Source organism: Diadema antillarum, unplaced genomic scaffold (assembly GCF_040938485.1).
Source record: "Diadema antillarum isolate AM-2024a unplaced genomic scaffold, OU_Dant_1.0 scf00000029, whole genome shotgun sequence".
In the NCBI taxonomy this organism is placed as follows: domain Eukaryota; kingdom Metazoa; phylum Echinodermata; class Echinoidea; order Diadematoida; family Diadematidae; genus Diadema; species Diadema antillarum.
Window position 1 is genome coordinate 6963350 of NW_027270918.1, and position 144179 is coordinate 7107528.

The 144179-nt window shown below is 37.4% G+C and overlaps 2 protein-coding genes and 1 pseudogene across 2 annotated transcripts; 1 reads left to right on the plus strand and 2 right to left on the minus strand.

The window, feature by feature from the left end:
- Positions 1–3281: 3281 nt before the first annotated feature.
- Positions 3282–67474, plus strand: LOC139737413 (uncharacterized; annotated as a pseudogene).
- Positions 67475–81054: 13580 nt separating this feature from the next.
- LOC139737424 (receptor-type tyrosine-protein phosphatase kappa-like) lies at positions 81055–104426 on the minus strand. The gene is made up of 18 exons (XM_071648101.1): positions 104172–104426; positions 101647–101710; positions 98634–98736; positions 96539–96601; positions 94957–95224; positions 94300–94387; positions 92909–92985; positions 90667–90789; positions 90018–90187; positions 89305–89440; positions 88986–89135; positions 88516–88615; positions 87791–87867; positions 87254–87388; positions 86448–86573; positions 84473–84621; positions 83460–83595; positions 81055–81532 (listed from the first exon to the last, which is right to left on the minus strand). The coding sequence occupies exons 1-18, from the start codon at positions 104268–104270 to the stop codon at positions 81428–81430; spliced, it is 2169 nt and encodes a 722-aa protein (XP_071504202.1). The 5' UTR covers positions 104271–104426; the 3' UTR covers positions 81055–81427.
- Positions 104427–109790: 5364 nt separating this feature from the next.
- Positions 109791–127482, minus strand: LOC139737431 (uncharacterized). The gene is made up of 10 exons (XM_071648110.1): positions 127278–127482; positions 124858–124992; positions 120014–120175; positions 118459–118593; positions 118115–118270; positions 116027–116311; positions 113149–113460; positions 112398–112520; positions 110723–111034; positions 109791–109882 (listed from the first exon to the last, which is right to left on the minus strand). The coding sequence occupies exons 1-10, from the start codon at positions 127480–127482 to the stop codon at positions 109791–109793; spliced, it is 1917 nt and encodes a 638-aa protein (XP_071504211.1).
- Between the last annotated feature and the right edge of the window lie 16697 nt (positions 127483–144179).

A 144179-nucleotide genomic window follows, 5' to 3' on the forward strand; every position in this document is an offset into this window, starting at 1 on the left:
TTGAGATATGTTTCAGGCAATGAAACAACTGCTGCACATGGACGTTCATGATAGGTCAAATTTTATTCATGAGCAATCTGAGTAGTACCATGACAAGGTGTATGTTCCGTATGAACACATGAACACATGATCACAAGGAGGAAAGAACAGTATAGTTTTGACAACTTCTGTGAGTTACACACGTATCGTGTCCCCCATCTTCCTTATAACTTGTGAAGATGAGCTGAGAATGGTTGAAGCGAATTTTACTTCTTGAACAGGCTTAAAATAAAAATCTCGAAAGGTTTTGGCATGGCAACTCCTCAATGGTAACGCCTTGATTAAAAGCTGCAGTACTTGAGGCACTGCGGTAAATGTGAGCAGAAAAACCGATGTATCTATGCCTGCTTATTCAATGTGCCCTTTTACCACCTAGACAGGGTAGAAGTGATTACTTCTTTGTGAGGTTTTCTAGTAGAAATAAAAAGTTTAGTCACACCGTGAACCTGACGCAAGGGTTCTTTTCGACTTAAGTACTCCATGAGCACTGATAAAACACACAACTTCTCGTTTGTGAGGAAAGAAGACAATTTGATAGATTGGTTGGCAATACCCTTCTTCTGTAGTTGTTTTCAATAACTCAACCACTTGAAAGACTAGTTCTGTCATAAGGAATTGACATTATGTAATGTCTGCAATGTGAGTCTGCAATCTCTGTGTTGAAACAAGAGTCGCCAGGGCATTCAAATTCTCGCTTAGAAGTAACAGTCTTGCATTATTACCTAATGAACATGCTTGAGAAACTTAAGAAATGTGGTGTTGTACCGTGGTTTAGGAGGTTCTACCTTTCAACACAGGTACTGCAAACGGGTGCTTTCCCACGGAAAACCCGTCAGAAGAGGGCAGCAGAGATGACAAGGCTGATCGATACGAATCTACTTTACTGTATTTTTCCCTAACACATGCTGGTCAGACAAACATTACGATATTGGTGATAGATAACTAAATGGATCAAGCGATTGTTTGCGGCATCAACTAATCCACTGCTTTCAAGCTGAGTTATAATGTTTTTTGGTGTTGTTGTGCCATGAATTTGCGATGAGCTCGGAAGTGTGCTCTGAAATTCCTTAATGCTCGCCAACGTTCACTGAGATAGGTCAGGCAGGGAGGTGGGAAGAGATATCTCCCTGGGTCAGGCGAGTAACCTCAGCTCGGGCATTGGAATGGGAAGGGGAACCAGGCAGTCCCCTGGTAGGAGGGTTGGGGCTGACAGGATCGCGGGTGAGCGGGAGCCACTATTGTGTCCTCGACAAAACGAATGATCGAGACTGCTCTCTGGCAGTTAATATTGTCCCTGCGGACTTGGGAAGGACCCTGGAAAGTAGGCAAAAACAAAGTGGAGGAGAAACATAGTAGGCATGTAAAAATTCCCATGATATTGAAAAGGCATCGATAGCCTTAGGGGTCTTGTTCCCAAGACAAGTACGTAACCAATTTCCTATTGGCACGGGATGCAAAAAGATCAATTTCGGGTCTGAAGGAAGGTATAGATAAGAGCAACGAAAATATATATCAGGACGAACACTAATTTGATTCTTCCTATCTCTCTGAGATAGATTAATTTTCTGCTTCTATTATGAGCAACACCAGCCAAGTGGGAAACAGAGAGCCAAGAGTAGCGACCCAGCGACCACGCCCAAATGTCATATGACAACTTATTAAGTAATGGAATGCTAACACCCATTTTCCTGACGTAACTGACAGCAGCACTGTTATCTGACTTAATATGAATGTGTTGCTTATGGGAGGTGTCGCAAAGGGAGGCAAGGCCTCGATAAATAGCCAGTAATTCTAGTGCATTGATATGCAGATTAGCTTCCTCTCGAGACCAGACACCTTGAGCAAAGGAATTATCATTCCCACAGAGTGCACCCCATCTTGAGGTGCTGGCATCTGTACGAATATTGTCAATGGATGACAGGAATGTCGATGCAGGACCCAAATTCCTTGCATGGCAAGGAAAGCCACCAACGAATTTCTTCAATGGCATTATTGTTTATTGAATTAAAGACATGCATCAAAATTACCACCTGACTCTTGCACTGCTTTGGTTCTGCACGACTCTAGAACACGATAATGCCAACAACCCGCCGGTACGGGGTGAAATGGAGAAGAAAGAAACAACAAACTTTGCTAAATCTCGAATTTTTTGTCGAGGGAGACGACAAAATAGGATGCCCAAGATTCCTTATCTTGTCAATTTTTTTTTTTGTCTAGATGGCTCGCCACCAAATTAAAGCCTGAATAGGTCAGAGATGTTGTGACTTCCCAAAATTGATGACAATCACAATGATGCCAGCAAATCCAAAACACAGTTCGTGTTAGCAATACTCTCCTCTTTAGAGCGGGCAAACAATTAAAATATCGTCAAAATAAATCATTATTCTCATGCCTCTGCTTCTAAGAGAAGCAATAACGGGTTTCATTCCTTTAGTAAATACCCTTGGCGCTGAACTTAACCCAGAGGGTAAGCAAGTAAAACAATAAAAACGACCATTCCACGAAGAACAAATACTTTGATAATCTTCATGAATAGGAATGGAAAAATATGCATCCTTGAGATCCAGTGACGTTAAGTAGTCGGATTGCATTGATTAGGATTTCTTTAACATTTCGAAAAAATTCCATCTTAAAATGCTCATACTGAACGAACGAGTTCAGATTTTTCAAATCAATGAAGGATCTGAGATCCTCGGTTTTCTTTGGAACTGTGAATATAGTGGACAGAAATGAAACTTCCCCTGGGGAAATTTCTGATGTCGCCCCTTTCTGGTTAACAACGGAAGAAATTCCAAATTAATTGCCTCATTTTCTTCCTCCGACAGTAGTAATTGAGGAGGAATAATTTTTGTTGGGATAACCGTCAAATAAGATCTTGTTTACAACAAATAGTGTCTGAAATCAAGGGATCAGAAATAATGAGAGACCACGTCTCTTTTGAAAAATCTGAGTCGTCCCGCATGTAAACGGGGACTTACTAGTTTTTCTACATTAGATGGTGCGTTGCTGGAAAATATGACGGTATGTTCCATCCGCGTGCTACCGAATGACCGAGGACGCGGTCGGTCGGAGAAGGTGACTTTTTGGCCCACGAGGGGCGACTCGCAAGCATTTTTTCATGTTGTTTGCAAGTCTTTCTCAAATGGCGTTTTCCCTATGGAGATCGATCTACTGCATAAATTATTATGCCCCTGTACTTGTGATTGAAAGCAAGTTTGAGCTCCTCTCGGGTCCATACGAGGATGTTACCGCACAGAGTAACTCCGTCGACCGCCAGTCAAGCGACGGGCGCTGAATGGACTGACCGTTGCTCCCTAGCTGCTGTCTGCAGCTCCCGGGTAATTTTAGCATTTACTAAAGGGAACATTCACTGAATCACCGTCTTTTGCACTACTGTCAGCTGGACGGTTTTCCCGGGGATCGAGGTGCACCTTTGCTCCTCGACTCTCGGTGCACACACCGAAAGTGGGCGTCGAGGACGTCATGTACTGTAGTGTATGGATTCTTTTTTCCACGCTATCCTTTCACGGGGGCAATGTGACCGCCTTGTCAGCTGAGCAGTCAATCCATCAGAAACTGCGAGGCCGAATTCCTCAGGGCCTTCATACAAATTGTCTGCTTCCAGCTCTATGAGCTGGTCGCCGGAGCGGCGTTTGCACTGCCTACCACGGGCTGTGCTGCCTGCACTAAGCTCTCGAACTCCGCCTTCGGGTCGGAGCTGAGCACGTGAGTGGTTGCAGAATTCTGGCTGATTGACTCCACAAAGTGCTCAGTAAATCAACTTCGCGGTCACACCGCGAAGGAGCCAGTCTGAAGTGCTCCCGCATGCAGCGCATGGTGGGCTGGCTCAGAGGTTTTAGTTACGTTCAGACGGGAAACCTCGAGGTTTGCTCGAAGTTTCGAGCCACGAGAAATCTTATGGTTAGCGCTCTAACCACGAGCCGCGGGGGGTCCCCACTCGTAGTTAAGCACCGTGTGGACACAAAACACAACGAACTCGAAGTTAAGAGTGACCTCGCCGTAAACTCCGGCCCCCACAATTTCCCTCTGCTTCCGGGTCAACCTCCCAAACGTACACCACAAATATAACAAACACTACACGTGAAAAACGTATGACGCACGACACAACAACATCATCTTTTCTTCCCACGCGCTTGATCTCTGAAACTGAACACGTCGAACTCGCTACTGTATTCTATATTCTTCTCCGACGCTAAAAAAAAAAAATAAATAAAATGTTTTCGGCGAATATCTTCATAAAGGCATAAAGTCATAAGTGCAGTGCTATCTCTGCATACCATGACAGAGAAAAAGAGTACCTGTAAGCGAGTCCGACAGGGTTCGACTAAAGAATAAATAGACGCCTTGTTAGCAGTGTGGGCTGAAACTTCCGGTTTTGTGGTTTTAACATCGAGTGGGACCCACTCGTAGTTACGGGGGGCAGAAGCTTAACCTCGAGGTTTTGTAACCTCGAGGTTAAGATTCGTCGTGTGGACACACGTCGTAGTTAGGGGGCAAGAGCTTACACCTCGAGGTTTCCTAACCTCGAGGTTAGGGCCTGCCGTCTGAACGTAACTAGAGACAGACATCTGTCCATCCATAAAGCGAGATAATTGGGCCGATAAACGTTGAATCTCACTCTTCTGCGCCGAAAGATTAGACCGCAGCTCTACCTGATATACAGCCCCGTTACCGGCGGCTGTGAACCGTTTGTCTTCTGTATCACTCAGGTTTGTCCCACGTCGAAAAAGATTAGTAAGCGAAGCTTATAACTCTCTGCCGAACATACGAAGAAAAGATGTCGAATAGTGGGAATACTCGCTATTTATAGGGACTGGTTTGCCAAACTCATTATCATAACAAAAGACATTGAATTTCCTTGGTGTGATCTCTCTGCCAAAGCACGCAGGAATATGCTAACCCTCTGAAAGCTTGTACGAAGTGTTATGTAATAGAATTATGATATCACCCTAGAACTACAAATGTATAATGTCATAGATATTATCATGACATAATGGTGATGCCTTCTTAACAATATCTGTGCATTCTATAGCCTACTTTGAGCCTGTGGATGGGAAATTTACCCGTACAGTGAATGTAGGTGACACAGGAGTGATGATTGAAATGAGAGCTACACTACTAGTACTCTTGTAAACCTGTGTGGGAGAAAGGATGGAGGAGACCCCGTGACAGGACAGACAACCAACACGTTCATGTTTTCTGATCCAATCGTGGCTGAGGATGAAGCATCTATGAGATTTACTACAGTGGTATGCGAAAGTCAAGGGAAGAGGAGCCTTGTACAGATTAATAGTTCGAAGTAAGTCATTGAAGCAAGGATAAGTTTTTGTGTATAAAAGGAAATATCACACTAGAAAATAATAGATATGAAGTGTTTAATGATTTTCAATGATTCTTGATCTGTCTGCTTCGGTATCTGAACTTTAATACCCTGTTACTGTTTGGTTAAGAACGTATATATGGAATATGTTCAAAATGCAGATTAACGTACATCGATTATTACACAGTACCTGCGACTCCAGTTTCATGCATATCTGAAGAACAGAAAAGCTCCCTTTCTACTATGTACATTGTATATCAATTTCTTTAGATATACTGACAAGCGCGTTTGAATGAACACTGACTTATAAATGTAATCTGTGTAAAGTGGGAAATCGAAAAAGTCTGAAGTTTTACATGTTTGAGCCTTGTTCTGTGCGATTGCCGTGATAAGTACTTAAATAATAAGATATAATCTTAACTTTGGACTAAATCACAAATCATCAATACCTCCTATCAAAAATGTATATAGGTACTTGTTTGTCGTCCATGTATTGCTTGCATTTTGTTCCGCCATTAGAGACCGAAACCAATAAGATTTCAAACATATGGTATGATTGCATGTGCTTCTTTGCGTTGAAGGCCACTTGAGTATAATTTAACCATGTTGAGGTACGTTACAACAATAATCATCTTCGATTCCAAGATCAGTTTCATCTCAGTTAACATTGACGATCCCTACATGCATCAAATTCCAGTACAATGAAATATATGTTCATCTCGTTAGCCACAAGGGAAGCCGAGTTTCACATTGTGGTGTAACACAATGGACGGACCGAATTCATCTGACTGCTTTTCCGACATCGACTACAACAACAACAGAAAAACACCAGCGAACAAAGATACACCATGATAGGGAAATCCGTCCGTTTAATTTGAGAAAGTTTTAATGATGAGTAGTCGAAAAATAATAATGAATTTATAGCATTTGGTCACATTTCTCGAACTTATGACATCGTATACTGTAGCAAGGATATTCTTAGGTAATTCAGTACCGGTATAGGACAAAGCTATACGTTGATGCGACATGCATGATTATTATTTTTTTTTCTCTCTCTCTCTCTTCTGTGTAGATTGTCCAGAAGGTAAATGGGGCCCCCCTAACTGCGTCAGAATCTGCGACAAATGCTACAATGGTGGACTTTGTGATGACGATACTGGCAGATGTGTATGTCCAAACAACTTCAAAGGACCAAATTGCTTACAGAGTACGTGTACGGTATACACCTTATTAAGATGAGATAGAATACATACACCGTCGATATGACTTTAGGTTGGACTTAGACGTAAACGGACAATATTAATGATATTCTAAGCAAATTCTATGACCAAATGACTTTTTAATGATAGAATTAGATAAAGAAACAAGCAATTACAAGCATTCTAATTGGACAGAGGAGATTTAATAATGGAATCATAAGGAATCAAGCTTACACTTAGCACTGACAACAAGTGATGAGTAATGACATTGGTAATTTGGTTGCACAAAGCTGAATTTTTTATTGATTTTTCTTTTTGAAGTGATAATTATGATTCTTCTTCTTCTTCTTCTTCTGATTAAGTCTGCCTCCTTCAATAGATTGAAGATTCTTGCAGACTGGAGCTATTTACATTATAATACAATTTATTTACAGATATTTACAAGCACATAGAAAATTTGACGAAAATACTAGCCACTGTGATCAACCGCTAGACGGTTTCGAAATGATCCCACAGATGGCGCTGAAACAATTTCTGACGACAGGGAATTCCAGTTCCTTACAGTTCTTGGGAAGAATGAATGGCGATGCGATTCAGTTCTCGAATATGGTACCTGATAGGAGTGTTGTTGCGAGGCTCTCGTTAACTGAGTAGCCTGTTTGATGATATAGTCCTGTGCTGAAAGAGGAGTGAGATTATTGTGTATTTTGTACATCATAATTAGCCTGTCATTTTCTCTGCGCTGTTCTAGAGTGGTCCAATTAAGTTCTTGTAGCATTTTGGTGACACTCGAGGTGTTATGGTAGCGATTTAAAGTGAATCGCGCAGCTCTTCTCTGGACCATTTCCACTTGGTGGATTAGGTTCTTGGTAGATGGGTCCCAAACTGTGGAAGCATACTCAACAATTGGTCGAACCAACGTTTTGTAAGCTGTGGCTTTAACATCAGAAGATTTTATGCGAAGATTGCGTTTTAGAAATGCAAGCACGTTATTGGCTTTATTGACAGTATTGTTGATGTGTTGGGTCCACTTTAAATCAGAAGTGATGGTTACACCCAAGTACTTCACGAATTCAACAGATTCAAGAGGGGCGTTATTTAGATGATACACGTGTTGCACCTTACTTCTTTTCCTGGATATTGTCAAAACCTTACACTTATCTGTGTTCAAATCCATCATCCATTTTTTCGCCCAGTCACCAATTTTGTTTAGGTCCTCTTGAAGATTTTGCGTATGATGTTGATTGTCGATGGTCATGTAAGAAATTGCATCATCGGCAAAAAGGCGAACCTTTGACGCGAGACCATCAGGCAAGTCATTGATGTAAAGTAGAAAGAGGCAAGGCCCAAGAACCGACCCCTGAGGCACTCCAGATCCTACCGCTACTGAAGAAGATTTAATACCATCCAAAACGACCCTCTGACTTCTTCCATTGAGAAAACTTTGAATCCATTTCAGATTTTTCCCCCTGATACCGTAGTAGTCCAGTTTACGTAAAAGCCGCTCATGCCCAACCTTGTCAAAAGCTTTTGAAAAATCCATGACTATAACATCCGTTTGACGTCCTGCATCCAAGTTCCTATGTAAATCGCTTGTGAAACCAAGTAATTGTTGTTCACATGACATGTTCTACCGGAAGCCATATTGCAGGGGAAAAATGATGTTATTTTCGTCCCCGTGCTTCATAATTTTGCTGGCTAAAACGTGCTCCATTAGTTTACAGCAAATACATGTCAGCGAAATGGGGCGGTAGTTTACAGGAGTAGATCGATTACCTTTCTTGTAGACTGGTACAACATTTGCTTCATTTGCAACATTTGATTGATACGATTTTATGCATCACATAACACATATTTAGAGTTATGATACACTAATGACGACAATTAGAAGAGCTGTGTTTAATGAATTCACATGAATAATGAGTTTAGTATGAACTGAATGACTGTTTTTCTTTTCTTTTCTTTTCGATAAGTATACCTGATGTATATTTTGCCTATTTACTTTTTTTTTCTTCTCTTTCAAGTCTATTGTATCTTCAAGCGATATGCTTATTTGATGCCAGTCTTCTGCATTTACACTCCCCATACATGCGCCACAATTCAGTCAGATCATTTAATTCACTTAGTCTCGAGTGGTTCCCAATTGTCATGTTCCCTTATTCTTTTTAATCTGTAAACGCATATTTTATAATAATGTTCGGATGTACACACTGTATGTTTTATTGTCTTGAAAACAAAGAGAAATGACTGTATTTCATTTGTAATACATATTCAATGCAGAAAAATCCCAATAGATTCATCTGAATTGAAAAAAAAAGAAAAAAAAGAAGTGTACATGTATAGGCCTAAATGATTGAGCTGCAAGCTTTCGTCCTACTCCTGAGGACTTTCTCAAGCATTATGCAGTGAAGTGTTGTCTTGCTGCTGTTGCCTGTCTTTGTTGATCACTGGGCCATAGATGGGTGAAAGGGTATAGCCCGAGTCTCTGTTGAGAGCTGGATTGATCCTTCTGATCCAAAGTGCTTCCTTTATTTTTCTTTTTAACCAGTTGCTTTCAAAGTCAATGATACGCGCCTCATCCCATTCAATGTTGTGTCCTGTATTGTAAGCGTGCTCAGCTATCGCCGAGTGTGATGGATTGTTTAATCTCAGTGCCCTTTTGTGTTCCTTAAGTCTCTCGTTCAAGGATCTGCTAGTTTCCCCAATGTAACAATCATGGCAATCAGCACAAGTGATCTTATATACAATGCCTGGGTGATCCCATAGGTGTTCCATGAGTTTGTTGGTATAACTTGCCATTGTAAGTGAAGTAGGTGGTTTACTGAGATAATTCAACCAATTGTTGGCCGCACGGATAGACATATTGTGAACACAACAGATTTTATTGAGAAGGTGAAATCTTGCAAAGTTACAGCCAATAAGAAACTGGTGAGCTATGATGTCAGTTCCCTTTTCACAAGTGTTCCGGTAAAACGGGCTGTGGAAATCGTGATAGAGCATCTACAAGAAGACCAAACACTTGATGATAGAACAGGTTTAAGCCCTAATGAAATTGGTCAGTTGTTGAGTATTTGTCTTGAAAACACCTACTTCACTTACAATGGCAAGTTATACCAACAAACTCATGGAACACCTATGGGATCACCTATCTCACCGGTCGTTTGTAACTTGTATCTAGAACATCTGGAAGAAGAGATCTTTTCGAATGCTCCCCACCCCCCCCCCCCCCTAGAATCTGGTGGAGATACGTGGATGACACTTTTGTTATCATTGACCAAGACCATATCGACGAATTCACCCTAAGTACATCAATAGTATAGACCAACACATTGAATTCACTGTAGAACAAGAAGTTCAAAGTTCACTGAATTTCCTAGACACAAAGGTCTCTGTCAACCACGACCTTTCAGTTTCTATCACTGTGTACAGGAAACCAACCCACACTGACTCCTATTTGAACTTCGATTCGGATCATCCACTCAACACAAAGGAGGGAGTTGCTAGATTTTTGTATTTGAGAGCTCGAAATGTAACCTCTGACAATGATGCACTACAGAGTGCATTCCACCATATTGACAAGACCCTTACAGCATGTGGATACCCAGCTTGGATGAGACATAAAGCCAAGGACAAAACAAGAACTAAGTCACCCACAAAGGAAAGGAAGGAGACTAGCAATAGGGTAGTCCTCCCCTTCATAAACACAATATCTTCCGTTTGAAAAGAGCATTCCACAACAAGGACGTTGATATTGCATTCAAGAGCTCTAATACCCTGAGAAGTAGACTAGTCCATGCTAAAGACAAAGTCCCAAGGCACATAAGGTCAGGCATTGTATATAAGATCACTTGTGCTGATTGCCATGATTGTTACATCGGGGAAACTAGCAGAACCTTGAACGAGAGACTTAAGGAACACAAAAGGGCACTGAGACGTACTAAACAACCCATCACACTCGGCGATAGCTGAGCACGCTTACAATACAGGACACAACATTGAATGGGATGAGGCGCGTATCATTGACTTTGAAAGCAACTGGTTAAAAAGAAAAATAAAGGAGGCACTTTGGATCAGAAGGATCAATCCAGCTCTCAACAGAGACTCGGGCTATACCCTTTCACCCATCTATGGTCCAGAGATCAACAGAGACAGGCAACGGCAGCAAGACAACACTTCACTGCATAATGCTTGAGAAAGTCCTCAGGAGTAGGACGAAAGCTTGCCCTCTACAATTAAAGGTTGGTTGAAGCTCAATCATGTAAATTTATCGTCATCCCCTGCCGATGAAAGTTTTTTGTATCATGTGTAGGCCTATTTATTATAATGAGAGAAAATAAGGTGATGACATGTTAACTAAGTCTCGTTTTGAAATTGTAATTTTGACTGACATAGTCTTTCACAAAAACGTGTTAACATTAGATGGCAAATAGTTGTATAATTAATGTTCTTCGATAGGCAATACCCTCCTTGTAAAGTCTATTCAGAAATGCAGACTTCCCTTCAACAATGCAACGTCCCCCTTCATTTATTGTGAAAGCAAAAGAAATAACAGAGAAAAAATGAAAGAGAAAGGGGGCGTGGGCCCCGCTTTTATTTTGTGATGGCACCCCTCTTTACGGAATTCCTGGATCCGCCCCTGATATCAATTCCTTTTATATATTCCAATTTAGAGAGAGAGCTTAACCCAGCTGGCATGATTACTCTTGGGATTGCAAAAGTAATTTTGAAGATGTATAGATCCACAGATAGTTTGCCATTCACTTGCAAGTTCATCAGCTCACGGGTGAAATAGATGTTTTCCAACATGACCTGCAATTAGATGTGATGCGCCTTAGATGTATCTTAATGATAGAAGTTGCTAAGGGGCAGCGGAACATTTTTCAGTGTATGTGTGTGTGTGTGGGGGGGGGGGGGCTGCGGGACCGGGGGTCTTAACCTTGAATCCCCCGCTAAGACGGGAAAAATGTACGAGTGGAATATCTGAAATATAAATTCATGGGTGTTGGGATTTTTTCCCCGATTTGTTTTTTTCCCCCATTTCTCTTTTTGACGAACCAAGAAGATGTGTGTGTGTGTGTATATGTGTGTGGTGGGGGGGGGGGGGGGGGGGGTTACAGCCCCCTCGGTTCCTCGGCCTCTGCAATAGCCAGTAAAGGTAAAATCTAAAACTTAAATGAAAGCTGGGCATAATGGCAACATAAAGATGATCGATGAGCTTTCAATATGTGTCCACTCGTCAGACTTTTACAGCCCAGCAGTAGAATAAGATCAGATTAATATGATAAGATAATGGTATCACTGCTTGGCAAATGAAGAGCTAACTACAATGTATATTATTTTGTATGTCACATGCAGGTTTCTACAACAATTAATGTCTCCATACGATGTGAGCCCGTCCAAAATGAAACCTTGTGTGGGACAAGGGTGATATTGTTTCATTCGCGTACTAACTGTATGTCCAACATGAAACTTTGTGTATGGTACATGAGTAATTATTGGATCCTTTAGACAGTGTCACTTGGTTGAAAAGTGTCTTTTAAATTCTTTGCAATCCTAAGCAAAGATTCCTTCAAAATTCAAATCCAGAGCTTTTGCTGTCCTCGTTATAGTCATGGCAAAACAGGTTCTGACAAATATCTTCAAAATCTTTGGTTAAAAAAAATGGAGGATATTGCACAATACACAGACACATGACACTGACATCACACATTTCAATTGACATGTGCGTAGAGTAAATTGTATTTTGCATTATTTATTGCCCTATTTCTTTTCTGTTTATCCACTGCATTCATTCATGTCATGCGTATATACACTGGCAATGAAAAAAACAAAACAAAAAACGTACCCTCTAACATGTCAGGTCACATATGGATAAATATAATCCAACAGGTGCTGTGATATAAAGACTATTTAAAACGTCTTACGAGCGCACTGTGCATTAGATTTGCCAGTCTAGATGTACAAATAATTAAACAATAAAGTGATAATGCCATGTTATCCTGCGTAGACTCATTGCAGGGTTGTGGAGCCGGGAAATGTGCAAACGCCGGGAAATGTGCAAACGCCGGGAATTGTGCAAACGTCTCGCCGGGAAATGTGCAAACGCCGGGAAATGTGCAAACGTCTTGCCAGGAAATGTGTAAACGCCGGGAAATGTGCAAACGTCTCGCCGGGAAATGTGCAAATTTCATCAACGGGAAATGTGCGAACATGACGCCGGGAAATGTGCAAAAGTTCAATTTTGCCGGGAAATGTGCAAAACGTCGCCGGGAAATGTGCAAATCATTTACTCTAGCGATATTGTGTATAAAGATAGTAGATAAACTCCATATCTAAACTGCCCATGAACTTCCACCATTTAGATTTTCTCAATGAAATCCTTGACAGATTTTCAACAAAATTGGCAGGTAGCACGATTATGGCAATGGCATATCAATTTGTTTATATAGTAGCCATGCCCCCCCCCCCCCCTCCCCCGAAAAGGGGGAGGGGGCCTCAAAGTCCCAGAACTACGGTATTATCGAAATTCTTCTTGTATCATATAACCAAATAAGAATGAGCTAGGTTGGTTCTTAAAGACATTGATGACAGGAGTTCACGTTTAATGGCAGATCCAGGGATGCAGGGCACGGGGCCATAAGTGGGGAGGAGTCTTCAAATTGAAGCCTCAGAATCCCTAAACTAGTGCTATGAAGACATTAATGACTGAAATTGCATGTTTGATTATGACGAATCCAGGGGTGTCCGGATCGCGGGGGGGGGGGGGTGAGGGGAGGAGAGGGATTTTCAACATTTTCAGTATCTTCTTTAAAAGTCTAGGACACATTTTCACTAAACTTGTCAGATAGGTGATATGATCTTTATGAATTGAAACTCCCCCTCCCCCCCCCACCCCCGGTCGAAAAGGGGGGGGGGGAGTTGAAGCCTCAGAGTCCCTAAACTCTGGATTTTTTAACATCTTTTTCTGTCGAACCAAAAAAAAAAAAGATAGAGCTAAGTTAGTGCCTTGAAGACATTAATGACTGAAATTTCATGTTTGATTATGGCGGATCCAGGGGTGCCCTGATTGGGGGTGGGGGGAGGGGAAGTGATGGAGAGGAGGGGGATTGTCCACATTTACTGCATCTTCTTGATAAATCTCAAGAAGGATTTTCACCAAACTTGGCAGATACCATCTTTACGGTGATATGGTCTTATATGGTAAAATGAGCCCCACCCCCTCCCACCGCTAAGGCGGGGGGGGGGGGGGAGGGGGCGGGGGAGGAGGAGTTGAAGTTTCAGGTCCCTAAACTCTGGAATTTGTAATCTTCTTCTGTTGAAGCGAAGAATATGGAACTACGTTATATGAAGACACTATAGTTACTAAAATTTCAGGTTTGATTATGACGGGTCCAGGAGTACCCTGATAAGGGGTGTGAGGGGGAGGAGGGGGATTTTCCACATTTTCTGCATTAGGTCTTGTAAACATATGACGGATTTTCACCAAACTTGGCAGATAGTATATCTATGGTGATTCGATCTTAATTTGTTAAATTGAACCCCCCCCCCCCCGCAGACGTGACGAGGAGGGGGGGGGGGGGGTTGAACCCTCAGAGTCCCTATTCTCTTGATTTTTTTTTTACTTCTGTCGAACCGAAAAAGTTAGTGCTGTAAAGACATTAATGACCGAAATCTCATGTTTGATTATGGCGGGTCTAGGAATGCTCTGATCGGGGGTAGGTGAGAGTGAGGGGGAGGGGGTGCTGTTCGTTATTCCGAAGGTTCGCTATTCCGAAGGGTCGTTAATCCGAAACACGCAAAGTCCCTGTACCTAGAGGTTCGTTAATCCGAAAATTTGTGGCGTTATTCCGAAGGTTCGTTATTCCGAAGACTGGTTAATCCGTAAATAAAATTCGGAACAATGAACCTCCGGGATAACGAATCTTAGGAAGAAAGAGTCTTCGGAATAACAAACCTTCGGAATAACGAGCTGTAACCAGGGGGAGGAGGGGGATTCTCAAAATTTTCTCCATCTTCTTGAAAAATCTATGACGAATTTTCACCAAACTTGGCAGATAGCATCTTTATACTGTAAATACAGTTAATGCATGATGTAGGTTCAAGTTTACTATGACAGATGAAAGGATGCCCAAAAAGGGGAGGGGGTAGGAAGGAGGCTTAATTTTCACATTTTTTGTCTTTTTCCTGAAAACTCAAGACGCATCCCTCGGATAATAAAATTATATATCAGCTTAAAAAAAAAAAAAAAACTTCTATACAAAAATGATGGAGCTAATAGAGTGCTGGTGCCTGTTATGGTAAGTTGATTCATGAATTAATGTTAAGTGCGGCGGAGGCGGATTTGTCACATATTCAGCTTCTTCTTAATTGAAACCCTTTTATAGGGCCTAATAGATATTTACCAAGCTTGAAACGTAGCGTAGCGTATTTATCTGGTGATATGACCTCAATTTGTCTAAATTAGCACTGCCCCAACCCCTAAGGTGGGAGGAGATGGAGCCCCCCCCCCCCCCCCCATCTCCGCCCCTTGAACTTGAAAGGGACCAAGACGATGGGGGGTGGGGTCGTTCGGGTGGAATTCAGAATTTTATTGAAAACCCTATACATATGAAAAAAACCCGGAATACATACTTTTTAAAGAAATTCTCTATACAACCAAGAGTAATAGAACACAATTTTATCACACTTTTAGAAGGTAGAAATTTCACGTCTGCTTACTAAATGGCGTGGGGGCTACCCTGGTCTTATCCCTATCTTTGGGGAAGGGGAACAACTTGGATTTGTTGTCCCTTCGAACAAAGTGAGATTCTAACCCTAGAGATGCTACCTCCCACGTTCGGTGAAAATCCGTCAAAGATTTCTCAAGAGGATGCAGAATATGTGAAAATCCCCCTCCTCCCCTCCCCCCCCCCGATAAGGACACCTCTCGATCCGCCACAATCAAACGTGAAATAAAATTTCAGGCATTAATGTCTTCATAGCACTAACTAAGCTCTCTTTTCCGGTTTGACAGAAGAAGATAAGAATTGAGTTTAGTGACTCCGGGGCTTCACCCCCCCCCCCCCCCCCTTCAGCGGTGTGTGTGTGTGTGTGTGTGTGCGTGTGTATGGGGGGTCATTTTAACAAATTAAGTGCATATCACCGTAAAGAGGCAATCTGCCAATTTTGGTGAAAATCCGTCGTAGATTTTTCAAGAAGATGCTGAAAATGTGGAAAATTCCTCTCCTTGCCCTCACCCCCCTCGATCTGGAGACCCCTTGATCCGCGCCATAACCAAACATGAAATTTCATTCATTAACGCTATGTCTTCATAGCACTAACTTCGCTCTTTCTTTATTGGTTTGACAGAAGAAGATTTTAAAAATTCCAGAGTTTAGGGACGCTGAAGCTTCAAACCCCCGCAGCCCCACCCCCCCCCCCCCCCTTCGGCGGTGGGGGAGGGGGCTCATTTGAACAAATTAAGATCATAATTATTACCACAATCTTGCTATCTTTCAAGTTTGGTGAAAATCCCTCATAGATATTTCAAGAAGACGCTAAAAATGTGGAATATCCCCCTCCACCCATCATCCCCCCCCCCCCCCCCGATCTGGGCACCCCTTGATCCGCCATGATCAAACATGAAATTTCATTCATTAATCACGTTAATGTCTTCATATCACTATCTTAGCTCTATCTTTTTCGGTTTGACAGAAGAAGATAAAAAAAATCCAGATTTTTGGGATGTTAAAAGTGAAGCTGAACCCCCCCCCCCCCTCCCCCTTCGGCGATGGGGGGGGGGGGGGCGCATTTTAACAAATCAAGATTATATCAACATAAATATGACTGTATCTCACAAGTTGGGTGAAAATCCGTCCTAGATTTTTCGAGAATGTGCTGAAAATGTGGAAAATCCCCCTCCTCTCCCCCTCCTCCCCCTCACCCCCGATCAGGGCACCCCTGGGTCAGCCATAATGAAACATGAAATTTTAGTCATTAATGTCTTCATAGCACTAACTTACCTCTTCCTTTTTCGGTTTGACAGATGAAGAAAAAAATCAAGCGTTTAGGGACTCTGAGGCTTCAACTTCTCCCCCCCCCCCCCTCCTTAGGACTGGTGTGTGTGTGGGGGGGGGGGGGCGGCTCATTTTGACAAATTACGATCATATAACCACTAAGATTATCTGCCAAATATGGTGAGAATTCGTTGTAGGGTTTGCAAGAAAATGCTGAAAATGTAATTAAAAGCTAAAAATGTCGCTATGGCAACTGATGCCTCCGCCATAATGCATGATTCTCCCAATAGGTGTATGGTATAATGTCTTCACAATGTGAGATAACAGTTTCACATAACTGGCAAAATACTGAAATGACAGGTTTGTCAGAAATATCTTGAATGTTCACTTTCCTTGAACTACGTTTGCTATAATTGTCTATTAAAGGGTGCAGTTACATGTATTTGGGGAATTGAGGATTTTTACTTGACTTTTGACTGACCCTTTTATGAGTTTATGCATTGAGTAATTTTTCAAGGTATAGAGAAAGAGTGTAATTACGGTGTAAAATTGATTTTTTTTTGCATTTAAACCTGGCCTTGACCCTTAACCTTTGACCTTCTGGCAGGAAATTTCCAAGAGAATCTCCATTAGGTAATATATGTATATCAAGTTTTAAAAATAATAATGCAAGCATTGCATATACTAGTATATGAGGGAAATAGTAAAATTTTGACGAGTTGACCTTGACCTCTGACCCATGACTATTGACCCATGACCCCTAAATTCCCTAGATAATCCCTGCCAGTCAGTTCATGTGTATATACCAAGTTCCATGAAGATAGGCCTACATTGAACCATTTGTGAGAAAAGTGAAATTGTAACATTTTCACCTAATCTTTGACCTTTTGACCTTTGACCTTATGACATGAAACTCCCTCTGGAGAATCTTTATGCAGTAGATATGTCTACACTAAGTTTCAAGAAAATACCTTTGGGCATTGCATGGATATGGGGAAAAAGCAACATTTTTAGCATTTGACCTTGACCTTTTGACCTTTGACCTCTTGCAAATGTCACTAAAATCTACTCAACTAATTGCCGTATCATACATCATCCTTGGACCAAGTTTGGTGAAAGCTGCTTCATCCAGTTTTGAGTTATCACGTAAAAAGTTAAATTTTAGGATTTGACCTTGATCTTTGACATTTGACCTCTGTCCGATTTCACTCAAAAATTAATTAAGTAATTGTCCTACCATACATCATCCTTGGACAAAGTTTAGTGAAATTTGCGTGATCCAGTCTTGAGTTATCGCGTAAACAGACATAATTTCATGACTTGACCTTGACTTTTAACCTTTGACCTTTGGCAGATTTCACCCAAAATCTAATCAAGTAATTGCCCTATCATACTTTATACTTGGACCAAGTTTGGTAAAATTCCAGTAAATATTACTCAAGTTATCGCGTAAACGAATGCGGACGGACGTACGGACCGACGGACAACCCGAAAACATAATGCCTTCGGCACCACTTCGTGGCGGAGGCATAAAAAACAAGACAGATAGTCGCTAAGACAGGTGGTAAAGATGGTAATGGTTCGTGCGCAGCTTTGATCGAGAGTTTCTCTTCCATCTCTACCTAATATAGGTGAGATAAATGGTTTGCACATTTCCCGGCGACGTTTTGCACATTTCCCGGCAAAATTGAACATTTGCACATTTCCCGGCGTCACGTTTGCACATTTCCCGTTGATGAAATTTAGAGATTTGCACATTTCCCGGCAAGACGTTTGCACATTTCCCGGCGTTTGCACATTTCCCGGCGAGACGTTTGCACATTTCCAGGCGTTTGCACATTTCCCGGCATTTGCACATTTCCCGGCTCCACAAGGGTTCTCTAACCTGACCTTCATTTGAAATGTGTTTGTCCAAATTTTTACAATGTTTTAGAAATACTTTTTAAAAGCTGATGATGATGTTAAGTATTCATCACTGCTCGATCATAAACAGGTGTTTTCGATATTTTATGTAAATCCGTCCCCAAATTTGTGCATTTTTTAAAACTAATTTAATCCAATTGTGTCATATTGTAATTTATTTGTGTGTGTCCCAGGGGGTGTCAAATGAGTGAAAGTCGTAAGCACTGCAGTAATCTCAGTTCCCAATCTACAAATTCTCAGTTTATGCGTTCAATGTTCAGCGCACATTTTCCCTTTCAATCATTACAATGATGATTTTGATTTTGATTTTGTAGCTTCTTTTATCGGAATGAAAATATCAATGAGCAGGGATTTTAAATTTTGAGAATGAAACCATCTGATATCAATGACATTGGTAATATTCAGTATGATATATTTGATACTGGTGATAATACACAAAATTAATGATACTTGGTGACAGTACTTTTTTTTTCCTGAAGATTTTAATATGAAGGTAAACAGGGTCAGTTTCTTTTCAGTTATTCTTATAAATGTGAGAAGTTTATGTAAAAAAAAAAAATGATAGTTTACAAATATTTTTGTCATCTTTGGATTCAGTTTTGACATTACTGGAATAAGTGAAACTTGGTTGAATACCAATTCCCCTATGAACATGTATAATATAGAAGGTTACTCCCTAGTTCAATGGTGTTAACGTGATAGAACGGGAGGAGGTACGTGTTGTTTTTGTCCCCGCCGAACGAGTTCGAGCAGGGGACTATGAAACGGGCTCCGTACGTGTGTGTGTCCGTGTGTCTGTCCGTCCGTCTGTCTGTCTGTGCGTCCGTGTGTGATCAAAATGTTCAATTTGCTACTTCTCTGTCATTTATGAGCCAATTTTGATTCTGTTTGCTTTATATGATAGCACTACATGGGAGCTTTGAAACTTCTACACAGAATTTCAGTTGTGACCTTTGACCTTGACCTTTGACCTATATTGTACATTTTGCTTCAAAATGCTACTCCTTCGCCATTTCTAACCCGATTTTGATTCCGTTTGCTTTATGTGATGGCACTAGGTGAGGGCTTCAAAACTTCTACACAGAATTTTGACCTTTGACTTCTTTGACCTTTGACCTTGATTTTTGACCTATATTGTACATTGGCTACAAAATGCTACTCCTTCGCCATTTCTAACCCGATTTCGATTCCGTGTGCTTTATGTGATGGCACTAGGTGAGGGCTTCAAAACTTCTACACAGAATTTTGACCTTTGACTTCTTTGACCTTTGACCTTGATTTTTGACCTATATTGTACATTTTGCTACAAAATGCTACTCCTTCGCCATTTCTAACCCGATTTCGATTCCGTTTGCTTTATGTGATGGCACTAGGTGAGGGCTTCAAAACTTCTACACAGAATTTTGACCTTTGACTTCTTTGACCTTTGACCTTGATTTTTGACCTGCATTGTACATTTTGCTGCAAAATGCTACTCCTTTGCCATTTCTAACCCAATTTCATTTCCGTTTTCTTTATGTGATGGCACTAGGTGAGGGCTAACACTTCTACACAGAATTTTGACCTTAGACTTCTTTGACCTTTGACCTTGATTTTTGACCTATATTGTACATTGGCTACAAAATGCTACTCCTTCGCCATTTCTAACCCGATTTCGATTCCGTTTGCTTTTTGTGATGGCACTACAATGTAGGTGAGGGCTTCAAAACTTCTACACAGAATTTTGACCTTTGACTTCTTTGACCTTTGACCTTGATTTTTTACCGATATTGTACATTTTGCTACTAAATGCTACTTCCGGCGGGGACATATTTTACGCACCGCGTAATTTCTACTTTTCCTTGTTTATATTAGAAATAACATTCAATATGTAACACGTAGTGATATATTCTTTTGTTCGACAGGAATGGAATCTATCTTTATAGAAAGTACAGAATCATCAAATAAAGTTATTGGTTGTGTTCACAGCCTGCCAAGTAGTAATGTGTTATATTTTAATGAGAATATCAAATTGTGTTTAGATCTTTTTGAAGTGGAGAAAAAATATATTTGTTGGGTGATTTCGATATAAATTTGCTTAGAGATAATATAAAGTTTTGGTACCTCAAAAGTTTCCCTGAGTTTCCTTGTCTTAGTTTGTGTTTCAGGTTAAAGTACCTTTCATATAACTAACACTGTGAGACTTACTCGCCCCAAAGTGCTCTCATGTCTTAGTAATCATGCAATAATGGTTTCGTACCAGAGCAGAGCGGGCTCTGAAAAATTCGAACGAGCCGTTAGTTTGACTCGACGCGGTACCGCGAGAATCAATATACACGTATTGTACGAAACCATTATTGCATGATTACTAAGACATGAGAGCACTTTGGGGCGAGTAAGTCTCACAGTGTTAGTTATATGAAAGGTACTTTAACCTGAAACACAAACTAAGACAAGGAGACTCAGGGAAACTTTTGAGATACCAAAACTTTATGTTATCTTTAATCATCACTATCATAAATATACTATTGATTTTTTGCAAAATATGTTTACGTATAATTTTCATCCGCTTATTTCAAAACCATCACGGATTACATCGAAATCTTGAAAATTGATAGATAATATTTTTCTTAATACTTTTCATTAAATGTTAAAATCTGGTTTATTATATACTGATTTATCAGACAACTATCTTTTTTTTTTTTTTTTTTTTTTTTTTTGCTTGCTTGTTTTTTTATATCTACAGATGCCAAGCAAAACGGTACAAAATATGTCAGGAATAACAACAATAGACCACAAAGAAGATGTAAAGAGTTTGTTTGCAAAAACCGATAAGTCCATTTTTGAAGATTTTGAGTTACGGTCTCTGTCATAAAGTACAAAATAATACCTTTTGAATGATATATTGTTCACTACATATAAAGGTACATTTTTGAAGTTATGGTTAAAAGAAGCAATAATTTTGTTTTATTATTCTCTTTATTTTTCTTGACCTTTAATCGCAAATATCTCCATTTCGCAAATATGGACTTATCGGTTTTTGCAAACAAACTCTTCGTTTATTACTGATAAAATGATTGAAGAATTAAAAGAAAGACAGTTGAAAAAATGATTTGTCATCTCTTTATGAGAGTGATGATGTGAATGAAAGTTATAGTTATTTTATGGAGGTTTGTATAGCCTTGTATGAGGATAGTTTGCCTCTTGTTACCCAAAAGATGAAAGACGAAAACTCTGGACTACAAAAGCTTTACTCACTCTATAAGAAAGAAGACTCGTCTTTACTAGGCATATCTCCATGTCCCTAATATGTTATCTTTTTGTAAGTACACTTCGTATAATACGATAAAAACTTTACAAGTATTATACGGTGTTCCAAGAAACAGTGTTTTATAACATTTTTCAGAAGTATAAGGGAACTATGAAAAGAACATGGAGTGAAAGAAGTGATATATTAGGTTTAAAGAAATACATAATATTCAAAGTGAGATGTATTCGAGTGAACACAAGTATTTCACACGTGAGCAAATTATTGCAGAGTTTAGTTCTAATTTGGCAGGTATTGGCCAGAAAATTTCCTATTCAATTCCAGTTTAATTTATGATTGTATAATATTACCGCGTTTATCTTACTGTAATGTTGTACGGAGTAACTCATACTCGTCTCATTTATCTGAACTTGTAATGCTTCAGAAAAGAGCCATTCGGATTATAACGCACTCTGTTCGTGATGCCCCTACATTCCCATTATTCAAATAAAATAAAATTCTTCCTCTTCAGGAATTGATTATATTTAATACCTCAATATCTAGTTATTATTTTCAAATTGGCAATGTTCCCAGCATATTTGAGAATATGTTTAAGTGCAACTCATTTTGTTATACTTATAACAAAAGGCAGAAACTATTGTTACATAAACCAATAGTACATACAATTCAAGCATTAGATTCATTACGTTTCGCAGGAAAAAACATATGTAGTGATTTAAATGATAATATAAAAGCATGCTCATCTTTGTGAAGTTTTAAAGTATCATGCAAAAGGGAAATATGCAACAAGATGTGAATATCGGAAGTGATATTTTAATTGTTTGATAGTTTCAATGTCTTTTATTTATTATGTACATTGCCTTTTCGGATATTATTTGCATTTTACGTACATGTCTTTACTGAATGGTTGAATAAAATAGAATTGAAATTGAATTGAATTTAATGGTATTAGTTGGACATATGGCTGATTTTGAAGTATACATCTGTGCAGACATATTACCACACTCAATTGAATGCATACATACATATCACAGAGTGGACACCAGTGGTTTTTTTGGTATTGGTTTTGCGACAGTTGTTTCAACTCAATATTTAACGAGTCATGAACATTGGTAAAGTGTTCAAAATAGCTATAAACCTTATCGGTGTGTAATTGATTTTTCTTAGTCTGCAGAACCGACGGTGGAAATCGATTTGGACCACACTGTGAGTTTAGGTGTACATACAAGGCAAATGATCCACCCGCCCCGTGTAGCTCTCGTCAGTTCTGCCTACCTGATCCATTCGGGTGTTCTTGTGATACAGGAAGACAAGGAATCAACTGTGATACAGGTAGGGAATCATTCTCCTTTGAGTCTATTAAGGCTGCAGTTAGCAAACCTGTATTTATTAGTATTGGTCTCCCCACTGTACATAAAACTGTACATTACAACTTAGGCTACTTGTTTAATGTGAAATATTTTATAATGGAAGGTAATTTGATTGATGAATATCAAAGACTGAGAATTAGATGATAAATTCAGAGTACTGTTATCAACTGGTTGATGTGACATCCTAACTTCCTCTGTATACTCATTCAACTTCCTCTGTATACTCATTCAACAGGAAATTGAAAGTCTTTTTATTGCAATCTTATAATTCTACTAAATAGAATTAACCAGCTGTCATAACTACTTTTCTAAGAACCTATGTTTTCACGTATTGATTGCCAAGTATACTTTAGCTCCTGTATATTATACTCATATAATGCTACGGTATATAATGCTACGGCATATAATGCTACGGTATTTCTCCGATTATATGTCTATTACCCTCTTCTTTCTCGCGTCACTTTTCCCACTCTCTCGACATACTTCTTACGAGATCGCTGTCTCTGTAGAACGTTTTTGTCTGTTCTGTTCTTTTCTATTATGTCAGCTTTGCTTCATTTTGTCTCGTCTCATAGTCAACTCTCCGTTGTACTGTTACTCCTACTCCAGTCTAGTTTCATGTTTATGTTTTTGTTGATCTCTCGTTCTAGTGGGCTTCCATACTTTTACTTTGTTCTCAACTGATGGGTTGTTTTTTTCTCTGAGGGGGCGCACATTCTACAAGCTTTGTCTTTTTAGTGGGTCCCTCCATTTTTCGAATTTTGCATACTGTTTAGTTGCTTCTAATCACTTGAGTTCTATGATAGTGTATAATTACTGTAAGGTGGTACAATTATTGTACATTCTTTTCATGTTACATAGTTTACGCACCTTATTTTCTGTTACCAAAAAAAGTGATGTTTATATTTCTGTCGAAAAATGAAAATAAAAAACATTGAATACATTGAATACATATTTTTTTATGAAATGCACATGTTGAACAGAGCACTAACAGCTCATTACAAGACCGTCATAGTAATTTCAATGCAATGCAATTCATTTAAAACGTCCAACAAAAATATCACTGGAAATTCAGTGCGGGATTTCTACATACATGAATGATCGTTACAAAAATCGAGAATACTAAATAGTACATCATATATAAATACCTGTAGGTACAAAAACAAAACAAAACTAAACACACAAACAAACAAGCGACTTGAAAGAAAAATATCTAATAAAAGCAGGACAAAAATCGACTCAGCTGGCATTATAATCAGAGCGTAAACTTCCCATTCCAGTCTCAGCCCCCTTCCCTCAACTCACGATAGGATAGCGAGGTTTGGGTGAAAGAATTATACTGACATCTCTCGGAACTCGGACCTACCACGGCGTCCGTTTCTACGCTGATCCGGTTGCTCCGTTTAAGAGTCATTTCTTGTTAGTATCCATGTAGACAAATCCATGGGGGTGACACCCCACGCGACGCCAGGGCTTCTGCGAGCTTATGTAGTATACGTTAGTCATATGTTGTAGGATTGAGCTGGGGATAAAACATCCAGAAATAGTACGAAACAGACCCTCACGACGTTTATAAATTTGACAAACATAATCACCACTTTACATTAATTACGCTGACGCAGATGAGAAGTCGAAATCAATCTCGGAAGATTAAAAATAACATAATAAATGTTAAAAAAGGGGGCGAGAGGTAAAAATTCCTGGCAGCCACAAGAGCAGCGCTCTCTATTTAATTCAGTTAATTGAAAATTAATCCGTCATTTCTCTAAATGATATTCCATCGTACGACTTTATTAACAAAGATTGTGCCAGCGGAACCTATGGAGCTGGATGCAGTCAAACATGTCACTGTCAGTCAGGCCTTTGTGACAGATATTCTGGAGTCTGTACAGAATCTTCTGACTGTGAGACAGGCTGGTCTGGTGAAAATTGTCAGAGTGAGTATTGAAAGTTCCTCTGCCTTTTATTTGTAGTCTTATTAGAATCCACAGCCAGTGTTAAAGAGATAATTCACCCCCCAAAAAAAAAACACTCCAAAAGAAAGAGAAAAATATCCCTACAGAACGTTTCAAAAATGACAAAACTAGGTTAAGAACTAACGAACCTTTTACATATTGAAATTTTACTTTCTTATGGTTAAGAAAGGTTATGTTTTCATTACCGTTGGTTTGTTTGTTACTTAGTTTGCTAGTTTGTTTGTCTGTGTGCAAAATAACTCAAAAAGTTGTGCACGGATTTGGATGAAACTTGCAGGGAAGTTTGAGAATGACACAAGGAACAGACGATTACATTTTTGGTAGTGATCCGTAACAGTTTATGGATTTTTGGAAGGATTTTCGATACTTTAGCAGGTGAATGACCATGGGAATTCAACAAAGACGCTTAACTGATTTGCACTAGTGCTGGGAGAACCAATTAAATAAACTAAACAACCATCTCATTAAAAAGGAAAAATATACTGAAATTTATGAACAAATTTCAACACAAGCTCCTTAGAAAGTGGAAACTACTGTATCACAAAGTTTGTTCACCTTGAAGATAGAGTAAATAATATACGGTGGCATAGTGCTTCAGAACAGGCAAGATCTGAACTTACAATGAGTCCATAATCACTAGTGTTCTGTCAACAAGTGTGTATTTAGAGGCAAGATGTTTGTGATATTTGTCAGATAGATTTTCTATGTCTGTGTTACATTTTGTTCATCCTTTCATCAGTACCAGATATCTGTGATAATGGTTACTACGGAACTGACTGCAAAGATAAATGCCACTGTTTAAATGATGCACCATGTGACAAGATAACAGGAGAGTGTCCAAATCAGTGGTGTGCCCTGTACTTCAACATCCATGGTGATGAAGTGAACTGTCAAGGTGATAACATAATGTGCTTTCATGATTTTTCTATTTTTATTTTACCCTGGCTTTTCTGAATGTATTACAAAAGACCCATTCATTAATGTTATATACCTCATTATGTACAGAGACAGCGTGTTTTTTTTTTCTGTGAACAAGAGACTCTTGTTAAATGAGCAATCTATAGCATTAACTGCCTTTTAGTTTTTTAGTGTGACATATATCCCACCTGCTCCCTCTTGGAAATGACTTTATAAAAATCAATGTAGTCAGATATATTTTGAACATCGTCACTGCATAATGTGACATAGTATCTATTTGATGTGTTGCGAAAACCCCATTTAGCTAGGCCTACATGAGCAGTTATCAATTCATCATCCATGTTGTATTGTTTGTAGGGTAAGCTTCTTTCCCTGTTCTAAGTTTGTAATTAGTTTCGGATATTAGTGGATCCACTGTCGTATTTTGTTTGTTTTGTTTTGTTTTATTTTGTTTTATTTTGTTGGTTTATGTGTATATATATATTTTTTTCGTGATCCGCCTGAGTGCCCTGGAGCATTCTATAGTCTTGGGTGTGCAGAGTCGTGCCACTATGATGAAAGTGTCTGTGACAAAGTGTCAGGAATCTGTACAGGACAGTGTCTACCAAATTGGGTGGAGAGGGACTGTCAAACAAGTAGTGCATGGAATGCAGCTTTAATTAAATTGTTTTCATGGAAGTTTTTAACGAGCCTCTCTAGAGCTTTTTTCTAAATTTTTCACGTAAGATCCCTGGTTTGAATCTTACCTACTGCATTTATCGTTTAACAAGATGTTTTTGTTTTGTTTTGTTTTTTCTCAATGTTGCTCTTGACTCTGTTTTACATGGGTACCTGGCAGTGCCAGGAAAATTAATGATAATGTCGGGCCTTCTGGTAGAGCCATAGCAATACTAAAGAGGTATCCCTGGGTTAATGATAACATAATATTCTTGCAACTCTATTTACATCAGTATCATATTATCATTATTTCATTATCATTATCATTATTATCAGCATTACAAATAGTAAGAGAATTGAACCAGCTGATAATCATTATAAAAAATAATGTAATGTATAACTTTTATTGATAAAAATGCATTGCTCAACAATATGAACATTTCGACTTGGTCTTGATAATGAATTCTTTAAATTGAATTTTGTGAAAAGGAACAACCTGTCATCTGTTCAAGGTCCATTGCGGCTTATTATGTTATTTTTTCATATTTTTGTAGAGGGAAGTAATTGAGAAGCTTTGATATCGGTTGTTGTATAAAAGACTGTTCCAATGACTTTTTAATAGAACATGCTATGTTACGACACGGTTATGAGTACATTGTTAATCTAAACCCCGATTCAAAAGGAGACTGTGAGTAATGCATTGTCATGTGAATGTAGCACTTTCAATGTCTTTCCTTTCAGGAATTACTTATGTCTCCATGAATGTCAAAGTAAATCCAAACCAGCCTTCATCCTTCACCTGTGTTGTTGAAGGAGAACCACCACCTAATGCAACAGATGTCAGCTTCTACAGGCTCAGGGATGGTGTGCGTGATGATTCTGGCATCACTCAAAATCAGAGTTCTTTGACTGCATCTGGAGCAAAGCGTTCCATAGTCTTCAAAGTAGATCACGTGACCTCTGTAAAATATCAATGTGCTTTATATGGAAACAGAGCTAATCTCTCTGTTGATGCAGTGACTTATGGTAAGACAAACGTTCTTAGATAATTATTTATGTAAAGTATGGTTGGATGTACATCATCTTTGTCGCCAAATGTGATGTTTTGTGCTGGAATTTGCAGTTCATTTGAGCCAAAAGCTTGGTAAGATACCAGTGTTTGTTCATCAAAATTTTGAAAGACTTAACCATCGGATAATGAGATGTGAGGTTTCACGAATTGGTACTATTGCGACTCAGACCTGTAACCAAAACTACACCTCTCACAGATGTTACCCTGCTCGGCCCTTTCAGGAAAGTCCAATATTTTCAATTTTGTCCCCACAATAGAATCCCAGTAATGGGTCCTAAGCCTAATGGGTTCCGGGAATTAGCTAAAGCATACAAACATAAGCTGAGTACAAATGCTTCCTTCTTGACAATCAAAATAGTTGGTGACAGGAATGAGTAAGTGTCACAGAATCAAAGTTTGTCAAGGAATGTCCCACGTAGCTTGGGCGTTAGATTGTTTCTGAGATTTGACCAGATTATTGCTGGGGATGGATAAATGAAAAGGGTATGTTCGTTTAAAGGGAACCTTAACCCAAAGAGAAATGCGAATTGAGTGAAAGCAGCAACATTAGTAAAACACATCAGTGTCTTAGCAATGACAGCATCATAACTTCAAACACCCATAACTTCTTAACAAATTGTCGGAATTTCCTCAACCTTTACTGGTATCTTCTTACATTACTGCATTCAGTCAATTAGAATATGTATTTGAATATCGTCCCCTAACAAGTCATACTGGTGATTGTGTAACTGGTTAATGTTTTATGAAGTTGCCAGATTCCGTTTGGACATTAGAGCTGCAGCAGGATTTGTCTATCGTAGGTTACATTAAAACCACAAATCTATTTTGTAGCCCGTGTATCATTTATGGCTACTTACAGTTAGAACTATAAACATGCAAGATGCATACACGTATGCACATCGCGACATACGAAGTTTATTACTTGTACTTTGGTTAATTCCTTTTCTCATTTTGACGATAATTATGTCTTTCGTAGTTTTGCCTGTAATGGAAGCTGTCCCCAAAGTGAAGGCATCAACATCAACCTCTCTCACCATTGAGTGGATGGCTTGGAATGAGCAGACTGGTGTTGGAGAAAACCCCATAACAGAATATGTCACCTACTTCAGGATTCCTAATGGAACCTGGATTGATGGACCAAAAGTAGCAGCTTCGGTGACATCTGCTGTATTAAGTGGTCTAGATCCAGACACCAAGTACGAAGTCAGTGTAGCAGCGGTCAGGGAAGGCCCAGGTGGGACCGGACCGAAATCTGACTCGCTAACAATAGTGACGAAGTGTGCAAGTAAGATCTTGTGGTCAGAAATCTTATGCTTCGTTCAGTAAATACATTGTACTACCAAAATTGTATAGAGTAACACAGTTTCTAGAATGAAGTTTCTTGCTGCTGTGTATTACCAAGGAACATCTGAGACAAAACCTCCCTGGTATTGCTCACATTATGAAGTGATGAGCTCATAGCTACGATAATGTTTTACTCATACTATCGATATCATTTGACATTCTATTTCATAAACCCATGCACAGTATATCTAGTAATGCAACCATCATTCCATTGCACATACCTTTTTCAAGCCTGAAAGATTGTGTGACCTCAAAAAGCTCTTCCTCAAAGACACCCGAGATTAGAGCTTTATTTGGTAACTATCAAGCTCTGGTAAGACAGAAAATATCACTAATAAGAAAAAAGAATTGTAAAACTGATTTGATTCATCAAAGTTTTTAAGGTGTCATTATACATACTTGGGAGCAACAATTCCTCACAATGACCTTCAGGAATTATGCAGGGTTTTTTTTTTCCGTTTGTCTTTTTTACAGTGGTTGAAGTTATAACATTGAAGATTGGGATTCAGATTTTACACAATGCAAAACATCGGAAGTCACTGAACATTTCATTGAACCTAGGTCATGTATGAAGGATAAAAGACCACATCGCTCATAGGATTTATGAAACTGTAACTGAATCAGAGTCAGGAATAAAATTTAAGTTAAATATAAAAATTCCACGAGTACAAAATGCCAAGATCTTTTTTAGACATATCTTACTTGGTATATTGACGTTCAATATTGAATGCCAGTGTAATTATTAATCAATTCGAAGACAGTAATCTGTGAAGGACAGAATAAAAGAATATTGAAAGTAGTGAGACATGAGCAACAGTGCACTGGTATAAGTGTCAACTACAGTGAAATATTAAGAAAGTTACATATTATTACCATTTGAATAAATCAGTATTGAATTCATTTATGATGTAAGGTAATAGGGACTTATTATAGTTTTCCTTGATCATGTGACCATATTCTCATCTAAGGGAGATTTTATTATTATTATTATTATTCTTGGACTGTTTAAAAGGATCGATCATATTCTTTTTGCCTTTTGTCGTGATAAATGAGGGAAGCTTAATTTACTTGTGAGTGCGATTTGCTTTTATTGATATGCCTAAGAGATTAACTGCAGTTTGAGGTACTGGCGACAGCTTCAAGAAGTATTAGTCACTACCAGTGACATGACCAAGACTCAAACGAAGCCATCTTGCAGAGTGTCTGTCAATAAAAAGCAATTAATTGCCATATTTATTCAAGATCTGATTATGCCAACTTCAGGTTAATGGATTTATCCATCGTCAATCCCTCAAGTACATAAGTCATTTCCCTCCAAGTTCATTATTCTCTCTTCGTTTGTGTTCAGATCTTAGCGCTCCAATCATTGTCTCTACAACAGCAAGTATTCCCAGACAAATCACTGTGCTATGGCAGGTATGTGATTTACATTGTGCCTTGCCATTTGAAGGAAAGGCTAACAAACGTATTCAATATGATACAGGCAATTTTAATTTTTCTACATTGTATAAATGGTAATTTGTGACACTGCAGCACAAAACCACCAAAAGGTTGCCAGACATGGATTTTAAGTCAAGGGTAGATTCTTAAAATAGTAGACTCTAAGCTTTAAAATTATGTATAACTCAGTAAAATTGACTTCCCAACACTTTCTATCTGAAAAAAAAAAGAAAGTACATAGTCTGGAGAAGAGTTTCCTGAGAAAGGGGGCTCGTGAAGTTTAGGATCTATTTAAGTGCGTTATCTTGCACCATGTTGTGCTCTGTGCAGTGAATGGGACAAAAAATAGGAAGTAAAATTCCCTAATAACCACAATGAGTAGATTATCAGATTAAGCTAGGGGAAAAAATACACAATATGCCAACACATTCTATTGATTAAACACCAACTTTCAGTGCAGTAGCAAGATCATTCTATAAGTTACTAGAGTCGAAAGTGAAGAGTGTCTAAAAGGTTTTCAAAAAATTAAAAGTGGCCTATAAGACTTACCTTATCACGATATTCTACAAAAATATATTCTAGAAAAACTGCAAAAACACAATTTCCCATTCATTTTATAATCCCAAACTTTAGAATAATGTAGAAGAAGAAGTGTTCTTTTAGAGTATATAAAAACTTAAGATTGACTATGTTGACCCGTTTTAGTCAGTTTTAGTCCTCACGAAAAATTGTTTGTTTTGTGATGTACGGTCACATTTTTGATAGTTGAAGTGTATTTCATGTAAATATGGATTCTGCAGTTTGCTGACGTTTATGTTTATTCAAAGCCCATAGATGATTACCAGTGTTTCAAGAAATAAAGATTGGTAAACTTTAACTTAAAAAGGGTTTTACTTACTTTACTTCTGACTTATATAATGTTGCTTCTACTAACATACTAACTCTCAAATATACCAATATCTCTGTAAACACATGTATTTCGAATTTGACGGGTTCATCTACGTTTTTTATTTATTTTTGAAACTATATGGGACCGTGCATCACAAAATAAACAAAAAGCCGCACCCCTTGATTCTATGTGAAGACTGGACTCAAAACAGGTAAAATGGGTTAACTAAGTCAATGTTGAGTTTTTCATATTTTGTGATTCTGATTCTGAATTTATTTCTGAATTTATTTTTCGTACATAAATGAAGTACATAGTCCAAAAGTAGAAGTACAGAAACCAATGGTAAAGTGTGTTTTCCGGTGTTTTTCTACTACCCCTTTTTGGGATAGTAGAATAATCAGGTATGTATTAGAGGCCCCTTTTCATTTCTTGAAATCCTTTGCACACTCTTCACTTTCAAGTCCAATAACTCTTGAAAGGATAAGGCTACTGCTTTGAAAGTTGGCATTAATCATGGACAGAATGTGTTCATAGAACATGTTTAATTTCAGCTTAATTTGATAATCTCTTCATTGTTGTTGATACTCTGTGTTTTGTCCCTTTCATCGTACAGCTAGGGCGGCTTGGTGAAAGATTAAGCGCTTGAATAGACCCTGTACTTCAGAGCCTCTTTTTTAAGTTCAATACTTTTCCAGAGTGTGTGCTTTCTTTCCAGTATTTAGGTAGGTTAGGGGAGTCCATTGAATTGAGTTATGCATCATTTCAAAGCTTAGAGTCTGCTCTTTCAGAATTTGCCTTTAACTAAAAACCCATATCTGGCGCCTGTTTGTTGGTTTTGTGATGCACGGTCACATATATTAAGGAATTGTTTGCACTGGTTCAATAAACTAACTCAATGTTCGTCACAGATTTCTTGAGCAAATCTTTGTCCGTACGTTGATATGAATTTAGCTGTCAATAGCAATGTCCTGAATAAGAGCTAGGTAATTCCAATACATTAGTTTCATTGACATGAAGGGTAAATTTTATATTTCGAGATAATACAGTAGGGCCTACCGTTATGGAGAACATTGACAAGCGCACTTGTTGATATCATTGAATGACTATCAAACTTATACTGTCTCTCAAGTATTAATTTTGTTTATCTTTCTTCCTTTTGTACACGATAATACATTTGAATGGCAAGAGTCAGTTAACATAAGAACAACAAGCAAATAAACTAACTTGCAGTTCACTGGTTAATGACAATGATAATAACAATAATGATAATAATAATACGGTCTTATTTACCCAGGGTAAAGCAGAGAAAAGGAGAAGAAAGGCGAGGATACCCTAGAAAAAACAAAGCTTTTAAAATTAAGGGTCCTCATGATAACTACAAATAGTATTCAACAACTGATTAGATATTTCTAAAACAAACTATAAAACATATTTGACAATTATAGCAAGCAAGGGGTATGGATAGAAAGAAATATTTACAAAAGGGACATAAAACAAAACAATCAGTAAGATAACAAATGGAAAGAAAAACGAAGAAAGAAACAAAAGCAAGTAAATGATATAATTCACCTGTCAACAATGAGGTCGAAAGTAGATATGTTGGTTACAATTGTGGAGACTAAAGAAAGTTTGCAGTTCTTTGTACATAGGTTATGCATTAACAAGATAAGGAACAATTTAGAGTGCCATAATCAATAATAGCAGTATAGATATTAATAGTACAAGTTTACGAGTCAACCAAATAATTACTTAATAAGTACGACTTGAGATTATATTTAAAGGCAAATATACTGAAAGCAAATGCCATGCTAGAATCTAAAGAATTCCAGAAACCGGGACCAGTCGGGCCTACAAAGTAGAGTTCTGGAAGTAAATGTTGTCCTTGCATGAGGTATACGGTATGCAAAAGCCTGTCTCATATGGCATGATTATGAATTTGATTATTTTGCGTAAGTAATTTGGCTAAAGCCATAGGTAGATCACCTGAATTAAGATTACACATTAATGAACCCAACTGCACTTAATAAACATCTTTAGAATTTAAGGTTTGGTTATCATGAAAAATAAGATTGGTATGAGCACGAAATTAACATATTATTCGCATAACTCTGTTTTCAACCACAAATAACTTGTCTAACTGAGTTTTATTAGATTTGTCCCATGTAGGTACACCATAACTAATATAAGGCAAAATTAATGTGTGGTCTCAAGGAATACACTTGTTTAAATGATTATTCAAAATTGTGAAAGTAAAATAAAAACGTTTAATAGAATACCTAGTCATTAAATGAACAAAAATCAGTGAAGCTACCACGGAAATGAAGAAAGACATTGACATATAATTCAGATTAATTCATGTTTTTAAGATTCATTAATGAGTAAATCATATCTTTGGGTATTTGCATATATGATTTCAATGTTTACCTCTCTGTCCCATGTCAAACAAAACATATGTAGTCCAGAAGAAAAAAAATACGTACAGTTCGTAGATGTAATAAAAGTGATAAAATCTATAAATTTAGCATTGCTCATTCCATTGGAAACCTACAAATGCATTCTTAGTCATTCTCTGACGTCTTCTGATTCTACTGTAAAGAATTATTTGTTTGATCCATATATCTCCAATTAGACAATACTAAAATCCACAATATTGAAATGTTATTAGTATCTCATAAAAAAGGGGTTAATACATAACCATCTTGCGCACGTTTGTGCATAACATTGTTCGCCAGGTTTAGCGCTTGAAAGTTAAATCTTTCGAATTAAATAAATGGCTAATGCGTATACTGCGTGTTTGATATAGTAGCATTTTACAGTTTATAAAGAAATACATTTTTTTACTCATTTTCTTCGTTTGTCCTTGTATGTATCTATCAAGTGATATTTTATGTTTGTTTACGTGCTCTTTGATAGATCGGAGACTAAAATTATTTTCCTACTACGGTGTCTGGGATGGCATTTCATATCCTAATTGCCGAATGGAGGAGAGTTCTGTCCAGTGTTGAGGTTTTACCATTAGGCATGGCCATAGCATGATCGGGCAAAGATAAGCTAGCCCGACTTCTGCTGGATGTTGGTCAACTTATACAGTAGATCTCTGTGACACTGACTGATGTAAAATAATTGAATTGAATTGAATTGAATAACTGAAACTGCACTGGTCTTGCACTCGAGATACAGTGAACAGTTCCAGCACGTTTATTTTCATATTTCACTTGACATCAAAATACATCCAAAAAAAGAATACAAACCAAGTAAGATACAAAATATGTCATACGTCGGGACATGAACAGAAAAAAGTGTGTCAGCATACATAATGTATATAAGACTATTCTCTATAACTTGTGAAATATGATGGAACCGCAAAAGCAAGGCTTGTAAACGCAGGTTCCATGAAAAAATACCGGTGTGAATTTGCTATGCAATCAATGGAGATAGGACACAAAGTAATAATGACGAAACGATTATGAAAGCTAAAATATCAAAGTACAAAGGGAAAAAGAAATAAGAGAATAAAAAGAAAAAGTGAAAAAACAAAACAAAAAACAAGAACCCAAAGAATAAGAACTGAATGAAAATATGGCATATATAATTAGGTACACAAGTATATACATGCACATTATCTATAATCAACTTCATAATGAGTTCAAAATGTTAATACAAATACGGGTGCAGTGATTATAACGGGAGCATAAACCAGAAATATACATTGAACGAGGATACTGCGCATATAACATATTGAAATATTCTAATCAGACTGATTATATTCATTTATTAACATTAATTTCAATTTTTGTTTAAATGTAAACATACTAGAACAATTGATTAAATGGGCGGGAAGATCATTCCAGAATTTAGGTCCGGTAAAAACAATTGTTTTTTGAGCAAGGAGAGTGCGAGTACGTGGAAGGTGAAATGATTCTCTTTGTCTTGTGGGGTAAGCATGGACGACATAGTTTTTCTGAAACATATGAGTAAATACGTCAGGCAAGCCGTTGGCTGATAACTGAAACATAAATGTGCCTAAGTTGTATAAAAACAAGTCAGCAACCTTAAGGAGTCTGTTTTCAAAGAAGAAATAATTCGTGTGACAATAATAATCGGCTAGATTTATTGAACGAATAGCCCGTTTTTGTAGTTTGAAAATTTTATCAATGTGTAATTTGGCACAGTTTCCCCAGGCAAGTATTCCGTAACAGAGGTAGGGTAAAATGAGCGTTGAATATAAGTTTTTCAAAATATACTTTGGAAAAAAATGTTTTAGCTTATTTAAAATCCCAGTATTTCTCGAAAGCATTTTAGATAAATAATTCATGTGATATTTCCATGTTAATTCATGGTCAATATGAAGACCTAAAAATTTAAACGATTCAACTTGAATCAAACTATTATTATTCATTTCTATATCGCCAGGCAAATGGATCATAGAATTACTAAATAACATATAAACAGTTTTGTTTATATTAAGAGACAACTTGTTAGCTTGGATCCACATTTGAACCGACTTTAATTCTCTGTTCACTACATCTAAAAGGGTTGTTGGGTTTCGATGGGAAAAAAAGATATTAGAATCATCGGCAAAAAGAAGAAAAGATAAAACATTAGATGAATTTTTGAAATCGTTTATATAAAGAATAAACAAAAGTGGGCCTAAAAGGGATCCTTGAGGGACCCCACAAGATAGTGTTTTTAAGTTGGAACTGAAGCCGTTGATATTTACAAACTGTTTCCTGTTAGTTAGGTAGCTCCTGAACCAGTCCAAGGCCTTTCCACGTATCCCATAGTGCGAGAGTTTGTATAGCAAAATACCGTGATCGATAGTGTCAAAGGCCTTGGACAGGTCCAGGAATATACCAACAGTATGTGACGAGTCGTCAATAGCGTGGGCTACTTTATCGATAAAAGCAAGCACAGCATGAGTAGTAGAGTGTTTTTTCCTAAATCCAAATTGAGACTCACAAAAAATATTGCATTCGTTTAGGAACTTAATTACACGAGAATATATCAACTGTTCAAGAATCTTAGACATCGCCGTCAAAAGAGAAATTGGACGATAATTACTTACATCTTGCTTGTTACCTTTTTTTATAAATCGGAACAACTTTAGCAATTTTCATTTGACTAGGCACTACGCCAGTAACAAGGGACAGATTAAATATATATGTTAAGGAGACAATAATAATACTAATAATAATAATAATAATAACAATAATAATAATTCTGATATTGTTACCACAAACTTTAATCAAAAAATACAAAAATACCTCAGGATCATTTCTAAACAGAATGAGATGATTAAATTGATGTTATGTTTCAAATGATTTAATTCTAGTTTTTAAGATGAAAGTACATCCTGTAGGTGATAGTTCATGTTCACATTTCGTACCTCATCCGAATATTAAATTTTTAGAAATGCGATCAAGAGTTGTTACCAAAACGTGTCATATTTTTTCCATGTCAGTTCATTGCCATGCATAATTTGTAATGATTTGATTACTTGAATAATATTTCAGGCACACCCAAATGCAACAGCAAAGTGCAGAGCTGGCTACGTGCTCCACTATACAGCAGAACTCCCACGCTTCTCTGGATCCGAATCACCAGAAACATTTAGTAGTTCTGAGGTCACCCTGACAGACTTACAACCATATCTACTGTACACCGTCACAGTGACTGCTGTCAGAAACGATTCAGAAAGTGCAACGAGCAGTGAGGTAACTGTGAGGACACTAGAAGAAGGTAAAATATGTTTATGGTGTTGTTGTGATAATATGCCTTCTACCAACTTTTATGTATTCCAGCCAAACCAATCACCTTGCTTCAGTGTGCTTCCGTATGCATTGAGTGTAGCATGTATTTCAACAGAGGAGATGTAAACACAAGCTATTGACACCAGTATATCTGAAGTGCTCTTTATGTTTTGATTACAATAGTTCAGCTCTTTATGTTTTGATAACAATAGTTCAGCTGACTTCTCTACTGGCAAGATCTGTACATACCCTGCCTCTCAAATGTGTTGCTCGTTTTTCAGAGTAAAAAAAACACAAAAACAAAACAAAACAAAACAAAAACAAAAATAGAAACCGGTCATTCCATACCTTTGCCTGCTAATGGTGTTTTTTTTTTTCTAGCATGTTCGAAGAGGAATATTTCCATTTGCAAATCATTCTTTGATATTCTAACTTCAAGACAAAAATCTTACCCGCACTCAAAGTTTGGTTTACGAATAGTTTTGGCCAACACATTATGGGCAGACATTCTCTTATCAGTTGTCCAACCATTCTACCGTCAACCCTCAAATGCAATTCTGGACCACTTAATACCACTTTGAAGACAGAAAATTTCATCAACTCATCTAAATCCAATAAACATCGGCTTCTCCCCTATTAACCAATGACCTTTTCACACTCCTAATAAATAACAGGATCAGCAAAAAGGCAGTAGAGTTTAGTTAAAGTTATACGCAGAATTTGCCCTACGATCTCCGAGATGAATTTGACTAACAAAAAGACCTCAGAAGTTATCGAAAGTATTTCATCGAACAAAATCAGGGTCTAAATAGAAGAGACATTAATCTAGATGAAATATACAAACCGCCAAAATCAAACCCTACTGAATTTATAAACTACTACCCACACTTCTATCCCTTTTGCTCAAGAGACCAATTTCTCGCACTACACATACTCCTCACCCTGACTCCTTTTCAAGTATTTGTATCTGGATGTATTACTTACATTTCTTTGAAAACTCTCCTAATTCAATATCCCTGCCTGTTTTTTTCCTAACAGCTCCACCCAAACCAGTTAATGTAACAATACCAGACAGTACCCAGGATTCTCTCATTGTGACGTGGTCTGCAGCCACTCCTATACACTTAAATGGAAAAATACTGGAATACAAATTGCGGTATAGCCGTATATCATCAGTGATAAATAATTACTACACTATGAGGACAGTCAGTGAAGTGCAGCATGAAATGAAATACCAGATTCTTGAACTCTCACCTGGAAGTATGTATTCAATACAGGTATGTTTCGTATAACTAATTATTCGATTGTACTCTTCATAAACTCCTTATTAACCTTTATATGTACTTTAAACATAAAGTGTTTTCATCCATTGCTTCACTTCAATTATAATAATCACAGATACAATCATTTCTTTTTCTTTTTGTCAAATGACCCTTCCTCAAAGAGCTTTGAATATCTTTAAGAGCTAGTTCTGAATAACAGCACACTACACACATGCACAGGGGTGTACGTTCAGACACATTGGCATCTGACAGTGTTTACTTTGTTTCTAAATTCATACTTTGAGTCTATGTTATGTACACAGGATTCAAGACAAGTAGGACCTATACAATGATTTTTTTTTGTGTGTGTGTACAGTGCTTGTGTGTTGTATTCACTCCAATATGGTATTCCGATATATGCAAAAAGGGAACTGTTCCTCACCGTTGAACTAGTATAGGATTTCAAATACAACAAAATTCTTATTTTACATGCACAGTTTAGAGTACATTTTGTAGACTCTCTTTTTTGGGGAGGTTTTTTTTTCTGTTTTAAGTTGGTTTTCTCACGAGATATGTGAAAATGTTGACTAAAAACCATCAAAAACAGTTAGCGACTTCATTCATTTTGTGCGATAGGATCATCCGATTCTTATTGATCTTGGTATAGGCGGTGAAGTAAATGATGTAGTTAACTTCTTGTTCCAGCATGCATGAGAGTTTATTCATTTCAAATCAAAACCTCTGGAATAGTACAGGTGAAACCTATGGAGCAGTCAGCTCTCAGGAACTCAATGTGTGAAGTCGATAAGGCCGTAGAACAGTATGTGTTGGCCAATAAGGACACCAAGAAAAAAAAAAACGCAGTGAGAAGTCCCACGGAACTGTACTGGTTCACTGCAAGTAAGAATTGTGATACAAGACATACAAGGAGAGAGAAAGAATAGACCATACTTATCAAGGCATGTATGTCTCTAATAAACGTGTACATTCATCTTTACAAATTTTCTATTTCACAGGTTCGCACTGTCAATCGTGTCGGTGAAAGCGAATGGTCAACTATAATCACTGGTGAAACAAGTACGTTGTTAACGAATTTGCAGTTGGATTGGCTTACATTTGTTACAATGAACGTTAGATTGCTATGACTACAGATGTAAACAGTAAAGAAATGTACTTGGCCTTGAGAGTTTCTGGTTAAAACTATAGGCAGATGTGAATCCAAAGGAACTATTTACTGAGGGGCGCAACCCCGAATAGTTCTTTTTGAGACACCGAGGCCTCTAGTTTTGACCAGAAACTCGCAATTAGCAAAATACATTTGTTCTATATTTTGAATCAAAAATTTAAGCGAAAGAATGGGATAACGGAGAAAATGCGAAGCGAGAAGTCGTGTCGTAGTGGTGGGTGCAAGGTTGTGGAGGGACTCTAAGCAGCGCACGATGTCGGGCGGCTTTGTGATGGTTATTGTTTTATTCAAAACAATCACATTTTAACAGAGTGACGGTATGAAGCAATGCGCATTGTCAGAATTGCTTTATGACGTCACAATTGCTTTACAAGATATTGATACTTTGAACAGACTGGGGACTGTTTCATGAAAGTTGTCGGCCCTGACAAGTTGTCAGTCTCCGACATTTTCAGTAAAATCCTTGGTTTTGATTGGCTGTGAAGCTCTGCTCACTGACTGTTACTATGGTAACTCTCGGAGACTGACATCTTGTCGGGGCTGACAACTTTCATGAAACGGTCCCCAGATGTAACAGGCAGCGCGCAATGTCAAAATTAATTTGTGACGTCACTATTGGTTTTGGGGTTTTTTTTTAATAGAAATTGTTACGTTGGAGTGACGGTAAGACGAATGCTGTGCGGAATTTTAGAGTTGCTATGTGACGCAACAATTGTTTAAAAAAATGTTAGAGTTCACAGAGTGACGGTGCAAAGCGGCGCACAATCTCAGAAATGCTTTGTGACATCATTTTACAAATAGTATTCTATTTGAAAAATGTCGTCATAGGAGTGACGTCATTTTGCAAATAGTAGGCCTACAGTACCTTGTGGAGTGTCAAATGTGCCAACACTCTGATATACATGTAGCTGAAAATACCAATAATCACGTGAAGCTCTTTCATCCAATCACTAGAGGATAATTTGTTCATCAAAAATGTAATTTGCAATATACTTCAAGAAGACTAACTTGCAAGTGATGTCTACCTCCCTGGTGCGGTGTATTATGTGTGTTTGTATCGTCCGTTTGTTGTATCTGTTTGCGCAAAAGAACATCCCTATGTGCATTTGCATGTGAAGGGTTCATACTGTAATGCGAATGTGTGCATGGTACTCAATACAAACACCTCTACCGCTTTGTAGTCGTGTGTTTTGTGCACGAGCAATTGGTCCTATATCACAGCTCACTTTACTCTGTGTGTTACAGGCAAGTCTGCTGCAATTGGTGCTTTAGCTGGGGGTATTGCTGGTGGTGGTGGTTTCATCATCTTCATTATTGTGGGTCTGATTGTGTGCTTTACTTTCTGCCGAAGGTACGTTTTTCAGGAACCAAGGCCATCAACTCACTTTAATTATACTGCCGTAAAAAGTTATTTTTACATTTAAACTACAGTGGGCATATAACTGTAGGGAATAGCTCTTTTGCTGAGAAACCAACAAAATACTATTGTAGGTCAAATAGTCACAATCTTTATACCATGGAAAAAGTAAACAAACTCTCAATACTGTATAATTGCTTGTTTGTTTTGGAATGATATTCATAAGACACCTATTATCCTTGTAATTTGATTCGTTGTATCATATTGAGTATTTGTTCCATTTTACTGTTACGTAATCATTCATGCAAGTGTGGTTCCATTTACTGTGCTGTCTTAGATCCATGTGATTTGCTTATTTGCTCGCACGCCGAGAACCCGGCACACTACGTATATTTGTACGTAAAACGCTTGCGTTTGCGTTTGCTGTGTGTATATGCGATCAGGCATAATGAGGGACATATTACAGCGCGCTATTAGTGTATAGCGCTAAGCACTCTCTAGATCTCAGATCTCACACATTGTCTCTTGTTAATAAATTCAAAGAATTACTTGCCATGCCAATTAGAGTGTATAACCAACTCATTAAAATACTCAGTTTAATGACATTGTAATTTTGATGCAATGTTCCAGCTAAAAAGTCAATGCCTAGAACTCGTGCTGTATTTCACAGCAATATAAGTTTTCCCGTTGGTTTTCAAACTTTTTTCCACTCAATTTAAGAGATTTGTGTTTTTATTTCGTCCCGAGAAATCTGGAATATGCCAATCCTGGTTTCAAATTCGTCTTTTATCGATCATTTTCAAACAAAGCCTTTTCAATTAAGTCATTTGTCACACATTCTCATGATTTACAATTCAAATCCGTCCGACAAACTCGTTGCGCACATTACAGAAAAAGCAATTTCGTCTTTTAGCTAATGTATTTGACATTGTGGACCACTCAGGCAGATGAAAATGTTTGACAGTATGGAGTATTTTGCCTTGAATCTTTTTTAAAGCTAGCTAAAAACACGAAGAAATGGTTCTACAGTCTCGATTACATCGCAATAAAAATTCCTCTTAACTGATATCTTTCTTGAAATGACACAAATTTGATCCCTTAAAAGGACAACCCAGCATGTGATTACAGGTTAGTTACTAGCATTGATAATATCTTTACAATATACAAGTACACAAATGTTGACATCTTGCGGATGACCAATATTTTCATCATTCAGTCAATATAGGTGTGGGGTCATCTTACAACTCAGGTTTTTAAGGTCCATGTAAATGTGTAATGTGTTAATGAAAGCATGTTACCTCATGAAAACTTACCAGGAGAAAAAGGTCGCATATGAAATCAGACATAATTATGACAAAGAACTCCACAAACATATTTTCATTTCACTTTGGCAGATTACCACATATGGATGTAATTTGTGTAAAATTTATGTTTCCGTGCACAGGAACCAGGGTCAAAATGAGCTTGCTGGCACAGATGGTGAGTAACATCTTGAATCCAACTCGATGAAGGCACAGAATGTTATTTTCATTGTGCCAAAATGACAGTGTGTATCAAGAGATTAATGTAACCTGGAATCTGACGACAGAGGGGATGTTTTTTGTCCCGTAACTGAGATTTCATTTTTAATATCATTAATTCCCTATAACCCACATTATAATCTCATGAAACCGCCGGGCAAACGAAAGTAAATCATAAAGGACTGTTTTTTGGCGTAATTAAACCTACATTCACTCTCATACTCTTGGATTGCTCATACCCAAAGAAACTACTAAAGGTGTGTTTATGCTCAATTTGCAAAGGCAGAATCAGCGTTTTGAAACGCTGATTCAAAACGCTGATTCAAAACGCCGTTCATGGGAGCACTGTTTATGCTCACTTTCTTCGAGACGTGGAAAGAGCATTTGCGATTGCTTCGCTGACCTCAGCAGAGGCAGGTCAAATGGGGGCGCGCGCTGCGATCGGTGGCCTGGCCGCGTGTTTTTTTTAGACGGCACAGATTGGGGCATGGCGCGTGTTAAACCTATGGGACACGTTTTTTCTTCCTCTGAATAGTGCCTGCGGGGTGAGACTAGTCATGATTGCACTACTAGTAGTCATGAGTCAACTTTCGACCAATGCAATACCGTATGCGCGCTTACCGTATGTACTGTCTATGGTATAATACTATAGCAGCGCAGCGCATAAACGCCAGCGCAGCGCATAATAGCGCCAGCGCAGATGTTGATATTCGCGGCAAAGTAAAGGCTAACACGGTATGATTGTACCTGTCTTTTAATGTGTCAACAATGTGTTTAGACACCATTCCTGCTCAGTTAAGGGTAAGTTTTATTAGCAGAATAGTGTCGTATTTCTTCTTTTTTGGGTATAGTTTTCGACTGAGGAGGGGATGAGAGAAATATAATTTATTTTATTTATGGGTATTTTATGAGATTAAAAAAAAACCATACAAACAAATTAAGGACGTGGATTTATGGGGCATTCATTGTGCTGTCATTCAAATAAAATGATGACATGCTTTTGTATAATAGCTGTATCAAAATGGCACTCTATTATTTTAAAGTTAAAGGCACAATATTCTTATTTAACAATATAATGCACACTTGTTTCACTTCGATTAAATGTTAATTACAGCAGATGTCTATGGACAGGTATGGCATAAAGCAAGGTTTCAGTGATCTAAATACATGTATTTATATCACTGAAATCGTGCTTTATGCCATACCAGAGACTCATGTAGCTATGCTTGGAATAAAATTCTATGTTGATTAGATAGGTCAATTGCTAATAGTACCAAGCTTGATAATGAACCCTAGCAACAGGCACTTATACATGGCCCATGATTTTTCAGTTTTAATGAAACGAAAATTGAACACTTTATCTGAGAATGTAGAACGTAAATGACTTCTTCAAACCAGCTAGTGTGATGCATAATTGTACATAGCATGCTCTATCGCTACAAATTACAATATTAATATTGTGTAAAGTACGCTATCGCAACAAATTTTGTAAACACTCGGAATCATTTTGTACAAGTATCACCCCTGAATGGCTCGTATGCATGCAAAGTCTGCGCGTTGCGAACTGCCCATCCACGCATGCATGCGTTGCAGCGAACACTTAATTTTAGTTCAGTGAGTGCTCACCACAGAATGAACTCTAAAACACGTGTTTAGAGTTCTGTGGTGCGCAAGCGCACATCCGCTATTAGTCTGTTTCAAGACCCCTTTTGAAGAAATGCCCCAATCTGTGCCGTCTAAAAAAAAACACGCGGCCTGGCCTGGGAGAGCAGCTGGGAAAGACATGCGTATGCACAGTACATAGGAAAACTGCACAGGCAAGGGTAGCTGGCTGGCCGGGCGCGCGCTTTTTCACGTGAACCAGAAAGGCGTTTAGATGACGTCACTCTAAACGCGTTTAGAAACGCTGTTGCGTTTATGCTTCCCCGTCAAACGTGATTAGTCAGAAACGCCGATCGTAAACGCACCTTTTTGTGCGTTTTGGGTCGGCGTTTTGAATAAGCGTTTCTATCGAAGTGAGCATGAACGCAACAGCGTTTTGCACTAATCACGTTTCAAAACGCTAATTCTGGCCCGAAAGGGGGAAGCATAAACACGGCCTAAGTCTTTTCAAGAATTTTGAAGGAGTAAAATAAATGAAAAAGGCAAAAACGCCAAAAACTTGAATACATAGATACTAGGCAATCTCAGATGAGAATATGACGATTTTGAAATGTTACTTTTGTTACATACTTTTTACGTGGAAATGAGATAAATGAAATGAAATTTCACACATTTACCATGTACATCCAATATGGACAAGACCTTTCACAAATTAATCCTGTACACCTAATATGGATAAGTCCTTTCACAAAATTCACCCTGTACACCCAATATGGATAAGACCTATGACAAGAAATAAGCACTTTTGCCCCTATTTTAAAGCAAGCAGCCCAATCTTGACGGTGATAATTCTGATAAGAACCACTTAAAAATTAAAGACCCCCAGTCTTTAAGATACTATTTGTCTTCAGGACTTTGTGTGGCAAAACACCCTTTATGGTAAAATCCAGTTTTGATAATAACAATTCTCTAAAAAAAAAAAACTCTGTGATATATCTCTTTTGAATTATTATGAAATAATATGAAATGATTATATACTATGAAATATAGTATATATTTTCGTTTGCTATTTTGTCTTCTATTTGTTCATCGTTTCCATTCTGTTTTGTCCCGTACAGCCTTTTCTTCAGTAGTTGTTTTGCTGTCTAGTCTTGTTTCATGTTTGTTCGCGTCTGTTAGTCTTGTCCATCCCGTTTTGTCCCGTACAGCCTTTTCTCCAGCAGTTGTTTAGTTGTCTAGTCTTGTCCTATGTTGTTCACGTCTATAATAGTAAGTGTATTTATCTGTGAATCTAGTTCTCAGTGGGCTTCCAGACTTCTTCCTCTTTTTTCCCCTCTCCTTTTGTATTTATGATGCTTCAATTAATCTTTCCATTGATGTTATTATTCCAGAGGGGCCCACATTCTACAAGCGCTGTCTTTTTAGTGGGTCTCTCCATTTTTCGCACTTTAAGCAAAGTTATACATGTACTTTATTTCGATCACTTCTGGTTTTTTACTACATGTACAATGTATAATTACTATATAAGGTCCTCCTCAATTGTTTTACGTTCTTTTCGATACATAATGTTCTGTTTACCTTATTCTCTGTTGTCAAAAGAAGTGTAACTTATATGTTTTGTCGAAAAATGAAATTAACTTTGAATTGAATTGAATTGAATATTTTGTTTGATTATATTGATAAAAAAGAATTGTAAATGATGTCATACAGAGACTAAATAAATCAAATCAAATCAAATTAAATCAAATGAAACAGTTCAATCTGAGAGAAAGTAATTATTTCTCACCACAATGAGTGCGGCATCAGTTATACAAATGGCAACTGATGGGTGAATGCCATATTTAAAGAAAATTATTGTTTGTCATATATAGATAATGACTCATTTTACATTACTGAGATCATATAGATAGCTAATATCTTGCTAAAGTTAATGTATGATGATATTTGATTGTGAATATCTTTAATTATTTCAGGAGGCACTTCGGAAAATATCATTTCAATAAGCCTGACTCGTAGAACTGTATTTTGAGGCACTTTGTGGTAATGAGAGAATATGAAATTGCTGGGTATCGCTGATTATTATTGTTGCAGTTGGAGAAATGTTTGCTCACAAAAAATTTACCATAAAATGGTTCATTTTCCTGATATAATTAACAAAAGACATTGGAATGCACCCTCCCCGAGACCGAGCATCACTTGCACGTTCCCTCGCCACGTCTTTTGTTAGTCCCATTAACGTCACATGCAATCTATGCTGAGTCGAGGGGAAGGTGCATTCCAATGTCTTTTGTTAAACAGTACTTTAGCAATGATTGCCAGATGAGGTCACAACCAGAATCTTGGTTTGGAGGTTTGTTGTTGTTGTTTTTTTTGCGTATCCAAGTAATCTGAAGAAAAATAGAAGAAAATATTCACAAATGTATGGATCATTTCTAGATATTCGTTTCACCGCAAAAGTGATGTTTAGGGTATCATGAATCAACACAAATCAACATGCATTTGTATGTCATAAAACCTTTAAACACAGCGAAAACTAAAATGGATCTTATATACATCACAGCTAAATTGAAGAACAGTGTCTATTATTTTTGCCACTTAATATATGTCAGATGAAGAAATTGCCCTCATTTTTCCTGTGTCTGCAAATAGGGCCTACTGAAGAATGATCCCTCCATGGTCTATCTATTAATTGTTTTCTTCTGCTTAACAAACTATACGTCTCCAAAGTGAGACCCACACAATTTGACTAGAATTCTGGTTCTAGCAATGTACATTTAAGAGACAAACATTGGAGACATATTGAAGACCAGGGATCAATTCAGACTTGTTCCTTGACCTTTTTTCTCAAAATTGGTATTCTTACATGATTGCTTTTCCATTACTTATGTTGATTAGCTGGGAACATACTGACCAGTTATAATCATTTCATTTTATTTCATTTCCAACAAAAGTGTAAAGTACAATATAACATTCGTGTATGAATACGAAATCAATGCAGCTCATTTTAATAATGGAGAAAACACAGTTTAAGAAAATCATTTGATACAGCTTATGATATTCATATTTCACCTTTTGACTTTCAACCAAAACTTTTTGGTGATATTATGTGGTGGGTTTGATGTAAGTTCATAATTGTGATGTGTATCCTGCTATTGTACATTTAGTGCTCCTGTTGCTTTTGCCTTTTATCCAGGAATTGCAGGTTCTGTCACAGAGCAAAGCCAAAATGTGTGTGAAAATGCTGCCGCTGATATGGCAGATGAGCACCCTTATGACGATGTAAAAGATGTTCCAGTCATTAAAAAGACTGCATCCTCCTCTAACCCAGAACGCAAATCAGAATTTCTGAATCCAAGGTGCTACCCCAAATACCTGGTGATTCAGAAGGATAAGAGCAGGAATATAGAGATGACTACCTCCAAGGGGTGTGGCTCCCCCAGTTGTAGCAAGAAATGGAGTGGTAGTCATGGCAACCTAGATGAACCAGAGATGGAGAAGAGTAACGGGGATAACATCTACCAGGATCTTGCAGCTCCTGGTCCCATACCTGTCCATGAGCTCCAGGCGTACATTGAGCACAAGAAGGCAGAGAAAGGCAATGGACTCATCCTAGAATATCAGGTGAGTACACTGTACTGATATTGTGTGCATGTATTTCCACAACAGACAAACTATGTCTTTTTCCATATCCTACACGTTTAGTGCACAAGTCCATATTCAAGAAACAAGCTTACTGTGAATAATTATAATTATAGACAAAACAGATTGTTAGCTCAAACGTTGATAACTTCACAAATACAGCTGAATAATTAATGTTGTCGGGAGGCAGTACATGACATGTATAATGATTCAATAACTTTCATTATGACATTTAATCCAAACTTTCGTGTATTATGTGACCCTGCAATACAAAACATGGAATTTTGGTTAAGAAAAGATTCTAATTGAGCAGACTGCGTAACTCAATGCATATTGAATTTATAAACTATCTAACAGAAAGTGCAAACTTGGGAAAAGAGTTTCGTGAGAAAGGAGGCTTTGAAGTTCTGGTTTATTCGTGCTTAGTCTCATCAAGCTGTGTTCTGAGCACTGAATGATATGACAAAAGACAGGATGTAAAACTCTTTAGCAAACACAATGAAGAGAATTTGAGATTGTGCTGGGATGTCACTTTGTCAGAACATTCTTTCCATGACTAATACTAGCGTTCATAGCAGTGACCTTCTCCTTTCAAATGCTACCAGACTTAAAAGTGAAGAGTATTTGCAGGGTTTATTTGAAATGAAATGTGGCCTCTAAAACATACTTAGTACTTTATCGAACTTTTCTAAAAAAAAAGGTATTCTAGGAAAACTGCAACGACTCAATTTCTAATTTGTCTTATGATCTCAAACTCAAGAATTATGTTTTTCTTTCAGAAAATGTAAAAAAAAAACCTCAGAAGATTCACGTATTTATATAACAACAAAAATGGACACCAGTGGATGTCATTGCACCAGCATTTACCCGTTAGTTAGCCTTCGGGCCCATGTCCCTCTACAGATCTACAATGTTTGACGACAACATTATAATAACTGTATGTTTAATGACTGTTGAACGGTATAACATACAGAAGAGATTTCAAAAGATGGATATTGATGGATACTGAATTGAATGACGTGAATAAAAATGGATTGAATAAAGTCATTCGAATAGAATCATATGTGCAGAATCATAGTCATGTGTGTAAATTACACTTAAATTGTCATGAAACATGTCATTTAAGTACTACAATATTGTCATTGTTACACATTGTACGTCTGATGAAGGGGTCGAGGGCTGAAAGCTCATTAACATGATTAAATGGGTGAATGCAAATAAGTAGTGACGATGAGATTGTACGTACATAATATAGTTAAGACACCATCCCTACCCTATTCACGTGTTAGAGTTCCCTGCTTTTATTACATGTTATACTGTATATAATGTATACAGCTGGAGCATAAGTGGCTATAGAGACACAGATTATACATTGCATGTGAAAAAAAAATGTGTTTTTTTTTCAGATGCTGAAGAGCAGCCAACTTCATTCACGGAATGTAGCATCACAGGAACAGAACAAGGCCAAGAATCGCTTCAAGAACATCATAGCATGTGAGCCTCTCAAATGAGTACATAGAGGGTACCAATGTGTTAAATATGATCTATCATAGAAAGCATGCTTCTTTTCTTATATTTTTTTTTAAAGAAAGGCTTATGCTATTTGTGTCTTTTTTCACATTTGGATACTAATTTGCCCCGATCCTATTTTAGCTAAAGTGTTTAGATTTTGTGGTTGAGCATATACTCATTTCATGTGCTTCACAAACATGCTTTTTCTAGGTGGATGAAAGTGTCGAGGGCTATATCGGAAGTAATTAGAGTCCAATTTGTTATACACTATGTCTACGTCTAACGTGTCGCTTGCTCCAGTAAAGTTAAACTTAATTGCATCTATATACATTATGTTAACTTGTGCATACACTTGTTATTGTTTTGCAGCTGTGTTTATGTTCAGAGATATTTATTCTTTATCAAGATTGTGCAGAACATTCTGAAAATATTTATTTGGCAGTTTTATGTGAAATCAAGTGACAGAAAACATTCATTTGTAAGTCGTGTTTGTTGTGAGGTGAATATCTAAGATTGTCTTTTTCTTGTTTTGTTATGAATGCCATAAACAATTTTTGTATTTGTTACAATGTTAGAGTTATGTATCTAAAACAAAAGAAACCCAGCACCTGTCAGACGAGATAGATTTTACATGATTCTGTGCAACAGTGGCAGCCTTCAATGATGGTATGGTTCAACATTGGAGAGTTTTTACACATTGCCACAAACGTCCTACTTTACGCCCTACTTTAAAACCCTGTTTATTGTGTGGTTGTTTGACAGACGATCATTCCCGAGTTGTTCTAAAGACTGTGGATGGTGATCCCCACTCAGATTATTACAATGCTAACTACATCCATGTGAGTATAACACATCATAGTCATTCCATGACCACAATTTTCTTCAGAGGTGTAGCATAGGGTTATCAAGCAAATATTATGAGATATTCCCCGTGAAAGAGGAGAATCATAATGTTATTTCAGAAAAGAGCTACAAAAACTTGTTCTAGACCCATCACAGCCCGTGCTTCAAGTTGTCTTTCTGTAGCTCACTGCCTTCTTGTTAAATTGGCTTTTGAAATGAGTAACATGACATGAGACAAGTAAAAACAGATGTTTTTCTGATAACATTTTCCCTGGTAAGTTAAAGACATTTTAAATGTTAAAACAAACATTTGCATCCTATTAAGACAAAAAAACAACAACAACAAACATACGGCCTTTTAGGTTATCATGAACAGGCCATTACATAAATTCCCATTCCTTTTTGCAACAGAATTACAGAGGAGAAAAGGTGATTATCGCATCACAAGGTAAGAAACTACAAAATTCACAATCATTATACTGTATGCAACTGTGATTTTAAATGTGTTAATACTCCTTTTTTATTGAGTTGTGAGAACTTGACATTTGTACGACATGTACTGTTACAGAAAAGGTAACTGAAAATTTAGAGTAAAGATTAACGTAAAGTAAAATATGTGTGCTACCAACCAATATGCACATTTACATTTCTTTGTGATTTATATTGTTCCTACCTATGGAACCGGTGTTCATAAGTATGATATGGATACAACTTTTCTAGACAGTGTACTGTATCACCATTACAAACAACCACGAATCTTTTTCCTATACCACAGCTGAGATCTCAACAGTGAACTGCTCCGTAATTTCCCATTTATTTTGTGTCATAATCTACCATAATTTATTGAAAACATCAGTAGCCTATATGCAGAATAGGGCGAACCAGTCATAAGGTGTGTTCAACAAAGATAAAAGTATGTCAATGAAGCAAGCTGTATATAGAATTAATTAATGCGAAAATTTGTTTTTATCTTTTCTTTACACTTGGTTTGTCCTCATAGGCATATTAAATCAAGCACCAGTTTTGAGTATTAAAGTTTCACTTCCATCACTTACATAATTAATGTCCCCCCCCCGAATTAAATGTGGCTATGACAACTGTGTGATTGCTGTTTTTATTGCTTTTTCATTTGTTGTGTAGCACCAAACGAGGCATCACTGACTGATTTCTGGGGGATGATATGGCAGGAAAATGTTGAGACCGTTGTCATGGTGACAACTTTGACTCAGAAAGGAAAGGTCAGGATCACTTTCATTTGAAAAGATATTCAGGATAATAAAATGAATGTATATGACCAGAAGCCCCTGTCACACTTTGCCGGATAGACACACCGTAAAAGAAACGGGAGAGATTTTGCTCATCCGTTGTTCAAATCGTCAATCTGGTGGACCTAAAATTTTATCAATGGTGGCTGACTGTCAGGAAGCAACAGGAAGGATCTCTACTTTATGGACTAATTTCATCTTGATTGGAAGACTGTCAGTACCATGATTTGATGACACTACATCTGTTGGTGCCTGGAGAACCCACTGTGGTGTTTTTATAGAATATGTTTTATCCTGCAACTGCTAATTTCTTGCCAAGACCTGCTCGCTGATATCGCCAGTTTCACTCAGCAATCTTGTGTAGTCCCACATACTGAAGTTCAAGCTGCAATAGTCTCCGTCTTGCCAAGGTACACTACCTTATACTACCGACTACTGCATACAATACTCAAGTCATTCCACCAAATTCCCGAGCGAACAATCCAGCTGTGCAGGACATTATTGTTCTCTGAATAGCTCATCCCTGAACAGCATGTCAACTACCAGATCAACAAAGAACCTTATTAAAGATGCGCTGAAGGATGAAGACGTGTTGACAGCTATCAAGGAGGCAGTTGCACAGGTGATGGAAACCAAATTCCAGCACCTCTTTGAAAGAGTGGAGAAACAAGATGGGCTGATCCTTGATCTTGAGCAAAAGGTCAAAGCTGTTCAGCAGGAAACTGCCAAGCTGAAATCTGATGCAGAGAAAGACCAACAGCTAATCAGGAATCTCCAATCCCAGCTCAACAAACAGGAGCAATATTCCCGTAGAAACTGTGTGAGATTCTTTGGAGTCCCCGAAACCAGCGACGAGAGCACAGACACCGTTGTATGCCGCATTGCCAAGCAACAACTCGACGTCGACCTGAAACCTGAAGATATTGACCGCAGTCACCGTATCTATCGCGATCGAGACGCCCAACCAACACGCCATGGAACAGCTAGACCAAGGGCAATCATCGTGAAGCTGACATCATACAAGCATCGTCAGCAGCTGCTGAGGAATCGCAGAAAACTTAAGGGTACCGGTGTGAGCATCTGTGAGGACCTCACAGACATCAACAGGAAGCTCCTTCAAGATGCCTTTCTTGCCAGCCAAAAAAGAGACAGCCACATTCTCGCTGCGTGGTCAGTAGACGGAAGAATCCTGGTCTCTGTCAAAACATCTGGAGGAAAGACGATGCGAAGGCAAATCCACAACAAGAGCGATCTGGACAGAATGTAACTCAGCTGAGCTTGTACAGGTAGAATTCTTTTAATTGTAAATTTACATATGATTATATACTGTCACCACACCGGATTTTATAGTATTACAGCTGCAATATGATATGTACTATTTCTCCAGGCATCATCTTTTGTATTACCCTTTGTTTAAACCCTGTGCTTTTTTATATTTTTTAGCTTCTTTTATTCTAACATATTAGATTTGTTATTGTTTTAATGTCTTTTAAGTCTGTACATGAATGTGTTATTTGTCATCGGCAAATTGATTTTAATCTGGATAATAGCAATGTGCAATGCCCAAACTGTTATGGTAACTTCAACCAGCATATTCAAAGTGGATATTTTGAACATGATTGTAGTTATTATCTTCCAATGGACTTTGATAATCTTGTGGATGATTTAGATACGACTAATTATTTATCGATATGTCATTTTAATTGTAGAAGTATAAAGAAGAATTTTAATTATATGGACACTTTTTTACAAACTTTCAGACATAGGTTTTCACTCATTGCCGTATCAGAAACTTGGCTTAAGCCACAAGAATACTCATCTTGCCTACTACCAAATTATGTATTTATAGATAATAGACGTAATGATAAACGTGGTGGAGGAGTGGGTTTTTACATATGTAGTGAATTAAAATTTAAACGAAGACAAGATTTGGAATTATTTGATGAAAACATTGAAACAGTTTGTATTGAAATATGCTGTCATAATGAAAATATTATTGTAATGGTTGTATATAGGCCACCTGCTGCATCTATTTCCCAGTTTCTGAATGCCCTAGAATTGCCTTTTCATAAGATTATGAGGGAAAAGAAAAACTGCTGTGTGGCTGGTGATTTCAACATTAATTTACTTTCATCTATGTCGTTTTCTGATTCCTTTATTGATATGTTTTCGTCATATTCACTTTCTCCGGTAATCTCAAAACCCACTAGAATAACAACACAGTCATCTTCACTCCTCGATAATATTTTTATTAATAAGTTAGAGAATATTGTTGTCTCAGGGATATTCACATGTGATATAAGTGACCATTTACCGATATTTGCTGTTATAAGATGCAGTCGTAAGAGTAATACAGATCACAACAGATTTCAACGTGTCTTTGATGACTCCTCCATACAGTATTTTTGTAATATGCTTCGAACTTGTAACTGGGAACACGTTGTAAACAGAAATGGTGTGGATGAACAATTTGAAGCCTTTCTTGCCAAGTATCTCTTGTTTTATAATGAGTGTTTTCCATTGCAGAAGTGTGTACACAGATTGAAAAAGAAGGATAAACCATGGTTTAATAGTACACTACGGAAAATGTGTAAAAAGAAGTATTTATTGTATCGTAAGTATCTTAAAAATCGTAGTGTTAATAATGAACAGAAATTCAAACAATATCGGAATATGGTAAATAAGGAAATACATAAGAAAAAACGTGAATATTATCATTGGAAATTTAACAACGTGCGTGGGAACTTAAAGAAAACATGGTCTATCATAAATGATGTCATGAATAAACAAAGACAGAGTAACTGTATAGATTCATTACAAATCAATGGTCATCTTATTGATGATAAAGAGTCTGTCGCACAACATTTTAATGAATATTTTTGCACTATAGGTAGCAATATTAGTTCTGACGTATATGATTCATCTGAATCTTTTCATACTTACCTGCACAAACCTGCACAAAGCCAATCCATGTTTTTTAAACCTATCACAACTGCTGAAATATTGACCATTGTAAGTAATCTGAATATAAACAAAAGTCCTGGTGACGATGATATCCATGTCAATGTATTTAAGAAATCTATTTGTTTTGTAATGGAACCTTTATGTGCAATATTCAATTCATCTTTGGAAAATGGTATATTCCCTCGGAAGCTTAAAGTTGCGAAGGTAATTCCAGTTTTTAAAAAGGGGGATAAGCACCAATTACAAAACTATAGACCTATATCGCTGTTGTCAATTTTCACCAAATTGTTTGAAAAATTAGTCTATGCTAGATTGATATCCTTCATTGATAACAATAATATTTTATATCATCAGCAGTTTGGATTTCGACATGGTTATTCCACCTATATGGCATTACTCAAATCAATGGAAAAAATATCAAATGCATTTGAAAATCATGAGTTTGTGGTTGGAATGTTTTTAGATTTAACAAAGGCATTTGATTGTATAGATCATAGTATACTTATTACTAAATTGGAATATTATGGAATAAGAGGGAGTGCTCTGAATTGGTTTAAGAGTTATTTATCAGATCGTTCACAATATACAATTGTAAATGATATAAAATCAGATTTGTGTTATGTAAAAACAGGCGTCCCACAAGGCTCTGTACTGGGTCCCCTCCTTTTTTTGTTATTTGTCAATGATCTGCAATTTGTAAGTCCTACTTTGTTTTCTATATTATTTGCAGATGACACAAACTTATTTTTCTCTGGTCGGGATGTTCATGAAGTCAATCATATGGTTAACACAGAAATGAAGAAAGTATATTCTTGGTTTGTTGCAAATCGCCTGGTGTTAAACATAGAAAAATCATGTTATATGATTTTTAAAACAAAGAATAAGGTAATAGATGAAAATGTTTTACAAATACATATAGGTAATGTTAAAATTAAACAAGTGAATAATATTAAATTTCTTGGTGTGATAATTGATGATGGTTTAACATGGAAAGACCATATAAATGATATTTGTATGAAAATAAGCAGAATTGTAGGTGTTATGAGTTATTTGAAATATGCACTTCCTTCAAAGATTCTTTTAACCATATATCACACAATGATTTCCCCCCACTTAACTTATTGTGCAATAGTATGGGGTCACACTTCATTGTACTTATTAAACCGTGTGTTATTATTACAAAAGCGTGCAATAAGAATAGTCTGTGACGTAAGCCCTTTTGAGCACACTGCAACATTATTCAAGAAAATGAAAGTTTTAAAAATTGATCAAATAGTGCAATTACAAGTGGCCATATTTATGTTTTCATATTTTAGAGGCGTTTTACCTGTAACCTTCCATAACTTATTTGTTCAAAATAGTGCAGTCCATAGTTATAACACAAGATGTGCTAATAACATATGTTTACCTTTTTTGCAATATAAATTTTCAAAGACTACAATTAGATATATTGGAGCTAAGTCCTGGAATGAGTTACCTGCTATTATCAAAGAATGTCCTACATTATCATCTTTTAAACGTAGATATAGAATGTTTTTAATCCAAAGTGCAGCTGAATAATTATTGGGATATTTGCCTTCTTGCTTTGTTTTGTTTTGTCTTTTGTGTGTATTTTGTCCTTTTTGCAATTTTGTGTATAATTTCTAATGGTATAGATTCATTCTAAAAATGTATATCTTTGATTGCAATTTGTAGCCTCATTTGTAAGGGAATCGGCCTTGATAAGTCCTATATGGTCTTTTCTGATTCCCACGCATGCTAATTATAGCTGTTTGCATCATTCCTTTTGTTTTTTATGTAAACCTAATATGCAATATATGTTATGTCCATGTACATGTACTTGTGTTTTTTGTATACTTTTTAGCATGTGGAATAAAATTGAATTGAATTGAATTGAATATAAATCAAAATAATAATAAATCGAATCTACTCGTTGAACTCGCCATGCCTTAGCCACAATCTTATTTTGTTGTTGTTGTTTTTGATACTTAGTACGGTATATTGCAGTCTTTTTTTGACTGTATAGATATGTAGGAAAAAGTTTGAAAAAAAGGTACCTCATATTTCAATTCCCAGGGACAGCTTTATCATAGCAGTTTAAGCCCCTGTCACACTTTGCCGGATAGACACACCGTAAAAGAAACGGGAGAGATTTTGCTCATCCGTTGTTCAAATCGTCAATCTGGTGGACCTAAAGTGTAAATTTTCCGTTTTAGAGGAGCGTATATACACGGTCTAGCGGCCGAACAAAACGCACCTTTGGCGACTGTGTACAGGACAGTAGAACGCGCTCAAAAGCATGAGAAACGAATAAGAACCGCATGCCCACAGGACAGAACCCACGAGGAACAAGTGGATGACACATGAGGCGTACATCGAACGTCAGAGAACCGTGTGTACGCGTTTTATGTGCTGTACATAGCCTTTCCATCCGTTCCATTTCTTGCAGTAACGGACTCTACAGGAGGCTGAACGGATGGAAACGCGCGGAAAACGACAGAGTACAGTATAGATACAGGAGAAAACGTACAACCATCGGACAAGGATCAGATTGCGCTATCTGTTTTTGGCGAGAAAAAAACTTAATGCATTCACAAAGTTTTTTTGGCCGCTCTGACGGAAATCACCGGAAAATAAATGTCCATCCAAAGGATAAAAAGGACATGAAACGCATTTGAACGAAATTCGACATTCGTTTTTAATGCGTTTGCCATATCCGGCAAAGTGTGACAGGAGCATTTATATCAAACAGAACAGCTGTCCCTGGGAACTGAAATATAAAGTACCCTTTTTTCTTTTTTTAAAAACTTCTATTATCTTACACAGGACCAGTGCACGCAATACTGGCCTAAGGAATCACAATCCATCAACACTGGCAACTTCTCCATCTTCTTGTCCAAGGAACACACATACCCTGATCATGCCATCAGGGAGTTGGTCATTAAGACGGTAAAATATTTGCTTTTGAACTCATAATTTGCATGTGAGGAATAGATCTTCGACTAGTTTACTCACATCATTTGAAGAACAAAAAAAAAACAGAGAGAGAGCGTAAAAGAGGACAGTAGCTCAGTTAGCAGTTCATTTTGATGCACAGTATAGCTAAAGGCTATTTCACAATCTGGAGACCCTTCACAGTTCCATCTTCTCCTCCCTCCCCCACCTCGGAAACACAATGTAATTTATATGTGGAAATACTACTAAGTTTCCTATATTTTGTTGTAATGAACTTTTGGCATGAACAAATATAATAACATCACAGAGCTATTGCGGCTTCAACCACCTTAAAATTGCATATCGCCTATAGGTCTACTACGCTGAAGGCTTGTTTCACTTTCAGATTTCAACCCCCCCCCCCCATCACCACCAACAATACCACTACATGCAAAGATGACTTGCCAACTGTAAGGTACACTTTCACCAATGTATTTAATTTGCAGGGAAGAGGTAAAGAGAAAAAAACAGTCACCCAGTTTCACTACGTGTCCTGGTCTAAGAAGGAAGTCCCCGAAGACTACACCACTCTACTTGACTTTGTTGAAGTTGTGCTTCGTCACCACACAACAATGCCTCTATCTAAAAGGAGCAGGCCGATGCTTGTACATTGCAGGTAAGTATGCATCCACATGTGCTCTGTCTTCTTCACTTTTACTCATCGGCAACCATCCCAGGCCCTCTTTTAGATGGTGTCTCTTTTAAGGTATAAGATAATGTTGAATAGGAGATGCGTTTAGCGTGCACGAAGAATGATTGGGCATGAATGCATTACTTCACTAAACAAAGTAATGTCGCTTTTTATTTTTGCATACACAAAGAAAAAGAATACAGTGAACAAACATATAATTTTCTCTTTTTCAGCATTTCTTTTGCAATGAATCACAAGTTTTTTGTAGTTTATCCAAGAATTGTGTTTGCACATCTTAATTCATCAAATACTGCTGTAGACTGATAGATGTTTGTAAGAACTTAAGAAAACTTGCAATAATTTCTCAAATACCTGATATGCTTGGCCAATGTTTGCTGAAAGCTTTAGAACTCGACTGTGTTGCCTACAATTAACAAGTGGCTCATGTTCTTTTGTACTGACATAACTACTATGGTTTTTGTGTATTTTCCTGTAAAAGGAAAATTCAGTCTTCCTTTGCTTGGTTTGGAAAACTGCTAGTTTGCTGTTTATGGCCTACAGATTTGTCATTTGTTGAATATACCAGTCGCTAAATACGACATCATTACCTTTTTTTATGTTACTCATCTGTGTCTTTCCTGCAGCGCTGGAGTAGGAAGAACAGGTACCTTCCTCACCCTCTATAACATGCTCTTTATGATGCGAGAGACTGGAAAGGTGGACATCTTTGGCTTTGTCAACCAGATGAGGGAAAACCGTGTCAAGATGGTTGACACACAGGCAAGGACATACGATTCATTTTGACTTCTCCTGTGTAACCCTGACCTTGAAAAATACTTGCGCCGCTTTCAAGCCTTCCTTGATATTCTCTTCAGGCAGTATAATTGTTCTTAGATGACTAATATGATTATTGAGATACATATTCAAATGAAGCATTCAATATGAACCTGAATATGGCATGTTCTTCATACTTCGAGAGCTTTCAAAATTAAACTCACGTGCAATTGTGTGATCATAGAGTATGTACAATAGAAATAATATTTGTACTCTATTATCAATACATTATTAAAGTTACTCAAGAGAAAGTTTGAACTGCATTAATTGATTCTTTGTTCACAAACATGATTATTATGCAGATGTATAGTGTTGCACTTCTAGAGAAGACTGAATATAATAGTGTGTGAATTTTCCTATGCATGAATTGCTACAGCGCCTGCAGTATATATTAGTTTTAAGAGATATAACACAAGTACCAAAAGAAAAAAACAACATATAATTATGTTTTGTGATCTTCAGTCACTTGAATTCATCAAATAAGAATGTTAAATGTTTTCAACATATGCTGTTGATTTTCAAGAAAAGATACCTATTTCAAACATTGCTTTGTTCGATGTGAAATTTTTCTCAAACATACTCTGACGAAATAAAGAGTCAAACAATGTAAGAAATATACACACATATATCATTTTAACTCATCTGCATCATTATCATTGTAGACAATGACAGGTTTCTCAAATCTTGTTTTGAGTATGATTTGGAAAGTCTGCGGGGGAGGGGGGGGGGGGGGCAAGAAGGTGAGAAAAATTAAATCTGTTCGACTGGACTTTCTTGTGAAAATGACGAAGAGAACAGTTTCGTGACTCGTCCGAGTCACTTCTTCAGCTCTGTCTGGCTGGCGAGGGTGAATGGGCGATGTTACTGCCTTTATTGTCTGTACGTCGAGGAATTTTGCGGATCACCGACTTGTATGTTGGTGAAAGGTTGTGTCGGAGTCCCCCTACCCTGTTGAGTGAAGGATTTTCCGCATTCACATATACAGCTTCACGGACTCCTCTTTCAAACCATCTGGTCTCCTCTCGCTACTTCGTTACAATTTCAACCCTCCCTTTTCAGGATCAGTATCTGTTCATCTACTATGCTCTTCTTGAGGTCTACTTGTTGGGCCAGACCAACATTCCTGTGTCACAGTTCAAGAAGAAGGTATTTACTCTGAACAGGGTGGACTCAAAGACAAAGAAAACCAACATTCAACTTGAATATGAGGTAAGAAAAAATAGTAACACCAATGCCAGTGCACACACGTAGACTTTTGTTCATGACTTGCTGTATAAAATTTAGGGAAAAGTATTCTGTTTTACCTTGGGGGAAAAAAAGAGACCAGGAAATAAAAGAAATATTCCTAAAAGATATCTACCTCAATACAATTCTGTTGTTGAGGAATGTTGCATAAACATGGACAGTGATTGGCTGACGTGACAAAAGGCATTTATTGTCACAGTGATAATTTAACATTGCACTCACAAATGCCATGTTAGATAAAAAAACACCCGTTGCATTTCTTCAAAGGACAATTTAGAGAGAGCTCTTTTAACATGACAGAATGATTTATCTCTTGCAGTTGCTTGACTCTCTGGCACCAGTTCCTCCTAGCAATGCCTTCAGAGGAGGAGAGATGCCTCGGAACAAGAACAAGAACAGATTCCCAGACACCTTGCCGTGTGAGTCAATGCAGCTAAGTGTTGGAAAGTAATTTGAATTATTTCGGCACTTATATTTTTGTCTTGTTCTTGGTCAGTATTGGTAACAGAAGAGAAATTCCCCTTCAAAGAAAAGACATAGTATACGGTATATTTCTTTTTCTCAGGCATATCTCGTCCTTCTTCTCTTGTAACCGTACATATTGAATGGTGTACTTTGATCATTTACAGATATGAAATGTGAAATGACAATCGATGGGGTAAGAATTAGTTTTATCACGTTAAAGAAAGCAAGCTACTGTATTCTATAATGTACGTTCTCAAAATTACAAATTGTGAACAGATCACTGTAGTCCGTGGCACAACTGCCACTGGTACGCGTCTCTTTTTTTTCCCGAAGTATAGTTTGACATATCATAATATGTTAAATAATCAACAGTTCTTCTGCAAAGGAATTCACCGACGCTATTCAGCACAGACATCCTTCTCACTCCTGTATCGGTGACATATATGTCTGAAGCATTTTTGTCGCTGAAAACATAGGATTGATACATAGAGAAAAAGGGGGAGTACCCTGCATTCTGCTCATATTATAATACACATCATCATGTACCGTCTGTCTTCTTTGCGCTTCAAGTGGAGACCAAGAGACCTTGTCTTTTCTCAGAGGGACTTGAAGATTCTACTAATTACATCAATGCATCGCTAATGAATGTGAGTATTGAGTGATGTCCTCGTGCACCTTTGCTAGGAGTTTATTCGAGGCTTATAGATTCCCATTACAGAACTAGGAAAACAAGGTGGAGGTTATGAAGATAATGTAATTTCTGTTTGTAAACTGACCTGTATGTTAAGAGTTGCTGACGTTTTTGCCCACTCTGCATGTAAGAAGATTTGTTTGTGTCTCCTGAAAGGTTGGATTACGTAGTTAATTTTCATTTGCACAGTGATCTCTTCAATAGCTGGATTGGGGGACTTACAATTCCATTGCAACTACTATGATGGAATTATCAGCCCAACCAAACATTCGATACACTCATCAGCAATCCATTTATCATTGTGTCACATATATTAGTGTCAAAGCTAACTGCTGACTTTTGTTAAAGGTTCTGGAGGAATTTTGAGGAATCGTATAGTTTTGGTTGAGACCTAACTTCAGGTTTGTAATATTTTGTGATAAGATAATGAGTTTTTAAAAAGTTTACATAAACTAGACAATTCATACATAATTGGCCTTTTCCAAAACCTCAAATTCAGATTAAAAAATGTAACCCCATCACAACTTCCTTTTTCAGATAAAAACAAAATCACTGCAGTTGATGTTGTGTGCATATGATTAATCAGGTTTACTGAAGGATTTCCCTATCTTGAATGCAATAGGAGAGCATGTAGAGACAAAAAGCAGACTGCTTTAACTACTACTACTTCCTACTACCACTACTACTACTACTACTACTACTACTACATTGTACCTGCTGTCACTTCTGTAACCATTACTTCTCTGTCAGCAGTACCTGGTGCATGAAGTTAAGCTGTAATCATTATTTTTGTCTTCTAAGTGTGCTTTTAGCACTGCAACCATTACTTTGCTTCAATATTTGCTGCTGGGTATTTTTTTTTCAGACCTTCACAGAAGAGGGTGTCTTTGCAGTTACCCAGGCTCCCTTGCCCAATACAGTAGTGGACATATGGCGGCTTGTCTTTGACTGGAAGTGTCCTGTGATTGTCATGCTTAATGAGCTTGACCCATCCGATGGGGTAAGTGGACACGCCAAAGAACCAGCACACAACATCCAATGCAATGCATCTTGTGAAATACTTGTAAACATTTATTGACAGGATAGGGGCATGTATCTTTTTTATAAACTTTCAACTCTTTGATCTGAGTGATTTCCTGGTATACCCTAAAACTTATGTTAAAGCTCACCTGAGCCAAAGGCAGAAGTGAGCAATTGTAGTTATTCATCGTCCGGCGTGCGGCGTTTGTCAATTCAATTCCATTCCAGTCGATTCAATTCATGGTGTATTCAATTATTGTTGCAGCTAGTTACCTGAATTGTTATAATTGTAAACTATGATATAATATAAATTGTAATGCTTTACATTAAGATTCCAGTCAATGTCCTTATTCTTTCCTAAACACTTTATTACAAACTTTGCCTTCATCCTGCTTGGGCCCTGAGGAATGTTGCCTTTCACTGGTTCAATTCAATTCAATAGTTTATTTATTTCCATGATAAAAAAAGAGAACATGAATCAAAGCGGTACAAGTTGTCGATTTGTCTTTCATTCGTCTGATAAGGGCAGGGTTTTTTTTTTTCAAATACAGTACAAAGTAATTGCACGAATGATGTCATAAAAAAGAACCAATGCACTTTGTCGTGGCAACGGATGAAAGTAAGTAATCATAACAATGGAAAACAATATTCCACTAAAAAGCCAAGCTTGTAAGACGTGGAACACTTGAAACATAACAGCGACAACACCAATTTGTTATACCAATAGAATATATTCATATTCAATTCGTTTAAACACTATTGTACATCTACTCATTGATATATGATGCTGATACAATAAACAATACTTACTATAATTGTAGAATGCGAACATATAAACTATATAACATATCACAGTTATGGCGCAGACACTATTTGGCCGTGTATGCCAGGAAAATTGACCAAAAAAGAAAATATACACGCGTCCACTCAAAACAATAACGACTGCAACAATAATAACAACACAAAACACAGAATTAACAGAAATGAAAAAAAAAATCTTCTGAGCAAGAGATGGTCGGCTGTGGGATGGGATCCTTGCCTCCCTTCTCTGCCTTCTTGTATTTCATAGGTGTAAAACTGAAGTTAATGTTAAAGGACAAGTTCACCTTCATAGACAACTGGTGCATTGAGTGAATGCAGAAATATTATTAGAACATATTGCTGAAAGTTTGAGGAAAATCGGACAATCCGTTTAAAAGTTATGAATTTTTAAGGTTTCTGCTCTCTCACTGCTCGATGAAAAGATTACTACACTTGTGATGTCACATATTGAGAATGCTATAAAGAAAATAAAAAGAAAATTGGACATATTTTCACTTTAATTCTCACATTGTGAAAGAAAAATTGACTCGCCTCTTTCAGAAGACAGGATTCCACGATTATGACATCACACACCCTAGTAGTCTTCTCATCCAGCAGTGACTGCGTAGATACTTTTAAAAAAATCATTACTTTTGAACGAATTGTACGAGTTTCCCCCAAACATCCACTGATGTGTTCTACTGATATTGCTGTATTCACTTGAACCTTATGAATATGAAGGAGGACTTGTCATTTTTGAATAGGTGAACAGCCTACACTTTGCAACCTGTGGATTCTTTCGTATCTTGACAGCAAATGTCCGCGATGGCTTTGCACACACTCGTTTATAGATATAGATATGTTTTCCGGAAACATTCTCGATGATTACTTCTCGGAGCTGCCTGCATCATTGTGCCTTTCAGGAGCATTTGGGCAGAAGAGGAAGAGTAACAGAAAGGCGAGATGTCCTGACAATGTCCTCACGACCATGCAGATTGCTGAAGGAGTCATGACGTTCATTTCTACGTCAGACTTTTGGTCTCGGTGAAAATTCTAATGTGATCATTCAACTCTGTTCTAAAGGAGCAGAAAAAATCGGAAGTGTTTAGGAGTCATAAAGACAGTGAACTGAATTTTTCAAGAACATGTGCAGAGGTTGCTAAATGAATACGGATTTATTATTATTTTTTTTTTTTGTACTGCGGTTCAATCATGCCCTTGTGAACGCCAGGTTTTAGAGAATCTTCAATTGTTATGTTTATTATTAAAGATTCATACTCTTCCCTGAAGCAATGTGTTAACATAAACAATGTTTAATTCTTATCCCTCTGTTTTCTCCTCCACTATTTCAGACATGTCCTCAGTATTGGCCCAATGAGGGCACCCTTCAGCTGGGATCTCTAAACGTTGCACAAGTAGGATCTTCAAGTGGGCTGCACTTTGTTCGTGACACCTTTACTGTCTCAAGCAAGGGAGAGGTTTGTGTAAAATTTGACAGCAAATCTTGATTTCAGTGTTACTCTATTGCATAGGGAAAAATTGTGTGTGTGTGGGGGGGGGGGGGGGTATTTCCACCGATAGTTAATGCACTGTTGAAGAACTTAGAATGACATTAACTTTTTGTGTATACGTAGATTTTTTTTTTCAGTGTCACGAACAGACAAGAGCGACAAATCCAATGATGCACTAGCTTACCGTGCGTGTGAGTGAATAGAGAAACATATTGATTATTCGAGAGACTAAATAAAAATAATGAACTTGTGCTTTATGATCTACTGACATGAAGGTTATTAATTCATAATTTCATAAATCATTAAGAGGTAATTGACAGATGTGAATGATGCAAGCATCATACCATCACATAATCTCCGGAGTACTCACTGCAGGCATGAGCTGTAAAATGATTTTTTTTTTTTTTTTTTTTTGCAAAAGGCACGTCTTGTCATTTTATAACATTACTACAATACACAATGAGAGGAAAATAAATAGTCTAGATAGTTGAGATTTCTATAAGATGGGGATGGTGTTGAAAACTTACCTTTGCCATTTCTTTTTGTCACAACCAGAGTGTGACTGTGACCCAATTCAGACTGTTTGGATGGAGTGCTGCAAACAACAAGCTACGATCACCAATGTCACTCATCCACCTTGTGAAGGCAGTACAGGAAGCGGTTAAGATCTCACACACCTCAGGTCCAGTCATCGTCCACTGCATGTGAGTATTACCACTATATGTTGATATGTTGATCAACCACAAAATTGTTTTTTTTTAATAGCAATTACCAATAATTCTGCTAAATATCTATGTAACAAGTGTACAATCAAAGAAAAACAAATCTTCAATGAAGCGACCTTCTATTAAATACGACCCTTCTCAGAGCATAAATACAAAATGAATTTCTCATTTTCCTGTCATATCATTGCAAACCAGGGCCCCGTTGATATGAATTTTTAAACGCAACTTTCACCCAAATGGCAGGCAAGTGCGTTTCGAAAAGGACTTGCGTTTGATTTCGTACACAAATCTCTTTTATCAACGGGACGCAGGGACCAAACGTTAATTTGCTGGAGATACTTGCGTTTGATGTGAAGTTGAGTTTTCAATCGTAAGTCGAGTTTCTAGCAACGGGGCCCAGATACCGTACATGGATAGGATGGATCAGTCGGAATGACCCACTGTCATACAGTGCTGTAAGTGTTAATAAAAAAGTCAAATTTGAAACTTCTATTAATGGTGCAAACAATACAGGACACCAGGCAATTGGTTTCCATGTATTTTAAGATGCTGGCGTCATAACAAACGAAACGCTGGTAGATTTTGCATGGAAAAAAAAGATGAGATTTTTCTTATACTGTATTGTGTGATATAAGTAGATATTTCATGAAACTTCAGACTTTTCATGCAATCCCCCTCCACTTTTCACAGGTCTTTTAAGCGATGTAGATATTGTACATTAATGTGATTTTACATGATTTCAAGTCTAGTGGCTTACTAGTATCATGATTGTTCCACAAACAGATGTGAAGGTTACAGGCAGGCTCTCCTTACCCACACATATCCCTGTGGATTCAATTTATGAAATTTCCTTAACTTTCGATACTATGGTGATATAAGCAAATGTAACTAATGCAAGATAATGCCCATCACAACTATGTATTTAAAAAAGTACTAGTAATTATACGACCGATATGATTTACATCCTCGCTCACGTTTTGAATAAATCGAAAAATGTTCATGGTTTCATATTGTTATGAACTTTCAATCTCTATAGAAATGGCATTGGTTGGAGTGGAGTGTTCTGTGCTTTGTGGTCTGTAATTGACAAGTTCGAGAGAAAGAACACAGTAGACATCTTCCATGCAGTGAAGAATCTGCGTGCCAACAGACCCAACATGGTGGAATCACTTGTAAGTGTCTTATCAAGGATGCATGTATTATGCAAATATGACATCCTCTATACAAGGTGCCATGTGTGACGTAGACGGTCTTATTACACTAAAAACTGTGGTTTGAAACGTCTCCCTATCGCATAGTTTGTATGCTAGTAATTCCAGTACGATATATGTATGGTTTCACATAAACCTTACAATTTTGTTCTTATTCTGGCAGCCAGCACGCCAAAACACTGGCTGTGATCCACATAGGCCTACTGTGTGACGAAGAGCTGGTAATTAGCACACTGTAAAACCATAATAATGATAATTTAACACTTATGAGAGCCATTCTGCCCTTTTAACCATTTACAAACATAAAGATATACAAAACAAAAGCAAAAGAAAACTGTAGAGAAAAGGATCTCTAAATTCAATGGTATATATGAATAATATGTTGTCTTCAATGTACAAAAAATCCTCTAACTCTTCATACAAAGATGCCTTTATTCAATAAAGTCCATTGACTTTGTCTGTTTAAGCATCTGTTTCCTAGAAGTATAATTCATGTATGTGACCTTATCAAGAAGTCCTTCTTACATAATTAACTCAAAAAGTACACACAACTCATGTGATAGATCATGGCATTGCTAGTCCAATTCTTTCTGTTTTGGAGAACTTGTCGACCAAGCAATAATTGAACAGATTGCAGGAGTTGTAGACCTGAGATTGTATGTTGTGCAGCTCAAAATAATCTTTTATCAATTCCAATCCACTTCAAATACTTTAAAGAATCTCCCTGATCCCTCGACAATCAATTTGAAATATCCATCCTGATGTTACATGTAGGTACAATTATACGCAGTTTGTGCCTAACATTTATGCATGGAATTATTTAGTTGTTAATTTTTTTTTCTCTTCTCAATATTGTGTTATATGCAGGACCAGTACAAACTGTGCTACGATGCCATGAGCAGATATCTAGAGAGTCAACAGGAGAGTGCGTACATGAACATGGATACAATTACTGGTCATGCTGAATGCTAGATTGAGGAACCTAGTCAAACATAGCAAGTTCCAAGTTACAGTAGAAACTGTGTAATAATGCATTCTGCACTTGGCATTCTACCTTATCTTATGCAGAAGTATGCAGAAGTACTATTTCAAGTCCGAATTTATAGTATGAAATTAGCGTGAAAATTAAATCATCAATAATGATGTAGGAATAATCAAATGTAGATTCGTAGATGCAGATGTGTTTTTGTGTATAAGGATTATGTGTCCTTTTATGTGTTATGTGTATGCATTGCATGTGTGTGTTTGATAGAAAATGTTAGAGTGCCATTAGGGGATCATATTCAGCTTACAGCTTTGAGCATTCCGTGTAGTTACAAACCATTCTTTCACCCCAGTACTGATAAGTGCTAGACTGATGTCCCTCAACTCGTAGTTTGCAATCATTACTTGCTAATTAGCGCTGCACAGTCAGTCACAGGATTCTGTTGTACTAGAAATGACATTGCAAAATGATGTCTTATATCTAAGTAAGATCACAGATTATGGGTAGATACATGCACATATATCCCTCTCTAATTTGTTTCCAGATTTTTTCTTATTTTTTTTGTTTGCAAGGGCTGAAAGCGGACAGAGAGCTAGGACATTCAGTGTCCACAGAATGAAGCAATAATTGCAGTTGGAATATCATGTGGACTCTTCTTTGGTCACCCCACCATAACGCATACCCATTTTGATAGTCCAAGACTTTATAGTCGACAGCAAATGGAACCAATAAGATTTCACTGACTCTAACGTCCACAGACAAAAGCGTTGATTAATGTGTTGAAGTCAGAATTAGCACAATTACACAAGCAAGTAAAGATTTAACGTTGATTGATGCATTCTCAATTTGTGAATTAGACGAAAGAATGCATGGTGATGCATTCTCAGTTTTTTGAGTAGACAAAAAGATTTAATAATGATGCATGCTCAGTTTGTAAAGTAGACAAAAAAGTTTAACAATTACGCATTCTCAATTTGTTAAGTAGGAGAAGTATTTAATAATGATGCATTCTCAATTTGTGTGGAAGACAAAAAATAATGATGCATTCTCAATTTGTGAAGTAGACGAAAAATTTGACATTGATTAATTCTCAGTTTGAACAGTAGACAAAAGATTACATGTATCATGTTGCTGTATTTGCAGTTTATAAAGTAGACAAAAAGATTAAATTTTGATGCATTCTTAGTTTGTGACGTACACAAAAATATTGAATGCTGATGCATTCTTACTTTGTAAAGTTGACAAAATACTTAATGTTGGTGCATTTTTAGATTGTGAAGTAGACGAAAGATTTAATGTTTTGCTTTCTCTGTGAAGGAGACGAAAAAATTAATGCTGATGCATTCTCTGTTTGTAAAGTAGACAATATTTAATGTTGACAAACTCTCAGTCTACAAAATTGGCAAAAAAAAAAACAATGTTGACGCATTTGCAATTTGTAAAGTAGAACAGATTTACGTTGATGCATTTTCAGTTTATAATGTAGACAAAATGATTAGATTTTGATGCGTTCTCAGTTTGTGACGTACACAGAAATATTCAAGGTTGATGCATTCTCAGTTTGTAAAGTTGACAAAAATACTTAATGTTGATGCATTTTTAGTTTGTGAAGAAGACGAACTATTTAATTTTTTAAGTCTTAGTTTGTGACGTACACAAAAATATTTAATGCTGACACATTTTCAGTTTGTGAAGCAGCTAAAAAGATTTAATGTTAAGTTCAGTTCAGTTTAGTTTTATTTATTTTCCATCCGATTTCCAACTAAAAGTACAACAAAATACAAATATGCATTAAACGATCACATTATTGATCAGTTTCAAAAGGGAAATTCATAACGCAAATGAATCTTAAGCTATAAGATATGAAATGTAGAACAAAGTAAAATAACTGAGAACACCATTGCATATTTTGAAGGGTTAACCGGAAAAGATGAGAAAAAGAATGATCCAATAAAAAGCATGGCTTGTAATACGTGGATCGCTCGAAACATATAGTGATATGTTACTAAACAACATCATCATAAACAGTAGTCATTAAGTACACAAAAAGAAAAAAAAAGTTCCGACTAATATTACAATGTTACAACCTGATGCAGACACGCTTCGCTGAGCCTGTGTACCCAACAAATGAATGGTGGAGAAGAATAGAACACACACACACACTCACACACACACAATAGTAAATACATACACACTTACTCGTGAGCACACTCGTGTTAAAAAAAGAAAGAAAACCAAAGAATAAAGTACATATAAACATACGCAACATCGTACAAGGAATAGAATATGATAACAGTACAAAACAACAACGTATTATTGGTTTTGTTTGTATTGCTATTTTTGTTATTGTTCAATGGATAATGGTGTATGTGTTTTTATCAGGTACGGACCAGTTGAAGAACAGCCAGTGAACAGAAAATTTCAGTGTTGATGTATTCTAGATTTGGTAAATAGACAGAATAAAAAGTGTTAATGTGGTCTCAGTATGTAAAGAAGACAATAGGATTTAATGTTGAATTATCCTCAAGTTGTGAAGTAGAACAAAAAGATTTAATGCTTATTCATTTTCAGTTTAAGAAGGAGACAAGCACTACAAAAAGATTAAATGTTTTTGCATTCTTAGTTTGTGAAGTAAACAAAATGTTGATGCCCATTTAGTTCGTGAAGTAGATATAAGATTAAGTGTGGATGCATTCCCAGTTTGTGTAATAGACAGAAAGATTTGATATTGATGCATTCTCACTTTGTGAAGTAGACGAACAAATTCAGTGTTTATGTATTCTAGGTTTGGAAAGTAGACAAAACAATAATCATTGTTAATGTAGTTTCAGTTTTTGAAGTACGGAACAAAAGAGACTTAATGCGGATGCATTCTTATTTGTGAAGTAGACAAAAAGTTTCAATGCCGATATATTTTCAGTTTGTGAAGCAGAAAACGTGAGAAAAGAATTATATTTGTTTTGCATTCTTAGTTTGTGAAGTAGACAAAAAAATTAATGTCGATGCACTTTTTGTTTGTGAAGTATACGAAATATTTAATGTTGATATATTCTCAGTTTGAGAAGTGGAGAAAAATATTTCATGTTAATGCATTCTCAGTTTGTGAAGTAGACAGATTGAATGTTGAATCATCCTTAATTTGTAAAATAGTCAAAACAATTTAATGCTGAATCATTTTCAGTTTATGAAGTAGACAAACACTACCAAAAAAGATTAAATGTTTTTGCATTCTTAGTTTGTGAAGTAGACATAAGATTTAATGTGGATGCATTCCCAGTTTGTGTAATAGACAAAAAGATCTAATGTTGTTGCATTCTCAAATTGTGAAATATACAGAGAGATTTAATGTTGATGCCTTCTCAGTATGTGAAGTGGACGAAAAAATTTAATTTTACTGCATTTTCAATTTGTGAGGTAGACAGTAATATTTAATGCTGGTTCATTTTCAGTTTTTGAAGTATAAAAAGATACAAAAGATACAATTTCAGTTTGTGAAGTAGACAAAATGACTGAATGCAGGTTTATTTTCAGTTTTTGAAGTAGATAAAAAGATTTAATGTTCATGCAATTTCAATTTGTGAAGTAGACAAAAAGATTTGATACTGATGCTTTCTCATTTTAAAATGAAGGTAAAAGTATTTCATGTTTACACGTTTTCAGTTTGTGACGCAGACAAGAAAAAAAGCTGTAATGTTAATGCGTTCTCACTTTGTGAAGTAGACAAAAAGATGTAATGTTTATGCAATTTCAGTTTGTGAAGTGGACAAAAAGATTTGATATCGATGCATTCCCATTTTGTGAAGTAAACGGAAAGATGTAATGTTATTCAATTTCAGTTTGCGAAATACACGAAAAGATTTAATGTTTTTGCATTCTTGGTTTGTGAAGTAAACGAAAAGATTTAATGTTTTTGCAATCTTAGTTCGTTGAGGAGATTTAATGCTGATGCATAGAGTTGGATAGAGTTGCGAGTGCCCATGGATGGACAAGCAATAGGGCTCTTGGTGGCGTGCACATCTTTGAATAGTGCCGAGTAATTGTGCACAGGTCACTAGAAATGTTGCTTTAAACCTGTTCTAGATATTTCTTACTGACCAATCTAGTCTTCAGTAGATTTCATACATGGTTGAAAGTGGTCAGAAATAACTTTGTGTTCTGGATATCAATTCAAATCAGTTCTTCCTTAATTGTTTGTGGATGTAGAGTATAGTGATCAATTATTTTCAAGTAAGGTAATGTAAGAGCATGTTCTTAAACTTAATTTGGTGAATTTCAGCTTGTAGTTTGCCGCATAAATGGCTATATGAGAACACCTCTGTCGAAGGCATTTCTGTGTAATGTTTGTAGATTCAAACTGCACTACTTATGAAATGGCAAATAAAAAAGTACAAGTAGCATCACGTCACTCATGTGTGCATCATGAATCATTTATTGCTGATGGTCAAGTATAATGCATTATGTAGGTCAATGGTACTATATAATCAGTCTATGTTTCCAGACCTTATTCATACGACTGATGTTAGTCTCTCATGGTGAGTGCAATTTGAAACAGTATATTAAGGCATGCTTGATCTCTTTATGTAGATGTAGATATTACGAACCTTACATTTCATTTTCGAATTAAGAATAATGAACCCCATTTTTATTTTCAGATGAAAAAAACCTTCGAAATAACAAACCTTTTTCAGTTTTTGGATGAATTAAACTTTGGAATTATGAACCCTCTATGAACAATGAACATTCAGAGCACTGAACTGTAACCGATGTATCTTGTAGGCATAATCAAACAATAGCGGGAAGGGGGAGCATAATGGATTTTATTCACGTGCACAGATGCCCAGAAGTAATGTACTTACTGCGTAGTTTTTTTTTTCATACTTCTCGTTTATGAATATTACATGGGAAATAATAATACAAGTTCTTTTACCTTGTAAACAATGTGGAAAATGTTTTTCTTTTTACACCATACATCTGCCATAAAGTCATCAACTAGGTTTTGAAATTGTGTGTATTGCATTCAAATCTTAACATCTACACAACATTAAGCCCCTGTTCCACTATGCCGTTCTCGCTACGATTTGACAATTTTCTCAGATCGGGAAGGATCGGGTAAAACCTGAGCCGATCTGAACAAGGTACGATGTTAGAACGCTCTAAGTACGCTGCAGTTACGACTAACAGGTGCTTGCTACGCTCTTACTACGATGATCGGGAATGAGGCATTACGATCTCTGCCGCTGCAGCTACGCTTTAGAACGATGTAGCTACGCTGTCAGTGCGATGTTGCCGATGTTATCCGATCGATGCACGCTGTATCTACGCTCTGAACGATCTATACGATCTTATCACGCTGTCACCCCGTTCAGAGAGCTGAAAAGTGCCCGATGTGCCCCGATGTACCCCGATTCGATTGTCGATCTGTCAACTTATTAGCATGCAGAACCGAACAAATATACTGTGTACCTCGAAGAGTCTCCTCAACTCCCGGTTCTTTTGCAGCAATGCATTGTTATAAACAAAGACGTGCTGATTTTTCCATGGCTTTTACTTGATGTCCTTGCTTTTATAGTCCGTCTTCCTCCAGTTGTAGATGATTTCACATTCTTCAAAATTCTGCTATGTCCTCTTCTTCCTCTTTAAGCATCACGTGCAGTCTCTCTTTCTTCGCCTTTTGGGTAGCTGCTTTGCTGCTTTCTTCTCTTCTTTTTCTTCATCTCTTCTCCTTCGAAAATTTGAGCTCCTTCTTCTTCATGTTCTGCCCTGACAGGTGCAGTGACGATGCCATCCTCCTCCTCAACAGTTCTGCCTCTCGATCTCCTTGATCTTCTTCTGGCAGACATTTTTGTGTAAGTTTTCTTACCGTTCTTGTGCCGATGTTACTACGCTCAGAAAGACCTTGTAACGCTCATCCCGCTGCGTTTACGCTGTCACTACGCTCTCCCCGCTGCGTCTACGCTGTCACTACGCTCTCCCCGCTTGCCGTACGATTGAAAATAGGTCAATTTAGATCGGGGAGATCGGGAGCAAATTTTGAACAGGTTCAAAATTTCTTCCCGATCTGAAAAAATGCCCGCTCCAACCCCGACCTCCACACGCTGCTGCTATGATGCTTCCGATCCCCGTACGCTTTTGCCGCTCTTTCCCGATCTGCTAGATCGGGACAGATCGGGGTTCAGATCGTGATAGTGGAACGAGGGCTTTGAATAGTAAGTGGTTTGAATTGTCTCAAGATATTACCTAAAGGGTCACATGGGGATTATAATGCATTAGAATACTCCGTAACATGCATCCCTTGATGTTTTCCATCAAGAAACTTTGCAACTTTGAATGATTGCCAATATCGTTTGATTGTTTATACTTTCAATTTTTTAATAGAAACAATTAATTTTCAGGTCTTAAGTGGGTAAAAGGAAAGAAGCTAGAGTATGTATTAAGTCTGGATTCCACTTCACTTTTTGCATGAAATGAATGTGGACGTAGCTAAAAAGAAGTTTCGTTTTTGATAATCCTATAAGGCCTAATTAATCTTGCAAATATTCATCGTGAGTAAAAGATGTGTGGTTACAAGGTAATCGATACCACAAGATAAGGAGTTTGTACAGTAAGTATCATGCACTTACCATTACGCCTGCTCCTATAATACCTGTTGGAACAGGTACACAATGGTATGCATAAAACCCATTGCACTTTTACAGTGACTCGCGAAGAAGATGATTAGGTACTAGAAATGTATTTGGTAAGGTAAAGGTTGGCTAACTTGGCCCATGACAAAAATTTTATCTATCAATCACTAGAAAATACAGGGGTCATTTTTCTGAACAAGATAGTGGAAGTCATGCACTATGTGCTGCCATGCACATAGAAAGAAGAGTGTCTGATATACAAGTTAAAGGTTGGTCACTTATTGCGACACCAATATAACTCTTGTATACGGAGACATATCACACTCCCTGATCTATCTTCATTCACAACACATTCATATCTCATGACTCATGAAACTGTCTTGCGTCATCAAACCAAAATATGAATTCATGATTTCCTCCTAAACCTATACAATATACAATTGAATCATGTAAGAGCTATTTGGGAAGGAAATGTGGTATCCTTGTATACACTACATGTATCACAATGCTTTCAATAGTGACTCACACTTACTTGTATATAATCATCATCATTTTCTGTCAGTTTAATGATATGCTGACACTACACTTTAATAGTGTAATATGTGTTAAAGTACACCGGTGAAAACCTATCATTCATAACACTGCATATGAATGAATTCTGATAGGTTCATTGTGGTTGAAGAGTTTTAGACCCTCGAGATAAGATTAAATGGCAACTCAATAATCCTTCATTACATACCACTAAATACTTCACCCTCATGTTTTGCCAAACCAGAAATGATTAATACGGAAATTTGAACTTCAAGATGTGGGTTTACGCCGGAGCAGTATTTAAAGTCCAAATGTATAAGAGACAATCCCCAAACCATGCATGCTGTGTCGGGTGATATTCGTCATTCCGAAAATTCGTTAATCCGAACATTATTGGCGCTAATCCCAAAATGAAATAAAGTTCGTTATTCTGAAGGTTTGTTAATCCGAAGAAAAAAATAAGGTTCGTCTTCCAAAGGTTCGTTGATCAAAAAATAAAATAAAATTTGTTATTCCGAAGATCTCTTTATCTGAAAGTGAATACGCGATTCATTATTGCAAAGGTTCGCTAATCGAGAAAATGAAATAAAGTTTTTAAAAGGTTCTGCAGTATGCACCTTTATTCATTCTTGTTTGGATTAATGGACATCTTTTTCATTTTCAAATCAGCGAACCTTCAGAGTAACGAACCTTGTGTCGTTTTAAGAATTACAGAATCTTTGGAATAACGAACCTTCGGAATAACGCCATCCGTGATAAATGTTGGGATTAACAAACCTCATTTCATTTTCTATTAACGATTAACATCTAGACTATATAGGTATACAGACTTTTTATGTATTTCGAAAAAAAAAATCATATTTTATGTTAGGATTAACAATCGATCAGAATGATAAATATCACCAACATCACATCATACAACTCATCAACAGTTGGTTTGTCCTCTTCAGCTTTGATTGGACAAGAGTAAAATTGAATCCGTCTGCAATTTCTCGACGTATTGACCAATTCTGAGGCATGGGCAGCGCCTTTAAGCGGTGTCTTAGCCGACCCCCCCCCCCCCCACCCCCTTCCGCGCAAGGAATGAAAAACTGATGCATGGTTAAGCCAATGGGCGTGTCGTACCGAGTGCGCGAATGTTTGCTTAGTGCGTGAACCTTTGTTACAAGTGCGCGATAAACATGCTGCCCGTGGGGTGGGGGAGAGGAGGGGGGTCAGTGCCACAAAATGTCTGCTGCCCTCAACGAACCCGAATCGGTCAATATACAGGTATGGTATTACCACCGAACTAAAACATGTTTTAGTTCGGTGTCGGTGGGTATTACCGGACGCGTTTTTTTTTAGACGGCACAGATTGGGGCATGGCGCGTATTAAACCTATGGGAAACACGTCGGGTTAAGGTTAGGGTTTAGGGTTAGGTTTAGGGTTAGGGTTAGGGTTAGGTTTACGTTTAGGGTCAGCAGTCAGTCCGCAGCGCGTGCGATAATGAGGCACCAACGACAATTTTATTCAGAATCACGTTTGCGCAGTTTGTGCCCTTGAGACTGACGAGATTTCGCGATACTTTGCGAGGGTTTTTGCAGAGGTCGCAATAACAGCTTTTATAGCTTTCGCAGTGCATTGTTTGACCCAGGATGGTTGGGTAGGTTATAGAGCTGATTATTCTCATTAATTTGATACCTAATTTCCCTATTTTTGACCTCAATATAGTAGTCCATTTTAGCATCAAAGTAAACGATTATTTTGCAAGTGTTCAAGAAGCTTTTAGATCATAGTTTGATGTGTTGCTAGTTCCTGACTGGTATTGAAAATAATTCTCCGTAATTCCTTCGATTTCACAATCGTGAAACTTGAGCGAGTATGATCAATTAGAAAACCAAGAGGGGCACCATTTTTAAGGTTGTGAATTTTCCTGTTGAAAACAAGGCAAATTATGTTTTCTATCTTTACTAGAAGTGGGGTAGTGAATGAACACGCGTAGAGGGTGTTGTTGATACCCAGACAATGGTCGTGGACAATGACCAGGATTGGAATGCTTCATGAGGAATTCCACTATCGCAGCTAGTCTTTGTTCATTCTGAAATGTGGTGTGTGCAAGCACATGGAAACATGTGCTTACTTCTTTCATGTGCATACATTTCACCCTGTGTCAAGAATTCAGACTAGCAGTGCTCAGGGCAATCCTCATGAATAATTGATAAAGCATTCATGTGCCTTGCAGCAGAGCTCGGGACAGGTGGTAGCCAGGTCCATTGTTCAGGGTCATTGTAAGTGCACACTCACATACACATCATTGGTTTCTGTGTAAAGTTCAAGTTTTGTACAGACAGTGAAAATTCGATCACAATCTGGAACCTAACATTTAAAAAAATCATGGATTTCATGAAACTAATATAGGCTTTCATTTTAAAATTACCTCCAACTCAATTGTACACTATTCAGCTATTACTCAAATCAATGACACTTTTATCTGATACATAGTTTTTGAACTCACAGCATTGAGTCAGCAGCCAATGGATACTACGCAATGCGACACGCCGCGTCTTGCGACAGATTTCGACCAATCACAAACCCGGAATTCCGGTGCGAACGCGAGGATAATCTTTTTAAACTCGACGCAAGACATGTCTCTGAATTTTGCTAGCTCCTGACCCATATTTAAATGAAGATGAGAAAACTTGCCCTTATTGTGATACTATATACTTTAGCGGACATAGTCTTCACCATATTTTAGAGGGGCATGAAAGATTTCAGGTTATTTTTTGGCGTCAAACGTGAAGGAATATTTTTGAATACAATACCGAATTCGAGAGAGATTTTGATATTCTATATTCTTCTTTTCCGTTTTATTTTGATCATGAGCATATTTGCTAATGTTTTCTCTTTCAGTCGATATTAAGTGTCGAAAACTGACAAGAAATACTCGTTCTATTTATTCATGACCATGTATCAGCTCATTACGTATGCAAGCACCGCTCAGCCGTGCATACGACTTAAATAAATACGTGCGTTTTCGCTCGCGATGCGGACTGACTGTTAGGGTTAGGGTTAGGGTTAGGGTTTGATGGCTAGGGTTAGAGCTAGGGTTAGGGTTAGGGTTAGGGTTAGGGTCCCCAATCTGTGCCATCTAAAAAAAAAAAAAAAAAAAAAAAAAAAAAACACACACGCTTACCGGACAGCATGGTTATTCCGGACGCGCACATTTTTGTATACTAATGACATTTGATTTCGAAGAGGACTTCGAAGATAAGCCTCACAGAGCGTTGTATGGACCGAAATTGCAACAACAAAAATAACCCAAACAAAAAAAAACAAAAAAACAACGTGACATGAAAATATAATAACACTGAGAAATTCACATTTCACCTCAGATTTAGAAGAAAATGTTTATTTATCACAATGTTTTATGGCGTGAACTGTTCGAAATGTTCAAGTTTAATATTTTACCGTAAATTACGAAATTTGAGCCTTATTTGCCCATTTTTTCATTGTCGTCCGCTCGGTAAGAATGTGTACGGTGAATCGTTGGTATGAATTGTGATTCTGGTGCAAGGACAAGGTGCGAAAGACCTCGATTATTCCGTTAGGAAAATCGTCTCTGGAATTATAATGCCATTTTACACCGCGCAAAAAGACAACTTTTTGGGAGAGGGGCATATTTGAATTCTTTTTTCCAAAAATCGGAGTGAATAATTTTCATGATTTTGCCGAATTTGTAATTTTCAGGACTTTGTGAATATCAATATACCATTTTCGCCGAAATTTCATCCTCTAAGTACGGAATCCAGAGCCAAGAAGAAAAAGGAAAGTGTCTGACGATACGATCCACTCACCTACATGACAGTGTATGTCAGTATTTTCCTTGTTGTTTTTTATGTAGAAGTTCCACACTGCATTGCTGGCTTTATCAACAATTCATTGAGTAAAATCAGGCAAACATAATCAAATAGTAGCAGTTTCGTCCAAAGGCAGATGAACACTATGAACTTTATGGTTCTTTACTGACATGCAGTGGCAAAGAGGTGTTGTATTCTCTGTAGCATCTAAACCATACCGTGATAAACCCTCAAGGGAGAACAAAAGCCATGATCTGAGGGTCATGATATTTTGGACAGATTCTTATAAAACCATGTGCTATTAGTCCTTCACTTCATTCTGCTTGTAACTGTTCTACAGCAAAGAATGTCCCTTTTCTTGGCAACACCGAAACCAGGTGCAAAGGTATATTAATGCGTTTGACTTTGTATATTTAATTATCTATCTAAACACACACACACACACAAAATAAAATGTGAAAAGCCAATGGCACTCAATGCAAAATTATGAGTAATATGCGTGGTGACATAATTATATGGAGATATAAAACCATCGGATCAGCTAACAGCTTCATGAAATGGAGCTGTGCCTATCTCCTATATCAACATAGAGATTACTGAAGCATGCCTCAATACATTGTTTACTATGTAACAACTCTATGTTCACTTTCAACACTTGCAAAGATATCTGGAAACAAAGCGGGCGATATATAAATCTATCCGCAATCAGCATCATTTCTATAGTCGTCCACCTATCCACCATACTTAGATAATGTGTAAATGTGACCCTGCGCCTCAAAACAAACAAAAAGTCGCCAGACATGAATTTTTAGTTAAGACCATATTCTGAAAGAGCAGACTTTAAGCTTTAAAATCATGTATAACTCAAATCAAATGGACTCTCCTAACCTATCTAAATATTGGAAAGAAAGCACAAACTCAGGAAAAGTGTGAACTGAGAAAAGAGGCTCTGAAGTACAGTGTCTATTCAAGCGCTTAATCTTTACCAAACCGTGCTGGCTGTGCGATGAATGGGACCAAAAACAGGAAGTAAACCACCGGAGTAATAACAATGAAGGGATATATAAATTAAACTGAAATTAAGCATGCCATTAACACATTCTGTCCATAATTAATGCCAACTTTCAAAGCAGTAGCACTATCTTTTCAAAAGTTAATAGAGTTGAAAGTGAAGAGTGTGGATAAGGTTTTTCAGAAACGAAAAAGGGATTCTAAAGACACACCTAATCATACTATTCTACCAAAAATATTCGAGATAAACTGCTTAAAAAAACACACTTTCCTGCCCGTTTTATGGTACCAAATTTCAGCATAATGTAAAAGAAGACGTGCTCTTTCAGAAAATATGAAAAAGTCAAGTTCGGCTAGGTTGACCCATTTCACTTATTTTCAGTCCTCACGCAAAATCAGTGTGTGCAACTTTATGTTCGTTTTGAGGTGCACGGCCACATATGACATCCAATTGATATCAAAATCTCACAGGAAAATTGATTTGTGAGTACATTCCACGGTACATTCGCGCATAAAGTGTACACTATGTTTTATCTAACAACGCAAGAGTTATAAAAGCCCAAGAATGACTACACAATAATGAACACAGAACTTTTGAGAAGAAATTATAGAATACATTAAACTACTGGTGCAGATCTTAAAGTGACATACGATAAGCATTGCAGTTTATGTATATACCTTCACATAGATTCCCCAACAACTGGTAATAATTCCCTCCATATCTCCCAGTTGTTTCATCCCATGGGTTGTCAGCATTCCGTAAAGTCGGAAATGTATGCTCTTTCCTGTATGTACTCCACTTGTAAGCATTATGACTTCCAACCAATAAATGTCCACCAATGGTCTGTAATAGTACTAAGTATCTAACAACTTTGTAATCTTACTTAGATATGAAGATTCCATTTTGCCTTGGCAAACAGAATCCTGTGGCTTGGCCTAAAAAAAGGGGAAGTACAGAATAATAGTTTCGATACACGAAATTATGGCTAGAATGTGTCAATTGATTAACATTGCTGTGGCCAGTTTCAGAATAACCTTAAAATCAACTTTCAGCCCATTACTGTCCCCCACTCTTCACGTTTTGCCCTCGATCCTTACAACCCCCATATGTCGCTTCCTTCTTCAATTCTCCTCTTTCTAGGCTCTTCTTCTGCCAAGCAACGATCCGGTTAAGGGCTAGATGTAACATGGTGTCACCACAAACCTTTCTCCCTCATTTACTTCACCATGCAAACCTTCAAATAACACATAATCTTAAAATCTGTTCTTAATGACTGCTCTGGGGTTCTAAATGCACAGTCTAGTCAAAGTAAAGAGCAAGTCAAGGTAGGCAAATGGAAATTTGACCTCGCAACAACATATCCCATAATTTTATAATGAAAATTCATAGAAGCTTTTCATCGCTCTTTAAAAATCTAATTTCTGATGACTTACACATGAAGTTGAGAATCGAGGAGGTTTCCATGGACAATGGGTACAGTCATTCAAGTATGTTCTGTGGAGAACACCAACAGTGCTAAATAGTAACAAATGATTGCTAGTTATAAGTTGATGGCCATCATTTTACTATTGACCAGTACTAGTGTGGAATAATGGTTTGTAACCAAACATCATGCTCACTTCCCCTTCACTATCAAAGCTGTAAGCTGAATATGATCCCCTAAGGGTACCTATCATAACACTTCATCGGTGTTATTTAATCAAAAACACATGTACAATGCATACACAAGACGCATGCATGGTATATAGGTACACATATGAATTAAGAATCAAAATTCATAACTTACTGACCCCTTCTACAAATGCAAAATTACAAAATAGTATTCCTTATACATCATTCTCGTCGATCTAACATAAATCTTTACTATCAATTCAGTGAATTGCAGTGATATTTCTGGTTACAGAAAATTTGCAATCAAGCACAAACTCAGTATACATGTACATAAAAATAGAACTAGTACTGCAACTTGTAAATTGCGATGTTTGACTACATTTCCTCAATCTAGCATTCAGCATGACGAGTTAAAGTATCCATGTTCATGTATGCACTCTCCTGCTGACTCTCTAGATATCTGCTCATGGCATCGTAGCACAGTTTGTACTGGTCCTGCAGATAACACAATATTGAGAAAGAACCACGACAACATTACATTAACTAGAAATGTCGCTTTGGCGACTGGTATGCCTCCGCCATAATGCATGATTTTCCCAAGAGGTCTAGATAGTACATGTGGACAATGTGTGATTACATTTTCACAAAATTGGCAAAATACCGAAATGACAAGTTTGTCACAAATGTGTTGAATGTTCACCTTCCTTGACTTAGGTTTAATTGGATGAATAGGAGAGCATGTATCTAGGGATTTAAGGACTTTAACTTGACTTTGGCCCATTCATACATTTAGGCATTGAGTAATTTTCAAGGTACAGGTGTGGAGAAAAAGTGCAATTTCTGAATTGAATAGTAAATTGTTACCATTTTCATCTGGCCCTTGACCCTAAAATTCATAAGATAATCACTTTCAGGTAGAACATGCATAACATGTACTAAGTTTCAAGATAACTTGAGCCACTTCCGAGATATGAAGGAAAAAGTTAGTTCAGCACTTTCACTTGATCTTTGACCTTTTGACCTTTGAGGCAATAAAAGAAGTTAAAAAAAAACTTTCCAGAGAATTTCTATTAGGTTACACATGCATACACCAAGTGTAAAAAAATATAACCCTGCTGGCATTGCATAAATATGAGGGAAATAGTAAAATTTTGAAGTGTTACACTTGACCTTTGACCCCTAACATTCTCTAGATAATCACTTCCAGTCAGTACATGTATATACTATGTTCCATGAAGATACATTGAACAATTTTCCAAGGTACGGAGAAAAAAAAGAAGTTTTAATATTTTTACTTGACCTTTTGACCTTTGACCTTTGACCTCATGACCCAAACTTTCACCAGAGAATTTTAATTGGGTAATACATGTATACACTAAGTTTCAAGAAAATATCTTCAGGCATTCAATAGATATGGTGGAAATAGTGAAATTTTATGTATTTGACCCTGACCTTTTGACCTTTGACGTTTGACCTCATGACCCAAACTTTTACCAGAGAATTTTAATTGGGTAATACATGTATACACTAAGTTTCAAGAAAATATCTTCAGGCATTCAATAGATATGGTGGAAATAGTGAAATTTTATGTATTTGACCCTGACCTTTTGACCTTTGACCTCATGACCCAAACTTTCACCGGAGAATCTTAATTGGGTAATACATGTATACACAAAGTTTCAAGAAAATATCTTCAGGCATTCAATAGATATGGTGGAAATAGTGAAATTTTATGTATTTGACCTTGACCTTTTGACCTTTGACCTTGACCATGTGCACCCAAAAGTTGATAGGCACAACTTCACCCCCTAATACACATACATGCCAAGTTTCATTAGGATACCTCAACAGGTTTTGATAGTTACCTTGTCCACAAAATTCATTACAGACGGACGGAAGGACGGACGGACGGACAACCCGAAAACATAATGCCTCCGGCACCACTTCGTGGCGGAGGCATAAAAACTAAATCATTCCATACATTAATGTTAGGCACAAAACGCCAACACTGGTACCTATATGTAACATCAAGATAAATACAAGTTGTTTGTGTATGAGGGATATGGGATACTATTTATAGCACTGGATATGCTTGGATTATTTTGAAGCTCAACTGCATACAATTTCAGCTCTCCAACTCTTGCAGTGTCTTCAGTTATTTTTGGGGATCCATGTTCTCTAAGACAGAAAAAGAAATTGGATTGGCAATGCTCTCTGGTGCCAAAATGAAAACCAAATTGAAAATATCATTCGAAACCATGAAGGCCTACTGTACTTATGAGCTTAGGATGTAAGCAAAAGTAAGACCTTTCAAACCATTACAGTTTTCAGCGTAATAAAACTTGCCACGTCACTTACAACACCTTGTTAAATTAGAGAATGTCAGAATCACATATACATGCATGCTTGATGAGACACTTACAAGTGATTCCACCATGTTGGGTCTGTTGGCACGCAGATTCTTCACTGTATGGAAGATGTCTACTGTGTTCTTTCTCTCGCACTTGTCAATTATAGACCACAAAGCACAGAACACTCCACTCCAACCCGTTCCATTTCTATGAAAGATGAAAGGTCATAGCAATAAGAAAAAACATATACCGTTCTGCAATTCATGCAAAATGTGAGTGATGATGTATGACCAATAATATTGGTTTATATACATGTATTCCTATTCTGGACATTATCTTTCATTAGTTATGTTTGCTCATATCAGAAAGACCATTGTATCGAAAGTTCAGTGAATTTCATAAATTGAATCCAGAGGGATGTGTGTTGGTAAGACGTGCCTGCTTGTACTTTTCACATCTGTTTGTAAAACTTTTTTTTTTGTGAAACAAAATTTAGCCACACTGTCCAAAAGACCTGTGTATGCATAAAAAATTGGGAGCATGAAAAGGCCTATCTACTTTATATGACATAATAATAGAAAGTTCTCATTATTTTCTCATTTGTAGAATCTTCCGGTATTTGCTTGAAAATAGCATCAGTTAATACACAGATACCAACTGCCTGGTCTCCTGTATTCTCTGCACCATTAAAAGATTTTTCAAACTTGACTTCAAAAACACCTATACAGCATTGTACGAAAGAGGTTCATTCCAAACAATCCATCCTACCTATGTAGAGTATTTGGTTTGTAATACATGTAATATGACAGGAAAATAAGAAATTCATCTTATGTTTGTGCTCTGGGAAGGACATTATTCAATAAAAGGTTATGTCATTGATGAATAAACATTTTCTTTTCTTTGATTATACATTTGTTACTTAGATATTAGGCAGAAATATGGCCTGCTGACAAAAAAAAGAAAGAAAACAAAAGTTTGTACCTGGTTAAACGCGGAAGCTATCCCATTTTAGTAAAGAGACAGTTTTCTATTGGAACCATCAATGCTGTACCTAGTCAGAAGTTAGACTAGTGGTAATACTCACATGCAGTGGACGATGACTGGACCTGAGGTGTGTGAGATCTTGACCGCTTCCTGTGCTGCCTTCACAAGGTGGATGAGTGACATTGGAGATCGTAGCTTGTTGCTTGCAGCACTCCATCCAAACAGTCTGAATTGGGTCACAGTCACACTCTGGTTGTGACAAAAAAAAAATGCCAGCTGAGAAATTCTTACTATCTGTTTAAGGTTAAACTTAACCCTAACTAGGCCGGGGGGGGGGGGGGGCTCCGAGCCCCCCCCCCTCGATTTTTCGCGCGATGTATCGCTATCGCGAGAAGCTATCGCCGCGACATTTCATGACTTTTTTCTTTCGAGTCTCCCGCATCTTTTGACACCAAATTTGCGATGCCCGGGTGCGCGGTTCCGAAGTTGCGCATAAATATGCACGTGCATGTCAGACCGAAAATTGCTCAAAAACGTGAATTTGTGTACAATTTCAATGCAAACTGTGTTTACAGGCAAATTTCATAAAAGCATGATTATTTTGGAGGTTTATTGATTAAAATCAATTAATTACGCATTTTCTTGTTCGGAACAAGGTCACGGACAAATTTCATCGAAAAAACAATGGAAAACATAAAGTCGAAAAAACACAGAAATACATAAGAAATTCAAAAAACAATAAAATACTAAGGAATTTTTTTTTCTGATTGTGCAATTTTTTTCTCCTACATTTGCTAAGGACACTAAAAAGAATATTTACACCAAAAATGTGCCTGTTTTGAGCTTTATTTAGTGATTTATACCAAATTGTCTGGTTTCATGCATCATTATGCATAAATTAGCATAATTTTGTGTGAATGATAATTTTTGAAATGATTAACTTCATGGTACTTTAGACTACATCATAGGCAATGCGTGTGCCAATTTTCGTCGCAATCGCGCGGTCGACGGCCGAGATCTGGGGGGGGGGGGGGGGCCTGGGAGCCCCCCCCCCCCCCCCCCCCCCCGGCTGTATCATCTACCTAAGTAGCCCGGCCTAGTTAGGGTTAAATTACCACCACACCCATCTCACCAATCTGAACTGATGTTGCTGTAACTGATTTTTATATCTTATTGATCAAGACTCTTTACTTTCTTTTCATTTTGTATTATAGTAATCTTTGAAGATGATAAGACTTGCCTTGTGCAAAAATAACTTAATAATTCATGCCCAGAGTGAGTTTCGGTAGTTCGGATTTTATATGTTGGTATGATGGCTGTATCATTTTAACATCTGTCAATTACCTTGTAATGATTTTATGCAAAATGCAGTAATAGACCATAAACTTCCATGTCATTACAAAGCCACTGTGGTTTTTAATTTAGTCTCTTGATTCATCCATGCGTTTCTCCATCCACTCACACATTAAGTTAGAGCATTAATGGACTTGTAGCTTTGTCTCTTTGATATGATACTGACAAAATCATAATTACGCACGAAAATCCAATGCCATTCTAAGCTCTTCCACAATGCATTAAAGGTATTATTTACCTTTGGCAGCAATGATTTTAAAAAAATCAAGATATGACATTTGATGCATATGTGTAGGTCTGTTGTACCACAAAACATCCTACCATATAACTTTTTTTTGCAATAAAGCCTGAAATATAAGGAGATATCAGTATTTTTTCCAACCGTTACTGTAGACCGTTTAGTCTGGAAACATTTTTATTATAACTATGGTTTACATTTTGTGTATTTAACAATAGTTAACATCAATTATATGGATTAAAATTATTTCAGTGGCTGTTTCTATCCCCAACTCCCATTTTGGAACTATTTTGAAGAACTAATGCTGGGTTTTTGTTTCTTCTGAAAATGGTAAATTATGCCTTTAACTATCAATGGATACACACACATACACACAGATAGAAATAGACATGTTTTCCCCAAAGAGCATAGAACTGCTATGCATGAGAAAATAGAAAGTACGGTATCAGTGAAATCTAGTTTTGCTTTCAAAGTTTACACAAACCTCTCCATTGTTGGAGACAGTGAAAGTGTCGCGGGCAAAGTGCGGTCCACTCGAAGATCCTACTCGTGCAATGTTTAGAGATCCCATCTGAATAGTGCCCTCATTGGGCCAGTACTGAGGACATGTCTGAAATATAGTGGAAGAGAACAATGAAGGGATAAAAATTACTCATGGGTTATGTTAACACATTGCCTCAGGGAACATGATGATCCCTTTACAATGCTTATACGACAATTTGAGATTCTCTAGAAAGCTTGCGTCTACCAAGGTGCAGACGAAATGCACAACGAAAATTTAGTTAATCTGGCAACTTCTCCACATGTCATGTTCTTGAAAGATTCTGTTCACTGTCTTTATCATTTTTCAATACTTCCCGGGTTTTTTGCACCTTCGGAAGAGAGCTAAATTTCCCATTAAAATTTTCAAAATTCTGACACGGAAGTGAACATTCTGACATCGCCAGCACTCCATCGTCGTCAGGACAGCTCGCATTTTGGGAGAGGAGGCCAGGCAAGATCCAATGATTTATAGATGCTACCTGCCTGCCAAGTGAAATGAAAAAACTATCATCTCTAAATTTAAGCACACCAGAACACACATCGCACGCTGGACAATATTAATAATCGCAATTGCTCACTTTCGCCAAGTAAGTCAAAATGTCATAAAATATATCAAGAAATCACTCAGAACGTAGAGTTGAAAGTTTGTAAAAAAAAAATACAGGTCCCTATCTTGTCAACAACCGTTTACAAGTAAGATGTACCACATGGCGTGTTGTACGCTGGTTCTTCGGAGTGTCCACTTACCCCATCGGTTGGGTCAAGCTTATTGAGCATAACAATGATAGGACACTTCCAGTCAAAGACAAGCCGCCATATGTCCACTACTGTATTGGGCAAGGGAGCCTGGGTAACTACAAAGACACCCTCTTCTGTGAAGGTCTGCAAAGAAAAAAAAACATCAACATTGAAGCAGAGCAATAGCTGCAGTGGTGACAGCAGTAAGTATTAGTAGAAGTAATCTGCCTTTTTGTTTCTGCCTGCTCCGTTGAAGCATTCAAGAAGTGGGAATCTTTCAGTGGCCCTACTTAATCATATGATGGACACAGCATCAACTGCAATGATTTTTTTTTTATTTAAAAATGCATGGCTTTGATGGAGGTTACCATTTTTTTAAATAATTTGAATTTGAGGTTTCAAAGCAGCAAATTATGTATAAGTCGTTTATAGTTTCTTTAAACTCTTTTCTGTCATCTATTTGGTTTTGTCTGTTTTCAACATGTCATGAGAACCTATGACTTTGAATGAACTCCTAGCAAGTATGAGGTAATCATCAATACTCACATTCATTAGCGATGCATTGATGTAATCAGTGGAATCTGCAAGTCCCTCTGAGACAAGACAGGGTCTCTTTGTCTCCACTTGACGTGCAAAGAAGAAATGTTATGTATTATTATAATGCATGATTGAGCAGAATACAAGATACCCCTCCCCCCAACTCAAGCAGGGCAGGCACGGGGGGGGGGGGCAGACCTCCCCCCCCCCCCCCCCAACACACACACACTTTTTTTCAGAATACATAGTGTCTAACCACTTGGGCCCCCACTTTCTTTTCTGTTTTTCTCCTGGAAGTGGTACCAGAAATTGTGGTTGAGCTCTTTTTTTTTTCTTTTTTTTTTGCCCATTAACCCCCGGAAGTTGTACCATCAATAAAATTGCCATGAAAGGCTTTTGTTTGTTTGTGTTTTTTTATTGTTTGTTTGTTTGTCAACTTATGAAATCCGGAAGTAGCAGGAGAAAAGTGCAGGTACGACTTTTTTTGTTGCTTGTCAGCTGATCAAACTGTAAGTGGCACAAGAAATATAAACTTCCCTCCCCCACTTTTAAAAATGCAGCCTCGGCCCTGTTCTTAACCCTGTCTTATTGACATCATCTCCTAGACATCATCTCTTCGAAGAGGAATCTATTTTCTCCTAACAATACTGAAAGACAGAAATAAGTGGAGAAATTATTTAGATTATTTTCTTATTTAGAAGTGCAAGTTTCATCAGTTGGATGCAGTGACTCACAGGGCAAGATGTCTGGGAATCTGTTCTTGTTATTGTTCTGAGGCATCTTTCCTCCTTTAAAGGCGCTGCTAGGAGGAACTGGTGCCAGAGAGTCGAGCAACTGTAAGAGATCAATCATTCCGTCAGATTAAAAGAGCTCTCTCTAAATTGTCCTCTGAAGAAAAGCAATGGGTAATTCTTTTTCTACCTTGGCATTAGTGAGTGCAATGTGAAGTGATCACTGTGACAATAGATGCCCTTTGCCAAGCCAGTTGATCTCTGTAGGGCTATATCATGTTTATGCCACATTCCACCACAACAGATTTGCCTTGAGGTAGATCTTGCAGGAATGTTTCTCTCATTTCCATGTTTCGTTGGATTTTTTCTCCAAGGTAAAATAGAATACATATACTTTTTCAAAATCTTATTCAGCCAGTCATGAACAAAATTCTAGCTGTGTGCACTGGCATTGGTGTTGCTCTTTTTCTTACCTCGTATTCAAGCTGAATGTTGATTTTGTTTGTCTTTGGGTCCACTCTGTTCAGAGTAGATAGCTTCTTCTTGAACTGTGCCACAGGAATGTTGGTCTGGCCCAGCAAGTAGACCTCAAGAAGAGCATTGTAGATGAACAGATACTGATCCTGAAAGAGGAGGAGGGTTTAGATTCTGATTAGCTGTCTTCTAAAGAGTGTTTTTTTAAACAACATGATCAGAGAATATTAAGAAAGGCTTGTAACCTGGTCCAGTAGCTTTTAGGGTGACACAAAATGAGGGATGGGTAGGAGGGTCAAATAAATCGCATGTTCTTGCCTGTGTGTGTACCATCTTGATACGGTTTTCCCTCATCTGGTTGACAAATCCAAAGATGTCCACCTTTCCAGTCTCTCGCATCATAAATAGCATGTTATAGAGGGCGAGGAAGGTGCCTGTTCTTCCTGCTCCAGCGCTGCAGGAAAAACACAGAGACAAGACAAGTAACATCATAAAGCGAATGATGTCATATTCAGCCACTATTATATTCAACAAATGACAAAACTGTGGGCCATCAACAGCAAGCTAGCAGTTTTCCAAACCCAGCAAAGGAAACCAGAATTTTCAAGAATTTGAAGAGGGAAATGTACGACAACTATTCAAGAGTTATGTCAATAGCGTAGAATATGAGCCACTTGTGAATTGTAAGGCAACACAATAGAGTTTTGTAGCTCTCAAACTGAATCGACTGAGTGTTTAGGAGATTAATCCATCAAAAACCTCTAAATGTCTACAGCAGTATTTGATATCAAAATGTGAAAATACAGTTATTGGATGAGCTACAAAATCAAGAATTAAAAGCCTCTTGTAATTCTTTTGTTTTGGGGATAAGCAAAACAAAACAAAAACATCACTTTTTAGTGAAATAATACATTTCTGCCCAAATATTCTTTTCATGCTAAACACATTTCCGGTATTCACCATCAAAGACTAAAGTCAGAAATTAAAAGTAATTTGGGAAGAGGACAGAGCAAAGGTTGATTCATACTAACCTGCAATGTACAATCATTGGTCTGTTCCTGTTAGATAGAGGCATTGTGGTGTGGTGACGAAGCACAACTTCAACAAAGTCGAGGAGAGTTGTATAGTCCTCAGGAACTTCCTTCATAGACCAGGACATGTAGTGGAACTGGGTGACTGTTCTTTTCTCTTCACTTCTTCCCTGCAAATTGAATAAAGTAGTAAAAGTTAACTTTAATAGTTTGCATCTCAGGAGATGTTGGTGTTGGTGGTGGGGGGGGGGGGGGGGGCGGAGGGGGGCTGAAATCTGAAATTGAAACAAGCCTTTAAGAATTAAAAACACATTTCCAATTATTAAGTCATTGTCATCGCAATAACTCTGTGATGTTGCTGTATCATTTATTTCATACATTCATTAAAATCAAACAAATCGATACGAAGCAAACTTCAACATTTTCTTTTGGGGGTTGGGGAGGGAGGAGGGACGCACTGCAGATTGTCCAAAAAGTCTAAATATCTACTGTGCAGCAAAATGAACTTCTAACCGAATGACTATCCTCTGTTACTTTTTTGAGGGGGACGGGGTTCTTTAAGATGATGTAGCTTGCTTGCTATAAGTTATCTCTAATTGAAGACCTATTTTTCACATGTAGATTTCAAGTTCAAGAGAATACATCTCACCATCTTAACGTCCAACTCCCTGATGGCATGATCAGAGAATGTGTGTTCCTCAGACAAGAAGATGGAAAAGTTTCCAATGTTGATGGATCGTGACTCCTCTGGCCAATATTGCGTGCATTGGTCCTTAATAAAGAGAGATGCTTTACATTTCAGAGACAGGTTTATCATGGTAGGTATCAAGCAGGCTAGTCCATATAATTGATCAGTTATCATTAACAATGCCAGTGAACCATTCAAAATATGTTCCACCGTCTGGCTCTTGCAAAGTCACTTGGAAGTACCATACAACATTATTCTGTGGCAGAGGCATAGAAGGTGCAACAGTTGATTTTTAAGCAGTTTTGTGGTCATTTTTGTAATGCATGGTGACAATCAACGATCAAACCGTACACTCATTTCATTATTGATGAACACTGTTTCAAAAGAAAGTGATACCTTTCCATTCTGAGTCAAAGCTGTCACCATGACAACGGTCTCAACATTTTCCTGCCATATCATCCTCCAGAAATCAGTCAGTGATGCCTCGTTTGGTGCTACACAACAAAGTAATCGAAGGCAATAAAAAAAAATCGCACGGTTACATTATACCGTGCAAAAGCTGAATGAAGTGGCGTTGTCAGAGCCACATTTTATTGGGGATGTGCACGAGGGAAGACATTGATTGCAAGGGTGTAACTCTCATGGAAATGGAACATACTCAAAACTGCTGCTTATAAGAAAAAATCATGCATCACAACCTACCAGTCTTTCCCACACAATCTATACGTATCTTGTTTTATTATGATAATTATGATCAATTTGTGGTATTGAGTTTAACATAATGCACATCATATGAAAAAAAAAATCCACATTCAGCTAAAACTTACAGAACGCAAAGTTCGAACAGATCATTTGATGATGATGGTTGAAATTTTAAAGCATTAAGATTTCATTATCTATCAACAAAAAAAAATAACATCTTGAACATGATATCAGACACAATGATTATTGGTAGAAAGTGCAACTTTTAGAATACATTCCCGCAATATTGCAGGGTTGTTATAAAAATTAAATGGTGTCAAAAAATCTCAATTTCACGCGTTGCGTCATTTACATATAATTTGGACATTGCAATTGAAGTTCTCGCATATCAACTGCAATCAGTTTCATATCAACACAAGTACTGGAGGTTGACAATACTTTCATTACATTCTTGCATCAACAGTTAAACAAAACTGATAAATCATAACTCATAGATATTCATGAAAGATTGTGTACTTTCTCCTACATCTTGCTTTTCCTTCCAAAACAATGCTTTGTTCAGTTCAGTTTGTACCAGTAATTTAAACACTTCTGTCTACTAAATATGTGGAACACACATGACGGCTGGTATGTCTTTTTCTGTAGGCCTTTGATGTTTTCAATTTGGTAGATCGTGACATAAGAACAATAGTGAATTGCAAAGCGGTCTGCTTTTGATATCCCAGCAGTGGTATAGGAAAGAGATTTGTAGTTGTTTGAAATGGTGATACAGTACTTCAAAATTTATGTTGAATCCATTCGTCTATTATTGTCAACATCATTTTCAGGGCGAAGAACACTACAAATCAGAAAGAAATGTGAATATGCACATTAGTAGCACTCATATTCTATTCTCACTACTTTAATCTTTACCCTAATTTTTCAGTTTCCTTTCTTTAATATTGCATGTCACACAAATGTCATACGCACACAACTCAATATGAAACAGAGGGAAAGTAACAAGTCTAAAAACAAAATTGCACACACCACATATGATCGCATCCTTTACATTTTGTAGTTTCTTACCTTGAGATGCAATAATCACCTTTTCGCCTCTGAAATTCTGTTGCAAAGAAATATGAACTTTAAGTAGTGGCCTGTCCATGATTATGACATAAGAGACTGTGTATTTTTGTCAAAAGGATGTAAATGTTTGCATTTAACATTTAAAACGGGGAAAATGTTATCAGAAAGACATCTTGCTTAATTTGTCTCATATCGCTCATTTCATAAGTCATATTGAAGAGAAGGCAGTGAGCTACAGAGTGACAACTTGAAGCACCACACGAATGCACTTACTGGTCTATAACTGGCTTTTGTAGATATTTCCTGAAATAAATTATAGTTGTGATCCAAACATTCTCCTCTTTCACGGAGAATATCTTCTAATGTTTGCTTGATGCCACACTCTATACTACACCTTTGAAGAAATTTGTAGTCATGGAATGATTATGATACTCACATGGATGTAGTTAGCATTGTAATAATCTGAGTGGGAATCACCATCCACAGTCTTCAGAACAACTCTGGAATGATCGTCTGTCAAACAACCACAAAATAAACATGTTTTTATAGGATGTACGTTGCTGGCAATGTGCAAATAATCACTTATGTCATACAACATAGCCATTGTAAGCTTCCATTGTTGCAACAAATAATGTAAAATCTTTCTCTTCTGACAAATGCAGGATTTATTTTGCATTTTAAAATACATGACTTTGATACATGATAAGGTTACCGCTAATAGAATTTTCATCATTCAGAACAAATTTGCTTCTAAGCTTGCTTCTAAGTAGGTTCCATCATATTTCTTTAGCATTCATTCTCAGATTCCAACTTTCATAGATTGACCACTATGTTTTATATGTTTGCAATAGTCAATCATGTCTCTATCTCGATATCATGTATTATTTCATTCTGTAATATTATGTCTCTTAGCTGGATATCAATTATAATTTAATTTTGTTGTACGCGATGTATTTTTTAGAGAAATAAGAAAATAATTTGAAATTGAAATTGAAATCAAATAAAAATTAAAAGTGTGAAACACAAAACCCATTTCTATAAGTACGTCTTTATGAAATTATACCGTCAATAGTGGTCTACAGCTAACGCCATGTTGTGACTGCTGAAATATAATAATATAGAATATACCATCTGTACTGTAATTGCTGAGTCTCCATTCAGTGAGTAGGTACACTGAGGTCTATACACATATTTTGAATTCACAACACTAATAAGTGCATTCATAAACACAGTAATCCGGAACAGGAAGCAGGACAATTGTTGGAAGAAGTTGTTTTGCACGGTGACAAATACAAGCAGTTTGCTATGGCATTGATTACAAATAAAACACATCAATCCTACTTATGCATGTGCACAACAAACACGACTTACCAAAAAGTAGTGTTATATGTCATGTGATTTCACGTAAACTGCCACATATTTCAAAATGTTTTGGCACATTTTGAACAAATGTGACTATCTCTGAACTCAAAAATAGCTGCAAAACAACAAGTGTATTTGGAAGTGAATATGTTGTGTTCGACCGTACCGGAGTTAGAGGCACTTAAGACATAGACATTACATTGACCAAACTAGACTCGTAACTAATTCTAATACCTTGATACTTTCAGTAACCGAGATCAGACATGTATGTGAAACACATGGAAATCAGTCTATGCTCAAGTGCAAGATCTAAACGCTTAGTCAAATTGAGGTCCAAGCAAATTAGCATCTAAATAGTGAAAAATGCATAAACAGCCTAGGCCTATTCCTTTATAAATAATCATCCTTTCAATCAAAGATAGAACATTTTTAGCTAATAAGCATGAAGTTGTTTGAGAGACTCACATGCTATGATGTTCTTGAAGCGATTCTTGGCCTTGTTCCGTTCTTTTGATGCTACATTCCATGGGTGGAGCTGGCTGCTCTTCAGCATCTGAACAATAAAAACAGGGTTTTTTTTAAAGATGCAATGTATAATCCATTTGTGCTCCCACTAAAAAAAAAAAAAAAAAAAAAAAAAAAATCGATGAAAATATCGGTAAAATCGGCATCAATGCAACAACAAAAAGTTTGGAAGCAAACGAAAAAACAATTAGGACAGGAAAAATGTTTGAAAGAATTGGTGAAAAAAAAAAGAATTGAAAGTCCACAAAGAGTCAGATATACAATGTATCTTATATTTACAAATCATTCAGCGATCATGACTTTATATGATATAAGTATGATACTTACGAGAATTTTGGACTCAAATTTGATAATGGATGTCAGTGATTTATATTTCATGATACTTCATTCACACAGGCATTTTATTCAGCGATCTTCTTTTAACTGAGCGCATAGTCTGTTTTGTACAATCAATTATCCACAGTCGGTTTGTTTCTTGAATTTGTATGCAAATATAGTGTACTAGTAGGGTGCCTATTGATTTATGTACTGAAGTGCTTGTAAAAACACATTGTTCATCGGTTGAGGAAATAAAGTGCACACAATGGCAATATTTACCTGGTATTCCAGGACGAGTCCATTACCTTCCTTTGCTTTTTTGTGCTCAATGTACGCCTGGAGCTCATGGACAGGTATAGGACCAGGAACTGCAAGATCCTGGTAGATATCATCTTCATTATTTTCCTTCATCATTGGCTCTTCATAAAGGTTGTCATAACTACCACTGCATTTCTTGCTACAACTGGGGGAGCCACACCCCTTGAAGGTACTCATCTCTCTATTCCCATCCCCATCCTTCTGAAACATCCGGTAGCTGGGGTAGTACCTGGGATTCAGAGATTCTTTGCGTTCTGGGTTAGAGAAGGCTGCAGTCAGTTCAATGACTGGAACATCTTTAATACCTTCATACAGGTGTTCTTCTGGTACACCAGCATTAACATTTTCACGCAAAACAATATATTGGCCTTGATCTGTGGCAGAACCTATAATTATAGGATTAAAAAATGGATGAGAACACCAGGATTAACAAATACAGAATATGTATCACAATTGTGACCTTACACTGAAAAAAAAGCCCCCCAAAAGATTCTTAGTTAAATATCAAAAGTAGAATAAGGAGATCGACAAAATCTTGTAAATAGTGATACTTAACTGATCTGATGGGGTGTTTCCAGTTCACCAAAATAAGTAATGGAAAGGCCAAAAACGATAGAATGCCGATTTTGAGAAAAGTGGTCAAGGAGCAAAGTTTGATTTGATCAGTAGTCTTGTGTCTCAAACGTCAGCGTTTAAATGTACATCGCCCGATGCGGAATTCTTTTATTGTTTGATCTCAAATTTTGGAGATGTATATAAGTTACACAGAAAAAACAGATGAATAGATAGACATTGGAGGGGTCATCCTTGAGTATTTTCATCACAGAATATTACTTACAATATAATTCAAGTCAGATAACAAATGAAGTCAGTGTCTTTACGGAGTGGCGGGAATGACAGGCACTGTTCTTCGATGATTAGCTATCTTGTATCTACAATCAATTTTAGTTTCCTGCTGTGTCAAAGAATCTTTTTAGGGTGAATTATGTGTCTAAATGTTTCTCTAATTTTCAAAATAACAGTGAAACAGATACTCGTTCATTTTGAAATTCTGTCATCACCATAAAGTGCCACAAAGACAGTTCTACTGGTCAAGCTGATTAAGAGGAATTATGCCTAATTGACTCCTGAAATGATTAGACAGATTAACAATCAAAATTGGTATCAAACTTTGATATGGTATTGAACATCATAGGGATAACATGAATACAGTATAAAATGAATTATCATTAGTATATGATAAAGATTAGCGTTTGCAAATTTGCAAATTTGGTTTTCACTCATCAGCTGTCATTTGTGTAACTGATGCCAAACACATTTGTGGACAATCATCCTCTTCTTATGTGAGGTTGCATAGTTTTTAATCATTTATTTCTCTTTTACGACTTTGTTACATTTCAGCTATATACCCCTTTTCAGAATTCTTGACATGACTTGGGTTTTGTTTTGTTTTGTTTTTGTATGCGTAATTTACTAGTACAGGGGTAAATTATCTTTATAGACACTCCGTTTTGGTACAACGAAATAAGCATTTTACGTCTACGAAGAGTTGTGTTGAAGATATTTCTCACCATCTGTGCCATTAAGCTGCTTTTGGTCCTGGTTCCTGAACACATAAACATAAATTACACACAGCAAATTACATTGATGTGTGACGATCTGCAAAACTGGAATGAAGAAATGGATGTAGAGTATTGCTATTTTTTGTGCAACATTTTCCTGGTCATATTTGTATGTGTATGTGTGTGTGTGTGTTCTCAAACATCCTAATCTAAGCCAATGGAGCTTTTTTTTATACCAGTCTGTTCTATCAAAACTTTATATAAACTGTTTTTCGATTAACATGGACATCTCAAGAAGGAAACGCTGAATTGCCCTCTATATTATGAATAATATTACGAATTAAACGGATCACCAGACTTTCAGTCTTGACAAATTTCAAAGTCTAGCTAAAATAGTGTAGACCCTACATGCTGGATGGTCTTCTGTGGCTGTTTGTTTGTTTGTTTGTTTGTTTGTTTTATTTAATCACGGAGTTAAAAAGCGGTCTGTCAGTCGACAGGCTGTTTTCAGAGAAGCCTTGAAGAACATAACAGTTGATATGAACAGAACCAGTCGAAAATAAAGATCCGAAACAAAACAAAACAAAATCTAGACTGTTCGGTAGATATAGACATTTGCCTCTTGTTTTTCAATTAGTGAAAGTTCCTGGCATATATTTGCCCAAGCAAACAGACAACTATACATACTCAGAGCACTCGTGCCTCCTACATTTTAGAATACATTTGACGCATGCATTTTGGTTTTAAAGGTATGTAATCATATGTAATCCTTGTAATTCTATTTTATTTACTGTCTTTAGACTGCGATATTACCTCCGCCAATAGGAAGGTTAGTGATCATCGGTGTTGATTTGTCTGTTTGCAAAATAACTCAATAAGTTGTGAACGCATATTGAATGAAACAGGTGGATCTTGTTAAATACCTCGGCTTTATTGTTGATAACAAACTGAAATGGGATAAAGCACATATCGACAATCGATGCAAAAAAAAAAAAGCTGGGAAGTTAGTGAAATATTTAGGCAGATTTCAACAGTTAATCAATGAAAGTAATCTTAAGGCAATCTATCAGTCCATTATCTCGCCATTTTTGTTTCTATTATACTGATATACTTGATTCAAGTGATAAGAACTATACAAATCCATTCAAATTCTTCAAAATTCCGCTGGGAGGTTATCATGAAAATAAATCCTTATGAATATCGTGTGTAACTGACAAATCCATTCTGTGTTAGATTAGTCATCCCTTGAGTCTAGGCGTATAGGAAGCATTAAAACGCATTCGTATTTAGATTGATCGGTTATAGTATTTCTGATATTTTGTAAATGTTTGTGTAACAATAGTATATTCCGCTTTTATTTTCTTTCTGTATTCCTGAGTATTTTTGTTTGTGTAGGTTTATATGTTACTTTTAATGATTGTAGTTTATCATCATTATTGTATTCAATTGTCATCTGAAATATAAATCTTGATGTATGTACCTTTTTTATCATATAAGTGTATATTCTGTTTCTTTATATTTGTCATCTGACGGACCACTGTAAAACAACGCTGTGATAGTAGGGTAATAGTTGGGCTATACGTCCGTTAAACGAAGTATCCATTTTCATCTTATATATCTTTCTTTGTATGTATATCTTTTGTATGACGCGAAATAGAATTCAATAGAATACAATACAATTCACTGTAAAATTGTAAATCTTTAATTAATTACTTATTGCCTATTCGTATTATGAGATACCCTGGTGATTATCATTTGTTATTAATGCACCAATAATTACATGTTTTGAAATTTAAAGAACAAATATGAAATTGTATATACCATTCAAAAATAAACAACAAACAAGTAGTCTGGAAAATTTGTAGACTTATTGAACAGTTAACTGGTGACAATGTGCCTAATGCTCTTGTGTTGGTTGCTAAGAGGCAATTTTAGGTTGGCAAACCTTAACTCTGAAGTGGCATGGTTATCAAACTACTGGTTGCATACTTTCACTCTGTTAAAATGTGAAGAATACACAACTTTACAGCAGTAAGCAAAATGCATTGATGGCTTTGGCTCCTGATAAAAACATACCTTCTGCAGAAATAGAAGCCTACAACCACACCCACAATAAGGAAGATGAAACCACCACCAGCAGCGACACCACCAGCTAAAGCACCAATTGCAGCAGGTGCTCCTGTATTTAGCACATAGAACAGAGTGAGATGTGATGTACATGGGACCAATTACATACATGTATACATAACTGCAAAGTGGCAGATAAGTTTGTACAAGGGGAATAATGCACACATTCACACTACAGGATGAACCCTGTTGCGACACGGATTGTCGCCCCTACACGGATTGTCGCCTCCTGCTCGGGGCGACAATCCGTGACGGGCGCTGGCGGCACGGATTGTCGCCCCCGTCACGGATTGTCGCCTGGCGACAATCCGTGACGCTTGTGCAGTTCCCAGTTTTTGACCTCGAAGGCGACAATCCGTGTTGGCAAAAAATTTGTTGCGACACGGATTGTCGCCCCGTCACGGATTGTCACCCCGGGCTCGGGGTGGTTCCTCCGGTGTTAAGCTTTGGTGGGATGGGTATGACTGGCAAGTTATGCGTATGTGTGTGTGTGTGTGTGTGTGTGTGTGTGTGTGTATATATATTGTGAGCTGCATGATATGTGATGTGTATGATTTGTTGTGTGTGTGTGTGTGTGTGTGTGTTTGTGTGTGTGTTTGGAGTATAATAATACAATGTGCATGTGTGGTGGTTACATAGTGGTAGTGGTTTGTTTGTCTGTGTGTGTATACGTGTGCCTGTATGCTTACGTGTGTATGTGGAATATAGTGGCGCTACTGTGGCAATACAAACGCCTTCAGAGTGTATGAGCACGTGTTTAAAGAATTCACACCAGCGTTGATCTAAAAATAGTATGGGTGTGTCAACCAAATATCAGCGGTGAGGCGGGCTAGGCGAGAGAGAGACCGAGAGAAACTACATACGAGGGAGGTACCCTCCCCAAAATGTTATTTGTCTTTGTTCATTTTTCCCTGCAGTCATTTTCTTCCATCAGTCTTATAAACTAGAACGTCCATACCACTATTCTTTGTCCCAGAATAGGTTTGGCATGCTTTATGCATGAGCGAATAATTTCCACACGCCGTAAAAAAATTGTCAATCGTTACTTGATTTTAGCACAAACGAACTGCCATTGCACACCGCTAATACATACGTAATACAAACAAACACCAACAAACACTCAAACAAACCTCATAATGCAAACAAACCGACTCAACACTTTTTTCCTTGATATTTATTGATTTCATTCAAATCATTCATAAATCGACCCATTCTGGGTGCAACATGAACAAAAAAAGTTACAAATGGCAATTCGAAACAAAAGTAAATCCATTTGTCAATTTATACCACAAATAATCTCACTTCAACATAGATAACTCGATTATAGACCAACCCTACTAACAATTTCTTCACGAGAAAGTTTTGACATGTATAGGGCCCTACCAAACCTATATTCCTTGAATACATTGGTTTGGATCATGTAACACCTTCTTACTTACAAGGGCATATACATAAAAAAACACACAAATCTATTACACAAATCTAGAATGAAATCAGTCATAAAAGACCCCACCACCCCCTCCCCTCCCATACCGAAACAAATCTAGGGCCTACATCTATCCTAATATTAAATCCTACCAACATCCGTCATACCATTTATAACTATCCTTCTTCAAATCCAATCCCCAACCCACCAACCCCTGATTAAACAAAACCTAAATCATCCCACACCCACATTCACCGACCCAAATACACACACACACACACACACACACACACACACGAAGGTTCGTTATTCCGAAGTTTCGTTTTTTCCGAGGCTTCATTTATCCGAAACACACAATTCCCTATACCTAGTGGTTCGTTGATCCAAAAATGAAATTCGGAATAACGAACCTTCGGAATAATGACCCTTCGGACGAATGAGCCTTCGGACGAATGAGCCTTCAGAATAACAAACTTTTGCAATAACGAAATGTAACCCCCTTCCCACATACCGACGCACACCCGAACCAATACCACATCCTTCCTGATGAAACGATTTCCCAATGTTGATAAATAAGACATAATGGACCGTATGCAGAAAAGCAGCATCCGCCCGCACGCAAGCTCCACTCCGAATTCATATACAAATCTGCCAAACAAACTCATCAAATTCAAAGCTGCTGATAAAATCAATATCAATGTTTATGCCAGCAACAGCTTACTAGGTATCCCTCACCACGCGCAGCTAAAAAACACATACGCAAAAAACTGACATAATAAACACATTCTTCCATCACACACACACACACACACACACACACACACTCACACACGCACGCACACGCACAAACGGACACTAAATTATCATGTGCACGCGCACATACACACTTTCTTGAAACCTCACCATGACTTTTTACATGGCATGTGTGCATGGATGTAGCCATGTAAGTTATGTGTTAGTATTTCAATGATTATGTCCAGAACGATATTACCTAGCAAAATGTGCTTCGAGGGCGGGCGACAATCCGTGCCCCCAACGCCCGTCACGGATTGTCGCCCCGAGCAGGAGGCGACAATCCGTGTAGGGGCGACAATCCGTGTCGCAACAAACCCTTTGCATGCATTATGCATACAGGAATGTACTTCTGTGCACACAGTTGCAACAACCACTCGGTTACGAACACACATGAAATAGACATCCTTTACAAGTCTTCTTGATGTGTTGTTTTATAATATAGGCCTATACTTTCTACTGTAAACCTCTGTATTCATGGCAATCTACCTTAGTGATGCGAGGTTTGAAACATTTCGGGCACGCACAATTCATTGCCATTGTGGTGAAGGACGTTGCAGCATTGTACTTTGTGTTCTAAAAGTTACCAAACCAGGGTGTAATTCCAAGAAATTATAGATAGCCTTCATATTTATTGTCATAAAGTGTCAGTGTTATCATCTGCATCCACTACGAATCAGCACAAAAACATCCATATAATATTACAATGTAAATCAATCCAACTGCAAGTCGTTAACAACGTACTTTTTGTTTCACCAGTGGTAATAGGTGACCAGTCGCTTTCACCGGCACGATTGACAGTGCGAACCTGTGGAATATAAAGTTTATAAATACGAAATGTACATGTTCATAGGAGACATACAAGCCTCGATATCAAAGTGGTCCATTCTTCCATTTCCTTGTGTTTGTTACTGAATGAAAACTTCTTCCATTGCTTCGTCGTTTTCAGACTTCTTACTTGCGGCAAATCAGTACAGTCCCGTGGGACATCTTACGATTTTTTTTTCTTGGTTTCCTTGGCCAACATCTTACCGTTTTATAGACTTCATACAGAGTTCGTAATATCTCATTGCTCTATAGGTTTCACTCCTGCAAACAAAGATGTTATAATTTGTGGCACTGCAGTAGCAGAGTTAACGCATGTGGGAACAAGGAGTAGTAAGCAAATAATCAACGTTGGTAAAGGTGATTGGACAAACTATCACTTCCGAGGAGATCTGGGGGGCATTTCATGAAGGAACTTGTCGGATAAAATATTTGACAAGTCAATTTTATCCGACAAGTTTTGAGAAATTCTTTAGTCTGATTGGCTGATTTCTCTGAACTTGTCGGAAATAGATGACTTGTCAGACATTTTATCCGACAAGTTCCTTCATGAAATGCCCCCTGGATGTAGCTATCTTTCCGACGCGCTGCTGAGGAAAGATAGCGTACACATTCAGATCGCCGAGGAAGTGATAGTTTGTCTCGTTGTCTGAAACCAAAAGTTGATTATGTGCTTTATATTCCACATCTAGGGTCCTAGATATTCCCATTTTATTCCACATCTGAAACCGTTTTAGCTGTCTTTAGGTATCATCAGGGCTTAGGCTACGTAGGTTACTTTAGACGTATGCGCGTACTGTATAAATGACAAAACAACGAATTTGCTCCGCGCCTCGCGCGTGGCACCGAAATAAAAGTGCGCTGCACCGTGGTCTATCACTTGACCCAGGTCAAATGATAGACCACAGTGCAACGCACTTCTATTTCGCGCGTACTCAAAATTGTAAGCAAATATATGTAATCAACGTTGGGTAAGGTGATGGGACAAACTATCACTTCCGAGGCGATCTGGATGTAGCTATCTTTCCGACGCGCTGCTGAGGAAAGATAGCGTACACATTCAGATCGCCGAGGAAGTGATAGTTTGTCTCATTGTCTGAAACCAAAAGTTCATTATTTGCTTTATATTCCACATCTAGGGTCCTAGTTATTCCCATTTTATTCCACATCTGAAACCGTTTTAGCTGTCTAAGGGTATCCTCAGGGCTTAGTCTACGTAGTTTACTTTATGACGTATGCGCGTAGATGACAAAACAACAAATTTGCTCCGCGCCCCGCGCGTGGCACTGAAATAAAAGTTCGTTGCACTGTGGTCTATTACTTAACCCACTAGCAGGTCAAATGATAGACCACAGTGCAACGCACTTTCATTTCGCGCATACTCAAAATTGTAAGTTATATCACGCGTTAGGACTGTGTGGACTAAGAGATCAGCGAAACAAAATGACTATCATCATAGAGTGTAATGAACTTTTCTTAGGTGATGTGATGGGCAAAACTACGCTTTATCACGTGATCAGCTCTTGGCCAATCCTATAGCAAGATTCTTAGTATGTGGAATATAATAAGTTATATCACGCGTTAGGACTGTGTGGACTAAAAAATCAGCGATACAGAATGACTATCATCATAGAGTGTAACGAACTTTTCTTCTCAGGTGATGTGATGGGCAAAACTACGCTTTATCACGTGATCAGCTCTTGACCAATCCTATAGCAAGATTCTTAGTATCTGGAATATAAAACGAATTATTCAGTTCAACACCTCATAACGAGACCAATAAGAATCTAACACATAAAAATTGGATGTTCCTATCCCACAAAATCAAATTGATGTTGCCAACTGTCTTAAAACTTTATGAGGATTTTACTTGTTATTGTCACATTATCTCACAATGAAAAAAAAAATCTACACAAAAGAAAAATGACTTTGAAATATGCATGTATGTAGAAATACAGCTTGAGTTGTGTTTGAAATTTTATAATCAACGGTGAGAAACAATCCCCCTTTTTGTCATTTCATGTCGAGTCCATAATGTGCCATAATCATAATGCCATATCGGGGTGAATGAAACCTACAATCACAGTACACAAAAACTGAATGAGAACTTCATTGTCTTGATTCATGTGAACGTCTCTCTAACTGAAACTCTGAATTTAGAAATAGAGTAAAACACTGTAAATAAAATGAAATCACCCAACACAAAATATCGAGGAATAGTCCAAATACATAATTTCAGGCCTTTATGAATGGCTGTGCGTATTTAGTGTGGTACCATTCCGTATTAGCTCGTACAATATTAAAAACATTTTCAGAAAGAGTCATTTGACAAATTCACAAAGTCATGGTTGTATCTGTGATTGTTATGAGTGAAACAATGAACGAAGGCTCTCTCTGTTTGAGTTTATGACAAGTAAAATCAAATAATTAGGCACGAAACATACCTGTACAGAATACATACTCTCAGCTGAGAGATCAAGGATCTGGTACTTCATATCAAACTGTACTTCAGTGACATTGGCGAGAATGTAGTGATCATCCATTTCTGGTGCCGTACGGCGATACTGCAGCTTGTACGCCCGAATTTCTCCATTACGGTGTATAGGAGTGGCTGCAGACCACGTCACAATGAGAGAATCCTGGGTACTGTTGAATATATCTACATTAACTGGTACAGGTGGAGCTGATAGAAAGAACAAGTAAAGATATTCAGGAGTGTCTTAAAAGAAATTTAATACACCCAGGTAGAAAATACTGGGTAGATATTTAAAAGCAAGGTGAGGGTGAAGACTATGCATAGTGGTCTCAACCTTACAGTGCATGGCATGTCACAATTCAAGTTCATTTTCTATTTACTTAGGTTTTCCCGGTCAATTTCATACTTTTGTCATTCAAGTTCCTATTCCGAGCATTCGATTTCACGCATTCCACGCTCGCAGCACTGAATCAGCAATCAAATTCAAAATCCGGTCATTCGTATTCACTACCCGAGCATTCATATTCACTCTAGGAGCATTCAAATTCACTTTCGGAGCATTTATATTCACTATCGGAACATTCAAATTCACTGTCGGAGCATTCAAATTTAAGAGAGGAGCATCAATGAGCATTCAAATTCATGTCAAGCTGGCGACGGAATCTGGTCGGTCATTCAAATTCGTGAATAGGCAACCATGTTCCAAATAACTGCATTCAATTTAAAAGAAGTCCTGAATTTAGTTAGTTTGGGGCCGGGTATGCATGTGTTTCTCACTTGGCGCTGAATATATTGAGATTTATGATGCTTATTTATTTTGCAGTAGAGGTCCACCTGTTAATTGACAATTTTGAACTCGCGCTTAGCAAATAGGAATATAGGCCTACAGGCACATGTCCCTCGGATTGGACATAAAATGGAGGTCCCACGTGTAAAAGATTCACAACTCATGCACGTTAAAGATCCCACTTCATTTATTCATCGCAAAGAGCAAAACATCTAACTGGACCCCATATGGAAGACCAGCTTCTGCAGCTGAATATGGGTTATCCAGCCATCTTCTTTGATAGAAAATGAAACAAACAAACCAAAGTTTGGCACTGTATAGGCCTACAAACAAGAATAATACGGAGGGTTGATTGACACTTCCGAGGAAGAAAAAAACCCAATTTCGACTATATTAAAACTGATACATGAGCATTTTATACGTGTTGTTTGTTGTGTATTGCTGTCTTATTGATTTAATTTTGCGGGACTATGTGAGATCATTGTGTGTCAGTTTGTCTTAAATTGATGAATTGTCATTATGTGGTTGGTGTTGGGGCGTTGTCAGCGTGCAGTATCATCAAGAAATATGATTTCTAGTCGTTGTGTTGTTTGGATGCACTGCTGATTGTACATTGCAATTGGAAATTTATTGAGATGAAAAACAAAAAATACATGAACAGAGAACATTGTAGAACATGTAAACAATCCTAACTACACTATATGCAAGCATTCATTGGTTGTGTTGGCCCTTTTTCCTTTCTTAAAAGTCTCCTCCATTTTCCTCGTTAAATTGATTGCACGAAGTAGGAACTTGATCGCCTAAAAATGAATTTGAACGCTCCAAACAAGCTCATTGGGACTATCACGTGACTATCGCATGAATTTGAATGCACGAGTAGGAAAGTCGGTGCTCGCATTTGAAATTGCATGCCCAATCGTGAATTGATTTCACGAAAACGAAATAGAACGCTCATAAAATGAAATTGATCGCTCGGATTCTGAATTTGAATGCCCCAATATTTTCTCGTGCGTGCGCTGCGTGAATTTGAATGCACATTAATGAATTTGAGTGACAAAAGTATGAAATTGACCGGGAAAACCTATACTTCATATCAGGTTATACATTGAAAATTGTGAGAACTAATCTGCCAATTGTCGTATTTTGTCAATAGTTACTGAACAAAACCTTCATATACATTGATATATGTGTGTGACTGTATGTGTATAGATAATAATGTACACATGTGTGTGTACGCGGTGCGTGTATTCACAAATTGAAATAGTTTTGATAATATTGGTCAATATCTAAACTCAGAGTTCAGATTTACAATTTAAAGAAGTTTTAGGGGCGCAAGTTTGTTTGGCTATAAGCCCTGCCCTTATCAGTGGTTTTGAATAAAAACAGAGCGTAATTACATAAGAAAGCTTAGATCAGAGCAAATAGTAGTACCAAATAAAGAGAATGAGGAATATCCCAATAATTCAAAATTAAGGTGAACAACGACTGTGAAAATTTTCATTTGCATACAAAATAGGATGTGATTTTTGTAATATCTGTCTATTTTGACTTGCAAAGGACTGTTACTGAACCTACAAGTATTCAGCATAACGCGCGTACACACACACACACACACACACACATACACACACACAGTTGAATGGGCAACTATGGAGCCATTAGGCGCCCGACGTTTTAGTATAATAGTGGAGATGAGGAGTGGGATTTTGGCGAGATACCGAGAAACCACCCATGAAATATGTAGAGTATGCCATCCCATTGAAAGTTTATTAAATGAAAATCGGTTTTGGAATGGCTGAGACATCCTAAAATAACGTAAAATAAAGCGATCTAATAAAAAAGTGGCTCCCACCTTTATATGGATTGCTCTGTTTTGGATATCACGGCCATTTCAAAATAACATGCATTTCATATTTTACTAGGTTTCTCATTTTCTCACCAAAAAGTGTTAGAAACCTAAAGTTAGGTCTCAACCAAGACCATACAACCTTTTAAACTCTACCTGCAACGCTACAGTACTTTTGGAGCGCATCAGCGTGTTGACAAGCATTGAATATACGACAATGTCATATGAAACAATACTGTGTAAATCTATTCAATAAGAATTCTTTCAATTTGCGTTCAAGCGAATGTAAAAAGGAGCAGCGTGTTACGTAACGGGTGAGATTTATTTTTCATTATCTGGGCGCTGTATACATCGGTGTTGTTTGTTTTAGTTTACATGTTATAATAGTGCGAAAACGTACGAGAACATTCAATTTATGATGTTTGGTTTATTCCGCTGGAATACATGGATGTTGTGAGACATTAGGCACATCACAAACAAAACTATAAACATTTCTTACCTTCTTCTAGTGTTCTCACAGTGACCTCACTGCTTGCTGCACTTTCTGAATCGTTTCTGACAGCGGTCACGGTGATGGTGTATTGTAGATATGGTTCTAGGTCTGTCAAGGTGTACCGTAGATATGGCTCTAGTTCTGTCTGGGTGACCTCAGAATTATTCAGCATTTCTGATCCAGAGAAGTATGTGTTTTCTGTTGTGTAATGGAATGTGTAGTTGGTATAGCCAGTGCTGCACTTTTTTGTTCCATTTGGGCGTGCCTGGAAAATTATTAGAAGGATCATATTATTAAGAATTACATATGACAATGATCTGACATGGAAAAAATAATACACAAGGGTACAACTCATAAACGTAATCTTCAGATTTTTTTTTTTTTGGGGGGGGGATGATAATGTGAACATGAAGTATCATCTACACGGTGGCAACTTCATTTACAAAAATAGTCTGAGAACATTTGAGACACAATATCAATTTAATCGTTTTATCATTTTTAAAAAGTCTTCTGAGTTACGCGATTATCTTTTTATCAAAAGCTTGAGCAAGCTATATCAGACTTATTTTTTTCTCTACACTCATAGCCAGTCTGGAGATCTCCAAGTATTGCCACTCGGTGACGCGACATCTCTTCCTGCAACAATTGCTCCGGTCTTAATTTCTCTAAAGGACTTTTATAGGGTTAAGGTTAGGGTTGTGATAGGGTTTCAGGTTTCGCTGACGTGAAGATTAGGATATCCATAGGGTTATGCTTATGTTTGTGGGTAGAATTTATGTTTAGTAAGCGTGCAGATACTTCATGGGAGTACTTTTTTTGCAGGAGCAAATGTCATGGAACCTTGCTACTCAATCAACATATAGCAGAACGACTTGGGTCAGCTAATTCATGCCAAATCATGCTGTGGCCATGCCTTATGCTAAAACGTACATGTGTAGATACTAGACAGAACCTTCCTTCATTCAGCAACAAGTCAACAAAATATGTAAAGTTACTTTATAGGTACATAGTTTGTAACAACCATCAAAGGACTTGCAGATTATCATAATCATGTTAACCGCACTTAGTGGAGAAGATTGGCACTGATGCCTGCAAGGTTGATTTATTGTGTTTCAGGTAAAATTAATGTCGAGGCAAAACGCTACGGATTTAAATGAACTGACAGGATTTGCTCCTTTTGAAATTGCCGAAGAACACAGCGTAGTAAATCGGGTTCCTTTTTCCCCATTTTTTTTCCCCTCTGGAAGGGCATAGTTCTTCACGCATAACTGTTTCATCCACTTACTTCTTTTTGACACATATTACAAGGTAGCATATGTTTGTTGTTTTTTTTTTTCAATCCCTTTTCTGGATGTTACCTTTCTGGGCAGTGGCAAAATTTTGATTAGCCTCATTTTGGACTCCCCTATTCAGAGAAACCCTGATTTACCATTGTTTGCATTTGCACAATTTATACGAAAATAAAGTATTTATTCCTATGTCTCAGCTCATAGACTCTTAACTTAGTGTAACCAATACAACTCATGACTTTAATATCTTAATAAATTCTTCCCCATACTTGGAAAAGGAAAAATGTTGAAAGATTGAATTATGTAAATCCTTTCTAAAGTTTTCTTTTATTCGTAAGGAAGATCCTTTGTTGAAAAAGCAAAACTGACAATTCAGGAAAACTTGACGAAAAAAAAAGTTGATAATTATTCAATAATATCAACAAGCACAGCGAACTCTGTTCTCGATTGATGATATTCTTTATAATAGTACTGTATTATCTTTAAATGTCCCACTTTCTTACTATGTCGATGGAACAATATACTTGAAATAATCATATCTTATTCAGGACATTGCTTTCAATCCACAAAATCCTTATTATATAATTTAACATACAAATCAAAAATGCATGGGAACTCTTCAAAATCGAAATACACGAATAAAGATATAACTGATATATTTGAGAGTCAGCATGAGGAGACGCATCGAACACACTTAGAAGTAGGGTAAGACCTTGGTGGGTTTTTTTTTAATTCAAAGTTTAAAATTGTTTGTTTCCTATTCAAAAAACACTGGTAATCTACACGGGGTTTGAATACATGTATAGTCCCCATACAGCAGAATCTATTTACATGATGTAATGGCAACCATATACAATTAACATAGATAGTGTGGAATGCATTCTTCAACTATATCTACATCTACGTAACATAAAGAGATGTATCATAGCTTTGTTTGCCTTTTTATCATACCTGCCATGTCACAGTGATTTGTCTGGGTAAATTTGGTGTTGCGGAGACAAGGACTGGGGCGTTAAGATCTGAACATAAATGAACAGAGAAGAATTAACTTCGGACAAATGACTCATGAATATAATCTGCAATTTGAGGGGCTGAAAATAGATGAATCCATTAAGCTGCTAGTACGTATCATCAGATATTGATCAATTGATTATGACAATTGACTGCTCTCTTCAGGTTGGCATGGTTTGGATGCCAGTCATGACACTTTTAGTTCGTACGACTATCGTCAGTTCCTCAAACTGCAGCTGATCTTCCAGGCGCACTAATAGAAGCAAATGTCACACACACAAAAGTTTCTCTTATTTGCGTCACAAAAGAATACAAGAAGATGCTTCATCCTTTTAAACAGTGTAAGAATTAAAAACATTAATCCCTTGAGGACATGGTCGCATGATCCTGGTAACTGTACATTGTGGGTTGATAGTCCATATCACCTAACATCACATGAATTTGATAACGATATTCGAAGGTCATAATTTTCTTAATCTTTGTCCACGTTCACTGCAGTTAACACTTCATAATCATGTTGCTCATGTTTCACAACTCCCAACATTTTCATTCAGCCCTTCATAGGATAATTTTTTTAACTGAATTAACAATTAGCCCTCACATTCATTAACAAATACCAATTTTAAAAGTAAGGGAAATGTCTAAAAAGAAATCTTGGCATTTGGTACTGATCGAATTTTCACATGATGTTGACTTCAGCTTTGACAATGGATCTGATTCAAATAGTTTTCACAAATCGTATGAGTGATTTGGCCTTTCATCCATCACTAGTGTTAAAGGAAATGTTCAATGATATCTGGGTATTTTGCATTTTGAATCACAATCCTCGGTGTTATTCAATTCAATTCATTTATTTCATTCTGCTTTTTCTTCCAACCAAACACAACACACAGGAAATAAGGAATTCTATCATAAGTATTTATACATTACAAAGCACGAAAAATAAACAAGTCAACAAATTAATAAAGATGAATTATGCAGTTATAACTGCAATCATTGAAAAATTGTAAAAACTGTGTTACTCTATAATGTATGTACAATCCTGGTAGTATTTACCAGATGAAGCTTACGGATGCTGACAACAAGATCTTACTTGCACACTTCGTCACTATTGTTAGCGAATCAGATTTGGGTCCGGTCCCTCCAGGGCCTTCCCTGATCGCTGCTACACTGATCTCGTACTTGGTGTCTGGATCTAGACCACCTAATACAGCAGATGTCATCGAAGCTGCTACGTTTGGTCCATCAATCCAGGTTCCATTAAGAATCCTATAGTAGGTGATGTATTCTGTTACAGGTGGGTCTCCAATATTATCAGACTGCTCATTCCAAGCCATCCACTCAATGGTAAGAGAGGTGGATGTTGATGCATTCACTGTTGGGGCAGCTTCCATTACAGGCAAAACTATGAAAGACATAACATCAAAATAAGAAAAGAAATTAACCAAAATACCAGTAATTAACTTCATATATGTATGTCACGCTGTGCATACATGTACGTATCTTGCATGTATAGTTCTAATGTAAGTTGGGATAAACAATACACGGGTTGCAAAATAGATTTCGTGTTTTTTAACCCAAATCTTAAGTAGATAAATCCTGCTAAAGCTCTATTGTCCAAAAAAAAATCTGTCAACTTCATAAAACACTGACCAGTCACACAACCACCAGTATTACGTGTTCTTAGTGACATGGATACTTACTCAAAACTAAATTTGTATTCACATTCAGAGTTAAGTGCCGTCATTTTAAATGAGTTCACGAAGAGTTATGCATCATTTTGTGATAGGTGTAGTTATACAAGGTTGTGAAGCTTTAATTCACGAACATAACAGTAGTACATAACAACCTTCAATCAGTATTTACCAAAGATGGTGCTTTATATTTCTTGTCATTATTGATAATTGAGGTATTTATGAAATGGGATTATCGCTTCCTTCTTCCTTAACTAGACACTGCAAACACAAACTGCCTTGCTTACATTGTATTTGCAAATTGCTCTAACATTAAAAAATACACCCACTCACAACCAAATGTGTAATGTTATAGTCTGTATCATACTTTCGATTGGATCGTAGCCTACGTAATTATGGGACCACTTACATACGGAAGGTGTAAAATATACCACCATTTTCTACGAAACTATTCAGATCTCATGTGATCCACAAACTACCTCATCTATAAGTACTACCTATAACTACAAAACAAATACGTACATGTATAACTTCAGAAAAAAAAAGTCACACTAACAGGTCTTTTTGCAGAAATACAACAATGTTTGGTGAACTACGAACCTGCGGAGATATGACACATATGTATTCATATAAGGGTGTCTACATCGTGGAGGCCAATCTATGAACACATTTACAATGCTTAATACCATAATGTATACCAAATAAATGGTACCTCTCATCAAATCCAAACTGTCAGATTATTTTTGCAACCGCAATAATGTACAAAAAAAAAAACTGAGCAAAATCCACAAAACATACATCTTTTGGTATTACCAATGCAAAAACGCCATTGTAGAACCCTGAACAAACATTTACTTAAAGATATGATGCACATCCAACCATTCTTGACATATCTCAGAACGTTTGTCTTACCATAAGTCACTGCATCAACAGTGAGGTTAGGTCGGTTTCCATATAAGGCACATACATATTGTCCGGACGTCATCCGATCCACTCCGAATATTATCAAACGCTTTACTCCAGATGCATCCAAGGAAGTCCGGGTTTGACTGATGCCAGAATCATCACGCACACCATCCCTGAGGCTGTAGAGGCTGACATCTGCTGCATTTGGTGGTGGGTCTCCTTCAACAACACAGGTGAAGGATGAAGGCTGGTTTGGATTTACTTTGACATTCATGGAGACATTAGCAATTCCTGAAAGGAAAGAAAATATCAGGTAAGTGCTTCATTAACATGACGTTAACACATGATCTCTTGCTGCATCACAGTTTTTGATAAACAGTCTATTCAAACAGTCTATTTAAAGTTGAATCCCAATTCTCAATGTTTTAACAGCGTTAAAAAGCAACAAAACATGCAAAATTACTGTATTGCATTATGAAGAACTTTGCTCACAGGCATGTTTATATAATAACATTGGGTGTTGCTGAATTTGATTTCTAATTGGTTGACAATTAGTTTCTCCTAAATGGCAATACTATTGTCTGTCTTATCAGAGTTAGGTGGTTTGCAAAATACAGCTGTAGTCTCAGGTATCTTAGGAAGAAGAGATTACTGAGGTCAAACAACCTTCAGAGGGTGGAAATAATCATGAGCAAAGGAATGAAAATTATATTGCTAGTTGTAATATACATTGGTTAACGAATTACTACGTCAAACGATAAGCCCTAGTGTATCATTCTTGTTAGCTTATCATTTCATATTAGCCATACATATCAGCAAGAATAATCTGCAAGAATAATCTGCATTGTGATACAGTTATTCTACAATCCTGGCAGTATCTACTATACCAAGCATACGATTTCTGACAACAAGATCTTACTCGGACACTCGGTCACTGTTGCAAATGAGTTGGATTTGAGTCCGGTCCCTCCTGGGCCTTCTCTGACCGCTGCTACACTAACCTCGTACATGGTGCATTGATCTAAACTACTTAATACAACAGATGTCCTCGAGGCTGGTACTCTTGGTCCAATAATCCAGTTTTCATAAGGAATCCTGTAGTAGATGATGTATTCTGTTAAGGGTGGGTCTCCAATATTATCAGACTGCCCATTCCAAGCTGTCCACTCAATGGTAAGAGAGGTGAATGTTGATGCAGTCACTGTTGGGGCAGCTTCCATTACAGGCAAAACTATAAAAGACATATTAAAACAAGAAAAGGAATCAACCAATATACAAGTCTAGTATAACAAACTTTGTATGCCACGATGAGCATCGATCTGCATGTATCTTGTATGTGATTATGAAATTGTTGATAAATAAGTTGATACAAATTGTACACGAGGCTACAAACCGGATTTAGTGGCTTTTACTGAAACATGGATAATAAATAGGTAAATGTAATTTATAAAGCGCTTATTACTAAAGTTTCTAAGCGAAATGAATTAAACAATTCCTGCCATGCCTGCTACAACTCTGATGTCCAGAATAATTCATGAAACATTAACCAGTTACATAATCACCAGCATCGCTTACTCCTAGAAAAAAAAGTGAGATTGAAACCTACTCAGAACTGAATGTGTATTCTTTCGCAAAATTTGTGTCCTTATTAGACGTAAAAATGAGTTCATGAAGGGGTATGCATAATTTTATGAAAGTTTCATTAATAATATCGTCATTTGAGGAAATCGCCCGGTAGGCAATTGCACTAGACCCCTGTAAAACACAAGCTATCATACTGCTATGTACGTGGAAATCGCTTCTACATAACTAATACACTCGCCCAAAACCATATTTTGGTATGAATGATAAATCCATGTCATACTTCAAGTTGGATGTTATCATTATTATGGAACCACTTATATTATGAACGGTGTAAATACGTCACCAGCTGTCTAAGAAACAAACAACTTTACCTTATTCAGACCTCAGCTGATCCACAAACTACCTCAGCTGTAAATGCTATCTAGTAACAAAACAAATACATGTATAACTAAAACAAAAAGAAGCCAGAAATTTAATAATGTTAGCAGATCTAACAACATGCGAGAGTATATAAGACATTCTCTTTTCATAAAAGGGTGTCTAAATTATCATCAAATTTTGAAGACCTCCTATCTGTATGAAATATACAATGCTTGATATATCAAATAAATAAAATACCACTATCATGATACGTGCCCCAAAATTTGAGCTTTAAATCCTAAATGTACATCATTTGGTACCACCAAAAAAAAAAGAAAACACCATCGTAGAGCCCTGTCACAAATGCAATGTTGGATAGCTCCTTGGATATGTCATTTCTGGTTGCCTATAGAATTCTAAACGTACGTATTATGCCATGCCATGGAATCAGTGTGGGCATTTAGTTTGTGTCTTGCTACCTTTTCGTCGGTTTGAATTTAGTCTAAAAAGAGTTAACACTTCCTCAAATTGAATAATTTGCGGTCATTAAAGTCACCGGTTGTCACTGCAAAGCTGCAATATGCACTTCGCATGATTGTAAGTACAAGTAAAGAATAGAACATTTAGTATAGCAGACTCAAGAAGGTTTGTAAGTGCCTGAGAAATCCCTGATTTAATTGATGAAATTGTACAAGACTGAAGCTCAATGCCATATCTCTGACAATTTCGGGGAGGTGTGGGTACACGAAATGCAACCATCACAAAACAGTAAAATTTCCTCAAATTGGAAGGACCTTTGGCTTCATTGGCTTAACCAATACACAAAAGCAACGACTTCAAAATCGTCCTCCTTGTCTACTTAGCCATTCGCAACCAAGCCCCCCACAAACCCACAAAAGCTACAAGGAATCCCCTTCGATCTTCATCACCACAATACTCTTTGCTTCAAAAACAAAACAAAACAAAAAACCCAAAGTTTAGAATGATCTTCCGCACATGTAATCAAAGGTTCTTCTCTGTTTTCAAACAAAAACTCAAATGAATGCTGGTTAATTAGTATAACTTGCCTGATTATAAGACTCAATTAATCTGTTACTTTATATTATCCTCTTTCAATGCGTGGCGAATCAATTTGAAGTGTACGCTTGCTTTTGAAATAGCTTTGGTTTCAGCGTTCATGCTCCCATAAACTCATTACACTAGTACATACTTTTACATCGTTATGAGCTTGATTGTAGATTATGTACTGTATGCTCGTATACTTGGATATTTACATGTATATGCTATTTTCTCACTCAGTTCTAATTATTTTTCTTTGTTTTTTTTTTTACTATATCTTTTATTTTAATCCTTCTACCCTTTGTACCTTGCTATTTTAGCTTTCATATAGTTTTGTCATAAGTACTTTGTGTCCTATCTTCATTGCGAAACGAATAAGTATACATTGATATTTTTCTTTTTCCTGGGACCAGTGGTAACAAGGTTAACTTTTTGCGGTTCCTTCATATTTCACATGCTACAGAGAATTGTCTTTTATGTACAGATGCTGACACCCTTTCTAGTCATGACCCACTTTGTATCATATTTTGAATCTTGTTTGTTTGTTTGCTTGCTTTTGCTCTTTGATTTGTTTCGTTTTGTTTGTTTGTTTGTTTTTTCTTAGTTTATGTATAGATGTTAAGTGAATTATGAAAATAAACGTGCTGGAACTTCTTCTGCATCTTGACGTCTACGTTCCCATGCTCCTGCTATGGTGACTGCTGCCCAGACCTCACACCAAGATACGCTTCGGAGAACCTTCTTTCACCAACCACACTAGTACTTCATAATATTTTTCAGAGCATTTGTCTTACCGTGAGTCACGACATCAACAGAGAGGTAAGCTCGGTTTCCATATAAGGAACATTCATATTGTCCGGACGTCATCTGATCCACTCTGAAGTTTATCGTACGCTTTACTCCAGATGCATCCAAGGAAGTCTGGGTTTGACTGATGCCAGAATCATCACGGACATCATCCCTGAGCCGGTAGAGGCAAACATCTGCTGCATTAGGTGGTGGGTCTCCTTCAACAACACAGGTGAAGGATGAAGGCTGGTTTGGATTCACTTTGACATTCATGGAGACATTAGTAATTCCTGGAAGGAAAGAAAATAACAGGTGCCACATTCACATGACTACAACTCGCAGTCCCTTCTTCATGTTCTTGTAATAATGTTTTAGACAGTCTTCTTCATACCCTGGTGTCACTATTCTATAGTTCAAAATTTGTTTAAAAACTTTTTTACACAGTCACTATTTCAAAGTTTCTCAATTACTTAACATTGCAAAAATATGAACAAATTTTAGCTGAACGGACCACCATGGACCTAATTGAACGAGTCTCTTCCTTTCCACAACATTCATATTAGAATTTAGCCTCGAGACCAAGTTGATATTTTTCCATTCTTTGACATTTTTATATCAATAAAAGTCCAATGTTATATTTTGTGATGGCTAGTGATGCACTGGCGCAAAACGATCCTAATAAAAACTCCCATTGCAATTCTGCCACTATTTGTAAAGCTGATGATAATGCTAATAATGATGACATAATTATCAAACATATAATTCTACAGTAGTACATCTCATAACAGCAATGATTATGATAGAGATAATGATTATTTCGTATTTACCGGTCGAGGGAATCCTTTTTAGTATGTTGCCTCAGCTCTAACAGAAGACCCAACCATTATCATTGAGTATCCCGGCACTGTCGGGTACCCCTTTAAACCACCACTAAACATGGTCAGCAGCGACATTGTGAAGAATAAAAAGTCCTTGTAAGATTTTGAGGCACTAGGTTACATTTAAACCATGGGCCTTACGTTCAGAGTCAAGAATTGTGTTTACAACACGAAACTGCTATCACATACCATTAAAACATTGTAAATGAAATTGCATTCTCCTCTCTACCTGTTTGACAGTCCCTCTCCACCCAGTTTGGTAGACACTGTCCTCTACAGATTCCTGACACTTTGTCACAGGTGTTTTCATCACAGTGGCATGGATCTGCACACCCAAGGCCATATAATGCTCCAGGGCACTCTGTTGCAATCATCATCAAAGTAACGACAGTGTATCCGCTAATGTCAGCTACTAATTACCAACGTAGTAACAGTCAAATAAACTTCCAGCACAGGCCAATACAACAAAGATGATGGATTAATAACTTACCCTGTACAATGTAGTTAAGAATACTTTTTTCAACAGATGCTTGTGTCACATTATGCAGTGATGATATTCCAAATATTTTCGTGTATATTAATTTCTTTAAAGTCATTTCCATGGAGGAGCAAATGCAGATGGGATAATCGCCTGTCATAATTCAGTTGCAACAGCCACAAGCACAAACGGAGGAAATAACACATGTCAAACTGAAAACTGAAATGCATTTGATATCATAGTTTTCTCAGTTTAACCAGAGGATATGATACAGCCTGTTTTGTATTACACTCTAAGAATATCTACATGATTCCTTTGCACTTTTATCAGTGTCATACTGAAAGCGCCTTGACCGGTGCAACTTTGGAACCTCTAAAGGTGCAACTTTGCAACTTTGTGGTCTGCAAGGTGCAAAGTTGCACCCGTACAGGTGCTCCAGTGTGACACTAGTGAAGGTGCAAAGTTGAACCTACTTTTCTTGGAGTGTACAGAAAAAAAATGGGTTTGTCAGTGACGGATCCAGGGGGAGGGCATCGGACGCGCGCAACCCTTTTATTTTTTGTTAGAACGAAAGAAATGAAGGGAAAAAAGGGGGTTTTGTGCGTCGCCTTTAATTAAAGGCGCCCCCTCTTTGCGGAATTCCTGGAACCGCCCCTGTTTGTTGTCATTAGATTAAGAAAAGCCAGGAGAAATTAAATATATATATAAATATATATGAGAGCAAATTATGTTATCACCTTGGCATTTAACTCCATCACCATAGATGTTGAAGTACAAGGCACACTGCTGATGTGGACACTCTCCTGTTATCTTGTCACACGGTGCATCATTTAAACAGTGACATTTATCTATGCAGTCAGTTCCGTAGTAACCATCATCACAGATATCTGGGACTGAAGAAAGAATGAAAAAAATGGAACACAGACATATCAAATCCATCTGACAAATATCACAAACATCTTGGCTCCAAATACACACTTATTGACAATTAATTTATTCTTCAGTGGGTTTCCTCTTTGACACTAGGTTTTAGATTCTAATAAGACTTCAAATAAAAGGCGGAGGAACTTTCAGTACTCACTCTGACAATTGTCACCAGACCAGCCTGTCTCACAGTCAGAAGATTCTGTACAGACTCCAGAATATCTGTTACAAAGGCCTGACTGACAGTGACATGTTTGACTGCATCCAGCTCCAAAGGTTGCGCTGGCACAATCTTTATCAATGATTGACAGGAAAGATGTTAAAACAAAAATCATGAAACATCATTTACACAAATGAAGGATTCATCAGAAAGAAAATAATCAATAAGAGGGTGCTGCTCTTGTGGGATTACGGATTTTTACTTCTCACCTTTTTTGTCAACTTTTATTGTGTTATTTTTCATCTTCGGAGACTGATTTCAACTTCTCAACTGCGTCAGTATGATTATTGTATAGTGGTGAATATGTTTAACAAATTTTTAAACGTCGTGTCAGTCTGTTTGGTACTACTTCTGGTTGTTTTATCTCCGGCCCAACCCTACAATCCAATTACATGATATTATGACCAACGTGTACTTCATGTGTACTACATGAACATGAATTTGATTCACTTTATCCCGAGTGGTTCCAATTTGTTGACGTATTCTCTTATTCTTTTCTTCAATCTGTACACGTATATCTCAGTTTTATATTCGGATGTAGACACGTATGTTCTATTGTCTTGTAAACAAAAAGAAATGACTGTATTTCATTTGTAATATATATTCGATGTAGAAAATTCCTAGTAAATTCATTTGAATCTAAATTCAAACTGAATTTGAATTTGAACTCGCTGGAGCCATGGCGTCGCGTGTCACTCCCATAGATTTGTCTACATTGGTACCAACGAGAAATGACTCCTGAACGAAGCCACCGGATCAGCGTAGAAACAGACGCCGTGGTATGTCCGAGTTCCGAGAGAAGTCCGAGAGACGTCAGTATACTTTGTTTCACCCAAACCTCGTTATCCCATGAAGCTACAAGGGTTTGTAGCTTCATGATTATTCTATCGTGAGTTGAGGGGAGGGGGCTGAGACTTGGAGGTTTATGTTCTAATCGTAATGCCAATTGAGTCGTTTTTTGTCGTGCTTGTATACGATATTTTTCTTCCAATTTGCTTGTTTGTGTGTTTGTTTGTTTGTTTGTTTGTTTTTTGTTTTTTGCATGTACAGGTATTTATTTGCTATTTCGTATTTTCGACGTTTATAACAATCATTCATGTATGTAAAAATCCCGCAATGAATTTCCTGACAATTTTTTATTGGACGATTGAAATGAATTGCATTGCCTTGAAGTGACCAATTGCCTTGAATTGAATATGAAGCTGTTATAATGAGCTGTTAGTGCTCTATTCAACATGTGCATTTCATCATAAGATACATTTGTATGTCACATCAATCAGTTGGTTTCAGGTATACCCTATGATATCTAATTTTTAGTCCTTGGTATTCATCAGTCAAGTTACCTTCCATCATAAAATATCTTACAGTAAACAAGTAGCATAAGTTGTAACAGGTACTTAGTGTACCTAATGTACAGTGGGGAGACCAATACTAATACAGACTTGCTTTCTGATTGCAGCCTTAATAGACTCACAGGAGAATGGTACATTACCTGTATCACAGTTGATTCCTTGTGTACCTGTATCACAAGAACACCCGAATGGATCAGGAAGGCAAAACTGATGAGGACTACAGGCACTGGCACGCTCCGATTTGTATGTACATCTGAACTCACAGTTTGGTCCAAATCGATTACCACCGTCGGTTCTGCAGACTAAAAAGAAATCAGTAACACACCAATACAGTCTATAGCTATTTTCAACACTTTTCCAAAGTTCATGATTCAGTAAATATTGAGTAAAATATGTAGCAAATTTCATGCAGATGTCACCCTTCAACCACCCTTGCAAACAGGTGCATCTTTGTTATCATTTGAATCTACCACTCCAGCTGAGATTGAGAAACTTCTGCGCAACATATCACCGAAGTCCTGCGAGTTAGATCCGATTCCTACCATCTTAATAGTGAAAGAGTGTGCTACAGTTTTTGCACCTATAATAGCCAGCATTGTTAATTTGAGTCTTCAGCAGGCATCAGTCCCGGTCTCATTGAAGTTGGCTTACATTCACCCTTTGTTAAAGAAGCCATCCCTTGATCCTGAGGCTCTGCAGCATTACCGGCCTGTATCGAACCTTCCATTTTTGTCCAAGATCCTTGAGCGTGTTGTCTTTTCACGATTATCAGACTATCTGCTGGAGAATAATCTCTTAGATAACCGTCAGTCAGCATATCGGCCGCATCATAGTGTTGAGACCTTACTAGTTAACTTATCCAATGATATTTTGAGAGATATGGATGATGGAAAGATTACTGTTCTCTTACTGCTTGATTTATCATCAGCATTTGATACTGTTAATCATACGATTTTGGTGAATACTTTGAAATCATTAGGTGTTGATGGTAAAGCTCTTGAGTGGTTCAAGTCATACTTATCTGAAAGGTTTCAGGTTGTTTGTGTTAATAATGCAAAATCTTATCCTGCTCCATTAGACTGTGGTGTCCCACAAGGATCTGTCGGGGGCCCAACGCTTTTCTCGATTTATCTGACTGGTTTGAAAGAGATTTTACATTGTCACTCTTTTAACTATCATTGTTATGCTGATGATATCCAGATATATACATCATTTCTACCTACACAAACCAATGTCGTTGACATCATTCAGAAACTTGAGGCTTGCATCCATGATATCAAAAAGTGGATGAGCTCGCATTCATTGAAGTTCAATCAGGAAAAGTCAGAGTTGTTATTTATTGGTTCCAAGGTTCTACTTGACAAGGTTTTAACGGTTGACAATGATGTGGTTATTGCTCCATCTAAATCATGTAGAAATCTTGGAGTATTATTTGATTCTACAATGTCCATGTCTGCTCAGATCTCCGCTGTCTGTAAATCCGTGAGATATCAGTTACGCAATTTGGGCATTATTCGCAAGTATTTAACTCGTTCAGCCACAGAAAAAAATAGTTCATGCTCTTATATCATCCCGACTTGACTTTGGTAATGCACTCCTATTTCAGCTACCACAATCTCAACTTTCACGGTTACAAAAATTGCAAAATTCAGCAGCCCGCATTGTTACCCTTACCAGGAGAAATACTCACAATACCCCTGTTTTGTCCTCATTGCATTGGTTACCTGTTCAATCTCGCATTGTATTTAAACTATTACTATTTGTTTTTCATTGCGTACACGGATCTGCCCCAGAGTGCAATGTTAATTTACTGACATTCTATAATCCTTCCAGATGTTTATGGTCATCCGATTGTAGATTGCTTGTTGTTCCAAAAACGAAGAAATCATGGGGGGGGGGGGGATCGGTCATTTGCACATGTTGGACCTTACCTGTGGAATCAGTTGCCTCAAGCTATCCGTCACATTTCGAATGATGACTCCTTTAAAGTTACCCTCAAGACTCATTTGTTCATGACCATTTTCCAGTAGAATTGTATATTATGATGTGTATTTTTTCATTATCATTATTGTGTCATTCATTTTCACGTGCATGTTTGTGTAAGGATTTTTGTATTTCATAACTTTCTCTTCTACTGCGCCTTGAGCACTTTAACTATGTGGAACTTTCGCATTATAAGTACCGTGTATTATTATTATTATTATTAGTTGAAACAACTATCGCAAAACCAATTCAGAACCACTGGTGTCCACTCTGTAATAGGGCCTATGATGTATGAATCATCTTGGATTACGGTAATTGCGTGCATCAACATCTCTTTATATGTGTTTTACTGAGTTCTTCATGCTTCAAAACATATATCTAGACATTTAAGTTGTGTATTTGGGTTCTCTGGTTGAAAAGTTATAAGAATTTCTGGAAATGGCGGTCATTTTGGACGCCATCTTGGATTAAGAAAACGCTCAAAGAGGATTTATGAGGAATTTTAGTATGTTGTTCTAGACATTTTTCTGGACCTATCCTGAAAAAAAAAAAATCAGCTTGTTACCAAAAATGTCCAGGTTTAAGCCTTTTTTGACGTAATGCTCTTGGACTATCTAGACTGACAAGTCTAATACATGTGGTAGTGCGCTTAAATGTTACACATTATCAAGTAGTCTTTACATCACAGGGGCCCTGTAGGTTGTATACTTTCAGCCATATGTGACCTGCCTCATATTGGAGGATAGAGTTATGTTCATTGCATCTGTACACATTACATGAATGAATACAGTGGATAAACAGGAAAGAAATAGAGCAATGGATAATGCAAAATACATTTTACTCTATGCACATGCCAATCGAAATGTGTTGATTGTCATTACCATGTGTCTGTGCTTGTGCAATATCCTCCATTTTTATTTTAACTAGGGATTTTGAAGATATTTGACAGAACCTGTTTTGTCATGACTATAATAAGGACAGCGGAAGCTCTGGATTTGACTTTTGAAGGAATCTTTGATTTAAGAGGATACTTTTCAACCCGGTGACACTTGTCTGAAAGATCCAACAACTACTCATGTTTTGATACCACACTATAAGTTTCGTGTTGCACATTGTATAGGCCTACAGTTAGTAGACGAATGAAACAACGTCACCCTTGTCCCACACAAGTTTTCATTTTGGATGGGCTCATGTTGTACGGAGACATTGATTGTTATACTAACCTTTGACGTAATAAATTAGAGTAAACTCTTTATTTGTCAAGCAGCGATACGATTATCTGATTAGTCTGATTTTATTCAACTGCTGTGGCTGTATGAGTCTGAGAGGATATTGAAAGTTCATTCATGTACTAGTGTGCTGTCATTATGCCTAGTTTTCTTTGAAGTTTTAAATTGCCTTAGCTGGCTATTGTTGGTACATCAAGGGCGCATCACATCAGATTGCAAATCATGTTGCAAAACACCTATTTTACCCCGTGAGCTGAACTTGCAAATGAATGGCAAACGATCTCTGTATCCGTACACCTTCAACATTACTTTTTCGATCCCAGCAGTAATCATTCCAGCTGGTTTCAGCCCCCTATCTGAATTGGAATATATAACAGGAATATATGATAGGAATAATATTCATAAATAGGAATCCCTATGTCAACACTTGCCAGCAAGCCATTTAGGAATTGTCAGTGCACTATAATGCACCGTAAAGGGCACACTCGTCTTTTCTCGAGTTTTATCCTGCTATCAAATGCTGCTAACAGCAGTAGTTCTTCTTTGTGCTGTACATTACTTGCGTATTGCGTATTTTGTTCATGCGTGCATTTCTGTTATTTATATGGATGTTTGTGTGTGTGTGTGTGTGTGTGTGTGTGTGGTTTTTCGTGACCACTTGTGTGTATTGTTTTGGTCACCATATTTTCCTGGTACACACGGCCAAATGAATAGTGCTATGTTACTTTGAGTTTGTATTTCGTTTATATTTTAAAACAAGTAGGACCTTCTGTTAATATTGTTTTGTTTTATCAGCATCATATATATCATTATATCAATAATAAAATGATCCAATGGTACATGTAGTTCAGCTTAGCATAAACACGTTTTATTGATATAATATATTGTTGTTATTTGTTTTTTTTCCAAGTGATCCTAGAAGCGTTGCTTTTTAGTGGAACACTAGTTAGCAAGCCTAAGTCCAAAATCTGATGTTATTTACATCCCTCGTATACGATTACATTGCAAATGCATTTTATTATAGACCGTGTTTGTCAAATTTGGACCCAGACCTCATAGAAACTGTGAAGCTAAACCTCTTTAGCAAGTAAGATGTGCAATTTTGTGATACCTTATGATTTATTGTAACCAGAAAAAAAAACAACTTTACAATCCACCTATCGTCTGTGACCAACGCTTAAGGTTTATTAGTTGAGAAGCATTGTTGAAGGGAAGTCTGCATTTGAATAGACTTAACAAGGAGGGTATTGTCCAACGAAAAGAACATGCAATTAAACAACTCTTTGCTATTTAAGTTTAACATTTTTTGACAGACTATGTCAGTCAAAAAAAAAAGTCAAATGAGACATAAGAAACTCGCTGTGATTTCACTGAATGTAGCCCTGAATTTCCTTCAAAAAGTTGTCATTGGTATATCATAACTTTATAAATATGTTTTATTCGATGCACGAGATCTTTTCATTTTTTTTTTTCAGAAGAAAATTCAATTAAAATTCAGCTTTGTGCAAACGAATGAGCAATATCATTGCTCATCACTATATTATGATATAACTGTTAGGTTTAAGCTTTATTCCATAAAATTCCATTCGTAAATCTGTTTTTGTCCAGTTACAATGCCAGTTATGGTTTCTTTCTTCATCTGATTCTATCACTAAAAAGTCATTTCACCATAGAATTTAGACAGAAAAATTATTCTTAGGATATAAGCAGCGTGTCCATTTACGTCTTAAGTCCAAACTAAATCCATAACCTTCCATACAGTGTACACTTACTCTCTAAGCAATTTGGTCCCCTGAAATTGTTTGGACAAATACACCTGCCAGTCTCATCATCACACACTCCACCATTGTAGCATTTGTCACAGACTCTGATGCAGTCAGGGGGCCCCCATTTACCAGCTGGACAATCTACATAGATAAGAGAGAGAGAGAGAGAGAGAGAATCATGGGTGTCGCATCAGCATTTCATGTTGTTCTATGAATTACCTAAGACACATATTATGATATCCTCATTTCGTTTTCGATGTCATATTCAACGATAAGTTAAAATATCACCAAATGCTTTGAATTCATTATTTTGTTTTGACTGCTTTGCCTTCCAAAAAAAAATTGTTTTGACTTCCGAAATTAAAACTCGTGGAGTATCTTCGTTCGCTTGGTTTATTTCTATAGCTGTTGTTGTTGTTGTTGTTGTTGTCAATATTAGAAGAATTACTCTAAATTCGGCGTCCCTTCTGGCTATTCAACGAGATGAATATATATTTAATTTTACTGGAATTTGATGCATGTAGGGATTGTCAATTGGGAGCTTTAGATTTTCGAGACGGGGACGTTCAGAGGGGGAAAAATTATTTTGAGCATGCGCAGAATCACGTAACAAAGTCGATCTATTCATAGCTTGCGCGCCTGAGTTTTCACTAAGCGTTATGTGCTATTTTGGGGCAATTCCAGCGTTACGGACATTATACATTTAGAGAATTTTTGGTGACTTTGTCGGCTTATTTCAACAACTCAGCATAGTCATTCTTAATCCGTTCATTCTTTATTCTAACCAACTCATCCTGATATGTCAATAGTCCAAGTTTTGATCAGTTGCTATAAATCATTTGGTAGATATTACACAAAACGTTTGCCGTTACCGACATTACATTTTTTGGACACAATTTTTTACCTTCATGTGGATATGTTGAGAAATTTATAAATCAGAGCATTAAGTAAAAGGAATTTTCCTCTGAAATGAGTGCTCTGGTCTTGTTTAAGTTGTAGATTGATAATGGTGTGCAACACATTCAGCATTTACTCTACAGGGTCACAAATGTAGCGTTACGGACATTATAACTTTGTCCACTTTTTAAAGTCCGAATATTGATACTTTAACACAGTCCATATCTCGGACAAGGCTAATATTAGTGGTTTTTTTTTTTTTGGTTTCATTCTTAACCATAAAATACTTTGAAACAAATTCTGAAGTGTTTCCGAATATGGAATAATGAGAGTCAAAGATTATGTGTTTTTACAAAAATTATCAAAAATGTTGCCCAAAAAGGTGTTTTTTTTTAAAGAAATGAATGCCTGAATACACTTTAATTGTATCAAAATACCACTTAAATGAACGAACTAAACAAGTTCTAGCATTTGGTACTAAATTAAATTTTGTCCTTGTAGCTCATATATATTTTTCAAATGATATCAGATTTATGATTTTCAGGAAAGGTAACATTTTTTGCGGAATTGCCCTTTACGTCCGCTCAATTCACGACGTAGGGAGCTACTTCACGCACCGATCTTATGGGGGCGCCACTTACAGAGCGGGTTGAAACCGCTCTGATTATATTTACTGAACCCGCTCTGATCATTTGTAGGTTGCGTCCCAGCGTAATTTAAAGCTACTTTTCAACACGATGCAGGGAAGAGGAGAACGTCCAGCTCAAGCGTCGTCTCAAACGTCCGCGCCGCAAATATAAAGCTCCCCAATGTTCATTGAGATGACACTGATCTTGGAATCGGAGATGATTATTGTTGTAACGTAACTCAACATGGTTGAATTACAAGCCTCAAGTGGTCTTCAAGGCAAAAGAACCCACATGCAAACATATTATGCCAAATGTTTAAAATCTTATCGGTTTTGGTCTATAATGGGGGAACAAAACACAAACAATTGTACATGGACGACAAACGTATGGGTATAGACTGATCGGCAACATGACAAACAATTGCTTGTACATTTTTGACGGAAGGGTATCGATGTTTTGTAATTTAGTGCAATGTTAAGTTTATATTTCGTCATTTAAAAAGTACTTATCACTGCAATCGCACAGAACAAGGCTCAAACTTGAGACTTTTTTTATTTCCCATTTTACACAGATTACATTAGAAGTCAGTGTCCATTCAAATGCATTTGTCAGCATGTGTAAAGAAATTTATATATTATGGTACAAAATAATGGAGTTTTTTTTTTTTGTTCTTCAGATATGCATGAAAATGGAGATGATGGTACTGTGTAATAATCGATGTACGTTAATCTGCATTTTGACCATACCCTATCTATAAATAATAATATCTATGATCTTAATCAAACAGTGACGCCAGGTTAACTTCTGACACACAAGCAGACAGAGCAAGGAACATTGAAACATTTTCCATTGTGATATTTCTCTTATACATCAAAACCTATCCTGGCTTAGATGACTAACCTCGAACAATCAATCTGTACAAGGCTCCTCTTCCTTGACTTCGCATGGCACTGTAGTGAATCTCATAGATGCCTTCATCCTCAGCCACGATTGGATCAGTAAACATGAACGTGTTGGTTGTCTGTCCGGTCACGGGGTCTCCTCCATCCTTTCTCCAGACAGGGTTTTCAAGAGAGCTATTACTGATAGCTCCCATTTGAATCATCACTCCTGTGTCACCTACATTCACTGTACGGGTGAATTTCCCATCCACAGGCTCAAAGTAGGCTAATGCACAGACATTATAAAAAATGCTTTATCAATACTATGATGATATCTATTACAGTGCACTCCCGTTATAACGAACGCGGTTATAACGAAATTCCGCTGACAACTAAATAAAACTTCAGGCTCCAACATTATCCGTTCTATGTTTTTTCATTGTTTATTCGTTCAGTTATAACGAAATTCCGATATAACGAAAAAAAACTGCCCACTCTGAATTAAATGAAATACAATTCAAAATGATCAATGATTGAATGAACGAAATTGAATGCTCTAAGGACTAGAGCGTGTAGAGCGCTAAGGAAAATCGTTAAATTTGAACACGAATTCACGAGTTCAAATGCAACTCTGATGAAGTTGACCGGAAAACCCCAAATTAAACATGTTAAATATCACAAGTTTCCCATCAGCTCTCACGAGACTCATCTTCTGTTCAGAGGATATTCCTCTTATGTAGGTCCGGGGTAGCAACTATGATTAATTCATTTTGAAAGTAATCACTTCTCTGAGAGTGCAAATTAAAGTGAACTGATCGAGCTGATTAGATTTTTATCATTAAAATATTCTTGTCTTAGATGAGCCCTACTATCCTAGAGCTATAAAAAGTGTTCACAGCCGGACTGATATTGCGTGCATCACGCACGACTGAAAACACGACATCATTGAAAACTCGCAGAAGAACACAAGTGCTCAGTGGTATAGTAGCCACAGCTCATCATTCATACAAAGGAACAATATAAACCTTAATCAGTTGTGCTTTCAATCAATTCAAGGATGCTTCTGGCTAGACCCGAATCAGTAGCAATGCTCAATTCATTCTCAAAACTAACAACTTCCCTGAGCGTGGTAAAAAAAAGAATTGTTGATTACGTTTCTGCCAAACTAGAGAGCTGCAAAATAATTTCATACTAGACTGTGAGGTGTGTGCGTGGGCATCAGTAAATTACCATAGTGTTACATTTTTTTTTTGTAACCGGTCACATAGATAAAAACCAATAACGTCATTCGTACACAAAAACCATTTGTATCAACCATACAAGGCTTATGACGGCGCCAATGTGGACTGAACTTTTTAAACCCTTTGAATTCATCCCAATTTAGCCTGGAAAATACAGCTCCACTAAAATACAATATGGCATCCCTTTCAACGTCCAACATGATTGTTTTCATAGCATTTTCTTTTACATGTTCTTTGTGCTAGGGCTTTGTGCTTGCTTTAATGGATGGAATGGCATCATAATGCTTACGGATCATAAGCTTAAATCAGTATTAAATTTGCCGGTTTTATGGTAGCTGTACAGTCATTGTCCATAAGGCTCTATTCAACTGAAGAAGAAGTTTTAGGATACACTGTAGTCTCGGAAATTTGATTATTGTCAGCTGTAGGCCTACATACTGTATATAGCAATGATTACAATTCATTCATACCGTCACTTCTTTTGAAGAATGATGATATTGTCTGGTCATCATATCCTTCTTGTGAACCAAGGCAGTAAAATGCTCCGAATCCCTGTACATCCCACTCAGTAGTGGATGGAAAATTTACACGTCTGACATCTCGAACATAGTCGCGGGATGCTGGAGGCTCAGGTGAAGTGTCACTGGGGATTGGTGCTGTCCTGCCATAGTCACGGGAGGCTTCTGAGGATGGAGAGCTTCTATAGCACTGCAGCTGGGTATCACTTGTACTCTCAATGTTTGAAAATCCAGCTGAAAGAACTGTGATGTAGACCCGTTCACCTGGATAGTCAAATTACACATAGTATTTCAGTCGTATAGATTTAAATTGAGATGTATCACAGATAACAGCTTTGTTATTCCCACGATAACATTACAGCGTTCAGGCCCTTGTACATACTGATCATGATCGTTAAAGGGGCCATGGAATCCAAATGCATATTGATCTGTGTTTATTCATAATACCCTCAACATCACTTTTGCGGTGAAACGAATATCTAAAAACATTCCATATATTTCTAATGATTTTTTCTTCTATTTTTCTTCAGATTACTTGGGAACGCCCACAAAAAAAAAATCCTTCCAAAACCAATCAATATTTATATTCTTAAGATGACATCATCTGTCAATCATTGCTAAAGTGCTGAAATGTCTAACAAAAGACATTGGAATGCACCTTCCCCTCGACTCAGCATAACTTGCATGTTTCTGTCATATTAATGTGACTAACAAAAGACATGGCGAGGGAACATGCAAGTTATGCTGAGTCCATGCCATGATGACCTCCTTTCGTCCCACAACATCCGCATTGAGCTTTGGCATGCAAAGGACAAGAACAAGAACCCTGTTGCCGAAAAAAACAGCCCGCGAGTTGGAGAACGAGCTCCTCCGCCATGACCCATCTGGTGCCCCCATCACGTCTTTGACCTTGTCAGTTGCCACTGCCCGCCTCAACAGTCGTCTTCGATCCCGTGGCTTGTCGGCAAGGGAAATGTTAATGCAACGTGATCAGTTCACATGCGAGCAGATCCCCTTTTCGGACAAGGATATCATCACTGCCCAACATGTTCAGCCGCTGAAAAATCACCCATACAGCGAGACGTCCAAGACTACATCTGCCCCCACGCTTTCTCTACCCCGTATCTTCGTTGGTGACCTCGTATACCTCCATGCTGATCGGTCAAAACATCGTGCCAGACCACGCTACCTGGTCTGCTCAATCGACGGCGAGTGGTGCAACATCCGGAAGTTCGTTGGCAACCAGCTACGCAGTTCGTCCTACCGTGTCAGACTGGCCGACTGCTTGAAGGTCCCTTCTACCCTTTCTCCTTATTCCACACCGCACACCATGTGGAATCTGATGACCCAGATGACAATGCTGACGTCCCACCATACCCATCCACCCCTCCTGGTTCCTTGCCTCGCGCTCCTCCTGCCGCCGATCCTCCGCCTGCACCTCCCGATGGACCCCATTACCCGGCTGGTGACCCTGCTCCCCCATCCCCTCCCTTGGATGCCCTTCCTCGAGTTCCCACAGAACTACCCACTCCAGCAGATACTTCTCCTGTCTCTGACTCTCTGCCCGCTCCTATCCAGGTATCCGTTGATCCTGGTAGATACCCCAGACGTGAACGACGTCTTCCCGTGAGGCTGCATGATTATGTCGTTGATCTCGTGTAAACACTGTGATTGAGATTATTTCTTATGTATGTATTATACACAGTTCCTACTGAAGGCACATGTGATTACTATTGTCATCTCAAACAATTGTATGATAAAAGTGTTATTACAGTTGTATTAATACTTTGTGGTTATATACCTGGTTGTTTGTAGGTCATACATACCATGCCACTTAACGTTACATACCTTTTGTGACTTAGATGTTTCCAGTATATTTTTAGATGGAGTGAGATAATGCATTACCCCATCACAGTGGTTGTTTTTGAGGGAAAGTATGTTTTGAACGTAGTTGGTTTAGTTGCAAAAAGCTAATACATAGTATTGCATATGTGGTATAGTGTATTCCTTCGCTCTGGTAGTTTTAAAAGTTGTCATTTTTGTGTTATCGTATGTATGCTAGTTTTTGAAGGTTAATACCGCCTACGTTAGTAGTTATATTGGTAGTAATATAGTGCCTGTTTGCAGGATGTGTTGTATTAATAGGACAGGTTATAGATTTGATAGTTCATAGAGGTGTCATTATGTAATATCATGAAGTCACATTCACTGTATCCATGGAATATATTTGTATACATATCCTGTGTTACACATTCGGCACAGTTCTCAAAATATCCGTTACAATAAGACCTTTCTTATCCTTGTAAGGTCGTTTATTTGTTTAGATAATTGTTGTGAGAAGCCTTACACCAAGACATTTCAGTTACTGCGTATGTACTTTATAATTCAGTGTGGGAAAAACACAAAGGGGAGAAAAGAAGAGAAATTACGCCATTGGTTATGTCGCCCCCTTGTGTCGGATGGAGCTATGTTCATTCCACTGGAGATTTGGTTTACGTCCTAATAAAGTTACAGTAGAACCGTGTGGCTGTGTCCTTCCTTACTGGCGCAGGGCTTTGGAAGGGCTTTCGAAAGCCGTTTAAACAGGGGAAAGTTGATAAACGCAGCCAAAGTCCTCTCACTATAGGCCTCAACTTTGCTGTTTCTGTCAAGAAAGTCCCTTTTCCAATATCATCCACCGGACACAACCAAATCTTCGCTTTCTCACCAAAACCGCAGCTGACAACATCCGACTTAACGTTCTCAACTCTCTGTCCGACGCTATTTCGCCCAAATCCAACGTCAAAGAAGAAGTCAAAAGATCTTCTTAAAACCCAAGCCGACAATTCTAAAGGGCAACTCCACCGTGGTCATGGATAGACAAGTTGTCTACCGCAGCAAGATCCATCGGTCAACGCAAGATACGCCAAGGTTCCTCGAGCTAAAACACCACATCACATCTCGCCACCATTTCGAACCTCTCGTAGACCTCTCCGAACTCCACATAACCATTCACAATCTGCACCATCTCCAACACCAAAATCCAACCCTCAAACATAGTCCGTTTGGAAAAGTTTTCCTCTTCACCAGCGTTCCTGTTACGGAAGCATACGACATTATCAAGCAGCACATCTTATGACCCAAACCTACAATCAACCAACTAAACCAACTCCTTATTAAATCCACGACCTGTTCCTCATCACCTGCCTCAGCTCCTTTCACTTTTTTTTTTTTTTAATTCAAGTTCCATATTCCACATTCCATATTCAGGCTTCATATTCCATTTGATTTCGGAGTAAAATATGTATAACACAACATTCAATTTTAGACATAATTTCACAAATGTATAAGGACATGTGATAAAATGATGTGTAAATATGAGGAACCTACTAAAAAGCAATGCTTGTAGAATGTAGGTTCCAAAGAAACAATATAAGCGTTTAGTACAACATGCTAATTACGAAAGATGACGAAACACAAGCGAAAATCGGTATGTCGAGATAATAATAAACTCTACAGAATGTACGAAATAGTTTATGATGGTCAAGGTAAAACTCAGGGATTCAATGCTCCATAAAATTGCACTATTAGTCAAAGAAATGTGATCAAATGAAGTCAAATAAAGACACCCGAGCGAGACATCATTGAGAATAAGAACAGATATATCAAAATGGTCACAGCAAGTAACTATACATAAGATTTTAAAAAATTGGCTTTTAGATTTTGCTTAAAGGAACTTAGAGAACTTGATTGCAGCCGAACAGAATCTAACTCATTCCAGAAAGAAGGACCGTTAGAAGTAATTGTCTTAAGGGCTAGAACTGTACGAACGGGGGAAAAGTGATATGATCCACTTTGTCTTGTAGGGTAATTATGAATATCACTGTTTTTAACAAACATTGAGGAAAATAAACTAGGAAGATCGCCAATACTCAACTTATACATAAAAATTCCAACGTGATACAAATACAAATCAGAAACTTTTAGTAATTTACTGGAAACAAACAATTCATCTGTATGATCCAAAAAATGTGCACGATTTATAATCCGCAAGGCCTTTTTCTGAATCAAAAATAACTAATCGATTTTAGTCTTAGAGCAATTACCCCAGGCCAATATTCCGTAATTCAAGTAAGGTAATAATAGAGTTGAATAGAGGGAATGCAATATTGGCTTGGGGAATATTGGCTTGGGAATATTGGGAATATTGGGAATATTGGGAATATTGGGAATATTGGGAATATTGGGAATATTGGGAATATTGGCTTGGGGAATATTGGCTTGGGGAATGCAATATTGGCTTTGTGGCACATCTTCTACAAGCAAGTCCAAGAAGCAGCCATGGTCTCACCGTTCTCTCCTATGAATCATCGCAAGCATTTTCATATGGAACACCTAGAAACTCAATTTCCTCAGACCTCCGACAAACAACACTGAGTCCGATACGTGGATCGACACCTTCGTCATTTTGGCCCCACAGCAGATCTGAGCTTCTAATATTCTTGACAACCGTAACAGACAACGCCTCTAACTAATATAACTAATATACCCTAAGCACTTGACGTTTCGGGCAGATTGAATATCCTTCATCAGCTTACCCGTGCCTTTCGGCTGTCACTATAGGCCTATGCCTCGATCCCGGCACTCTCCCTATGTAATGCTGCTTCACTCCTTCATTGTCCTCTTTGTAGGATCTTCTTTTTCCAAACGCAATCATCTCAAGGTCTGCATCCCTATGGATTTACCGTACTTTTTAAAACTCAGTTGAACTGCTGATTCTTTGAATAAGATAAATTGTATTATTCACCTATATATCAGGATGGGGTGGGAGAACGAGGGGGAGGACTTGGCGGGTATTCTGTATTCTGTTTTCAACGTCAGGTGATGACCAGCCGCACGTATGATACAAGACGATCATACTTATTTCCCCTTATAAGGCTTACGTGGTTTCTTTTCGAACTCATACCCCCGCCCATCTAAACGGGACATTTTGAACGCTCTGAGCTCTGCATGATCAGACAGTCGGAAATTGGAGTGCTCTAAAGTTATGCCCCTTTTGAGGCAAGGCTCAGGAGCGCTCCTGAAGGGTTCCAATCTTTGTATATATAGCGCTCTGCCGTGGAAAGTAGCTCATACAGTTTGTAATAAGTAGAAATTCCTGTGTACTCGAATGTTGTCATGACAGTTATTCCCCTGTCAGCCACTTTACGTGTGGTCTCAGTGATCAACGATTCCCTGTATGCCCCGCTGTAAATCAAAGGGTGTGTTTATGCTTAATTTGCAAAGGCAGAATCAGCACTTTATGCATAAATTAGGATCCATAGGACATTATGGTGAAAACAGCAAGATATCTCAACAGTGTGCAAAGACTATCAACCCTTCCACGTGATATGATGATCATTCCCATGGGAATCTACACTCAATGTTTAGTAAATTTACCATCTCGAGTCTTATGTCACAGTTAACTAGACACTAAATCTTGTGATCAGACACTTTCTTGCTTTCGTAGAAGTGTCATAGTCCAATAAGCAACAAAGACTTGAATCATAGAAACTTAATCGCACTTGAGAACATTTTACAAGGTCTCGGTAACAATTCAACATGAGTAAGTAGTCGTGGAAGGTTGTCACAAGTGCCAGTTTCTATAGTCTTTGTGGGTGTTCTTTCGCCAAACAATAATCCTTTCAAAGACAACGCAAACATGGTGTTAACGCAAACATATCTTTCTCTCGAACATCACCATGCAAACTCTCAAACGACACATTTCCAAGGCAGGGCCGGTGGAGCGTTTTCAAAAGTGTTGGGGCCACTTCCGGGTTTCATGAGCTAACAAGCAAAAAAAAAAAAGAAAAAAAAAGAAAAGGTCCTCACCTCATCTCTCTCCTTCCATTTCCGGGTTTCTTCAGCTGACAACCAAAAAAAAAAAAAAAAAAAAAAAAAAAAAAAAAGGTTTTCAGTGGAAAAACATGACCTTACCGGTTTTCTATCTTTTTCTATTTAGTGCCACTTATGTACTTCCGGGTTAAAAAAAGTGTGGGGGCCCAAAGTGATGACACCTTATGGTGCACAAAAAGTGTGCGGGCCCGAGCCCCCATGGCCCCCACGGTTCCGCCGGCCATGCAAGGTTCCATGCTTAGGACTGGAAAGCGGAAGGGCGACTATAAATCTGTGTAATCGCCAATATACGCGCCATGATCAATGGGTTGATGCTCGTTATTCCGAAGGTTCATTTTTCCGAAAAAGAAATATTTAGTATAGTTATCCTTAGGGCTCATTAACCCGAAAATTACAAATTAAAAAAAAAAAGTTTGTATGTCCATGTCGTATCACTTCTTGTAATTATCCGAGCGCTTGTTATACCAAAGCTCTTCATCCCAGCGGTTCGTTATTCGGCAGCTTGTTATTCCGAGAATAAAACAAATCTTATTTCATCGAAAGACAAAGAGGATTCAATCATCGAAAAAAATATGTTTGTTGTGTTGAACATAAGGTGTACCGAGTTGAAGAGATATTATAGAAGAGTTTTAAAATTGCTGGTAGACGAATTTGCTGTTTTTTTTCTTTTTAAATTATATTTTGAATGAATACTATGGTCTATTTTTAACTTATTACAGCAAATTTGTATCATGTTTGGAATAGTAACGTCTTTTTCATTTTCGGATCAAAACTTTTATGTCACTTTAGAATGAATGAACACCATTCCATTTTCGACGTCCAGATCCGCAATGTAATCTCTTAGACATATTTGAAAGTTGAAAATAGATAATGAACAAGCAGAATAAATGTCGATAGATTATGCACTAACTGGTGATTATGATTGTGATCTGCTCAAAACACCCCCATTTACAGCCAGACTTAAATCGCATATGGGATAAATCCCCACCACCTCCAGTAATCGATAAATAGATTATAAGTCTTAAAGGTTTTATGACATTCAAACCGAGTATAACTTGCATGTTCCCTCACCATGTCTTTTCTTAGTCACATCGATATCACAGAAACATGCAAGTTATACTGAGTCGAGGGGAAGGTGCATTCCAATGTCTTTTTGTTAAAACATAATAAGCACTTCAGCGATGATTGGCAGATGAGGTCACAACCAGAATCGTGGTTTGGAAGGTGTTTTTTTTTTTTTTTTTTTGTGGGCATATCCAAGTGATATGGGGAAAGACAGAAGAAAAATTATTTGAAATATATGGAATGTTTCTAGATATTCGTTTCACCGCAAAAGGGATGTTGAGGGTATCATGAATCGACACAAATCAGCAAGCATTTGTATCTCATAGAACCTTAAACTAAATGTATCGTGGGATGATGTTTCTCAAAGCGATGTTTATAACGCATATCCAAATATTGAAATAAATCAATAGTGTAGGCCTATACTTCATAAATATGCTCTCTTCGAACAAAGGTGCATTCCAATGTCTTTTTGTTAAAACATGATAAGCACTTTAGCGATGATTGGCAGATGAGGTCACAACCAGAATCGTGGTTTGGAAGGTGTTTTTTTTTTTGTGGGCATATCCAAGTGATATGGGGAAAGATAGAAGAAAAATTATTTGAAATATGTGGAATGTTTCTAGATATTCGTTTCACCGCAAAAGGGATGTTGAGGGTATCATGAATCGACACAAATCAGCAAGCATTTGTATCTCATAGAACCTTAAACTAAATGTATCGTGGGATGATGTTTCTCAAAGCGATGTTTATAACGCATATCCAAATATTGAAATAATTCAATAGTGTAGGCCTATACTTCATAAATATGCTCTCTTCGAACAAAGAGACACCGTGGTTGAATTCATCCAAATCACACCGAAATGAGTGAAAGAGATAACATGTGAAGCTCGATGGGAACAATGTAATGTTTATTAAAACAACAAAAACAAGTTATGGGAATGGCTTCAAACGGTGTTTATACGTCAGTGAAAGTATTGTTGAAAATCCCGGTGATTCTGCCGCAAATATGCATGGACAACACTTCAATATGACAAATTTCCAAGTAAGAAAAAAAAATCAATCTCTCACATCAAACTTGTATATCAGGTATAATGGTGTGCTACGACTTATGTCAAAAGTGCTCGAGAAACTATTATTTAAACAAGTCTACACATTTTATCTAAGGGGCATTGTCCTTTTAAAATGTAACTGTTAGACAAAATACCAACGGCGTTTTTGTCGTAAGCATTCTACATCCACTGTATTGACAAAATGTTGGGGAAGATTTTCTGGTCTCAGTAGACAATGCCAGTTGCAAATGGGGAAGTTTTTGCGGCGGTGACCTTACACTTGGAAAAAGCTTTTCATTTAACACCGCGAGACAAACTTATTGCAAAGGTGAAATACCTGATTTTTTATGGTTATGAGGTTAAGACAGTAAAGGGCCTATTTCAAAATTCGGAAGCAAGTCACAACAGTAAATGGAACCAGTATAGAAAGTGGTGTACAGCAGGGGAGTATTCTTGGGCCATTTCCCGGAGGCTGTTAAACAATACATCTTTTTGCATGTAGACCCCACGTGCTTATATTTTTCTGCTAAGTATCCAAACATTTCAAAAAAGATAAATGCGGAATTTGCTTTACATATGAGAGATCGGTTTTCACAAAATTATTTAGATTTTAATGTAAAAAAATACATAAGTTGATAACTGGAACAAAGGCAAAATTGCTCCAATTTGATTCTGCTAAGATACACATCAATGACACCAAATTACGGAGAGTAGCAGAATACAAATGTTCGAGTTATTGATTACTTGAACTCTTTTAAAAAAGATCCCTGCAAGTAAATTTCATGAGCTGATGGTAAGCTTTACTTGCCACTCATTTGTAACAACGTATTGTATCATGTTTTTGTTTTGACTGCCCGTATTTTGTTTACCCTCATAATCTAAACCTTTGTCGTCATCGAAATGCTTTCTTTGCCATACACACTATTATTTTTATTTATTAAAATATTCAATTTTGTTCATCTGTATATTATCTATGATGCTTTTAATCAGTTGGGTTTTATATATATATATGTACTCGTTATATCCTTTAATCAAGATTAATTTTTCTTGATTCATATCATCGGCCTTGCTAGAAAGCAGCTTTAAAGCTGATACCAGGTTTTTCATGGTGTTGAAATAAATAAAAATAAAATCAACATCAAACTTTCAAATTAACGACTTGTAACTCATGACGGAAGGACGGATTAATGATCAAATTGATTAATGTTATGGAGATCAAAACATCAAAGACACCATCCTTATCATTACGTCTTTAAGTTAAGAAATCACTGTAATTATACAGCGTATTCTACACTGTTGCATTTATAGCACAATTTAAACTTTTCGTATTTTACAAACCTTGGAGATATACAGGACATAACGTCATGAGAACAGCAAGATATTCCAGCAGTCTACAAAGACCAAAATTGCATCCGCCTCTCCACATCACCGACATGATGATCACGCCCTGTTGAAATCTACTCTCAATGTTTGGTAATTTACTGACTCGACTCTGATGTCAGTTAAGTTGCAAATGGTGTTGCTGAACACTAAATCTCGTTATGATGCACTTCCTTGTTTTCGTAGTAGTGCCATTTGTCAATAAGCAACAAAGACTATGGAAGCTTGTACTTCAGGAAAAAAAAACTGTGCTAGGTTCACAATAACACAATGTGTATAAGTGTTTGTGGTTTTTACATTGGAAAGTTTTCACAAGTAACGGTTTCCATACTCTTTGTGGGTCTTCTTTCGCCAAATAAAAGTCATTCATTTCAAAGACAACAGACACATACAAAGTTGGCGCAAACATAATCTTGATGCAAACTTTGAAACGATACATTTCCGAGGCTCCCTGTTTGTAATCTATTCTTAATGAGGTCCTCTATTACATATTCAGATTGAAGAATCTACAATGTAATTTCATTTTCTATATGAATGAACACATTTGATTTCACTTTTGGATTAACAAACCTTGTATTGTTTCGATTTAACATAAACTTTCGAATAAACAAGCTGTAACAGATCACATTGGTCCTCAACGCGCACTGTATAGTGATAGCAATGGAAATTTAAAACAACCTCATATAAAGATTTCTCACAATCTTGTTTGTTTTTTTTAGATAACCTTTAAATACACTCGGAAGCTTTACACCAAAATACATGCGCATTCAGAATTTACAGAAGTTGCCTTGCACTGTCAGACTTGCACACTCATAAATTTTCAATGATAAAGCGACTTTGGTTTAAGTGTATACACAACCGATACTATTGTATCTGCACACACATACAAAATAGTAGATTATCACATACCAGCCTCATCCCTAGAATATTTGATTTTTTTTTCTTTATGTCATGTAGCAGTGTAAATGTTTCAGTAACGGGAGAGTAATTAATCTATAAGATGAGCCCCATGCAAGTCTTCAGCTCTGGACATGATAGTCTCCTGTATTGTGCTCTTCCTCGTTGAACTCATTTGTATACTTTGCATTATATTCCACATACTAAGAATGTTGCAATAGAATTGGTCCAGAGCTGATCACGTGATGAAGCGTAGTTTTGCCCATCACATCACCTGAGAAGAAAAGTTCGTTACACTCTATGTTGATAGTATTTTAAAGCAAATAATCAACGTTGGTGAAGGTGATGGGACAAACTATCACTTCCGAGGCGATCTGGATGTAGCTATCTTTCCGAAGCGCAGCTGAGGAAAGATAGCGTACACAGACAGATCGTCGAGGAAGTGATAGTTTGTCTCATTGCCTGAATTTAAAAGTTGATTATTTGCTTTATATTCCACATCTAGGGTCCTAGAAATTCCCATTTTATTCCACATCTGAAACCGTTTTAGCTGTTTTTAGGTATCCTTAGGGCTTAGGCTACGTGTGCGCGTAGATGACAAAACAATGAATTTGCTGCGCGCCTCGCGGCACTGAAGTGAAAGTGCGTTGCACTGTTTACTATCAAGTGACCTAGTGATGCACAGGATAGAGTGCGTTAGTGAAGGCGTATAGTGCACTCGAGGGTATTTACAATTGTGAAGCATGCACGAGGCGAAGCCGAGTGCATGTTGCACTACATTGTAAATACCCGAGAGTGAGCTATACGCCTCCACTAACGCCACGAAATAATCCTGTGCATCATTTGTTTTATGAAATGGGTCGAAAATTCGAAAACTAACAGCATTTTTCAGCGTTTTTCACGTACCTTTGTGGGTCAAGACGTCCGAAGATGTTCGTCCCACAACATTTACGCACGTCGCACTCGGAAATCCCGCACATATAAGTATGATGGGGGGGGGGGGGGGGTTGGGTTTCCGGACACTTAAGTTCCCGCATGAAAACTTACTTATTTTACATAGAATATGCACCCTTTACCTTAAAGACTTGGAGAAACTTCTCATATAGGCCTACTAGACAACATACTTTGAAAACGGCGTGAGAATTAACCTGCTAAATCGTTGGATTTGCCCTTCAAAGTGACTCCATGTACGCGTCCGGTCCCACAACGCTTGGTCTAGTGTACTGTACGTATAAGAGTATACGTACGCCACACATGTTATGCACAAGGGAAGAAAGGCCGGCGGCCGGCAGCTCGAACTAGAAGTTGTTTACAGGATTGACAGCGCGTATGCATGCAATTCAAAGGAGCCGCCGCGCGCACAGAAGATCGGCAATAGGATTTAACACGCAGTGCAATGGGACTGAGTAACCAAAGCACATGTGACTCATTTCAGCGCTTCCTATTGGCTACATTCTTGAACCCATTTTATAATAAATGATAGTCCACAGTGCAACACACTTTCATTTCGCGCGTACTCATCTGGCGTTAAGACTGTATGGACTGCCAGAGATCAGCAAAACAAACAGCTGTCTAGGGCTTAGGTTACGTATGCGCGTAGATGACAAAACAATGAATTTACTGCGCGCACCGCGCGGCACTGAAGGGAAGGTGCGTTGCACTGTGTACTATCAAGTGACCTAGTTCTTCTCAGGTGATGTGATGGGCAAAACTACGCTTTATCACGTGATCAGCTCTTGACCAATCCTCTAGCAAGATTTTTAGTATGTGGAATATAATCCCTTTTGTTACGTTGATCTCCACACAGTCCACACAGTCCTAACGCAAGATGACTGCGCGCGAAATAAAAGTGCGTTGCACTGTGGACTATCATGTGACCTAGGTCACTTGATAGTACACAGTGCAACGCACTTTCACTTCGGTGCAGCGCGGTGCGCGCAGCAAATTCATTGTTTTGTCATCTACGCGCACACGTAGCCTAAGCCCTAAGGATACCTAGAGACAGCTAAAACGGTTTCAGATGTGGAATAGAATGGGAATTTTTAGGACCCTAGATGTGGAATATAAAGCAAATAATCAACTTTTAGTTTCAGGCAATGAGACAAACTATCACTTCCTCGGCGATCTGAATGTGTACACTATCTTTCCTCAGCTGCGCTTCGGAAAGATAGCTACATCCAGATCGCCTCGGAAGTGATAGTTTGTCCCATCACCTTCACCAGCGTTGATTATTTATCACGTCTTTCCTATTTGTGATGCAATGAATTGACCATCCTCCATCGATTTGTGTCCTCTATACATTGTAAGAAATAAGAAGCATTCATTGAAACACTTTATATCCCTTAGTTCCACTTGCTGACAGACCTCCACCAAGCAGCTATGATTATAATATCGCCATTTCGTATGCAATAGTTTCAACACAAACATAGAGGTAGAGGGACATCTGCGCAATACATTTATTGAAAATCTGATCATCCATTTTTTAATTATTGAGAGATTAAGCCTATTCTGTATACTGATAAATAACCAGGTGCTTGACCATGGAGTACTTTATAAACAAGTAATACAATTTTAAATACAATTCTCTGCCTTACTGGCAACCAATGTAACTTCATCAAAACAGGTGTAATATGTGAAAATTTTGACGAACTGGACACAAGTCTCGTACATGCATTCTGCACACGCTGAAGCTTGGTTATCTGTGATTCTGGTAAAACAAACAATAGCCCATTACAATAATCAAGCTTACTGCTAATGAATGCGTGAACGAGAGTTTCAGCGTCTTCCTGGCTCAAATATCTACGAATGTGACGCAAGTTATGCAACATAAAAAAGAAGACTTGCATGTGGTTGATATATGCTTCTCCATGTTTAAACGAGAATCAAGCCATACACCCAGGTTTTTCACAGAGCTCGATGGTTTAACTTCCAAATCTCCAACTGATATCTTAGTGATATCCAGCTTTGCTACTTGTCTTGGTGTCCCAACAACAAGAAACTCAGTCTTCCCATCATTAAGGATTAACTATATGTTTGGACATCCAAGAACGGACATAACATATACAGGATTCTAAGTTTGAATTAATACTATCAATGTGTTGTTCACCATAATGTACAACTGTGTATCGTCAGCATAACAATGACAGGAAACATTTGGGAAACAGCGTTGAATACCCTTGATCAGATTACTTGTATAAAGTGTAAAAAGAAGGGGCCGAAGGCGTGATCCCTGAGGCACCCCGTATGGAACATCAAAATTCTTTGACATTACTTCCTCTATCATAACAATCTTTTGCTGTCTGTTACAGAGATAAGACTCAATCCACGCAAGGACAGACTCACTCATGCCAAAAGATAAATGTAATATATTCAACAATATCCCATGATCGATAAGTGTCAAATGCAGCACTTAGATCGAGCAATACCAAATATGTTACCTTTTTATTATCCATTGCCAATAAGATATCATTCTTGATCTTAACCAAGGCCGTTTCTGTGCTATGAAACAGCCTGTATGCGGACCACATACATGGAAGCAATTCATTACCCTGTAGGTGTTCTAAAATCTGCTGAGTAGCAGCACCTTCAACCAGTTTTGATACATATTGTAGATTGCTAACTGGTCTTAGGTTGTCATAACTCAATTCCATACCAAGTTTTTTGAGAAGTGGCCTAACTAGTGCCCATTTCCACTCAGATGGAAAGAGACCACTGGAGAGAGACACATTGATGATTTTAGTAAAGACCGGGAGGAGTGACTCTGTGCAATGCAAAACAAGGTTTGTTGGCATGGGATCCAAAGAGCAGGACTTTTTGCTCAGACTGGAAACTAATTTCTCAACATCTCTTACAGATAACATTTTGAAATGATTTAAGTTTGCATTGTGTGAAGTCTGAAAATCTATATCATCAAAAAGACAAATCCCATCATCTACAGAGGACTCAATCTGAGAATGAATTTTTACTATCTTATCACAGAATCTTTTAATAATATAGCATTTTTGTTATTCAAACACTGCGAGATTTGTATGCAGTCTGGTTTGTGCGATATCTTTGTGGTTCATTAGTTTATTACTCATCGATTTTTTGTACTGGTGTAATTTTAGTTGGTCAAGACAAACATATCCGTTCTCCGTGTAAAATTATATGCCTATGAACTCGGGAACCTACAGTTTTACACGCTTTAAAGCTTTTAAGTAGGCCCCATCATATTTCTTATACTTACTAGTGACATTTTCATACGATGTGACCATGTACATTTGTGTCAAGTATATTATTTTCTTTTTCTTTTTCTTCTACAATCGAAAGACATGATTGTATGTATTTTGTACTCTTGTTTTGTTGTCAATAATTTTGTAATGTCATCACTGAGAAATTGGAAATATGAAATAAGTTTGAACTGAACTGAACAGAAGAATTTTTCCAGATCATCAACAAATGTCCTCTTATCAATATGGTGAGGTATTACAACATGACGCTTAGTTATGTCCAGCAGTAATTTAGGAACATTGAAGAGACACTTTTGATCTGAACTATTTTCTTTGATCATTTGAGAGTAATATGTACTATGTACGACAGGCACTATTAAAAACAAATAGAGTTCTATTACGGGCAGCTTTGAAATTCTCATAATCGAGAAGAGATTTCGTTCTTAACCATTTCTTCTCAGCTTTCCTTCTTTTTCTTTTTTGTGTTCTTACTTCATCTGTGAACCATGGTACCTGTGGATGAGATGACACAGTCTTGGTAACCAAAGGTGCATGTTTGTCCAAAATTGAACTGTATAGGTGTATCATTGTATAGAATAACCAACTCTGTAAGATCGTCAGGAGTGTCTGTACATAATAAACTGTTAGCCACATCATGCTTCTATGAATCTAAATTTTGCGAAAAGAAA

Bases quoted from the DNA above. Each gene is read 5' to 3' on its own strand.
- LOC139737424 (XM_071648101.1), bottom strand. From the start codon at position 104,270: ATGGATGATCACTACATTCTCGCCAATGTCACTGAAGTACAGTTTGAT. The intron at 86,574-87,253 runs GTAAGTGGACAC...ACTATATTTCAG, and splicing joins AGCTTGACCCAACCGATGGG to ACATGTCCTCAGTACTGGCC. The intron at 84,622-86,447 runs GTTTGTGTAAAC...TGTCACAACCAG, and splicing joins CTGTCTCCAACAATGGAGAG to AGTGTGACTGTGACCCAATT.
- LOC139737431 (XM_071648110.1), bottom strand. From the start codon at position 127,482: ATGATTCAAATGGGAGCTATCAGTAATAGCTCTCTTGAAAACCCTGTC. The intron at 124,993-127,277 runs GTTAGTCATCTA...TTATCTATGTAG, and splicing joins GTACAGATTGATTGTTCGAG to ATTGTCCAGCTGGTAAATGG. The intron at 118,271-118,458 runs GTGAGTACTGAA...TTCTTTCTTCAG, and splicing joins GTCTGGTGACAATTGTCAGA to TCCCAGATATCTGTGATGAT.